At 43.4% G+C, this 133066-nt stretch overlaps 7 protein-coding genes and 1 long non-coding RNA gene across 12 annotated transcripts; 5 read left to right on the top strand and 3 right to left on the bottom strand.

Annotated features, from left to right (window-relative positions):
* Positions 1 to 13892: 13892 nt before the first annotated feature.
* On the top strand, positions 13893 to 15134 carry LOC147857586 (uncharacterized). Its single transcript, XR_015530500.1, has 3 exons — positions 13893 to 14416; positions 14934 to 15004; positions 15080 to 15134. It is a non-coding gene; the product is annotated as an uncharacterized LOC147857586 (long non-coding RNA).
* Positions 15135 to 15961: 827 nt separating this feature from the next.
* Positions 15962 to 17093, top strand: LOC147857585 (uncharacterized). The gene is made up of 3 exons (XM_087327514.1): positions 15962 to 16094; positions 16186 to 16750; positions 16822 to 17093. Exon 2 carries the CDS (start codon positions 16214 to 16216, stop codon positions 16658 to 16660), a length of 447 nt encoding a protein of 148 aa, XP_087183640.1. The 5' UTR covers positions 15962 to 16094; positions 16186 to 16213; the 3' UTR covers positions 16661 to 16750; positions 16822 to 17093.
* Positions 17094 to 18072: 979 nt separating this feature from the next.
* LOC147857584 (uncharacterized) lies at positions 18073 to 25708 on the top strand. The gene is made up of 3 exons (XM_087328017.1): positions 18073 to 19758; positions 24686 to 24717; positions 25492 to 25708. Exons 1-3 carry the CDS (start codon positions 18073 to 18075, stop codon positions 25706 to 25708), a joined length of 1935 nt encoding a protein of 644 aa, XP_087184143.1.
* Positions 25709 to 30349: 4641 nt separating this feature from the next.
* Positions 30350 to 32410, top strand: LOC147857583 (protein ELF4-LIKE 3-like). 2 transcript variants are annotated; one of them, XM_087327953.1, is made up of 2 exons: positions 30350 to 30493; positions 31611 to 32410. In XM_087327953.1, exon 2 carries the CDS (start codon positions 31614 to 31616, stop codon positions 31998 to 32000), a length of 387 nt encoding a protein of 128 aa, XP_087184079.1. In that variant the 5' UTR covers positions 30350 to 30493; positions 31611 to 31613; the 3' UTR covers positions 32001 to 32410. The 2 variants fall into 2 exon arrangements, with proteins under 2 accessions (XP_087184079.1, XP_087184078.1); XM_087327952.1 differs by having other exon boundaries at positions 31587 to 32410.
* A 1503-nt stretch (positions 32411 to 33913) lies between these two features.
* On the bottom strand, positions 33914 to 43907 carry LOC147857582 (uncharacterized). Of its 2 annotated transcripts, XM_087327438.1 has the most exons (7): positions 43811 to 43907; positions 43583 to 43728; positions 43395 to 43462; positions 42828 to 43023; positions 34929 to 35030; positions 34523 to 34700; positions 33914 to 34255 (listed from the first exon to the last, which is right to left on the bottom strand). In XM_087327438.1, the coding sequence occupies exons 4-7, from the start codon at positions 43008 to 43010 to the stop codon at positions 34080 to 34082; spliced, it is 639 nt and encodes a 212-aa protein (XP_087183564.1). In that variant the 5' UTR covers positions 43011 to 43023; positions 43395 to 43462; positions 43583 to 43728; positions 43811 to 43907; the 3' UTR covers positions 33914 to 34079. The 2 variants fall into 2 exon arrangements, with proteins under 2 accessions (XP_087183564.1, XP_087183565.1); XM_087327439.1 differs by lacking the exon at positions 34929 to 35030.
* A 6109-nt stretch (positions 43908 to 50016) lies between these two features.
* Positions 50017 to 60383, top strand: LOC147857581 (uncharacterized). 2 transcript variants are annotated; one of them, XM_087326620.1, is made up of 7 exons: positions 50017 to 50333; positions 51252 to 51886; positions 52162 to 54254; positions 54354 to 55334; positions 55416 to 55497; positions 59045 to 59095; positions 60015 to 60383. In XM_087326620.1, exons 1-7 carry the CDS (start codon positions 50057 to 50059, stop codon positions 60210 to 60212), a joined length of 4317 nt encoding a protein of 1438 aa, XP_087182746.1. In that variant the 5' UTR covers positions 50017 to 50056; the 3' UTR covers positions 60213 to 60383. The 2 variants fall into 2 exon arrangements, with proteins under 2 accessions (XP_087182746.1, XP_087182747.1); XM_087326621.1 differs by lacking the exon at positions 50017 to 50333 and having other exon boundaries at positions 51258 to 51337; positions 51420 to 51886.
* A 1494-nt stretch (positions 60384 to 61877) lies between these two features.
* On the bottom strand, positions 61878 to 66211 carry LOC147857580 (enolase). The gene is made up of 16 exons (XM_087327086.1): positions 66067 to 66211; positions 65590 to 65653; positions 64868 to 64932; positions 64653 to 64700; positions 64385 to 64471; positions 64206 to 64286; positions 63968 to 64069; positions 63769 to 63849; positions 63615 to 63689; positions 63469 to 63531; positions 63306 to 63386; positions 62969 to 63163; positions 62830 to 62880; positions 62626 to 62766; positions 62484 to 62540; positions 61878 to 62261 (listed from the first exon to the last, which is right to left on the bottom strand). Exons 1-16 carry the CDS (start codon positions 66130 to 66132, stop codon positions 62181 to 62183), a joined length of 1338 nt encoding a protein of 445 aa, XP_087183212.1. The 5' UTR covers positions 66133 to 66211; the 3' UTR covers positions 61878 to 62180.
* A 10596-nt stretch (positions 66212 to 76807) lies between these two features.
* On the bottom strand, positions 76808 to 82942 carry LOC147857579 (uncharacterized). Of its 2 annotated transcripts, none has more exons than XM_087327992.1 (2): positions 79412 to 82942; positions 76808 to 79357 (listed from the first exon to the last, which is right to left on the bottom strand). In XM_087327992.1, the coding sequence occupies exons 1-2, from the start codon at positions 82278 to 82280 to the stop codon at positions 77301 to 77303; spliced, it is 4926 nt and encodes a 1641-aa protein (XP_087184118.1). In that variant the 5' UTR covers positions 82281 to 82942; the 3' UTR covers positions 76808 to 77300. The 2 variants fall into 2 exon arrangements, with proteins under 2 accessions (XP_087184118.1, XP_087184117.1); XM_087327991.1 differs by having other exon boundaries at positions 76808 to 82321; positions 82408 to 82942.
* Positions 82943 to 133066: the final 50124 nt, after the last annotated feature.

Here is a 133066-nt window from a genome sequence, read left to right as displayed (position 1 = left end):
ACTAAGAGGAAGGGGCGCGACGGCGTGCCATCACAGCGGGAAGAGGCCGAACGACAAAGAGAGTCGGCAAGGGTCAGCGTTGGGGCCAGGATTGCAGAGGCGTACACAGCTCTCAAGGCGATGCTCGAGGAAGAGGAAAGATCGAGGCCGCAAGCCAAGACTGAGGAGACGGACTTGCCCCACGCGATGGCGGAAGATCGGTACCACGGTACCACGGGAGAGGGTGCGGAACAAAACGCCCTCTCGACTTGCGGAGAATTGCCGACTGAGGACAGGGTCGAGAGCGGAGAAGAGCCCTCCATGCGGATTCCGGAGACTCCGGCGGTCATGCCCGTGTGCCGACATGAGACCGGAGAGAAGGATGGCACCGACGATGAGTCTTGGCACGATGCCAGCGAAGAGGGATGGGAAACGGCCTACGAGGAGGCCGAGGACGGAAGCGGCACGAGAAGATCGGCATTCCGATTCGGATGGAGCAGAATCCGGTCGTGGATCGTTCGATCGGGGCCGGATTTGGCATGAAAGTGCCGATACGGAAGAGGGTGTGGGACGAGCCACCCTCTTTTACATGGGGAGAAAGACCGACCGGGCGAAGGTCGGGAATTGGAAGGGAAGTGGTCAAGGGTTCGGAACGAGTCCGGAGAGGTCGGCATCAGAACCGAAACTACGGATATTGGAGAACCAAGCCCAGGCGGGGCTTGGTTGATCACAGACCAGATGCTTCTCACCGAACGTACTTGGGAGCAGTACCACCGAACGAGCGTCCGCAAATCGTTACGGGACGGAAGCACCACGTCTTATCCGGAGACTCAAGTAGCCGGTAACGAGCGCCGACGTGAGACCTAGAGAGATGGGAGATGGAGGCGGGTACGCGAGAAGGAGAGCAACGACGAGTTCAGGAGAAGTACAAGGGATGAAGAGGATAATGAAGGTTGGTCCTACGGAGATCCTTACACCGATCCGGCTATCGGCCCGAGTGCTAGCGTGAGTCCTATAGGAGAGATCGGTGGCGACAGGAGAACGAGACCCGGCAATCCAGAGAATGACGGACAGACTCGAACGAGAACCGGGCGGAGCGGACTTTCGGAAACCCATTCCGGGAGGGAGGAAGAGAGCAGGCCTACGAAGAGGCCGGGAACACGGTACGTCGGTACCACAGGAGAGGGTGTGGAGTGAGCCACCCTCTCGACTTGCGAAAGAAGGAAGACCCAGGATAAGGGTCAAGGATATGAGGAGCCCAAGGAGGATCCTTCACACCGGATCTAGAGACTTCGGCAGTCTTCAACGCGGTCGGCGTAACACCAAGATACTGACAGTGGCAGCGGGGGGACAAGGGCGGGCAAACCGAGGTCCCACGAAGATCCTCACACCGATGCGGCGGTTGGCCCGAGTGCCGACGTGAGTCCTATAGGAGAGATCGGTGGCGGCGGTGAACGTGAACGGACAACGGAAGGAGAGAAAGAAGGTATCAGGCCGGCAAGGTGGCTACAGACCATCTCAAGCCTTCCGACAAGGTCAGTGCACGTAAGGAAGTCCGGTCCTACGGGATCCCCACACCGAACCAGAGACTCTGACAGTTCGACCAACGTGGCAACATGAGACCGAGAGAGAAGGCTGGTGGCGGCGGGAAACGGGACCCGGCTACGCGGAAGACATGAGGAGAGTCGTGAATGACTCCGACAAAAGACACCCAAATTTCAGCAAGCAGAGAAACGGAGTCCGGTCCTATGGGACCCTCACACCGGTCTGGAGACTCCAGCAGCCGGCTAATAGGATTCGGCGTGAGACCTAGGGAGAAGGATGGTGGCGGCAGGGAACGGAACCCGGCGACACGAGATAGCGGATCGGGAGTCGGTAAGATGGGGGCGGACGGAGTGCGAAACCCTTATAGGCCGGTTACGGAAGGAGCCGGTAGGGGCAAAAACGGGAAGGTTTGTCGGGCCAGAAAGGCACACCTGGGACGGAACAAGAGTCTCGCAAGTGGCCATCGTGGGCCAGATCGAGGCGTGACTACGGGACGGTGTTCGACACGGGCGGTGCCGAACAAAGGAAGCGGAAGATGGCACAAGGGAGGTGCCGAGAACGAGGTGACGAGTACATAGTGGATTGCACAGGGTCGGAATCAGGGGACGACAATAGAGGCCGGAGGAGGATCCTCCACACTCGCTTCGTAAATCTCAGTAGCTCTATCGAAGTAGCGAAGACTGACACGGCAAGCCCGGGTGACAAGCTGGTGGGGGCGAGGGTACGACGGCAAGCGGAAGACTCAGGACCTGTTGCAACAGCGCAAAAACAGGAAGGGCCAAGCGGGCTACTACGGGGTGTTCCTCGGATGCGGAGGACACTAGTATGCGGATGAGCGGCGATGCACGATCTAGCCGGGAAAGGGGCCGACAAGGCGTGCAATGAACCGGAGTACGGCACAGGCAGTGCCAAACAACGGACGAGGGTATGCAGCACACGGAGGTGCGGAGCAGAAAGGCGAGCGCGAAGATGGGTTCCGCGGTTCAGAGGTAGCGCGTAGAAGGCCAAAGAAGGATCCTCCACACCGTTCCGGAGACCATGGCGGTTCGAGCCGACGCGGCGACGTAAGACCATGGAGAAGGAAGGTGACGACAAGAAGACGAAGGCAATGCGAAGCAACATGGGACGGCAATCAGGACAACACGAATGGTCGATGGAGGCCAAGCAGGCCAGTACGAGCGTCCCTCAAGCGGAGGACATCGGGCATACGGTGGACAACGGAGCTTGCATACGGCCGTACAAGGGCCAACGGAAGTACACGTACTATGGAGATCGCGGCGAAGGACCCATCGATGGGTCGAACGAGCCTACGGGGAGGTAAGCGCGAAGGGAGAACCGAAGCCGACAGTTCAAACCGGGAGCGAGCCAGGATGCGGATTACGGAAGACCGGTTTCTCACCGGCCGAAATCTCACACCCTTCACCGGATTTGGCACGTACCGGTGGACGTGTGGATAGGTGGGGGCGGATGTCGTGAAGATTTTTGTCCATAGGCGGAAACCGGGGTGGAAAGGGCAAGTAAGTGGTGTGCAACATGTGCACACGTGTACTAGGAAAGGGTGTATAGAAATAAGAGGGGAAATTTTGTCCCACATTGTAAGGTCCCTCCCTCCTTGGGCTATAAAAGGAAGGGAGGGGTCACTTATGAACGGTTGCCCATTTTGTGTTAGAGGGTATACTGTTAGATTTAGGGTTAGTTCTTCTACTTCTTCTTCCTCTTCTTCGCGGTGTGGGTGGACTGTTGAGGGTTGTTGCTGCTCGGTCTCCTGTGCAAGACCCCGCTCCGCGTGACGAGCCCGAGAGCTCCTCGAACGACGGCTTGGCTGCAGACTACTGTTGTAACGTACCCTAGCTTGGTTCGGCTCGAAGCCGGGGTTGTATTCTTTCCCTTGTAATACTTACATTTGCGTCTGTCTGTGTATATTCGTGTCTCTGTTGGTGTCGGGTGCTCCCCCCTTCCTGCGTTTCTTGTACATAAGGGCGTGAGTCGGGTCGGCCCGTGTGTGCGTGAGTCGGTGTCAAGCGCGCGCTCCCTCTCTTTCTCTCTCTCCCTTCGGTTGCTTCCGGTGTGCTTCTGGGATGCCCTGGAAATGGTGAAGTACGACTTCCTACGCTCCGTCACTCCCTAGTCCAAGACCCCCGTGGTCCCGCCTTTCTCCACGCACGCGTGTAACAACGCGACAGCGTGTGCATGCGAAACAAAGGCGGGACCATAGAGGCCTCGGACCAAGGAGCACAAGAAGGGAAAGAAGAGAAAACGACACTCGATTATCAACGAGACAGGTACCAACGATTAGTTAGGGAAATAGAGCAAATACAATCGGCTTAGCGAACAACGCACGCACTCACACACCAAGATACAACAAGGAGCCTCTGACGGGAGCACACGACTTCCTATGCGGTAGAGGCGTCTATGCTAACAAAACGAAGTAGAAGGCAGAGAGCGGGTGTTCAGTTCCCAGTCCGACAACACTTCATTCTCCCTAAACGTGCGATCCCTTTCTTAGTCCTCTCTTCATCCTTTTTATAGACCCAAAAGAGAGAGGGTTGTTACATCAAGTAGCTAATCTTTGTCGTTTCGGATAGAGATTCGCCTAGATTTATCCATGTATTTAATTCGTCCTATCAAACTTTCCTACATCACGCCGACCTAGCCTAGTCCTAGGTTATTTACAAGCATAGTTTATAATTTGCGTGCATCCGTGCACGTTGCAGTTCACATGCTTTAGGTCTTCATTTCTTCTTGTAGCCGTTTTTCCCCACGATATCCACCCCCACCAAACCGCATGTCCATCGGTATGTGCCGATAGGAGAGAGATAGGGAGGAACCAGCCATTTGTCACTCATCGTCCTCCGATCCGTTGTCGTGAAGATTTTTGGCAATGGTGTGAAAATCAGATAAAACTAGAAAAGGATGGAGGTCTTGAAGAGCTTTCGGATGCACTTTACTACATAAGAAACGGACATCTAAGTGTCAATTTATGTGGGTATGAAGTTTTGCAAAAGAAAAAATAAAACTGTGAAATATCCCACATAGATATGAAAAGTTAAGGCCCTAGCTATATAAGCACATTGAGATTCCTTATTTTTCATTTGTGCTAAGAGCACTTTGGCCACTTTGTCTAGATAGATGAATGTGGCCAAATTCCCCAAAACTGACTAGCAATAAAATGGAACCGGAATCGGCCGATAAACAAACCGGAACTGGTCAGTAGGAAATTTGGAACCGATCGGAAAGCAAACTGGTATCGAGCGGAAAACAAACAGGAACCGGCCGGTCAACAGCGGATCCGAGGATAGAGGCGTCAATTGGTGACGGAGCCGACGAACCGACGATTGACGGTAATCGATGGCATCCGGTATATACACAAGGAGTGCAAGTGTGGATTTGAACCTTGCACCTCCAAGTTGAGAGTCTTTAGCCTTACCACTAAGCCAAGACATTTTCATAAAATAATATTTTTGTCATTATAGTTTTACATGTAAATTCTCATACATGAGACCTTAAATGAGTGACGTGGTGATAAGTGCCAACGATAATGCCACATACCACCTTGCGGAGTTAGATGGATCAAGGTTGGCCATACCCTTTGCAGGAAAAAGAGTAAAGGTTTTCAAGAAAAGACAAGACAAGGATCCTGACCTCGATCACCTCGACGATGAAGATAGTACGACGGATGTGAATGAAGATGTGGAGGAATCTGATTGATCACCATAGCCGAAATCTCACACTCTCTCTTCTTGGCACGTACTAGAGGACGTGTAGTTTGGTGGGGGTAGATGTCGTGAAGATTTTCGGTAATGGTGTGAAAATCACATAAAACTATAAAAGGATGGAGGTCTTGAAGAGCTTTCGGATGCACTTTTACTACATAAGAAACAGACATCTAAGTGTCAACTTATGTGGGTATGAAGTTTTGCAAAAGAAAAATAAAACTGTGAAATATCCCACATAGATATGAAAAGTTAAGGCCCTGGCTATATAAGCACATTGAGATCCCTTATATTTCATTTGTGCTAAGAGCACTTTGGCCACTTTGTCTAGATGGATGAACGTGGCCAAATTCCCAAAAACCGACTAACAATAAAATGGAATCGGAATCGGCCGGAAATCAATTCGGAATCGGCCGATAAACTAGAAACTAAACCGGAACCGAACGGAAAGCAAACCGGGACTGGTCGGTAAGCAATCTAGAACCAACCGGTAAGCAAACCGAAACTGGCTGGTCGGCGGTGGATCCGACGATGGAGGCATCAATTGGTGGCGGAGCCAGTAAACTGGGGACCGATGGTAACCGGCGGCATCCGGTGACCAGAATATACATACGAGGAGTGCAAGTGTGGATTTGAACCTTGCACCTCTAAGTTGAGAGTCTTTAGGCTTACCACTAAGCTAAGACATTTTCATGAAATAATATTTTTGTCATTATATATAAATTCTAATACATGAGACCTTAAATGAGTGACGTGGTTATCATGCACCACATGTAATACATGAGCGCCAAATGGCAAACATGCATTTTATGCATGTCTTGTACCCTCAAATGCATGAGGGCATCTATAAAAGAGGGGAGGAAAAAGATGAAAGGACTAATATAAAAATTTTGGATGATCAAATAAGAAACTTGTAATCCAATTGATGATATATCTTATTCTTCAAATTTAAAGTGAAGAGTTTAATCTCAATCTCTCTCTCTTTCAATCTATCTTAAATACTTTCTCGTTAAAGCTTGTGCAACTTCGAATCCTTTCGGTCCAGAACCCCGGCGGTTCCGCCTCACGATCCGCTCGTAGTGACGGATCTTCACAACACCGTCAACCTTCCCGCCTTCATCTACTCTTTCCGGGTCGTCATTCCCATATTCGCAACACGGGTCTGGCTCGCCCTCGTACCATTCCTTGAATGTCTTGATCCGTTTTCCCGCAACCTGTACCACCATCCGTGTTCGGTTGAGCTCCGTGAGATGGTACGTGGCGCTATCATTCGCTCTTGTCACCAGGTAGGGCCCGAACCATCTCCTTGCAAATTTTTGCGTTGCCTTATGCTGGTTGTCGAGGCTACTGTCATAAACCAACACCTAGTAGCTTTCCTCGATCTTCTTCGGTCTCAACCGGTGTGTCCGGTTGAACCGGTCCTTGTTCTTTTTCCATGCCGTGTACAATTTCGCTTTTGCCCGTTCCACGTCCTCCGATTGTTGGGGACAAGGCCATCAATGCGGAAGTGCAAGCAACATTCGTGATGAAGAAGAATTTGTGTATGCACATGAGCAAGATAGACACAGAGGGAGAGTGAGAGAGATAAGCACAAAGAAGCGTTATATCCAATAGCAATAGTTACAAAATGACAACAACACACCCAACTAAAGGTTACAAAGTCACTTTATATAGTGACTGTCCTAGGGCAACTGCCCTTTATGCTATTTACAGAAATAACTCAAACTTGGGTTGTCCAAAGGCACAGTGTGAATACAGCCATTATACACTTGTATTCGACACTCCCCCCTAATGGGCGTATACATGGGTTATCTAAAAAATTGCATGTATATACAAGGTTTATCGGACAAATCAGTTTTGTTAGAGTTAGCAAGATCCGAAGACAGAAGACCGAACCAGTTGGGTCGTAAGAGCTGAAGCCGATCCTAGAAGAACCAATGTCGGTGGTCCGAAACCATCCTGTGCTGTGTGTCCGACTTTAACCGGACTGATTTTTTGTTACGCCCATCTACTGCCAAATGGACCGGAAACGATCCGCCGAAAGACACTAGGTCATTCCATCTGCGACATTATCGGTTGTGGATATTTTCTCGAGGCCGATTTTCCTTGAAATGACGCAGTCCCGAACGAAGTGATACTGAACGTCGATATGCTTGGAGGCGTTGTGGTGAACCGGATTCTTTGACAAAGCAACAACACCCTAATTGTCCCTGTAGACAACTAGAGTCGAGTCGAGGTCGACCTGTCGAAACATGTGTGCCAGCCGACCGAGCCATAAGGCTTCTTTTGCCGCGTCGGACGCAATTACATATTCCGCTTCCGTCGTTGAGGTGGATGTGCACTCCTGAAGTTTCGACTTCCACAAGATTGCTCCATTGCCAAATTTGAAACAATATCCGGTTGTTGATTTCTGACTGTCCACACAGCCGACGAAGTCCGAGTTGGTGTAACCGACTATGCCTGAGGTTCAGTTCGAGCCGAAAAGAATGGCGTGGTTTTTTGTGCCAGCTAGATATCTGAACACATGCTTGACTGCGTTCCAGTGCGATCGGCCTGGGTTGTGCATGAATCTGCTGATGACTCCTACCGCGTGAGAAATATCAAGTTGTGTGACGACCATCGCGTACATAAGGGAGCCGACTGCTGGTGCATACGGTACCGACTTCATATCTTCCCCCTCTGGACCGGATGTCGGGCACTCTCGCTGAGACAACCGAAGGTTAATGGGGAGCGGGGTCGAAGCAGATTTGGCCGAGTGAATGTTGAAGCATTCCAAGACATGTCCGATGTAGTCGGTTTGAGACAAAAAAAGTTGTCTGTTACCGTGATGTCGACTAATCTTCATACCAAGTATGTGTCTTGCTGGACCGAGGTCCTTCATCGCAAACTTCAACCGCAGTTTCCGAACGAGTTCGGTGAGATCGTCGGCATGTCAGTCGGAGAGTAGCATGTCGTCCACGTAAATGATGAGGAAGACGGGAGACCCGACTTGAGCAATTTTGGTGAAGAGACAATGGTTCTCATCGCTCTTGGAGAAGCCGACCGACTTGATGAAGTCGTCGAACTTCTTGTACCACTGTCGAGGTGTCTGTTTCAGGCTGTATAAACTCTTCCTGAGTCGGCAGACTAGATGTTCCTAGCTAGATGCCACAAAGCCTTTCGGCTGCTCCATATAGATTTCCTCCTGTAGGTCACCGTGGAGGAATGTCGTTTTTACATGTAGCTAAATCAGCTCCAAGTTGTCGGTGGCCACGACGCCGAGCATGAAACGAAGGGTTGTCATTTTCACCATTGGTGAAAAGATTTCGTCGAAGTCGATGCCATATTCTTGTCTAAATCCCTTCACAACTAATCTGGCCTTGTACTTTGGGTTGGTCAAGTCAGATGTCTCTTTTAGTCGATAGACCCACTTACATGGAAGAGCACGTCGATTCTTTGGTAATTCGTCCAAGTCCCAAGTCTTGTTTGCCTGAATGGAGTGCATTTCCGACTCCATCGCCAGATGCCATGTGGCTGAATCGGCAGATGCCGATGCTTCTTCGAAAGACGTCGGTTCGCCGGCGTCAATAAAGAAAATTTCGGGAGAGTACCTCTCCGGAGTTTGCGATAGTATCTCAGATCTGCGGGGTATGACTGGACTAGTCGCACCGGGTGTCGATGTTGGATGGTCGGGAGCCGAGCCATTCGGTTGTGCCGAATCAGTGGATTCGGTGCGAGAGTTGTCGGTTACCCGTGAAACTGATCTTGTGTTGTGGGCTGGGCTTTCATGAAGGGTTGGCGCTTTGGAGAATATTACCCTTCGGACTTCAATAGGCCTATCGTCCATTTTATGCATAGCTGACTCATTGAACACGACGTCCAAACTTCAAATGATGTATCTGTGCTCGGAGTCCCAAAGTCGGTATCTGATCTCGCCGTCGGGTCCATATCCAAGGAAAATGCATTTCCTTGATCTTGGTTCGAGTTTCCGGCGATCGTCTTTCGGTATGAGGGCATATGCCTCGCAACCGAAGATCCTCAGCTTGTCATAATTCGGCTTACTGCCGGTTCATATTTCCTGAGGTATTTGAAGTCCTAGAGGTCTACTTGACGACATATTTATTATGTGTACTGCCGTAAGTAGAGCCTCCGCCCTGAAGCCATCCGACAGTCCGAAGTGTTGGAGCATGGATACTATGTGTTCTTGAATCATCTGATTCATGCGTTCTGCAATTCCGTTCTGCTCCGGACTATAGGGTGTCGTATATTCACGTCGAGTACCGCATTCCCGACAAAATTTGACGAATTCTTCAGACTTGAATTCTCCTCCATTGTCAGTTCGGAGACATTTCAGTTTCCAACCGGTCTGATTTTCAACCATTGCAAGCCATTTGGAGAAGATCGAGAACACCCGATCTTTGGTTCTAATGGGGTAAGCCCACACCTTCCAAGTCAAGTTGTCAATAAAACTGACGAAGTACGAAGCACCACCGAGAGACTGATGTGGCATCGGGCCACAGATATCCGAGTGGACCAAATCGAGGGGACTCGATTCTCTTGGTGCTGATGTCGGGTGTGATGCGGCTACCCGTTTGCCGTACTAGCAATGCTCGCAGAATTGGTGATCCAAGAAGGAGAGTTTGGGGATGTAACCGACTCTGGATATGTGCGTTATGTCGGCCTTGTTGAGGTGTCCAAGTCGTATGTGTCATAACGATGACACGGGGATATCAACCAAAAATAAGTCACCCTCTTTGAGTGTGACATATAAAGGGTACAAGGAATGTACCTTTGGTCCTCGAGCAAGCAGGAGGTTCCCTTTGTGCAGTGTCCACCCTCCTGATGAGAATCCGGCACAAATGCCAGCTTCGTCAAGTTGTCTGATTGAGATCAAGGGCCTTGAGAGCTTAGGAACGTGTCGGACGTTGTGTAGTACGAGTGTAGAGCCACCCGGAAGGTTGAGCTCTACGGTGCCGATTCCGATTATAGCACAGTGATGCGAGTTTCCGACTCGAACTAAGTCAGAATGTCGGTCCGAGTATTGCCGAAACTGAGATCGGTGAGGTGTCACATGATACGATGCGCCCGAGTCCAGGAGCCATGTGCTAGATTCCTAAGTCATAAGCAGAACTTCTGATTCGACTGGGTTCTCTATGGACAAGATGTTCGGGTCAATCGTCAAAATTTCGGCTAAAGAGTCGACGTAGTTAACCTCCTCATGCCGACTACTCTTTTGATCTGCTCTCTGAGCTTTGTCGGTTTTTGCTTTGAGTGCCCGACAGTCGACTTTGATGTGTCCCGGTTTCTTGCAATAGTTGCAGATTCGGTTGTCCCGAGACTTGCTCTGGCTTCGCTGATTGTTTGGTGGTTGGGAAGAACTTCTTCCTCAGTTGTTCGATTGGTCGATCGAACCTTGTACTATGTAAGCTTCATCTGCCGAGTCTTTGGCGAAAGATTTTCTTCGAGCTACTTTAGTCAGGATTGCGTTCGTGACTTCGGAGTACTTAACGGCAGCTGTTGAAACATTGCACACAGTTGTAACGAAAGTTTCCCATGAAGGGGGGAGACTACTCATGCGTATCATTGCTCTGAGTTCATCCTCGATTGTCGTCCCCTCATACGAGATTTGGGAGCTTATGCTTTTGTACTCGTTGAGGTGTGCTTGAACCGAATCAGATTCTTTCATCCGCAAGTTGTAGAGGCGCCAGATCATATACATCTTCGTTGTAGCGACCTTCTTTTCATAAGTTTCCGACAGTGTTTTCCATAGTTCAAAAGTTGTCGTGCATGATTGCACTGTGAAGTACATTGACTCCAACAAGTGCATCTGAATCGTGGCGCGGACAATTATGTCCAGCTTTAGCCACTCGTTTGCCTTGTATGCTTCTGGAGGATTTTCATTCTCAATCGGGTCTATCTGACCCTTGACTAGGAGATAGTCCTACATTTTTTCCTTCCAGAAGTTGAAGTTCGAGCCGTCGAACCTCCTTAGACTCATCTCCGATGAGCCGGATGTTGATGCCATCTGCTTCAGTTTTAGTTGGTAAGACTCGGTTCGGAGTTGACTACGAACCTTAGTGGGGTGCAGCCGGTCGGCTCACCCAATATCGTTCTAGTCGGTTTTGAACCTGAGTCGGTTTGGTTTCGGATACTTGTTGTTGAACTTGCTCAGAGTGACTCTGGTAACTTGAGGGACAGAACCGGCTGGTCCTCCCGAATGTTACCGAGTCGGAGTGAGCCCGGTTAGCTTCTGATTGTATGCTAAATATTGATTACAAGAAACTAATTGTTTGGGTCAATTCGGCTTCGGGCGACTGCAGCGATGAGAGGGACGGATCCAACTGATCCTCCCGAATGTCGATAAGCCGAATGAAACACGATTTTGGTTGTTGCCAGGAGACCAATTTGCAGTGGGTGGTTACAACAAGCAAGTGAATAGCGTCTGGTGACCTATTCGGATGTCGTTTAATCGAATGAAGCACGATTGGGTCGGGTGTTGCACAGGGAGCTCCCCTCAAGCGGTTACAATCACAGGAACAGAGTACAGACGGTTGGCTTACTCCAATTTGTGATTTAACATAGTGAGATGCGAGCTTTTTGTTTTTCTTCTCCCTTCTCTGTTCTTCAAAGAAAACGAAAGCAGAATGTTGTGTGGTGTACTATGATGGTCGACAACGGGTTGAAGAACCTCCAACGCTCTGATACCAAATGTTGGGGACAAGGCCGTCAATGCGGAAGTTCAAGCAACATTCGTGATGAAGAAGAATCTGTGTATGCACATGAGCAAGATAGACACAGAGGGAGAGCAAGAGAGATAGGCACAAAGAAGCGTTATATTCCAATAGCAACAATTACAAAATGACAACAACACACACAACTAAAGGCTACAAAGTCACTTTATATAGTGACTGTCCTAGGGCAACTGCCCTTTATGCTATTTACAGAAATAGCCCAAACTTGGGTTGTCCAAAGGCACAGTGTGAATACAGCCATTATAGACTCGTATTCGACAAGAATTAATGGCAGATGGCCACATCGAGGATTCCTTCACACAAGTTCCAAAGACTTGGGAAGTTGCGTCCAAGAACCAACATGAGACCCAAGAGATGGAAGGTGGTAGTAAGGAGAAGGACCAAGATGGTGTGCACAACATCGAGACGAAGATAGATTTGAACGAGTCGATGACAGATGGTCATGTGGAGACTTTCCTAACACTTCATCTAGAGACTTGGGCGGTTGCGTCTGGGAACCAACGTGAGACCCAAGAGACGGATGGTGGTGAAAAGGAAGAGAAGGACCAAGAGACGGAGGTGATGGCGAAGAATTGAAGATCGAAACTAATACATGCGGTGAAGAGAGAAGCATAATAAAGGATTGCAATAAAAAGGATCGATGGGTACGAGGCCCATGAGTTTGAAGGAATATCTATGGAAAATGACGTCAACGCGAAGATGGTGAATGTCCATGAAGAGTTTTTCCCCGCACTAGTTCTAGAGACTTGGGCATTAACCGATGTAAGACCCAAGAGACGGAAGCTGGCGGCGAGGAAGCAAAGGTCAATGCTGATTCGAGCAACTTTAAGATGGAAATGGCTAAGTGCAACACGAAAAAGGCGAACGATGGAAATGTATGGGTCCCTCCACACTCGTTCTAGAGACTTGGGCATTAACCGGTGTAAGACCCAAGAGAAGGATAGTGATGGGGAAGAAGCAAGGGTTAAAGCTGATATGTGCAACAAAGAGTTTGAGCAAAATATGACAAGGGATGGCGATGGCCAAGCAAGCCATGAGGATCCGAAAGATGTGATCAAAACATTTATCAAAGAAACTATTGTGAACGAGTCGAAGTGCCTTGAGCAAGGAGACGATCGAGAGAAAGGTGGAACATTCATGAGACTTAAACGATTATCCTCAAGAAGAGAGCAAGGGGCCATGACAACAAGTCATGCTAAAGCAAAGAAAAAACGAATGATATGGTGGATTGGGTGGCAACAATGATTCGAGTACAAAGAAACAGACATGTTTGACGTTGAGGAGTCATGCTGATCACCATTGCCGAAATGTCACATTCTCTCTTCTTGGCACGTTGTCGTGATGTGGCATGTCTAGTGCGAGAAAAAGTCAAAAATTGAGGATCCACACACATTTCACGAATACTTGTAAAAATGAAAATAAATAAACCTAGGTCCCAATGACATTGAGTGCATGTAGAGGGTTGCAAGTAGGATTTGAACCTTGCACCTCTAAGATAAGAGGCAATTTCCTTACCACTAAAGCTACTACTAAGTGCTTTAGATGTTCTATATTTCTTTCTCATATTCAGTATTCCGTAGGAAACAAACGAACAAAACCGTGTACACAAAACCACAGTTTTAAGCCCATGGTTTCTTGCATGTCATAAAGCAAAACTGTGTGCATAGAAACCATGGCTCCAAGCCCATGGTTTTGTGCATGGACAAACCTATAAAACCCCTAGTACGGCTTGTGTAAAGGGGGGGGCTCGACGTGTCTATTATGACACAAATCATAAAGAGGCCTGGTGAGGGAATCGCGGCCACAGACGGTGCAGGTCGCTCAGGGAAGGCGCGTGTGATTTGCACCGTCCGATTTGGATGAGGAAGAAGGCGCAAAAAAAAAGCTGCGCAGGCGGTCGCCCAACCCTGTCAGAGGTCTCCCAACCGTTTTTTTTTTAAATTTTTGGTTGATTTGGTCACCCAACCAACTCAAAAAAAAAAGCAGGTCACCCAACTGTTTATTTTTAAATAGGTTGGGTGACCTGTTTAACCAGGTTGGGAGACTCCTTTAGAGTTTATATTGAGTTGGTCACCCAACCAACTCAATAAAAGAAGCAGGTCACCCAACTGTTGATTTTTAAAACAGTTGGGCGACCTGTTTATCCAGGTTGGGAGACTCCTTTAGAGTTTATATTGAGTTGGTCACCCAACCAACTCAATAAAAGAAGCAGGTCACCCAACTGTTGATTTTTAAAACAGTTGGGAGACCTGTTTATCCAGGTTGGGAGACTCCTTTAGGGATGTCTATAAAAGCCCTAAACCTGTCATAATCTGTCATTTTTTCAAACGAGATTGACAGGTTGGGTTTGCCGGGAAAGAGGTGGGAGCTCCTCCATCACAAATCGTCTGTGGCTGCACAAATCGATCTCCTCCATCACAAATCGATCTCCTCCATCACTATTCCCAGGTATGCTCCTTGTTATTATATCTTCCACAATGTTATATTCATCGCTTCTTAATAATAATGAAAACAAGCAAGATTGTATGGACCATATTGATGCATAGACATGTTTAAGCTTTAGGGTTTAGAGTCACTATAGACAAGAAGATTGTATGGACCATATTGATGCATAGACATGTTTAAGCTTTAGGGTTTAGAGTCACTATAGACAAGAAGATAAGCGAACCATAAGTGAAGTATAATAGGATCTAATAGGCAAGGCTTTGTTGATTTCCAGCCACTCTAATCCCAGCCAGTATCTTGAAGGCATAATCTAGGAGAGGATGTAACCACTCTTATCCACACTATAGGTGAGGCCTATCAAACTTATTATGATCTTGCGTTCACTAGATTTGCTTGCTTAAACTTGATTTAATCATCTATATTTTGATTGTTGGTTTTAATGATTTGCTTGCTTAAACTTGATATTTTGTGTGTTTGAGTACTAAAATCAAAAAATGTTTGATTACTTGAATGGTGGTAGATGACTTCCAACTCCAAGTACAAAGATTGGTGGGATTTCGATAACAGTGATATATATCCAACTCAAGAGAGGTATGTCACGAACCAATCTCCCCCAAGAATGGTTTAGGGTTTGATGCATGTATGTTGACTCGTGATTTGTTAAAGGGTCTTCGTTAGAAGACATTGGCGAAGTCGAGGAGCCGACATGTGTACGAGTGAGGACAAAATGGACCAAGATGCTCCTCCAAATGGTATGTGGATTTGGTGTCGTTGCAATATCTCAATCTTTATGCCAATCTTTATGTCAATCTTAAATATGTAACATAGGTGCAGAAGGAACAGTTGCTCCTCGTCCCGACTTGTTGTATAAGGTTGGAAGAGATGCAAATGGGAACAAGGCTCGTGCATGTATCTACACTGAGTTTTGCCGCCTCTCGCCAAGGTGGTATCGGAAAAAAAGTGACATGGAGTCACATTTACGCAGAGAACATGCAATAGACGTAGTCCTACCACGAGGGATGCATATAGAGGAGGAGGAGGGTATTCCGGGGGCATGCTTTAACAGTTATGAGCGTCAAAGATCACTCAAAAGATTCATGGACCCGGAAATCAAGTACTACAGAAATCGACAAAAATATATCCGAAAGTTGAAGGTTAGGGCTGTTTCGAAATACAACTCTATTCCTGCTGAACTCCGTCTTGCCACACAGGCAGAGTTCGTGGCACGATTTATGGACAAAGAGATGACTATATACGACTCCAATAAGGATGAGCGTTTGGAGATGTTGACGAAGAAGATAGCAGCTGGTTTGGATTCTTATGTAAGTATGAGTGAGGATTTCATTTCAGATTGTTGGAGGGTTTATTGGCAAAATTCAGATAATAAGATGTGTCTTATTGTGGTGAAACAGTGTAAAAAGGCGGGGATATCCACCCAACCGCAGGGTGTGTCCACGGATGTGGATGAGAGTCAAAACCCATCTGAGGGTGGTGTGTCCACTCCACCGAGACAGAGACGACCAAAAATGCCAATCTGACGGAAGGAGGTCGAGTCAAACACTGATGTTGTTTCCCTAACATCAGATTCAGATGACGCTGCATCGGATGTGGCCATAGTTCAAATTCAACATGGCAAGGGCATAAGGTTATGGATTCAAACCCCAAATAAACACTTTTCCAGGTAGGGTTTAAGTGAAATATAAACTAGTATCTTACTAATTGACATGGAGTGTGATTTACCTACTCAAAATTACATATTTCCATGCATTCAGGTACCAGCTAACTTGCCCACGTCTCGATATGGCCCTTGATGTTACCGAGTCAGATCTTGAGACCATATGCAAGAGTCGTGAAATGGCATCGACATGGACTATGACCTTATTCACGTTGTGGATGGAATACTCATTGCCACTCGAGGTGACAGAACGCTTCACCATCGTCGACCCACTATGGGTGCAGCTACACCAGCAGGCAATGAAGGAGCAAGACATCCTTAAGAAAGTTGCGCAATGTGAGATTACGTTCATTCCGAGCGTGCTTGATGGGCATTGGAACTTGTGGTTCACCATGCGACAACAAGCTTCTAAGCTAACTAGCAAAGTAGTCTTCTGCGATCCATTGAACAGACCAGCAACAGACAACATGCGGAGAATGGCAGAGTTGGCGATTCGGACAATTTCATCTGAACCGTCAGACCACACCATTGTGCCCAATGGTCGACATCAGGTACTGCACATCCCAACATAGCCAAATTGTTGGGATTGTGGCTTTTATGTGATGAAGACTATCCAAATGTTGGTGAGGGAGTTCTTACAAGGATGGATATCTTCGACTTTTGTAAGTGTAATTGCAATTCCTTGTTCATGTGGATTGTGTATAGATGTGTTCTTATACATATTTGGTTATAGGGCACAGAGATGTGGTTCACCAAACGCGAAGTGGATTCACTTCGGATTCATGTGGACGAGTGGGCACGATCGGTATTAGGATTTGCACCTGCGACCGGTGGCTCCATATTGTAAATTTTGTGAATGTTGTTTTCAGCACAGATTTGGCTATAGAGCTGATGTTGTAACTATATTTTGGAATCCCCAAAAATTTTGTATAGTGAGAATCGACTCATTGTATATCGCGATTACTTATTAATGGAAATGTTGTTTACAACAATTATTTATCTCAATCTGAATGTATTTATCTCAATCTGAATATTGTGGATGATCTGAATGTATGGTTTTAAACCAATCGCAAGTTGTGGTATTGTTATGGTCACCCAACCAGGTTAAAATTAATTATCTTTTGTTATGGTCACCCAACCAGGTTGCCCAAACCTTTTAAAATTAATTATCTTTTGTTATGGTCACCCAACTAGGTTGCCCAAACCTTTTAAAATTAATTATCTTTTGTTTTGGTCACCCAACCAGGTTGCCCAAACCTTTTAAAATTAATTATCTTTTGTTTTGGTCACCCAACCAGGTCGCCCAAACCTTTTAAAATTAATTATCTTTTGTTTTGGTCACCCAACCAGGTCGCCCAACCTGTTATGTAAACGGCCAGAAAAACGGTCATCTTAACATGTAAATTAATCACATTCTCTGTCATTTTAATCATAGCTCATTGCATCTCCAATATCTGTCTTATAATCACATTCTGCGTCTTAATCACATTCTTATTTTGCACAATCTCTAAAAGCTAATCAGGATTAGTTATATTCTTAATCAGTTATAATCAGATTAGTTAGATTCTTAATAAGATTAGTTAGATTCTTAATCAGATTAGGGGGATTCTTAATCAGATTAGTTAGATTCTTAATCATCTTAGTTAGATTCTTAATCAGTTATAATCAGATTTTGTAGATTCTTAATAAGATTAGTTAGATTCTTAATCAGATTAGGGGGATTCTTAATCAGATTAGTTAGATTCTTAATCATCTTAGTTAGATTCTTAATCAGTTATAATCAGATTTTGTAGATTCTTAATAAGATTAGTTAGATTCTTAATCAGATTAGGGTTATTCTTAATCACATTAGTTAGATTCTTAATAAGATTAGTTAGAGTCTTAATCATATTAGGGGGATTCTTAATAAGTTATAATCAGATTAGTTAGATTCTTATAACCAGATTAGTTAGATTCTTAATCAGATTAGTTAGATTCATTCGAGATGAATCCCAACGAAATAGATTTAATCACGTCCTTGTATGATTCTGAGGATGGTTATGCATCACCATACTCCACAACCATCGACGATGACTTGGATTCGTCTACATCCGAAGACTATGAGTCGGCTTCATCCGAAGAAGAGGCGGAGGAGGTTGATCCCTTCATGTATTGTTCGGCGAGGTATATTGCGTTCACTAGAGGTATGTACGATTTAATGCTTAAAGATTTATTAGGTCAAGTTAAGGTAACATTTGAAATATTAAGCACACTCGCAAGGGGGGCACCTCTTAATTTACATGCATGGAGGCGCATGAAGAGTCGTCTCACGCTTATGAATGAGAATGCAATACACCTTAAGGCATCGCCTCATCTTCAGATTACGCACGTAGAGAAATGGAGGGAGATAGTATTGGCGTCACATTGTGGCGCATCGCACCGTTCTTTGACAGGTACTCTGACAGAATTAAAGAGAAATTGGTCCAATGACCTTCGTGACTATGGGATCCCTAGTGCGTATGTGAAAGCAGTGATTGACCAATGCGGTTGTCAAGTTGTGTCGAGGTTAACTCCATCTGACATGGAGGGGACAAGTGTCGTGAAATATAAAAAGTCTAGACCCATAGAAGTGATCAAGATAGAGGCACATAGGGTTGATGATACGTTGATAGATGTTCAATTGAGGTATCACACACGCTTTCGTACAGGGGTCACAAGGGGTGCACATGTGACTAGGTATAATTGTCACCGATCCGGTGTGGCCAACAAGCAATATCCATGCACTCGACGTAGAAAGCATTCATCTCGATGTGGGTGTACTTTTCATGTGAACGCTCGAATGAATGGCGGGGTTGACCATGGGACAGTGACCCTTTCAATATATGGACCTCATACGGGTCATGTACCGGGAAGTAGACCAGATGCATACTATTTGCCAGTGGCCCCAAATGTTATAAGTTGTTGTAGAGATGACCTTTTTGATGTTGGTTGCGCACGACACGTGGCACGGATGAGCATGCGTAAGGAAGCATATCATAAGTCCAAGGCTAGTCCATTAGACCTTGTGAGTTATAGGTTCTTTATGATACCAAAGGAGGTCAATAACATGGCCAACAAGTTAAAAATCGGGAGTGCCATGTCAGGGGTTGATTGGTCTTTGATGATGCAAGATGCCTATGCCCTCCGAGATCTTGGGAAGGTGGCTCATGTCCAACCCTACTTGCCTGGTGAATATGGATCTCCCGCAAGGCAACCGTTCATCTTGGTGCTCCAAGATGAATGGATGTTAGAGATGTGTGAGCGACTGTCGATAAACAACTCTTGGGCAATCGACTCCACGTTTAAAACAAACCAATTTGGCTTGCCATTATATGCAGCTGTGGCTCCAAATGCCATGGGAGTTGGTATCCCATTATGGTACATGATATGTAGTTCTGATAAGGGGTCTAACCATGAGCAAGTAGCTTTAGAAACTTGCTTGAGAGTCATATTTGCACGGATGCCCAATGTGAGGCCAAATGCCATAGTCATCGATAAAAGTTGGACATCGTATAATGCCATAAGTAATGTGGTTGCAACAGACCGATTATCTTGGATAGTTACAAATGGGCAAAGGTCGCAAACACATTGTCGACTTTTGTTGTGTCACTTCCATGCAAAAAAAGCATGGTTGGACAACTTGTTGCCAAAGGTAAGTGCAAGTGAGAGAAACCACCTTTATAATCGGATGTGCCAACTCATGCAATGCATTACGGAATCCACATTCAATGCCCAATGTGAGGACTTAAAGGTAGAATATGCAAACAAGCCAGGTGTTTGGCAATATATAGAAGGAGGATGGTGTGGCTTGACATGTGTGTGGAGGAAACTGTGGCCCAAATTTGGTAGAATGTTCAACTACGGACATGTTGACACTACCAATCTTGTGGAGAGACATTGGCAGTTTATCAAATATACTGCCTTAAGAGGGAGGATAAACCGATCAATTACCGATCTTGTGCATGTTTTAATCGGGGACAGTCAAACTGGCACTTGCATCGGGGGTACTGTTATTGAATGGTACAAGCAACGACAAGAAATATGTGAGAGTGGTAGATTTGCACCACGTGCAAATTGTAGGGATCAAACAACTAGACTTAAAGAGGCCGAAAGGCTACTAGAGAGGTATGAAACTAATAATGCGACAATGCATATTGTGGAAGAGCCTCGATATTGGTTTAAAATATTGAGCTTGACAAAACCGGATGTATGGTATAATGTATCGCTCCAATGTTCATATTGTGATTGCCACGACCCTGCGAGTAAATGTAAGCATATACTTGGCATCAGGATGATTATTGAGAGGCACATGCCACATCTATGTGGGTCATTGCCTTTTATAGATCATGCAACCTATATGCGCAATGACCATTTCACAGAGACGGAAATGGAGACAGAGGTAGAACCAGTCGAGGAGACAAACCCTATAACATCACGAGTGGAGGAATGTTTGTCGAAATTACAAACGCTTGAGGGGGCTATTCAATGTTTTAAGCAAGGGTTACAATCCCTCGACTGTGCAGCAATTTTGGCATGTATGGAGTCCATTCAAGAAACAAGTGAGACATTGGTGTATCACACAGGTGCACCGAAACCAACTAACGAAGAAGACCGTGGATCCATAGGGCGTAAGCAAGCAATTGGTGCAAAAAGGGGAGCATCAATCAACATTTCACAAGATCTTATTGGCAGCTCCCCAAACACTTCCAAGGCACACACAGGAAAAATGCAAAGAGGCGCAAGTCGAGCTAGGAGGCGGTTGCCAATATGTGCGACAGATAAAATGCGATGCTTGCATTGCGATGCCTTGACCTTTAGATCAAGGGACTCAAATGTTGATTGTTGCAAGAATTGTGGTCGCATCTTGCCATCATCTCCGGATGAGCCATAAATGTTTGGTAACTTTCAACTTTTATGTTTTGCCAGGATTATTTGTTTTAACAGAAGTATGGTAAAGATCGTCGGTTTTAAGTAATTTAAGGTTGAATTTTGTGACTATTTGATATGTTATTGTAAGTTTACATTCTTCGTTTTATGTTTTAAATGTTTTTTAACTTTCAACATTTATGTTTTAATATGATTATTTGTTTTAACATAAGTATGGTAAAGATCGTCGGTTTTAAGTATTTTAAGGTTGAATTTTGTGACTATTTGATATGTTATTGTAAGTTTTAAGGGTAATTAACAAGCTTATTTGAAGATTTTGGTTGGAATGATACATTTGGTTGGGCGACCTGCAACGGTTGGGAGACCAATCGGTTGGGCAACCTGTAACTGTCAGGGTTGGGTGACCTAAAACGGTTGGGCAACTTGCAACAGTCATAGTTGGGTGACCAATTTCGGTTGGGCGACCAACGACTCAGAGTTGGGTGACCTCTGACAGGGTTGGGTGACCATCGACTCAGAGTTGGGTGACCTCTGACAAGGTTGGGTGACCATCGACTCAGAGTTGGGCGACCTCTGACAACTTTTTTTTTCGCGCGCTCTTCCTTATCGAAATCTGACGGTGCAGATCGCACGCACCTTCCTCTAGGCGACCTGCACCGTCTGTGGCCGCGATTCCCTCACCAGCCCTCTTTATGATTTGGTGCAGGATAGCAACGAGCGGGGGGGCTCAATATGATATGACCATCATCATCACCATCAATAATATAAGCTTCTATTTCTTCTTCTTCGCATCTATCTTGTAATTATTTATCTACTTCTCAAAGTGTACAATCTTCAATCTTCTCAAGTGTAATAGGTCTTCCTCCAATCGTACATTCACATCGTCCTCTTCTCAATACCTTGACGGACATCCTCCTTGGTCCAAGACCCCGGTGGTCCCGCTCAAGCGAAGCACGCTTGCACGCGCATCTTCGCGACAACGTACTAGAGGACGTGCGGTTTGGTGGGGGTGGGTGGACCGGCGACGGAGCCGGTAAACCCAACCTTGCACCTCCAAGTTGAAAAGCCAAGACATTTTCTTAAAATTATATTTGTATCATTGTAGCTTTACATGTAAATTCTCATACATGAAACCTTGAATGAGTGACATGATTATCATGCATGAGCGCCAAATGGCAAACATGCATCACATGTATCATATGCATGAGGGCATCTATAAAAGAGGAGATAAAAGAAGAGAAAAGGGGGAGAAAATATAATGTATTATTGAAGAATTTAATAAGAAGAAAATTCGTCATCCAATTGATGATATATCTTGTTTCTTAAATCTAAAAGTTAAAAGTTCAATCTTAATCTCTCTCAATCTAAAGTCAAGCGTTTAATCTCAATTTCTCTCTCTCTCAATCTATCTTAAATACTTTCTCGCTAAAGCTTGTGCCAACTTCGAATCCTTCCGGTCCAGGACCCCGGTGGTTCCACCTCACGATCCGCGCTTAGTGACGGATCTTCACGACACCGGTTTGTGAAACGGTTCAGTTCAGGTTTGAGATCCCTTAAATGGTTTAGGCTTAGCCGGTTTGGCTTGGATCAGGCCAAACCGGCTAAGCCTAAACCGAACCATTACCGATCCCTAATCAAGAGAATTGTATATTACAAATGAGATTAACCGACACATTACAAAGTAGGAGGAGGGTACTTTATATAGTCATCCTCTCTCTTCATTAACTACCGAAGCTCATTGGTCATGGGGAATGTGGAAACTCATTAGTTATGTGTCATAGAATATGATTCTATGACACAGTTAATGTGTAGAGAGTAGTGGTGATGTTTGACCTTTGAGCATTCATACACTCTCAAGGTGTGTTCACACACTAGACTAGGTTGAACTTGATTCTCATGGACCTACTTTCGACTCTTACTTACTTTCAACTCTACAAAGCCTTTGACTCTTAGGACCTTTCAACTCAGACGATCATTCGACTCTAACGAGCCTTCGAGTCATCAATCCTCTCTCATTCAAGTTCCCGGTGGTCCCGCTGAAGTAGCACACATACGTGTACTTCATGACAACACCATTAGAAGGGAGTCTAAGATTTATTTTTGGAGCCATTGGTGAGCTTTTTGTAAGACCCAGAGACAAACCTTGCTCATTGAAGGAAGGAAAAAATGATATAATAATGAGTGAAGGAAGCAAAGAGGTAACAAGGAGAACGTAAACACCAGGATAAAAACAGAACTGTGTGAAGTATTTAACTCCATTCAAGTACTCAAAACAACGTTGGGCTTACAAGCAATGCATGCTTGGTTTTCAGACCGTAACTCTATTTAAGACTCGATAATCTTCGGCCAAGCAAAAGGAACCCATCTTTCTTCTCTTACAAAGGTAGATCGGGTGCGGCAATGGGAGATTTGGAAATGGCAAGAAGATCAGCTTGCCAAGTTCTCACTGATATACATATATTCGAGCTCATATTGATTCTAGAACAAGGGTTCAAAAAGTGGTGTGTTTTAAGTACAGATGAGCCCATTATATGAATATACGTTGAGCGAGACACGACACGAGAGGTTTGGAAGGGGTGGACACAAAACAAGGGTAACTTTTGTCCGCCCTAGTGTGAAATGAAACCCGCAGAAGATTAGATTGATTCTAGGGTTTGGTCCGGTCTGGTATGAAAGTAACAGAGCATTTGTTTCTAGGGTTTGGTCTTTCAATAAGTATGTAAACAGAACTAATAGAGAAATTTGATTCTAGGGTTTGTTTGGTCCGGCCTACCATGAAACTAACAGAGCCTTGAATCTAGGGTTTCGTCTTTCTATAACTAAATAAAACGCAGACCATGGCGATGGTGATTTCGTTGTCTCTCTTGCAGTCTCTGTTGACTTCTCTTTCTACCTCGGGTTTAATATCTGCTCCAATCCCTGATTTAATCTCTGGTTCAATCTCTGTTGATTATGTGTTTTGAAGATTCTTGGTGTGCGCAATTAAGCCGGTTTGTTAGACGCCCGGAATTGATCTTGAATCATTTCTTCCCCATGTCTTGCAGACGACTATGTGCACATAGATCGACGCGTTTAAAGGATGGCGATTGTCTGCTCATTGTGAACCTTTGGGTCTTGAACAGAAGGGCCTGGATATGCCATACACTCCTTCGATTATTATTTTCTGGTGTGATTTAAGTGCTATTATTTGAGAAGTTTTAATTACACTAGCGTCAATGCATGTGCGTAGAGATCTCTTTATCTTCTATTTCGAATCGTTTGATAGAATTTGACTGTTAGTAGAATTCTCTTCCACGCCATGTTCTTTTATCTCCCAGATTTCTCAGAGCGTGGAAATGGCCTGAATAGGTATATGTTTTGTATTGGATTGTTGTTCTTCGGAGGCCATTTATGTAGACCTCCTTGGGAAGATCTTCAGCAGAAATCTGTCGTTTTGTTACGGTGTCTTTGTGTAAAGCTGTCTGATCGATTTCAACTCTCTTCGATAGGTGGTACAGGTTTAGTTGGTTTGGATTTGCTTGTTGAGTCGATGGGTTAGTTGTGATAATTGCCGGCCTAGATCTAGCCAATTTAATATGGTAGCAGCAAAATATAAGTTCGCAGATGTTGGATCTAGGATTGAGGGTAGTACATATCTGAGCAATTATCGAGTAGTCTTGTTAAATTTCTGGTTTCTCTGCATGTGATTTCAGGATGCCCAATCATTTAAGCTTGCGATGTTTAGGTAGGATGTGCTGTGATTAGTTTCATTGTTCGTCCCGTTGCCTATTTTAAGGCGTGGTACTTTGAAAAACCCCAAGCCCGAAACCCTAAATAGGTTCAAGAATTGAGAAAGTAATGCAAGTCTTCAATCCATGCATGTCAGTCTAAACTATACATATAATACAATAAAAGAATTGAACAATTTAGCCTTACCATCCATGGTAATTGGTCAAAGTAATACGCTTACTTATTCAAGACATCCATTACTAGCACAAGCTACATATATATGATATGATCCGAGAACAGAACGGTTAAGACTTACGCACATTCAATTGCGTTTGCAAAAAAGCAATTCGTTCACATCTATGATCTGATAGCTCAATCTAAATTTATAATACAAGTTGAGAACTGAATGATTTAGTCTGATAATCTATGGTAACTACTTGAAAGTAATACATTAACACTATTAGCTCAAGCTATTTACATATATAGATTTAATACACTCAGCATTCAGGTAAAACTAGAATTTAGCATGTAAGAAAAACATACATGCACTGCTAATGAATCAATGAAGAGTCTTTCTCGATGGAACATAAACATCCACTTATAGTTGTGCATATAGGTAAGATAAGATCCACATACACTCAAATACATTATCCAATGAAGATATATTAATGTGTTTTGATAGACTCTTCTAACAAGAATATGAAAAACTATAGACTCTTCTTCAAGACAAGTATGTGCTGCCAATTTGTGAAGGTATTTATGTTACATGGATGATTTCATATGCCTGCAGGAGTTCACAGACAGACATTTCATCACCTGACTACTCCTTGCCTCATGAAGAGGTTAAAGATACAACTATGATAAGAACTCCAACAGCTTCATCAAACGATGTAGCTATAATGAAGCAAATTTCATGCAATGATGAGACATTATTGAGGCATGTTCCATCAACAGGAAGAGTTTCATGTAGTGATGATGCAGTATTGAAGCATCCTGAAACAATTTAATACAACAATTCATTAGTAAAGGATGCTTCATCAAAAAAGGCAGTTTCATACAATGATGCAATAGTAAAGGATGCTCCTCGGGGAGAAACTAATGACATTATCATATGAACTCAGTGCACCACTTCTTGAGACATCAAAAACATTATTGGAGTCTGGGTTAGGGAGCGCAACTAGAAGTGAATTGTCCACTTCCATCAATAGCTCAACAATCAATGATAAGGAAAATAGATCATCGAGGCATTCTAACATGATGAACTTAGCAAAGAAAGTTATTGGGATGAGAAGAGAAGAATGGTTGCTGAAAAAGATGCCCAATGTAACAACATTTACCCTAAAGCCTAAAAAGTTTCATTGGGACTATTTTTGTAGCCCAAAAAAAGATTAAAACATCAAAATATATACCTCTTGTGACAAGTTTTGCAAATCTAGTGCGGATGTAGGTGGTTGGCAGGTGCTCCCCGGCAACATGTGGTGCTCCTCGCTAATTCTTCCCTCCAAAAACCATAGCGTCCTGTTTGAAAAATAGGTTTAAACAATAGGGGTCATAGTTTTTATAGTCTCCAAAAAATAATGAGTAGGGGTCCTACATTCGGTGGGTCGGGCTCCTAGGACTCCTGCTTCAGTGAGTAGGGCTCCTACCTCGGATCAGACGAGCTACTAGGGCTCCTACTTTAGGGAATCAGGCTCCTACCTCGGATTAGTGGGGGCTCCTGCTTCATCTATGGTCGGGCTCCCTAAAAAGTGAACTTTTAAGCGCGCGCTTTTTTTATTTATCCACATCGGACGGTGCAGATTGCACGCACCCTAATTTGGGCGACCTATAACCGTCCTTGTCCGCGATTCCCTCACTTGCTCTCTTTAATATTTGGTAGTAGTTAGACACGCGTCGCATACATACATACATACATACATACATTATGCATACATATCGTGGTGTCTAAATACCACCAAAAATTGAAGAGGGCAAGTGAGGGAATCACAGAGAGGGACGATGCAGGTCGCTCAGCCGAGGGCACATGCGATTTGCACTGTCCGATGTGGGGAAAAAAAACACGCGGAGAAATCGTCACTTATTGGGGAGCCCGACTAGGAGCCCCACTGTCTGACAACCTTTGTAACTAGGAGCCCGACTCTATCAAAGGGAGCCCTGTTGCCTGACAACCTCTGTCACCAGGAGCCCGACTCTGTCAAAAGGAGCCCCGCTCATTATTAATGAGCACTTATTATAAAAACCTTGAATCACTCATTTTGAACCTATTTTGAAAAGAGAGTTTTAGGGTATTTGGAGGGAAGAATCAGAGAGGAGCACCACTTTCCACCAAAATCGGAGAGGCACAACACTTTCCGCCAGAATTTGAGAGGAGCACCACTTTCTGCCAGCAAGCACTTCCCAACCACCTACATTCGATCTGCAAAATGAAGGCAATAATAGGTATGTATTTTCATGGCTACTTTTATGTTTTACATCGTTTAGGGTTTCTTTTCATTTACATTTGATCACATGGTTCCATATTCTAACATGGTGAGAGACTTAGTTGTTTCCATTTTTCAAATGTATCATATAAATGCATTGTTATAATTTCAGCATCAATATGAAGAAATGTTGAGGAGGAGCCCAATAGTCTACTGTGACCCATTGAATAATTCACCGACGGTCAGCTGGAAGACATTGGGTGATTTGGATCCGATTCAACAGATTTTGTAAGTATGGCCCAAGTATTGAATAATGGCATTTGCTATATGTAAGAGCTGCAACAAATGTGTGCATTGGTGTAGGGTAAGGAGCAATGGTTCAGATTCGAAGATGTGGAGCTCCTTCGAAAACGTTGGCAAAATGGGCATGCCGGATTTTGGGCTTTCCCATATATTAACCGGAGGAAATGTTATACTTCGTAACATAAAATATATGATATCAGTGTATTATCAAGCTTTTTTGTATCAATTTTTTGTAACAATGTTGTAAATATTTTTAGTACGTTGGAACCAAGGCTACCAACCTTTTTTGCATATTGTAACCAAGGCAACTTGAATGATCGTGGCCTGTTGTAAATGGTTGATTTTGTAATATGGCATCTATACGTCTTGTGTATCTTCTTCTTGCCTCTTATTTGTAACATGGATGTAAAGCTTGTTTATATGAAATTGTTTATATACATGATGATGAGTTTTGATTCTGTTCAGAGGATGAAGTTTTGATTTTTCGGTTTTTGTATGCAATGGATTTTGTTTAGAGGATATGATTAATTGACAACATGAGTAATGCAATGGATTTACTTATGATACACTCTTATGCCAATGGATTTACTTATGATCTACTCTGAGGGTGATGATCTACTTTTGTATAACTAAAACTGATGATGATGTATATGGATTTTGTAATATCAAAATCAATATTTGAATCTCATTTTGGTTGTATCTGACTCAATGTGGAGTTAGATCTGTTTTATAGTTCTATTTGGTGTTCTTTGATAGGAAAGTCCAATAACTTGTGCCTTCATATATTTGTCTTTATTAAACATTAAATTGAGTAAGATCTTGAGTTTGAGATATCGGATTAAGCCTTCTATTTGATTATCACTTTATTATACTTAGTCCATGATACATACTGTTAATATAGTCTCACATGTTATCAATCTCTATGCATAAAAAATGTCACTAGATCTCCAATGACATTACGTTTCAAGTTTCAAATAAGGGTTAATGTTGAAAATTCTGTTTGAAATCCTCAAAAATCATTCTGTTCTGTGTATATTTTTTTTACACAAGTTTGTATCTATGAACTAAAACTACATATTGGGGCATCTTTATATGACACCTTTTTGCTCATTTTTTCTCACATTGTTATATTTCTTTGTGAAGCGAACATAAATCACAACTTTGTTACATTATACATGTAGCTGCACTGAAAAGGCCATCATGGTAATATCTCAATGTTCTTATATGAATAACCATTAATTTACTGTATGGATCTTGGGTGTGTTAAACCAAGGATTTTCTATTCAATGCTAAAAAAGGGTCACAATTCAATCTTATAGACAATCCTACAAGAATACTAACATATGAGTTCAATACATGCTAAACGTGTCCTATTATCATGAGATATTGTAGTTGAGTAATGTTAAGAGAGAATGGAGTATAATAGAATCTATTCTTGTGTTGATTGATGATCCATAGGTAGTAGTATTCCATGGTAGAAAGTCAAAGAACCAAGAAAATGCCCAAATTATGATAGCTAACTTTACATGGAACATGAGTGAGTTGCATACTATTGTGAATAGAGTGAACGAATGAGTTTGAAAATGTGAATGTGTCATTGTGTCATTTCTTCTTGTTTTGGCTCATGATCCATAGGTAGAGTATTCCATGGTATAAAGTCAAAGAATCAAGAAAAAGCCCAAATTACGAGAGTTAACTTAACTTGGAACATGAGTGAGTTGCATATTAAAGTGACAATCAACATAGCCCAAATGGTAAGAGCTAATTTTACTTAAACAAAAGTGTTAAGGGCAGGATGCGGATTAGAAGGATCATATGGTAAAAGATCTACAATTGCAAAAGACAAGAATTCATCACGTTGTAACTTGTAAAGACGACAATTCAATACCACTATTACGACCCTTAAATGTAAATGAAGTGTAAAATGACTAACCAAATGTTGAAACCCTAATAAAGAAAGTAATCGAAGAAGAAAAAAAACCAAAGAGAAAGAATTAAAAAGAAGAAGGATTTGAACCATAAACCTAGCAAAACTTAAGGATAACTCTAACCAACACCCTATTCATTTTTATTTTATTATATTAATATATTATTCTTTATTATTTTTACTTTTTTGAGAGTCAGGCTCCTAGTGACAGAGGCTGTCAGACAGCGGGGCTCCTTTTGACAGAGTCGAGCTCCTGGTGACAGAGGCTGTCAGACAACGGGGCTCCTTTTGACAGAGTCGGGCTCCTGGTGACCGAGGCTGTCAGACAACGGGGCTCCTTTTGACAGAGTCGGGCTCCTGGTGACCGAGGCTGTCAGACAACGGGGCTCCTTTTGACAGAGTCGGGCTCCTAGTGAAAGAGGCTGTCAGATAGCGGGGCTCCTTATGACAGAGTTGGGCTCCTGGTGGCAGAGGTTGTCAAAGAGTCGGGCTCCTAATGACAGATGTTGTCAGCTTTTTATCCAGATTGGACGGTGGAGATCGCACGCGCCATCAGCTGAGCGACTTGCACCGTCCGCGCCCGCGATTCCCTCACTTGCTCTCTTTAATATTTGGTAGTAGTTAGACACGAGCCATACATACATACATATATACATACATATATATATACATACATACATACATACATACATATGGAAATTCAAAGGAGATTCGTGGGCACAAGAAAGTGTGCGCCTTAATTGATCCGGCCCCGAACAACCCCAGCGCCGTCTGATTTAACGGCTCCGTTAGACTTGACGGACAAAGAGAAAAGAAAGTTAAAAAAAAGAAGAACAGAGTCACACACGGCCTTCTCCTGCTCTGCTCTGTCTTTGTTCATCCCTGCCTCTGCAAATCCCACCTGTAAGCTTCCTTCCTTCCTTCTTCTCTGTCTCTGCACGTTTTCAAAGGTATAATCTCCCTTCTTCCTTCTTCTTTCTTCTTCTAAGCTCACCTCTTTCTCAGATGCGTTTGCATTAGGCCTTTGGAAAAGCAAGCAACAGCCTTGCTCTCCATCTCCTGCTCCTCTTTCATATGTTCCCACCCTTCTGATGAGTAGCGTTTTGGATGCCAAAGTTTGATTCATCCTACTTCACTCTAAGGTGAGGATATGTTTATGTATCTTGTGTTGTGTGTGTAGCGATTTGGATTGTTTTAGGCTCCCCCTTCCCCATTGGCATTTCGATGATTTTGTTATGATATTTTAGCAGGTAATTCGTCATCTCAATTGCTGTGTTTCCAATAAGAGTATCATCAGGAGAAATTAAGGAATTAATGTAGCCATAAAGTCAATGGAATTTTGTTTTTTATAAGTACTTCGATTTCATACTACTTTGGCAAACATACTGATGCACTTTATGGCATTCCATACAATTTTCTCTCGGTTTGCTCACTTTATTAGCACCACTTTTGGTAGACTATAGATGTCATCTCCTGACAGCGAAATTCACATTCTCTTATCTGTAAAAAGGTTAGTTCAGAAAAAACGGTGGTGGGGATGTTATTGATAGATTAGTCTCTTTTTTGCTCAATTGAATCACAAAAAGGAGGTTATTCAGTATAACTTTGAGTTTCAGCAAGAATCAGTTGCTCATATCAGAAGCTCTTGTGCCAGTGTAATTGCATTAAAATCTAGATACTGTTTCTCTCCGGACTACAGATAGTTCTGTTAAGCAACCTTATATATGCAATACCCGTGCATGATGATGCCATGGAGTTATCGATTTTTTGATTGATAGATTTCTCTTCTATGTAAAGAGAGGATATTTCCTGACCATTTACACTCAACTATAAAGAGTTTTGCCTTAAATTTTGTGCAAAACAATATATTTTTAAGTAAGAAGACAACCATATGCATGAACTCTATTGGAAGTTGTGATTGCTAGAAATTTAGAAAAGAGCGTTTCTTAACATCTAGGTTAGTAGAGTTCTACTTAAACTTCTGTCCAAAGCTATGGATCTTTGAAATGGTTAATGGATAGAGAAGGAAGATTTATGCATGAAGCATTGTCATTTATATTTTTGTGTATCGTCATATTGTGATTGATAGAGAACCTGCGTGACTTGTTCCTCAAAGTTTATCTAAAGCAATAGATTTACACAGGAGAGGATGTATGGAATAAGCAATTCCATGGTTTGAATGAATTTTGTTTCGAATGAAATCATGAGATTTTATGATTGTGTGTGTGTGGAGAGAGAAACTGTGGATTGTCTCAGTAGGGAATGGAAGCAGAAAGAAACTCTATGCTTACAAATCAAGAACAAAACCGAGGAGAACAAGTTCAGGATATTTCCACACATTCTTGGGAGGCAATAAACAATAGCTTCTTTGAAGTGCAGAAGATATTGCAAGAGAATAAACTTCTGATAGGAGAAATCAACCATAACCAAGAATCGAAGATGCCGAATAACATTGCAAGAAATGTTGCACTTATTAAAGAACTCAATAGCAATATGACCCAAGTGGTAGGTCTCTATTCAAACCTTTCTTCATCATTTGTGAGCTATATGGAGGAAGAAGCAGCGCAGAAGCGTAAGGCAGACAATCAAGAGAAGAAACACTCTGATGAAATAGCTACGACTTCAGGAACAAAAACAGAACATGCATAATGATTGAACTCCCTGAAGAAGAGTGTCTTTTGCAACAGGAATGGAGAAAAGCCCTAAGGAAACTCTTTGTTCCAAAGCAAAATGAGGAAAATCGCCAAAAACCCGCTTTCAATTGCATGTGCTGCTTGATAAAAGCAAAATGAAAATGATATCCAAAAGACCTCTCTGACAATATGGGAACAGTCTCTCAAAACACGGTCTTTAGTAGGAGATGACTAAGAGCAGAAATGAGAGAATTCTTTAAAAAAGCACTTCTTTGAAAGCATGTATGTTTAGTGCTAATTTAATTCTGGATTAATGGCAACTAAGATTTACCATCTGAACAAGATAATCTTTCCTCCAGTGCTGTGTAAATTGAACACGATAAGCTTTTCTGTAACTTTTGGGTTGTCATGGATACCTTTTATGTGTCTCTGACTACAATGTTTCAATTGGTTTTAGGTGATAGTAGTCAATATGAATGTTATTGCTTTTGCTTTGTGTACAGGATAAACTTTGCCCTGATTTTGGCTTATGATGCCACATAACTGTATGGAGGTAGTTCTTAACATAAAATTCAAATCTTAGTAATGACGAAGCAAAAAACGTTTTTACTTATATTAACACAGTTCTATATAATAATTCTTAACTATTTTGCTTACTCTGATACATATAGTTTTATGATTCTTTTTTTTTTTCCATTCCTAAAAAACGCCTTCCATTAGGTATAGAATTTTACATATGAGATTAATATATACAAATCCCTAGATGCCCATCGACTCAATAAAGGGGGTGGTCGACCATTGTTGGATGAAGGGTAGTCGTTGGCTTTCAACTCCATCGACACAAAGCTATGGATGATCACTCTAATGATCAAGAATGAAGATCTATGTCGGCTCATTTTACCTACTTTCACATGTCTATGCTTAATTTTCATTCGCGTGTTTGAACAGATAATTTGCTACTTGCAAATAGAGTTACGTCAAAGGATTAAAGAGTAATCATATGTTGTTTGAGATATTTGTATTTGTAATGACTTCCTCTAGGAACCTTAAGATCAAGTATGGTCATAAATACTTCAAATATGTAGTCATAAATGCTTCAAAATAATTTAAGTGGAAAATCTACATATTATTTGTCTATGGTTCAATGATTACATAGAATCTTATGTGTCATCAATGGAATTTGGTGTGGGTGATGAAAATGGAAAGGTAAAAACCTTTTTTAAATAACTATGCGGATTCAATGTTATTTAAGGCAAAAAATGCACAATCAAAGACCGAAGATGTAGGCTTTCCACTTCTCGTGTTGCATAGTTATTCTTGTTACTTGCAAATTTCAGTCCCTTTGTATCTCTTTGGGCAATGATAGAATGGGGAGATATCTCACAACCCAAAAAAATAATCCTAATCATTGCCCACAAAAAACAATACCAATATGTACATAATCTTCAAATATTTTATTATCTCTACACGATTTTTCTAAAAGGGTTAACACAATATCAAAGCCCATAGCCACATGTTTGTGAGACATAAAAAATTGATTAAGAATTCACTTTCTTTGTGAGTTATATTACATATATTAGTCTTGAACAAGCACTTTCTTTGCGATAACCCAAGCACTAGACTAGTTCCTTCCCAATAACCACAATAATCATTTCTACTTAGTCAACGCTTGTGATGTGTAAGTGCATGTGTAAAGATTCATGTACTAAGATATGCATCAATCATATGCATGGAAATTAGATGGTTCACAAATAGTAATGAGTACAATCTATGATGACAAGTACTAATGAGACTTTTCAACACCTCCATATTTATAAATTGGTTTTTGATCATTACGCTATACATTATTAACAGCAAAACTCTATCGAAAGACAAACTTAACATTAGTCAATGTTCATAAATTAGTGTGAGTACAAAGAGAAAGATAAGTTGCCATCTAAATTTTGGTTTTGATTAACAATAAGATAAACTCCCCATTTATATGTTTGTTTGATGAATCTTTGAAAACGGTTTAAATGCAAGCTAGCTATATTGTGTTAGTCTTCTACCTATTTTAGTTGTTAATTATGTCATATTTATAAGATATTGGCGTATGTTAGCTTTCTATGATTTCTGGATTATTTACCGACAGATGTTTACTTCCATAATTCGTATAAAAGTTATACTGATAAACAAGATTCGGAATGGATGGTTTAAATGCTTGAGGTTGAACCTTCAAAAGGCGTTTTAGAAACTCTGCATTTTCTTGCACTGTACTGAGTATGATTTTCCCTGCGGACACCAACAAACTGACATTCAACATATCACACTAAATAGAGCCTAAAAAAACATGCCTTAAGTTCACCAAAATACCCCAAAGTTTCCAAACATCACTAGAATACCATTTTTGAATAACTGCATCAAAGGGGTTTTCTACTGATGTATGAAACTTTGGGGTTATTCTGGTGTTCTACTCCAGAAAAAGAGCAAATAAGATTGCTTCTGAAGGAATTAGGCACAGTGCAATTCTGTTTTGAGAAAAGAGCCAGTGAAACTCACCTCCAGGAACTAGAAGGAAAGCAGTGGCTTCAGCATATTTGTCCCACACCACTGATGTGATAAAAGGTGGATCAATTACAACAAGGTCAAATGTATGGTACAAGTGATCCGGTATACTATTTGATTGGTTGAAATCCCATCTTACAAAATTAGGATGTTTATGCCACTGCGTGTCAATCTGTTGACATCAAGGTCTGGAAGATCAGGAATAAGCATTACCTTTTTTAAGCAATTTCCCCATCTAAGAGACCATCTAACACTTGGAAAATATAAGCTCCACATTTTAATAAATAATTGTTAATACTTTTCTCTTTCTACCTTTGATATGTTAGTAAATACGAGGCAATGCATCATTTGTTACTTAGATGTTTGAGAAGTATTTGAATCAGAGAGTAACATAGCTTACATCAAATACAAAGCTTTGTTCTTTCAGATGTGCATTGTAGAGAGAGAAGTATAAGCTTGGTGTTGAGAGGAAGGCAACTTTGCTTGCAACCTCTTCTATTTCCTTAGGTTACAACATGGCATAAAACATTTTGTCAAAGATTTAAAAATAAGTTTCAATTTCTATCAATGAGAAATCAGAAAGATTTTAGTTCTCATAGGAATGATCATCGAAACTAGTACACAAGGGATATGCCAACAAATATTTTCCACAAAGTCAGGTAGAAACTGAAATTATGAAACTCGTCAAGCCATTCTGCAAAAATCTACCATTTTTGCATCTCTGATCCACATTCTTGGAGGCCATTGTCCATGAATTGCATGGATTATAGAATTGCTGTATGGATAACTATTTCTCCAAGTTGAAGGGCTAGAGAGGAAGGTGTGCATTATGCGTGCTTGTTTGTCCACACCGTTCCTCGTCTTATCAAAATCTTAATCCGTCTGCTTCTAGATATTTCAATAAATATGTTGGGATCACACTTAGTACTAGTAATCACAATATAGGTATCATATATATAGTTTTCCTAAATACTTACAGTTCATCCGAAGATGCTTCCCGATCGTAGAGTACTCAACATTGCATAACACCATCAAAGTTGGCAACACCTAACCCTGGCTCTTAGCCATAAGCATTGTTCTTATTAGACACCATGCATATGAATCCTATAGGGCCAACTTGTAATTATACTATTGTCAGCATATGAATCCTAACGGAAAGCAGCTAAAATTGAAGCAGACTACTGCTATGGCAGCGGCCCAAATCTGAGGCAATTCTGCCATAAAGGGAGCTTGGCCGCACACACAATGGCATGAAAGGGTGTGTAAAGCATTCTGCCATAGTAGCAGTGGACGATGAAGCAATATCTACTAGAGTGGCAAATAAGGTGCATCGAGCAGCATAGGAAACTTATTTATAGACTCAATATCTATACTTTTTTGGACTAAGAGAATCCCTTAAATGTACTTCTGTTATGGAATCATTGGTTGATTGATTGCTTCTGTGATATTCCATCGGATTACTTAAAAAGTTACAATTAGACATTGTTACATTTACTCAATACCACCCATTTACACAGATATAACGAATTCTTACAACTTATAAGACGATCAAATTTGGATTAAAAACAGCATCTCCAACCATGCTTTGATAACATTGAGATGTCACAAGACACACAGGATACATACGCATGCATAGCATATCATTGAACAACAGGTGTTGTTTCAAAGTCTCCTTCTCCATAATATACTTTATTATCAGAAAATTGATATGCTAAACTATATGTTGATGATATATTCAGCTTCAGCTTGTGCGGGGCCCAATATTGTAGCTAATTTTCCATTATTATGGTCACTTTTTCCTTGGAGGTTGCCTTCTCCTGCTTCATCAAAGATGGTCGGTTCATCTATGGATGACAGAGCATCATCTGGGGATGATTGGGTTCCATTCCCATGAGGATTGACTTTCTTCAATTTGTAAGGGGAAGAGCAATAATAGTAAAATGATAAATGATAAATAGAGAAAATAGAAAGAGATACGGAGAGACAGAGAGAGAAAGAAAGAAGGATATAGTAACATCTTTTAAGAGGCCAGAATGGCCTATGAGACCAAATAAGATATAACATCTTAAAATGTTGTCTACACTTTGAGAACAACAAACCTAAATAAATATGACTACGGAAAATAATTAATAGAAATAGAATAAGACATGACTAAAGAATCTTGTTGTCTATACATGTAAGATTCTCGAGTCAGATATATTGTAATTTTTGTCTTTGAAAGATCTCTAGCATTGGTCGATCAAGAATGTAGAGATCTCTGAAGCAAGGGAAGCACCTATGACGGCAGGAGATAATGGCCTTTATCTATCAATGACAAGGGTAGTGAGATTGTGGTTCACAAGTTCAGGGCCTACATTCATGACAACTTGCTACTGCCCAAATGTGTCTCTTAAGTTCTAGCAAGAAAAGCCCTAGGCACTGTTGGTCTTCATATTCCATTACCTTGTGTGGTGGGTCCAAGCTTTGCTTAAAGGGCGATGGAATCTCACACTTATTTCATAAAAAATAGTACAATGACAACCATTGTGTTATTTAGATTCCACTCCTTGATGACACAATCATCAAATTCTTTCCTCTATAGGTATTATGCATGCATATTTGCCTATGTCAAACTCTAACTGATGTGAAGAAGTTGGCAGCTGGCTTATCGCACTACAGAATGCATGTCCATATAAGAGGGCTGGAGAAAAATTGTCTTATAGTGGGCCATCTTCCAACCAAGAGATGTTTTAGGGCTGATCCATGCTATTTTGTTTTCCAAGTTGAAAAGAATATCAATTCAAATCACTCTACTTCTTCCACTTTGGTCATGTTTAGATAGGGACAATCCAAGCTATATTAGAATGGGGTAGTGCATGTATGCTTTTGCCATGTGATTTGTACCATTGTTGCATTTCAACAAAACAATCTCAATGTTCAACAAGTTGTTTCGATGACATGCATGCCAACCTTGAGTACCTTCTATTTAGGGAACCCGTAAAGTCATCGGATGTTGGTCACTAATCAAAATAATGCCTCGATGATTATTGGAGCTGCTCCCATCTCTACTCAGATTATATCCAAAGCACCGATGCCTGCTCCTTATCATGAGAGCAATCATTAAGACTCTTTGCAGTTTTTTGCCTTGTCAAGACTTAGCTCTAGTCCCCAAATTTCTACTCCATAGAGAAGAGTTGATGTGACACGTGTACCAAATAACCACAATATAGTTTCTCTTGGAACTACATATGTGAACAAAGTCGAGCACAAGCAGCCTCCCATTAGGAGAACCAAGGCCTTGTGAATGTCACTCCTAGGCACGTGTAGGATCGTGTAAATAGTGTGTTGTATAGATGATGTTATTCAATGGTTACAATGTTGACTTGTAACGATGACTAAAAATGTGCACAAAAAAAGTGAAAACAAAATGTCTTTACTAATAACAACACATATTTCCTTTCTTTACTAATATAGATGTTAATATTTATATTATATCTTAACACCTTCCCAATTATATTGATATTCTGGGTTTTCTCTTCGTTGTAGATATAAATCTGAGCTACTAACATTTTTTGTGTGTAAGAAAGCCAGCCCACATTGTAGTTGTTGAAGTAAAGTGAAGCTTGAGCTCTTTCATTTCAAGAAATCTCGTATAAAGTGGTGCTTGGCCTAATGTGTTTATTTTGATTGGTGAGCTTAGGATTTATGGCCATTTGAATACAAGATTGATTATCACAATACATTTTTATATGCAGCAAATTTTATTACATTAAGTTCCTTAGAAAACATTTAAGCAATAATATTCTTTCAATACTAGTGCCACAGGAACATGCTCCACTTCAATGGATGTTAATGTCATTATAGTTTGCTTCTTCAGTCTCCATGATATGGCACCATCCGCGAACCTGGAAACCATACTAGAAGTAGAACAACACAAACCCACATCTACCCTCCAAATCAGAACTCATCCATCCTTGATGAGGTGAGTCATCCTTCACATGGGGACAACTTCCAAGATTGGAGAGGTGATTACCATTACTTTTGTGTACTTAATGTACCTCATCACTCTCTTGAGAGTTACCCAATGTGTTGAGGTTTTGCCTAAACCTAGAGAGGGTAGCCAAACACTAAATGATGCATTGGGACCTTGTGCAACTTATAGCAAAAACTTTGTATTTTTTAGAAGGGATGGTCTTCATGAATTTGACTTCTTCTTGTGACATAGGACTACCATTAATTGATAACTTAAACATGGAACCATGAATATTGGTGTCAAAATCACGTTGCGCTCCTGCATTTCATATTTTTGAAATATTTCTCAATTAGCTTCTTTTGAGAAATTCTAAAATTTTCCTTGAATAGTTGTGAGCTACTTTCATGCCAAGGCAATACTCCATCAGGCCTAATCTTTCACCTGAAATGCTTGTTATAGTTGTCGAGTAGAGTGCTTCAATGCTATTTGAGGCTACTGGAAGATCCTCCACATACACACCAAGAATGATGAAATAGACGTCAAAGAGAGAGAGAAATTGAGAGATGGTTTCTTCATATTCATTTCATGCCCCATAAGGGGGTTAAATAGTACAATGAGGGTTAGATACATAGGGGTGCATGCCCCCTCAAGCCATCCACACATATCATTCACTCACACCCTTTCCTATCTGTCCACATGCACACACATGTGCATGTGTTTACATACGCATATACTCGCACTTACACTCATACTCGTTCTCGTGCACATAACACATTCACACAACACTATAGTCTTTCACCCTCATAATACTTATAATCTCCGTACATCTCGTACGGTAACAACTTGACGGGATGTCTCACCTCACCTCTTCATGGAGGGATGCATTCCGATTTGGGGGGGAGACATCGACTCGACCCATTCTACTTTTGAAATGGTTAGCATGATCACCTATGGCACCGTATCATGGAGAACAAAGAACCAAACTACATGGGTGGTATCATCCACCAATACAGTGTATGTAACCATGCACTAGCGGCAAAAGAAAGTTTATGGCTTAATTATAGTATTCCATAAGAACTTTATGTAATAAAGTTGTTGCATATAAAAATATGTTGTGACAATCAATCTTGTATTAATTTTATCGTAAATCTCAAGCTAACTATCAAAATAAACATCTAAAGCCTAAGAACCACTTCAAAGAGATCTTATCGAAATGAAAGAACTCGACCTACACTATATTTGAACAACTATAACATGGGCGGACTTTCTTAAACAACTAGAGTGATAATAAAAATATTAGCAACACTACACAAAGCTCAAATTGTATTGATGAAAAGAAGATCCAGAAAATTTATATTACGGGGGTGTTAAGATATAATATAAATATTATGGATTATCACAAGTTTCTCTTGACTGGACGCCGTGGATGAGTCTAAAGGGTCTCATGAAAGGATGCCAGCAGTTTCACATGTTTTTTTGAAGTTAACTAGTAATTTCCTTTATGACTGCTTCTACCAATTTGTGGAGTACATCGTGGCCAAGTCTTGTCCTACCTGACCTCTTGACTTCATTTGTCGGAAGTTTTATAATTGCCTCTATTTGAGGTACAGCGTTATCCTTGGATATATATGTATCCCTGAATACTATCAGCTTTGGTTCATTGTCTTCTCGGTGAGCCCTTTACTCTAACTGATTGTTCCTTTCTTGAGGATGATCTTATTGCCTTTATCTCCACTAATTATGGTATTATGGTGGTCTCCAGTCCTTCCGCACATCTTAATGGTAAAGAGGGATGTTTGAGGGAGCAGTTATTGAGGGATGATGTTCAGCAAACAGAGAGTAGAGACACAAATTTTTGGGTGTACCCAACCGCCTTGATTGGTACACAAGAAAAAAGGCTATTATATTAGTTAACCCTACAAAGAAAGAGGTGTGTTCACATTACAAAAGGAGGTGTCCTGTCCAGGTGAACAATGTGTTCACATATACGAATAATTACCTAATTTGTGAACTACGGGCCTTTACACCTCACACATCTTCTCATTCCATTGTCATTCCAGATCTTTCCATTTTGTCTTTGCAGGGCAGGCCCAATCTACTTCACTTAGAACACACCTTCTGCATGAACCACAGTCTTCTCCACATTTGTTAGTCGCTTCTCAGGATGCTTCATTGAATTTTCTTTATGTTCCCTGATCACGGGAATCTGAGCTGCATTGGAATTCGCTTTCATAATTGGTTCCAGAGATTGGGAACTTCTTTCTGGACTGGCCTCACCTATTGGCTTGTGGAAACATAACCTGCAGCCACTTTAGCGGCATTCAGGAATATTTCCTCCCATCCCAGACAAGATTTGCAGGAACTGGTCAGGCACAAGAGAGTGGTATGAGAAGGGGTGACAATGGAGAACAAGAAAAGGGAGCACGAATGTGGGAGTAAAGGAATTTAAGAAGAGTCAGCTTAAAGAAGCATAGAATTGAAAGACCTTGCCAACAATTACACTGGTAAAGCTGGACTTAAAGTGAATGTATGAAGGACTACATTCAATATTATCCACCAAATTGATGGCCAGGCGCTCTCTGTGGTGGAAAAGACCCAAACAAATTTGGTAGAGTGAGGGGGAACAACATCCTCAGCGCAAGCAGGAACGGCAATAAAAGAACTAGAAGACTGGAGAAAGGTGTGTGTAAAAGAATCACAAAAGAGTCACCTTAAAGAAGCATCGTATCAACTGAGACCACATCAACACTCAATTTGGCAATGGAGTTTAATAAAAATGTAAGGAGACATTCTATATGATCCGCTGGATCAGTAATCAGGTTCTGGCTGTGGTGGAAACAACCCAAATGGAAAGGGTAGTGAGGGGAAACAAAAACCTCATTAGCTCAGGAGCAAGACGACGATATAGGACCACTCAAAGGAGTGCTCAGAAGGAGGAAGATCTAAGTTGAAAAGCTCAACGCAATCACAACCAAAAAGTCAGATCAGGAAAAACATTTCTTAACCTTGGAGAAATGTCTCAAAAGGGAAAAAGTAGTGACACCATGAGTCTGCTTTACATTTATGATGACTGGAAGTTCGTGATGGAACATCAAATGGAGGATCCAATGTAATACGAACAATGGTGTACAACCAAAATCAGGCACATATAGAGGGAAATGTTTGATACTATAGCTCAGGAGCAAGAGGACGATATAGGACCACTCAAAGGAGTGCTCAGAAGGAGGAAGATCTAAGTTGAAAAGCTCAACGCAATCACAACCAAAAAGTCGGATCAGGAAAAACATTTCTTAACCTTGGAGAAATGTCACAAAAGGGAAAAAGTAGCGACACCATGAGTCTGCTTTACATTTATGATGATTGGAAGTTCGTGAAGGAACATCAAATGGAGGATCCAACATAATACGAACACAACCAAAATCAGGCACATATAGAGGGAAATGTTTGATACTATAGCAAAAAAATCAAGAGGGGTCAAAAAGTGCACGAGGGATTTGATGCAAGTTGCACAAACAATGCGGCTTGTGGTCAATTGGCTAGAGATCGCAATCTACTTCGATGATCATTGCAAGAATCTACCTAGTTGGACATTCAGCTAACTGTTCTCAATTATTATGATGTTGTTAGCATTTAGACTGGAGGACTATGAGGCTGTGAATTATCACAGAGGCATGCAAATGTATTATTAGTTAGAGAATTAGTATTATTCACTAATAGTGTTGATATACTAGGAGTAGCATGAATCCGATTACAGAGGCGTGTCTGCTCATCAAGGGTCATTAAATTTATAAGAAAGTAGGATCTGGAAAAGTAGAAACTACAATAATAATTGAATGGGCATTCTGTAAGTGACTTTGTCATGAACTACGGAGCAACTTTGTGGTAATGTGACATCTCAACTTTGTTATGCCAGCATGATTGGACATGTTTGCTATCTGAAATTGATCATAATATAAGTTCTGGAAATTCATTATGTATAAGTGTGTATTAAGTACATATAATTAAAGTTGTAATCTAGTTCTAAGCTGTTATTGAATAATTCAACAACGTAGCACTTTTCACAATAATAAGAATCCTATATATAGATAGACATGCATAAGTTTTCTCTTATTTACTATATAGATAGACATGCACAAGTCCTCTCTTATTTACACTGAAACTAACACTTGACACTGACATACACACACACACACATGCATACATACATGTGTGTATCATTACCATAAATATGCCAATATACATTTTTGGAAACGATCAATCCTGAGAGACCAAGCATGAAACGTCTAAAACAGAATATTAACACAAACGAACGTTGTTTGTTTTGCTTGTTAAGAGGAGAAAACGTACCTTAACAAGGACAGAGATAGTATGAGCAGAATACCAATACTGATTGAGCTGTGGATTTTCAATAGTATGCTTGAGAAACCTATTTTTCATCACCATTGCCTCTTGTTTCTCTTCAACTACTTGCTCACATGATAATGATCTCTCTTTCTCTTCCTGTTGAAACATCTTCTCCATTTCATGCATCCCTTTGTGGTTTCTGCAAAAAATCAGGAGACAATAAGCATTCTACAACACACTCTAATACTCGTGGATGGTAAAGCATGCAGATATTGGATGTAGTATAAGTTAAAACAGCATGATCAAAATGTAATTACTCTCTCCTTCTCTTTAAGCAAAATCTACAATCTATCTAGTTACATTCTTTCAAATTTTGTATCAAATGCCTAATCTGGGATTCCAATTTATGCACATGGTAAAAGAATTGTTGATGAAAATCAAACAAATGTCTATTGACCAAACAGTATTTCTTTGCACGGATGATCTTTGAACCAATTCTTTTCTGAAGTACTTTAAAGATGAAAGATTCCAATTTTAATGTCTATCGCTCAACATCCTTGATGTGCTTACAAAATAGATTTCCTCTCGTTTCCCCTTGAGGCAGAATCTCTTCTATTTACATTCTTTTAGTACAATCCCTGCACAGAATCACGCATGAACTTTCTACATCAAACTTTTGACCTGGGATGCCAAGGTGTGCAAAAAACGTGAAAGAATTATCAAGTAAATGAGGAAACACGCTGCATCCACTTTGATACCGTTTCTCTTTACGTTTCCGAAACAGGCTCTAGAAAACATTTGGTATGAAATCGCTCCACCAGCAAATGTATTTGGAAACTTTAAGAAAATGAATGGGAAAACATACGGCTGCGTCCATTTACAGTATATTGTTATTTTACGTTTCCTGCGCATAAATGATCAGATAAAAGCTCGCACCAAATATCTCATTTTAGATGCAAAAAATACAGGAAAAAAGAGAAACATACCATGTCTCTTGTAGAATTGACAGAGAAGAGGTGGCATAGTAGCGGAAGTTATTAAGACAACATAAGGAATATTATGCGTTCTTTAATTACAGATTCTGCACAAAATCCTATGTCAGCGTCAATTTGAACCAAATCGCTGAGACTTGAAGGACAAAGTATGCAATGAAACGGGAAGGAGAAACGGAAACGTACATGAAACGGGAGGTTAGAGCTTTACCTTACAGCGTGCTGCTCACTGGTACACGCAGACGGTGCATCGTGGCAGAGAATGATAGGACGTGGTATAATGATGTAGCGGCGGAGAATCAGAAGGATGAGGACGATGCTGAAGACGAAGGTGAAGATGAAGGTGATGGCGATGGCGATGGCGATTCTGGCGATGAAGGGAGGGGGTAAGAGAGATGGAGACTGGAGAGCATGGATGGAGCAAGTCCGAAATTCGCGACGGCAGGAGGATCCGTGGCGAGGAGCATACGTCTGTGTGCAGGAGAGACAGAGAGACAGAGAAAAAGCAGCGATGGCGAAGAAGCAAGAAGAGTTGGTTAACGGTTTCTTTGTGCTCGCAGAGAGAGAGAGAGAGAGAGAGAGAGAGAGATGTGTGAAGTAATAGAGGTGAGAAATTTCGGTTTCGAACCCAAGACGTACTGTTAGTAGTATAATAATTTACCTTTAGGGTAAAGCTAATTACAAACATAGAAAAGAAACAGAAGAAAGAAAGATATATTAATGTCTTCTATAGGATTCGTCGGCTAGTTGCTGAATATACATGCATGGGTCGGAGTCAGACCGGTGGTAGCCAAGCTGCCGGATGTAGGAGTTGAACTTTTGGTACCACATCCTTGGCGCTTGTTTTAAGCCATAAAGGCTTTTCTTTAGTCAACATACGAGGTGACCTTCCTCCCCTATCGCCGTCAAGCCTTCTAGTTGAGACATGTAGATGTCTTCTTCCAGATCTCCATGTAGGATTGTCGTCTTGACGTCCAACTACTCGAGTTCTAGGTCTTCAGTCGCCATGGCTCCAAGTAGGAGCTGAAGGGTGGTCATCTTGATTACTGGTGAGAATATCTTGTTGTAGTCAACCCCATGTTCTTGTTTGGAATCCTTTGCGACGAGCCGAGCTTTGTATTTGGGTTTCTCTGAGTAAGATACATATTTGTATTTGAAGACCCATTTGCAGGGCAACAACTTCCGTCCAATTGGTAGTTTAACCACCTCCCATGTTTGATTCTGATGAATAGAGTCCACCTCGGATTTCATGGCTTGTCAACGTCTGGCGCGACTATAGCTTGGTTCGCCTACACCTGTGTAGTTGCAAAGTCGAGGCCCAGTTGATAGAACTTTGTCGGCCTTCAAACTCGTCCAGATCTCCTGGGTGCCGATTTTGTTGATTCAATTTCTTCAATCGGCTCACTTGGCCAATCGGTATTACTTGAACCATCTTCAGGAGTCCTATTGGATGACTCGCCCCTACAATAGGATTTCGGCGATGTCGAGTCATCCTCCCCTTCTTCGGGATTGATTGACGAATTGGTTGGTGCCTTGGTTGGTTCTATGTGACCTTTTGGTGCCTTGGCCTATTTGGGTGATTTGGTCGTTTCGACTCTGTCTCTTTCACCTCTTGTCAATCTCTTAGTCAAATCTATTTCGACTAGTGGACCTTTTGCCGATTCGGATTTAGCAAAGTAGTTGCTAGCTTGGCTTTCTTCGAATATTTGTCGAATCGCCTGTTCGGCTCAGTGGGTTGGTCCTTCTACGACATCTCTGTCGATTTTGAAGGAAACCTTTTTGTTGACTATTTTCTGCTAGTTCTGCACAGAGAGAATCGAGTCTTCATTGAAGGCGACGTCAATACTCCTTATCAATTTCCTGTTCTCTAGGTCCCACAACCTATAGTTGAACTCCCCATTGGTTCCGTAACCGAGAAATATGCATTTTGTTGCATGGGTCGCCAACTTGGTCCTCTTCTCCTTGGGGATGAATGCATATGCTTCACATCCGAATGTTTGAAGCCTGTTAAGTCGGTGTTTTGGCTGACCATAGCGCTTGTGGCACTTCGAGCCGCACTGCTTTCAACGGTAATAAATTTATCAAGTAGACGGTCGTCTGCAGTGCCTCGGCCTAGAATTCCAACGTTAGTCTAGAGTGTTAGAGCATTGTCGTCACCCTCTCCTAGATCGTCTGGTTGATCCGTTCTACCACTCCATTTCACATGGGGGTATAAGGAACAGTCTTTTGATGTCGAATCCCTTTGTCACGAAGGCATTTTTTGAAGGCTCGGGAGGTATATTTATCTCCGTTGTCGGACTAGAGTGTTTTCACTCAGTGTCCTGATTGGTTCTCCACTTCGGCTAACCACCAAGAGAAGACCTCGAGCGCTTCATCTTTCGACCTAATCGAGTAGGCCTAGACCTTCCGTGTACAGTCATCTACGAATGTGATGAAGTACTAAGAGCCTCTAGTGACCTTTCGACCATCGGTCCACATATATATGTGTGGACCAGTTATAGGGGTTGCCATATTGTCTCATAGTGGAGAGAGTGCGGACTTCGGGTCTGTTTCCCTTAACGACAATGCTCACAAAAGGAGCTTTGGGATGTAGCTGATCACCATCAACCGGTCTAGTTCGGCTTGAGACATATGGTCGAGTTGGCCATGCCATAATTTCGAGTCTCGTAAGTCGGTTATGTTCAATGCCCCTTCTGAACTGATCGCCATCAATGGGTATAAGTTATTGTACTTGTATCCATTCCTGATTTTTAGATTTCCTCAGGTGATCATCCATGTCGACTCATTGAGAGTCGTTCTGTACTGGCTTTGACCAACATGCTGATGGAGACCATACTCCTTTTCAGCATGGGTACGTGCGAACTTGGTGTAGGGTGATAGTATTGCCATTTGGCGCATCTCCGCTCCCAACGATTGCGCACTCCTGCTCGTTGCCTAGTCTAACAGTGTCGTTGGAGTCGGCCGAATAGTTCGAAAATTATTCGATATTCAGGGTCACGTGAAATGTGGCACCTGAGTCCAGTACCCACATTTGTGCGTCTTGCGCATTGTATAAGACTTCTCCGATCATCGAGTCCTCTAGAAAGAGAATGTCTCCTAGTCGTGATTCGACAACGTTGATTTGGTTGTCTTCTAGAGAACGGTTCGAGTCAGATCGTCATGAGTTCTGCTCAAATCGCGAACCGCTCTCCTTCCTCTTGATCAACCAGCAATCAGGAATATTGTGACCAAATTTTCTGCAATGACTGTAGAAGTCACTTGATCGACTATTCCTCGACTTCGACCGATGTCGGTCTCCCCTCTTCCTCTGTTGACTAGTGCTCCAACCAGTTCTTTCGACTTGTTCTATCGATCGGCTGGATCGCTCTACTTGGTTGAGTGGTGGGCTTCTGCTGACTCGTCGATGGTGAGTCCCATCGATTTTCGCCTAATGTCCTCAGTGAGGACTTGTCCGATCGTTTCATCTATATTTAGATTCAGACAACTATTGACAAAGGTTGTGCAGAATACCTCCCAACTCGCCGGCAAGCTCGAAATGAGGGGAAGGGCTTTGACTTCTTATTTGAAGTTAATCCCTTGGGAGGAGAGTTCAGATAACATCCGGTTGAAGGTGTTGATGTGGGAGGTTGTTGGATCTATCTCTCTCATCTTCATGTTGAATAACTGTCAAATCAGTATCAACTTTGATGAGGAGGATTTCTTCTCGTACACAACCTATAACTTCTCCCACAAAGAGAATGTTGTTGTCTCCTTGGTCATGCTGAAATAGACATTTTCGGCCATATGCATTCAAATGGTAGATCTGGATATTTCGTCCATAGACCACCATTCTTTTGCTGCCATTGAAGTTGGCTTTGTAGTGTGCCCAATAGCTTCAACCTGTCGTCGGATGATGAGTACATCCTGCATCATTTCCTTCTGGAGGGTGAAGTTCTTACCATCAAACTTGCAGATTTCCACACTTGTGCCGGATTGTGTCACTATTCTTTTACTAGAAGTAGATGTTGCTGACTTGGTCTTTTCTTTCAGCTGGATAGCTTCCCTTCTCAGTCTTTTATGCTTATTATTGCCGCTGAACAATGAGGTCGTTTTGATACCACTTGATGTGAGTATATGAACAAATATGTGGAAGAATGTGTATGAGGACCTTCAAGATATGTACAACAAACAACACATATATGAAGCGAGAAGAGAGAGACAGGAGGTGGACACCGTTCTAAGCTTCAATGGAAGTTCTTATTCTCTTACTTTGAAGCTCTTACGCTCTGAGTATTTCTTTACAATGTTAGGGTTGGGCTTATATACTCAAGCCCTGACTGAAAGACGTGTTCACACTTAATATACAAAGTGGAAGGAGTCGACCTTTTATGCCAACAATTTCCTCTCTACAGACTTCATTAACACTATCATTCTCGACCTCAAGTTGGTGAGATGATACTCTAAGTTATCTAATGATAACCCTTAGTGCATTTGGTAAGAACATATCTAGATATTTTGGTTGTATAATAAAACCTAACTTAGAGAAGTGCATGATGTGTTCCTTATAGTACAACGTTTTAGGTGGTAGTGCCCTAATGGGTTGTTCCATGCTAGTCTAATGTTGTACTTTTGCGTTTAGGTACAAACAAAGGGTCACTCCCCATTTAAATGAGACGTGTAAACGATCGCCCATCCATGGGCTCGGACGACCACATACGCATTGAATCTGTAGGCTTGGTTGTCACAAAAAACATACCAAATTCGGGAATTCAATCGCATCATCCTTGAATCACCATTTGTGAACCATCACCACTTTGTTGAAACAATATGTGTCCCTCGATTATCTTTTATTGGTTGATTCTATGAACAATATCCTGGACATTAGTATCTGTCCAATGAAGACTAGCTTTGTCGTTGGTTGCAAATTTCATGCAATAATACCTAGTCCTTGATCCTTGAAAGAATGGAATTTGGTTTGCTGAAAAATAAAATACTAAGGGCAAAACAGGGTACATTCAAACTTGGGCATCAAGGAATAAGATTGACAGTACATTGCCCTTAGATGAAGCCCATGTACTTCTTATTGTTGACGATGAAGGGCCTCTTCAATGCCAATTTTTTGTGGTTTACAAAAGAGGTGTCATTAAGGAGGGGGATTTAACAAGTTTCCATCATTTTTCCCATGATGAAAGTATGCTTTTTAGTCATTTGAAAATTGACGGGTTAACAAAGGTATTGCTGCAAAGAATTTGACTTTAGTTGAGGATATCATCACTTCCAAACATTGTGAGCAAAAGGAGAACAACATGCCATTGATAATGTTGATAGGCATGTAGTTGGTGTGACACATTTTAACAATATACATGTCATGTCACTTCCATTGAATACATGCATACATGCAATACAATAATGAGAGAAAAAAATACTGGAGGCCAAAGGGAAGTCACAAAAAAAAGGAGAGAGACATAAAAGACGTACAAAAGGTTAACACATGAAATGAAAGAGTGTACACCATTTCCTTGCAATTAAAGAGTGAAAACAAATTGGTGCATGGGAACGGATAGGGTTTACGTAAAAAGGTAAAAAACGTGATCATGTAATCGTAATTTGCGTCAATTTAACATGGAACTAGCAAGAACTCAAAGTAGTACCCATTGGCCCCAATCGGCTGACAAAGCACAATGAGAGAATCGAAGGCGTGAGTAAAGCACAAGGAAAGATCGAAGTAAAACGAGAAGCAGCAAGAATGGAGGGCAGATGGGAGGACAAAGCGAGGTTGTACCCCCATTGATTCGGGGGCTGTCTATTCCGCGACAGGCAGGCAAGTGGGGTGGACAAAGCCGTGGTGCTAATCCACGAGATGTCGATCAAAGGCAGGCAGGAGGACGAAGTGAGGGCATCTATCGGAGGCAGGCATGTGAGCAAAACACGGGATAGGGTCAATCGCGGCCAGACGACTAACTGGGCAATGTTCTGCAATGGACATATAACACACACACAGGCACGTGCAGAGAGACACACATGGGAGGGTGGACAAGTTTTCGAGGCCTGTGTGTCAAGTATTTCCATATGTGTATGGACCATGTGATGATGATGTCATGCCCACAAGGAGGAATTAATGATCCCCCAAAGAGATTTTTGTTTGATTTGTCCATCTCTTCCTTCCATTACTTCATGAGAAGCAGAAGCAGAAGCAGAAGCAGAAGCAGAGGCTTAGGAAACAGAAGCAGAGAGGAAGCAGAGGCTTAGGAAGCAGAAGCCATGGCCATCGAGCCTCCCTTGAAGAAGCGGAAGCATTACGATGACGCCGCAAGCACCGCTGCACACCCCTCTTCTCAACGCACGGAGGAGCTCTCCCCGTCCGCCTCCTTGTCGGAAGAGCAGAAGCTGCGGAAGAAGATGAACAGGGACGAGATTGGAGCTTTCTACAAGACGTATCGCAGGCTCAAGTTTTGCTCGGGACGGAATCGAAATCCTGGTCCGGTATCCGATCCGGAACTCGAAGAAGCCTACTGCTCCATCCTCAACCTTTCTACAGGTACTCAAGTAACCTTTTTTCTTTACTGAATGTATTTCTCGACGTACATTAGAATTAGATCTTACGGTTATGTTTGTATATTAGATAAGTTCGATGATGAAGCTGCCAATATGTTTGTATAGGATTAATCATAAATTTAACTTTTGAAGTACATAAAAAAGGAATAAAGTTGACAATTGATATGTTTAGAATTAGGTCTTAATTTTGTATCCTAGATAAAACAAGGAGGAATTTGGTCTTAGGTCTTACGTGTATACTAGACAGAAGCTTGAACAACGAATGTAAGAGCTTTCCACACGTGCACACTTTCTCAAATATGTATTGTTCGATATGGTGTAGAAGTTATAGTTTTCTGAAAATCTACCCGAGGGTGAAAGAAAAGGCCTTTAATTTGCTCTAGCACTAGTTTGGATTCTGGAAAACTTATTTGCTATTAAAGCAAGTGTCTAGATTGCTTTCTTATAATCTATGCATGATGCGTTGGAAACTACCCTTAAATTTTCTATGAAGGTGTATTCGTTTTTACTCTGTATTTGAAATAGATCTTTGCTATTGATCTAGATTTCTACCATTGATGATTTCATTGCATGTTGCAAATCACACTAGTCATTCCCCTTGAGTTTGAAATTGTTTTATTTACTGCACTTGAATTTATATGCAAAGATGTTTATACATTCAAGATGTGTTAAGTAGATGCTCAATGATGCCCACAACAAATGGTATATGTAAAAATTAAGCTGGGAAGCATAAAGTAGTAACAACTTTAATCATAGTCATGTAGCATGCTGAATGATTGCGGAAATCCATGAAGGATTGTTCATAAGGATTCCTTAGCCAAGATAGAGGGAGGGAACTAATAATATGAGAGAGAGATAGAGAGAGTGAGAGTGAGAGAGAGAGAGTTCATGTATTTTATAGGTTGTCCTAGTGTTCAAAGAATTGCTGCTGGTATTATCCCACGTTATGCAGTATTTTGTCCTGGCTCAATTGACATGGCATCCAATGTAATGATACAAATATTGGAATGGAGCGAGGATGTTGTTTTGCAAGGTGAAGATTTTGATGGCGTTTCTTTCAAAACTGCAGAGGCATGTTTATCAGGGATAGTGGAATTGTCCTCTGCAGCAATTACTGCTGCTTCTGAAGTCCCAGAAATTTCAGACATGTCTATTGCAGTGTGTCAGAATCTAGCTTTCTACATGCTTTGCCGGTTGGAGGGACGGGATCTTCAAAAGTTTGCTTTATCTGAATATAAGAGACAAGTGTCTATTTGTTTAGAGTCATCAGTATCTGCACAGGAGAAAATAATAACATTAATTTCCATCAATATTGTGAGACTGTTTCACATAAATCCTCAAAGTGTATTTTCTGCTTGTTTTGAGCTTTTGGGTGCCCGAAATGAGAATCAACGGAAGGAAGGGCAGAATTTTTTGCAGCAGCTCATGGATGGTGTCACGAAGATTTATGACAAGGAGCAATGTTGCGATAAACAAGATAAAGACGGAAATTGTGATGAGGAGCAAAAAAACAATATGGACAGTTTGCTGTCACAGGTATACTATCATTGTGGCTATATGCTTTATCTTTCTTTTTGCAACTCATTGACATCTGTGGATGTTATGCTCATATATATATATATAGATATGATAGCTGTAAGCCATATATCCCATTGATGCAAAAGGGTTATTGAGCATGAGTAAGAACTCAACTCAAATGTGTTTGGCAAAGGTTTTGAATCTGTTCATCATCTATAGCTTGATTGCTGTAGTAGAGTTAGGAGTCTGTGTCATAGATATTAAAGATCTAATGCATTTTTGTGAATCTGCAGGTGGTTTATTCAAAGGTAGACTTGGAGAGATGGCTTGTCTCAACTTTTCGAAAATTCTGTAATTCAGTAAGCCCTGAGGTCTTGGCAGAATCTATGCCATTGCTCACCCAACTTATTAAGTCATCAAGTACTTTCAAAGATTCTGATTTAGATCCTTTGTATGTTGAAGAACCTGAAGCACCAGAAATTATTCCAGCTGCTGAAGAGCCAGTAGTGAAGGAAGAGATTCACTCTACACAGGAGCAAGAAGATTCACCTTTGGCTGTGAAAAGTACATCACATTCGGGAGCAGTCTCAGGTCCTGGTACTGAATCTATATCTTCTCCTTTATGTCACAATGACACTTGGGCTCCAGTAGGTGATTCTCATAAGTTAGATCCTCCGGGAGATGAGTCTTTACGCATTGAGTGTAATCATTTAAAAGACTTGATGGATTCTCATATTGGCACGAACTCTATCAATGATTCGGGGACCCACAATGTTTATCAGACTGATTCAAAGCTGCCCAAGCACTCTTCTGGCTCAGATGTTTGTAGTCACGATGCAGAACATGGATCATTGAGATCCTTAAACCAGTCATTGGTGTACTCAAAACCGAGGGATTCACCCACATCATTTACTGTGTCAAAGGGAGCCATTGGGAGCATGGACAGTCAGGATTATGGACAAAGTTCACCCCATGATAATGATCGGAAGGCCAGTTCATTTCCTTTAGCTGAACATGGTAATGACTTAAGTGGCTCATTGGTGGGATATCTCCCATCACCAAGAGGTTTTTCTACAGGCAGAACACAGGATGGTTCCCTGAGCCAACGGCAGGTGCAATGGTATTCAGATGGTGATCCTGCAGCTTTGGATGTTTTTGCTGCATCGAAACAACTGTGGGTTGGTTGCTTGGGGCATGGTGTCACTGAGAGCCTTCTGAAATATGAGTTTGAGAAATTTGGACCACTCGAGTCATTGTCACTTTTTCCTGGGCAAGATTTTGGACTGGTGGAGTATAAGAGTGTGAATGATGCCGTGAAAGCTCGTGAAGTTTTGCAGGGTGCTATGCCATGGTTAACACCATTGAAGATAAAGTTTCTGGATGTAGGGCTGGGTAGCAGAGGCGCTATTGGTGGAGTGGCTGTTGGTGGTAGCTGCCATGTATACATTGGGGGCGTGTATAGTTTGAGTGCTAAAGATGATATTTTGAAAGATATTGTGTTAGCATCCTTGAAGAGTCCACATTCGGTTTGTGTTCTAATGAGTGCTCGGGCTTTGCTTTTGGAGTTTGATGCTCCTGAGGAAGCTGCAGCTGCAATGCTGCATATCAGACAGAGGCGTAGAGAGAATAGCTCTCTACCTGCACCAATAAAACACAATGAGAAAAGCTCGTTTCCGGGAAATTCTCATAATGAGTCGGCAAGTAGTAGCAGTCGACAACTCTGGGTAGGTCATATTGATCCAGTTGTATCAGAACAAGATTTAATCTCTGCATTTCAAGAGTTTGGTGAGTTGACTGGATGGAAATCTTTTCGTCAGAATGGATGTTGTATCATCGATTACAGATCTCCAGAATCAGCTGCGTTTGCCAAGGCTAAACTAAATGGTGCGCGGTTTGGGGCACAACATATCCAAGTAGAATATAGGAATACACACAGAAGTGCTGCAGTAGCCAATCCTTCTGGGTCTGCAGGGTTTAGTTCCCCTGCAAATAATTCCAATTACTGGCATAATCTGCGCTCACAGCAACCTACAACAATAAGCAGCAGTTTGGGAAGAGGCGCTCACAACAGTCCTCATACAAGCACTCCATTAGGTTTCCGCACAAGGGGTCCACCATTGAGAAGTGGAAGGGATTCTGAAAGATTGCCTACTAACACTCTTTTGGTGGGATTTCCTGACTATATATTGCAGAAGCTTCCTACTGATGCGGAATTGAGGACTATTTTCAATCTGTCTTGTAAAGGTGTCGGAGTTGTGACCAAAGTAGGTAGTATGGGTAGTCGAGGTTTGAGTAGATTTGTAGAGTTTGATTCTGTAGAAGCGGCTGCCAATGCCCTTCAGAACTGTTTCGGCTACCTGGATCCTGGAACTCGAATTGAGTATAGGTATTCTTTCTGCTGAAAGATTACTGTTTATGATTGTTTGCTTTTAACAATATTGTTTACTGCTCAATATACTAATGTAAGGTGGTATTTTTCTCACAGCAGCTCGCCCTATTCAGGGCAGCACAATGATTATGCCCATACTGTTGTAACACCGCACGAGGATTTCAGATCCGTTTGGGAGAAAGATCAAGATTGGGAAAGAGGTCTACGTTCTTCAGGTTCAATTGAACAAGATGATCCAAAGCTTAACTTCATGCATGGGAAGAGTTCTCTTCAGCCTGGATGGGGACCATCTCGCTTTGGAGGACTAAGAGATGATAGTAGATATAGATTTGGCAGATCAGCTGCAAGTCATTATGACAGCTCCATGGAAATGAATGATGGAATACCAAAACCAGAATCAATGATGGGGAAATATAACTCACCAAGTGGCTTTAGAGCTAGTCCAGGCTTTACACCTTCTGGAATGGACAGCCCAGGCACTCCTCAGGGTAATGCTCATACGTGGCATGGTGGTTCAAGAGCAGTTGATCATCATTCTTTAGAGTCAACTGCCCCACAGGTACCATTGTCGATGCACATGAATCATCCACAAATGAATTTAGATAGGCATCCATCATCTGGTGCATGGACTACACAAGGCTTGATGTCTTCTTTGACTGATCCAACATTGAACAGTTCTTTACCAATGGCATGCAATTCAGGCCCAAATTTACAGTCACCGGTTACACCCATACTCCAACGATTTTCAAATGGTGTGGTGTCTCACTCATTTGATAAGATTCACCCACCATATCCTCCATTGCCACCTGTCTCGCCACCACCACCACCTCCTTTAGAGGCCCCACCTCCACCACCACCACCACTATCGCCCCCTCCCCCTCCCCCTCCTCCATATAATTTGCCACCACTCCCATCTTCGCCACCTCCAGAATCATTGAAAATTGATGGACAAGGCATTGTTAAGCAACATTTTTGGAGAGGACCTTTGTGTAAAAGTGGTTACCAATATTGTGAAGTGCTAGCTCATTTGCAAGATTCAGGTGTTTGTCTGTATGAAGGTTTTCATGAACTTGGCGGGTGAGTAGATTGTATTGTTATGAATGCTACCTCTATTTATTGCCAGACATTGACACTATATTTTTGTTAATTTTGTTTCAGATGGCCTAACAAGCTGGATGTAACGAAAAGGGCAGACTTTCGATCTGTGAAATATTCATTTCAGAACACTTCAAGGAACCAGGTATTTCTTGCTTTCTTACACACAATTTGGAAATGTGGAAGGTCACGAAGGGTTGGTTGGTGAGCATTTGATCTATGCCTGTGATACATAGGTCCTGCTTCTTAGATACATCTTTAATAGAGCTATGTGTGAAGGCTTCTCTACTAGATGGGCAGAACCATAGATTGAAAAATTTGCATTCATGAGGCATTTTTCACGATTGCCTCACGAATACATACAAGTGTGAATATTTATAGAAATATTAGCTCTACTTTTTGACATTGCTTTGAGCATTGGTCTTATAAGTCAAAGGTTGGTTAGAGCTCGGTTGGTTTGAGCATTGGGTCTTATAAGTTGAAATTCATGAGTTCAGGCCCCATCTTGAACTTACTTCTAACATTAATTTATTGCACTTCTACTGGACTCAACTTATTTTACTATTTATCTTTATTTTTTATTAAAACATATTTCACAAAACAGATGTTTTTTTTCCCATTCTTCATGCCTTTATTTTTTGCGAATATTATGAATATTCTCGAAGGCGAATATGTTGATGAATACAAATATTTGAATCTATGGTCAGGACATATCAATGTACTGATCTTTAAGGGCAGAGATCTCATGATACTTAACAATCATAGGACTTCAATTATTAGCTATTACTTGGCTAAACTATATGGTTTGATCCTAGAGTCAGGATTGATACTAAGGGTAGAGAGAAATGGCTGCTGTTCAGCGAGACAGGTTGGGTTTCAAAAGGAGTTCACAACTTTTGATCACACATTGAACCTCTGAACCCTTGTTCAGGATGAAGAGTCCATAAAGCAAGAATCTACATTGTATCACGTCCTCAGCTAATGTAGCAATTAGAAGCCCTTGGAGTCCTAATTGTTACGCAATGGGGAATTGTGTGAATCAGTCTCAGGAAAAGTGCACTCTTTTTAGCCTGTTGGAGGCTGTGGCTTGTATGGTTGGAGTAAAACAAGGATGCCCACTATCAGGTTTTTATATAGATGAAATATGTAATGTTACAGAGAGATTGGCTAGTTCAGGAGCATGGTTAGTAGTGGTGGCCATACTGATATTGCTATATGCTGATGATATGTTGATCTCTGAGATACTCAAGAGAGACTACAAAGACATCAAAATGCGTTGAAGTTATTTTGTATAGGCAAAGATTTATCGGTCAACCTTGATCAAACTAAATTGTTGATGTTTAACACTGATAACAAGATGAGAACCGGAATTCTTCTTGGTAGAGGAAACATATCTAGGAGTAACATTCACAGGGCTAGGTTCTCCCTGCAAGATGCTTCTTGTGCTCAACTGTCTTGTGCATATGCAGCCCTTGGTGCCATTAAAAGACAGTGCGCATATTTACAATTTGAAGAGCCACAAACTAAATTGTGGTTGCTCGATATGCTTTTATCACCGACTCTTCTTTGTGGAGTAGAAATTTCGGGACTGAGCCTTCATAAGGTGAAAAGTTGGACAGATTTGGATACCTTTTGTCTAGACGATTGACCGCACAACAAGGAACAAAGGATTGATGCTCATGATATAATACAAGCAGTGATTGGAGTAGATCCAATAGAGACTAAGCCATTATGCCAATGAACGATTGGCGTTCAACAAATTTAGGAGCTCTCTAAGCAAAGGAACTCAAGATTGGCGCCTATGTCACAAAACTCGTGGAACATGGAGATATTCGATGTTGATATGCTACAATGCAAGAATGATGCCAATTGCATGGCAGAAGTGTATTTGCACTACCCTATTGCAATATAGTTTTAATTGTGCACATCAAAAGATGACACAAAGTGGAAAAGAATACAGTGATCCAAACATCTCTTGGTAGGATGATGGTTCACTATAAGGAATTGTTTTTGCACACACTGCAGGATGGGTTTATCATCAAACCTTCTTATATAGATGCACATATCTCGAGCGCTTTGCAATGTGATAGGGGAGCTCAAGTTCTCTTAATATTAGTTAGAAACTGAGATAGACAGATATACATGCAAATCTATGGAAGAATGGATCTGCCAATTGTGTTATTTTTTGTGAAATATTTTAAGGCTTTAGGAAGGCCCACTATGCACTAGAACTTGAGAGTCAGACAGAAGTTACTGAAGACTACAAAACAACCACAACGTCTCATCAACAAAGAATCATCATGAATTATTGCAGCTTCATCACTCCTGGTCATGGTATGGAACTGTTTTTGTTAGAACTCAGGAGTTAGACAGAAATTACTGAAAAGGACAACAATACAACCACAACATCTCATCAACAAAGAATCTTCATGACTTTTTGCAGCTCCCGCACTCCTGGTCATGGTATGGAACTGTTTTTGCTAGAACTCAGGATTCGGACAGAAGTTACTGAAGGACAAGAATACAACCACAACATCTCATCAACAAAGAATCATCATAACTTTTTGCAGCTCCAGCACTCCTGGTCATGATATAGGTTAATCAAAGGCTAAACAACGGACCATGATTTTGTTGTCCTTGTTTGACAAATAAAGGTTATTATTATGCAACACCAAAGGGGCTTCTCCCACTTCAGAGATTTCGTCATATTGGATAGTTATTGAAGGACAGCAAGACAACAAGACAACCATAACAAATCATTGACAAAGAACCATTATGAATTTCTTTAGCTCTATCACTCCTCATCATGGTATAGGTCCATCAAGGGCTAAACAAGGGGCCTCGACTATGAAACTCGGAAGGTGGTGTTGTGTATGTGGCCATGGCAATCTGGACTAAGGACATGGCATCTTTTTATTGACAAATAAAGGCCATTATCACCCAACACAAAAGTGGCTTCTCCCACTTCGGAGATCTCATCATATTGGAGTGGCCTGTGTTTGAGATTCAGATCAGGCAGTAACAATATGTTGTGCATGTATGGATAGGAGGGTTGAATTACATAAACTCATTTTTTCACAGGACCAATATTCTGCATGGAAGTAGCTCCACAGCCATGGCTTACTAAGGGTGTTTGCATCACTAGGTCTATGTGCTCATGGCCATCTTGAGGCATCTCCAATGGTTGAAGATCAATGGAGAGTCCTCTTGTAATGATGAGGTCTAGAATGATTGCCTCTTTAGGGAATGATTTGGATCCTTCTCCTTCGTGATGAACTTCTATGAGCAGATATGTTTGGGCTTTTATACTAGAGATGTGCATATATAGAGTGTCTCCGGTTTAGGTACAACTTATAGAGAGTTTAGGTACAATTTGATTTTGCTTTATTTTACAAGATTTTTGGTCTCATCGGTAACTGTCATTTCATTTCCTTTTCTCATGTCATTCATCTACACTGAATTTGTTAGCCCGGAATAGGCTGACATGTTTTAGACCACATATGCTACTTGAGTATTTGGTCAGTGTGAATTTTGTTATATGGAATTTTTCATTGGTTTTTTAGCATTGCCTGGGTGCCTGATGGTGGTAGACTATCCTCGTTTTTATTGGAAAGCTTACATTAATAACGCGTGATCTTCTAAATGACGTTCACTTAATGTACTAATAAAAGTTTCCTTTTTCTAATGAGCAGAGGCAGGTGTTCCGGTTGTCTGTATGCCCAGGAAGCAATAATCATCAAGGGGTGAGTCCATAATCTGGCATCTGTGTAGAGTTGTTTAAGACTGATTGAGCAATTCTGGGAAATACTGTATACTACTATGGAAAAGTTTGATTACCTGCGAAACACAAAAACTTAAATCAAAGTCCTCATCCTTGTTTAATTACTCAACAATCTCCTGGTCCTTAGCTATAATGCCCGCCTCTGTCAATCTATTGAAACAACTGTCAACATGCCACATCTTGGCTAAAGAGTCTAGGGTTTAGGCTGGGAGGGAAGTAGAATATAACAATATAGAGTGGCTGCTCGCGTCTTTCTTGCTATCTACACGTAATGGTTAACCTAAATAAGTTAATATGTATTTCAGGGTCAGTTTTAGGTTCATTTAGGCATGTGCTCTAAACGTAATATGTCTGCTCACGTCTTTCTTGCCATCTACACGTAATGGTCAACCTAAATAAGTTAATATGTATTTCAGGGTCAGTTTGAGGTTCATTTTATTTTATTTTTACTTTCAATGAATGGGTAAATACCCCATTTTTGTTGTAAACGAATTGTCTCATGGGCCAATTCTGGTCTTATAAGACGTTGATATTGATATATCTTTTTTTCTTTCTTTCTTTCTTTCTTTCTACCATATGTAGTCTGAATCCTGACACATGGGAAATATACCCTTTGAGGTTTTAACTAAAGATAAGATTGGGATTATTGAAAGATGGAAAGAAAGAATGTATAACATTTACTAAGAAGCTGAAATTGACCTTTGCGATAATCTGTGATTATAAATATGAGTAGCTTCAGGTTATCCATACTCGTTTAAGATGCAGTTTCAAGAGCAGAGGGCAGTTTTTGGCTGAGTCCAGTTAGCCCCCCCTTAGAGTGAGGACTTGAATCCATGAGCAAGAGAAGGGGGCTCTTAACACATTTTATGGTTTAATTGCAGTTTCAACAATTTGAATCTTACCTACGGCAAAGAGATCGTGCAGGTGTGGTGATGATTCCTGAGACTGGAAAAATTTCTGCTCGTATCCTGTTCATTCTTCCCTGGTCTCGTGAAATATGTGATATGCTAGCTCTACCACACCAGCCAAATAATGGCTTGATTGGCCTTTTGCTACCAATGGATACATCTTTCAGCTGATTCAATTTAGTCAAGGTTTTAGTACCTATTCTGTAATATATGGAAGTTGAAATGGCTTCATTGTGTGAGTGCAAAGTTATCTTGTATGAATGCGTGTTCTTTTACAAGCCATTCAATGAAACAATTTTGTTGTTTTTCAGCAAATGATTTGTCACAGGCTTTGAATATTAATAGCCTGTCTCTAAAATTTATTTCTGGATGTGAATCACTCTTGACCCATCAAAGATGAGAAGGTTAACTACTCGTTGCCTACATTTGAAATCTAATATGTTTGAATCCAGTTAAGACGAATCCTTTCTTCCATTTCTTTCTCCGCTTTCCAGATATTTCCATTGACCATTTCCCCTGCTATAGTTACTGCATTGAGTGGTATTTTCATTATTTTGCACAAACCAAATTTCCTTTTTTGCATCACATTAACATAGTCTTGTGAGGTCAGATTAAAATAAAAAAGTTTAAAAATCCAAAGATTTGCCAAAATCTTGATCTAGTTCTTGTGAGAGGTGATTGAAATCAGGAAGTTAAAAATCTGAATCATAATGTAGTCTAAAAGAGCTTTGATAAGAATCATGACGTTAAAAGTGTCCAAAGATCTGTGATCAGCCTGCTTATGACAAAGAGAGATGGAATGTGTCCAGGCCTCTTGCTAGACGGAAGAGCAATGTTCTAAGAAATGGAATGTCGTTTTAGGTTTTGGTTGAAAGAGATGATAGTTGAGCAGCCGTGAGGGCCACAATATAGGCTACAGAGGAATTAGAAACACAGAATTTATTATTGAGACAAACTGTTTGTTTTTGTTTTCTTTGATACAGCCAAATCTTGGTTCACAGTGCTTTCCTGTTTATATTTGCAAAAGTCTCCGCATTCTATAGCTCAATAGCTCTAAAATTTAGGTGGCAAAAATCTCTTGACGTAGTATTAACCATGCATGCTTTGAAGCAAAGTGTTTATAATTGACTTACATGTTCTGATACTGTTATTTTAACATGATCCAGTTTGGAAGGCTCAAATATACATCCGATGCTCATGCATTTGTTCAGTACCATGTGTTGCAACACATGTGTCAACTAGTGCCGAGTAATGTCCCACAGAATTGTTTATCGATGAACTATAACAAAATGCCACCCACTTGATCCACCCAAATATAGATCTCACACTCATACACTTGGTTGGGCACAATGTGATGTGACAAGTCTATGCATGTCAAGTGCATGTTCATATTTACTGTCTTTTTCTTATGAGCAATATCCCAGATGATTGTTTATTGATGATGAACAAAATGCCACCTGGTTAGCCCACCAAAATATAGATCTCTCATGCTCATGCACTTTGCTGGGTAGGTACCATGTGATACAAGGACATGACACGTCCATGTCTATGTTCATATTTACAGTAAACTTTTCATCTTGCATAATGTCCTACATTATTGTTTATTGATGAATGATAACAAAAACATCAGATCCTGATAATGAATATGTTACCTTTCAAATTTGTTAAGTGGTGCATGAAGGTTTACTGATGAATGGTAACAAAAATATCTCATTCAGAAATATTATATTGGTAAGAAAAGGTAAGTTTCAAACAGTATCATTTTCTTGATGAGAATGTCAATTAGGGTACGAGGAGTGTGTAATATACATCTGGTCATATAAGCAAAGACATACAAATAGATCTTTCAAAGAAGGAATTTATTGCATTCTTAAATGTATTCCAATAGCGGAGGGCCTCCAAGAGGTGCAAAGCTGGCTACAATATCTTACATTGGGGGCATTTCCATAATGGATGAATACTAAGATCTTTATTAATACCATAATAATGGGCTCATTATGATTATTAACAATCATGCAGCTATATTAATACTAACTGGCCCATGAATTATTAGAGACTTGCAAATTTGTAGTTCTCATCAGATGAGTTCGTCCTTTCTTTAATGAGCAAATTTGCTACTTGTGTCAGTAATATTCCTTTTCAATAAGGTTCCACTGGCTGCCTGAAACTCCTCCCAGCATAAACAGCTTCTGACCCCAACTCCTCTTCAATCCTAAGAAGCTATATAATCCATAAATTATGGAATAAGTTTAATGCTAGCTAAAACTCAAAATTGCATTCTGACATCTTACAGACAATAGAGTTCAAAGGAGTTCAGAGGATGTAAGTTCAATCTAAATGCATTCTCAAAATCGTCTTGAAGACATTCACAAATCAATTTAAAATTAACAATCTCATAAATTCTACAGCATCATGGAACAAACATAAGCCTAGATTGGAAACCTGATTATATTTTGCAAGCCTCTCTGATCTACAAGGCGCGCCTGTCTTAATTTGACCCTGGATATCACAAATGTTGTTGGTTAAAAAGAGATATGCACAAACTCAATAATATCAAACATATAAATGAATGCTAAAATCTTACGGTTGAAAGGCCCACTGCTAAATCAGCAATGAAAGTGTCTTCAGTCTCTCCACTTCTATGACTGGTCATAACTCCCCACCCTGCCTTCTTGGCCATCTTCACAGCTTCTATACTCTCAGTGACTGAACCAATTTGATTCACCTATATAGAGATTGAGATCATTACACTAATCTTGTTGAAGAGATGAAAAAACTCAAGGCTCACCTTCAAAAGCAATGCATTACATGACAAATCTTTGATCGCCTTCCCTACTCTCTGTGGCAAAAGAAACAGGAAGTTTACATATAGAATCAGAGAAAAACATACTACAAATGCAAAGAAATAATGAAGTAGGAGGGCGTACAGTTGGGTTAGTGACCAGTAGGTCATCTCCAACAATCTGGACTTTTTCACCTATCTGCTCTGTGAACTTGGAATAGTGTTCCCAATCATCTTGATCAAATGGGTCTTCTATTGACACAATCGGATACTCCTCTATGAAGGATTTGTAAAGCTCAATCAATTCATCTCCGGTGATCCTTTGTGTCCCATCATTATTCTGTTTTAGCCAACAACTTCTTTATGAATCTCCATTAAAACTTGGAAAAATGTTGAGCATTCAAGAAAGAATCTATGTCAGCTATGGAAAATATAAATGTAAGCATACTTTCAACATGTGCTATGGCAATAGTGCAGTGTACCTCCTCTTTGAAGTTCAAGTCATATTTCTTTTCCTTCTCATTGTAAAACTCAGATGCAGCAACATCCATTCCTATCACCACCTGTGGAATATAAAAATCATCTGGAATATCTTGAGCTACTCATTTATGGTACTAACTTCTAAGAACTCCTATCAATACAAACCTTGTCAGTGTATCCTGCCTTCTCAATAGCTATTTTCAAGAGCTCAAGTCCTTCCTTATTTTCCTGCATGAAAAATAATGCATCAATTTTTCTTTATGCTGCATTGATCAAGGGATGTAATGATCAATTTTGGGAAGATAATATACCTGAATATTAGGTGCAAAACCACCCTCGTCACCAACATTTGTGGCGTCCTGCCCATATTTCTTCTTTATGACAGCCTAAAAGCCATGATTTTCAATAACATAAACACCTTGTACTCTTATAAAGGGATACATGTAATATTCTTAAATTTATCACCTTAAGGTTGTGATATACTTCCGAGCCCATTTTCATGGCTTCCTGAAATGACGAAGCTCCTACAGGGAGAATCATAAACTCCTGCAGTAACAGAAAAACCCTCAACAAATTTCAAGTCCTATTATCACATTGCAACGGAAAAAAGGAACTCATTAGGTGGAAGGCTGAATATATTTTATTACACACAATTCATAAGTACCTGCATTGCTAACTTATTTCCAGCATGTGATCCTCCGTTTATAACATTAAATGCAGGGACAGGAAGGACAAGAGTTTTATTCCCAGCCAAATTTGCAATATGCTGCAGTTAGATGAAGATGGGTTAGTTATTTTGGTTCCCATTCTGATTGATAATTATACATAAAGAATAGATATGCCTGTCTATATACAATCAGAATAGAAATATGTATATTTATACATGAAAAATACATGCTTACCTTGTATAAAGGGATTTTATTGACTGCAGCTCCTGCTTTGCAAACTGCCAATGAAACTGCAAGGATTGCATTTGCTCCAAGCTGAGCATAGACCAAAATAACTATTAAAGTTCTCTTCTATTGCAAAAAATATTTGCAATACAGATTATGTATTAAACATTTATTTGTGTTCGTGGCACCTTTTGCTTGCACCAGCCCCATTCATTTTGCGTTCCATCAAGCTCTTGAACCATATAGTTGTCAATTCCAGTTTGATCAGTGGGATTCTGCTCATTTTAACCAAGTCAATGTGTACAGATGCTAAGTAATAACCATCAATGTTATCTGTCACTCTCTACCTCTCTCTAAGTGATACTAATCTTAATAACCATGTCAATGTGCAGGATGATGATTAATAGCCATGAATGTTACGCTGATAAAAACACCTCTTAGCAGGGAACATCCTACCTTTCCCACCAGGGCAGGTCCGATTATTTTCTCAACATTGCTCACAGCCTATACATGAAAAAACCATAAGTATGCAACCAAAACCAGTTAGTACACTCAATCATTAAAAAATTGTTAATATTTCACAGGAATTTAACCATTCACAATATTGCATCTCAGTGATTAGCAATACAGTCTGATGATTAATTAGAAAGATGGATCTAAAGTTAATAGACCTTTGATACTCCCTTTCCAAGGTAATCTTTTCCACCATCCCTCAGCTCTAGGGCTTCATACACACCTGCATAATGATCGATCAATCATTTCTCAGCAAATCCAAATCAAGAGCATGGAAGCAGAAGTACAACATATTTACATGAAAATATCAAGAAAGTGACATACAACATATTGGAGGATGAACATTTCATGGAAGATTTCAACATGGTAGAGGATGAAAATTTCGGGAAACACATTGAAACATGAAACATTGTAAGAAAAGAAAAACTTAACGTATTATGTAGGATGGAATCTAGAAAAAGCATAAAAAAACAAGATTTGCAGTATGGAGCTTTTTAAGAAATGAGAAGCAGAAAATGAGATAGCCTATTACAGGATAAAAATCCCCAAGAAAGCAGAAAACAACATTTGTAGGATTAAAATATTCAAAAGTATAATAACAATCCCTTTGCATGATCAAAACCTCTAAGAAATCAGAAAACCATAACATAGGATGAAATTCCCAAGAGGAAGTACAACATATTGCATGGTGAAAATTTTGAAGAAAACACATTAATGAGGAACCTGTTCAAGAGACAAGAAGACAAACACGAGATTGTAGGATGAAAATTTTCAAGACAACATAATGTTGTAGGATGATAAATTCTCAGAAGAACGAAAAACTTATGGCATATTGCAAGATAGAAAAGCTTGATTTACCGAGAAACTAACGTTTTCTTACCAGTAGAGGCACCACTGGGAACGGCGGCTCTGTGAAGTGATCCATCAGAGAGGATGATATCCACCTTTAAAAATAATGCAGTTGTCAGAAACAGAAAAAGAAGGCTTGGTTCTGAAAGCAGTAAGCATTATGTACAAAAAAGAAAACGAAATTCTTCTGGAAGCACTAAGCATCATGTACTGTACGGTGGCAAACAAAAGAAGATGGAGAATGAAATGAGGAATATGGAAGGGGAAAATTCTCTCTTTGTTACTTCTTCTTCATCTACTACCAATACTTCTTTTTTCTTTCATCTTTCTTCCTCAGAACAAAATGCTAAAACGATCAACTATGTTCATTCATCTTTCTTCCTCAGAGCAAAAAGCAGAAAATTGCTAAACACGATCAACCGTGCGAATGGCAAGCAACGGAAGAAGAGTGAGCGATTTGGGCCAGTGGAAGAACAGTTAAATGTAGCATCTACCACCACGTTCTTACCTCGACAGTAGGATTCCCACGGCTGTCGAAGATCTGGCGAGCTTTCACGGAGCAGATGGTGGCCATGGAAGCACAGAAGATGGAGATGATGAGGAAGACGAGGGCAGAGAAACAGAGAGAGAATCGCCCACAGAGACAGAGACAGAGAAACAGAGAGAAAATCGCCCACTAAAGAAAACCTTTGGAAATGTATTAAAAATGAAGAAAGAAAGAGGGTCCTTGGGGTCCCTCTCTCTCCCAAAGGTCATATGCCACTTCGGAGAGTCACAATCAAAGGTCAAGGGTCAAAGGTCAAGAGTCAAGGGTCAAGAGTCATAGTCAAGGGTCGTGGTCAAGGGTTCGTGTATAGGCGGGTTTGTGTGTGTGTGTGTGTTATGTGTATTGGCATCTTGAGTTTGTATGTTATGTATGAATGTATGTATGTATGAATGAATGTATGCATAAGTGTATGTATCATGTCTCAAACATGTTTATGTTATGGTAGCAATCTCTCTAGATTCTCGACTCTCTGATGTGGCGATCGCTACGTTGCCTTGAGCACATCACAACCTAATCTGCTCCGTTGAACTATACGGCGGCCTGATATCATCGCCTCCTGAAGAACTCAATATCTAATGTAATGTCGAGAATCGGGATGCGCATCAGATTCACATCTCGACCATGGCTCTGATATGAGCTCACCCGTAAGCAGCAAAACCTGTTAGTGTCAAGGTTCATTGTTGCCCCCCGCACAGCCAACCCAAGTAGGTCTATTTTATAGAACTCCTTAAAAAATGTCCCTCGGTTAATTAAGGTTGAAATTAGCTCAAATGGTGTCGATTGCAAACATAATGCAGTTTCTTGTTGTTCTAGAACATCATTGTGGAAGTTCATAAGAGTGATGGATATGTTTTGTGTTTCTTGATGGACTATCGTTAGACCTTAGGACATCAAACCCATTTATTGCTTTTGTTGGATATTAATTCAATGGTGGCGAGACGGCCCAGATTGGATTGGAGTTGGAACAACAATGTTGTGGAGCATGATTATTTGTGATTGCCATACAATTATATCTAAACTGCAACTTTATGTAAGATGTTTTGCCCATAAGAGCATGATAAAAGAAATGGAATTTACCAACACGACCCTAATTTTTCAAACAACTCCCAACTTACCCTTTATATCTTCAAAATTATGAAAATCCACCTACCCTTGCACTAGATCATTATTGTTAGATTCCCAATTTACAGATTGAGACAAGATTGGTTACTTGATTGAGTTAACCACAAGGCCCTATAATTCCACCAATTACCAATATTAGATTAACCATTGGGTTACAACATGCTTCCCCATTCTTATCTAAATACCCACATAAACGTTAATGTAAAAAACTTGGATAATTATATCCTTCATATTTTTCTTAATTTACTAGGTGCTATTGTGTATTGTGTCGAATATAGTCATATAATGGACGTATTCAACATTACCCCATTGGACAAACTAGGTTAGGCTATTCTTGTAAATAGCATAAAGGGCATTTGCCCTAACTTGGTTAGTATATAACCAACTCTGTAACTATTGCCATTATTGGTTCTTGTTGATAATACAAAGTTTGTATTTGTTCCTCCATGTCTCTCTCCTTTCTTTGCGGTTGTCTAAGACAATTTTATTCTCTTGCTTTGACCAATACATTTGTTGTCAATTAGTACACATCATAGTGCACACACATTATTGTAGACATTAACACATTGTATGCAACGCGTCGGCTACAATTGTGAAGTTCTCTGAGATTACGAGCTCTATTTAGTCCGAAGATGCTTGGAGAAAAACCTTCATACATGATTTGACAATTGATGCTTTCGTGGTACAGAGTTCAGCTGATCGACTGAACAATCGAGGAAGATGTTCTTCCTGAGTATTGATGAACAGACATAGTCAACACAAGTCCAGAGATACACAAACATGTAATTATTGTAAGAAGCAAGGACATATTAAGGTTGAATGTCGTGCTCTCAAGGATACAAATGAAAAGGTTCAGAAATGTGCGCTAAAAGGTAGTTGAACGGAGGAAGTAAAATTCTGCAATGCAACTTTAATCCTCTCGAAGTCCAGAAAGTTGACGATCGAAATCACTTCGGAGGACCTGAACAATGTTGATGGGTGGGGGCTAGAGCCAAGAACGTGCGGGGAGAGAGACATAGAGAATGAGAGGGAAAATCGAGACAGACACAAGTTGAGGGCTAACTTTACTTAGATATTTCTCTCCTCTTTTCATGCCCCACGGGTGGGGTTATATAGTACAAAATCAAGACAGTACAAAAAGCCAAATGGCCACTCTTTTACACATACACACAACACACACACACACACATCCTCACACATTACATATTTCATGTTTACACATTACACATTAACCATCCCGTACACCTATATGGGTAACACCTGTCACGCCTGTGGGACAGTGCATTGCATGTCGAAACCACATGCTCATGCCAAAAACTTGTCGACCAGAACTCCATCGGTCTTCTCTTCTCTCGTTGGTCGGAAATCCCTCAACTAGATCACTGCTCTACAATCGATAACTTCGATCGGAGTGTGCTTGACACGAACCTTCTCGTCCGATCAACACATCTCACGATTGGATCACACACCAATCGACTCGTCCATTTTGGTAAAGTCTTTTAAGTTTAAAAATGATTTTGGATGTATGGGTATTTCCTTCTTCTTCTTTGGTGTGAGTGGTGATGAGTTTTTGTACCCTTTGCATTTCCAAAATTCTATTTCGTACCCCTCAATTTTTGAAATTTTATTGACTACCCTTATGAAATTTAAGCACATACCCCTCTTTCTCTTTCTTTACCCCTCTTTCTCTTTCTTTACCCCTCTCTCTCTTTCTTTCTTTCCTTCTTCGGTTTCTTGTTCTTTTTCTTCTTCTCGCTTTCTTTTTCTATCGTTCCTTGTTTTTGTTTTCCTGTTCTGTCGTGTCTGGCTGTCCATCGCTTTGGCTCTCTCGGCCTTCTCACCATCGCCACAGGCTATTCTCTGAGTTTAAACTGTCCATAACCATCGTTGCTCTAAGAATCCGTCATTTTCCACCTTCTAAAATCTAATCTGTGCAGAGAGATCAGAAGCATCGCAAGGAGCTAATTCGTGGCAGTCTCTTCTATTGATTCTACTGATTTTCGTCTTCCATGAATCGCCATAATCTCTTCTAGTGAGTCTTCTCCATCTCATGAATCTCTCTCAGAAAACCATGGGAGTCATCATCATCGCCATCAGAGCCTCGGCTCCTTCTCACAGGATGGAAGCTTGGAGCACCAAAAGGCTCCTCCTTATCATCAAGAGAAGCCTATGCAGCTCCATCATCATAGCCAAACCATGATCTTTACGCACAGATACTGATGAATTTAATACCGTTTCTATCAGTTTTCCTCCTCCTCCACCACTCTTTTTTACACATGCACACAAAAAGCCTCTCTCTCTCTCTCTCTCTCTCTTCCTCACACATATTTTTTGTGTGTGTAAACATGCACACAAAAAGCCAAATGTGCATGTTTACACAAACAGACACACACACACTTTCTCTCTCTCTCTCTTCCTCACACATTACATATTTCATGTTTACACATTACACCTTAACCCTCCCGTACACACACACCTTACACATTACACCCTCCCGTACACACAAACCTATACCGGTCACAAACATCCTTGTTGTTGAAAACATGGCTGAATCAGAAGTTCTGTAACGATCGAAGGAGCTACGAGTTCGGTTTCTTGATTCGGGTGCTTCCTACCTACCACGTGACCCCACTTCGGTCACACTTTCGGTAGTATACGTCTTGGAACTTTGACTAGGTTTGTGTCGGCAACTCCTAGCATTGTGCAATTGTCGGCATTAACTTGGTAGAACTCAACCTTTGTGCACGACCAGATGCTAGCTACATTCGAAATGCAAAGACGTCGAATGAGGCCTGGGAAAATCTTAAGATGAGTACTAGGGCCCACAACCCACAACCCTATTTTCTCCGCGAGTACTAGGGCCCACAAGTTGTAGCTTCATGAGGAGCTCAACAATATCTGAGAAAGGGATATGACGGTGTTTGACTACACCACGAAGATCAAGGAGATCTGTGATAGTGGAAGAGCATGAGATGGTGGTCTAGCGTAAAGGTATAGGCCGATTAGAACAACAATCTACACAAGGGAGAAGCCGTCGGCCTCCTTCGACTTGCAATCGATGCTTCTGGTTGAAGAAAACCATGCAGGTGTGTCAAATAGCACGCACTCTAACGGCCAGATGTTGTACACGGAGGCGGATCAACCTCGTGGGCGTGGGTGGAGAGGTGGCTCGACACTCGTGAATGGTGGCTGAAACGAGAAGAGGCAAAATAGAAGAGAAGAAAGCAGTCAGGGACCCTCCACAGGTAGAGGGAGTCAAGGTGGTGCCGGAAGCCGACAAACCAAGTCGACGGACTGTTCATATTGTGGTAAAAAGGGCCACAAGGAAAGCGAGTGCTGGAAGAAGAATGTTTATTCGGACAAAGCCGAATCAGGTAGAGATGAAAAGGGAAATCAACAGAGATTGCAATACATGTCGAAAAGGACCCTGCGTTCGTGATGAAGCACAAAGCCAACTCGATGGAGGCGAGTATTTCGAAACCCAAGGAGGCGTGGTATGTCGACTCCGGAGCTTCCAACCATATGATGAACCACGAGGAATGGTTCTCAAGTCTAGAGAACCTGGAGTAGTTGGGATATGTCGAGACCGGCAACAACACAACTCAATACTTTGTGACATTTATTGACAACTAAAGAAGAAAGTTGTGGGATTTCGTGCTAAAGTCTAAAGACCAAGTGTTGTCGGTCTTTACGGAGTTTCAGGCTAGAGCAAAAAGAGAGTCTGGAAAGAAGTTGAAGGTTGTCCGAACAGACAATGGTGGAGAGCATGTTGTCACATGCAAAGCTTCCAAGGTCGTATTGGGCTGGAGCTATGTTGGCAGCAATCTATCTTATAAAAAGGTCTCCCTCGGTGCCCCTGAAAGGTGATGTCCCACAACGTGTGTGGATAAGTAAAAGTGTGTCCTATCAACACTTGAAGGTGTTTAGATGCTTGGGATATATGCATGTTGCAAAGGACTAGAGGTCGACGTTGGATAGCAAGTCGAAGACATGCATATTTTTGGGGTACTCTGAATATGAGTTCGGCTATAGAATGTGGGATTTACTTGACAAGACGATTGAAGTGTAGAAACAACAGAAGTCAAGGTTGTCTTCCTAGTCGACTCCCACCACTCTAGATTGACAATCGGCTGATAGGAGAAAACCAATTGATACAACACAATCCGAATTCATCGTCTCGGAGCAACCGACTGATATATATGAGTAAGAGTTGACTGACCCATACAAATCGAATAAAGTTTATGAGTCAACATCAGTCAACCTTTAGCAACCGATCGACATGTGTGAACCCGAGCCGAATGAAATGTCGACAAACACATCTAAACCTGAGCCGACCATGGGAGGTAGGAGATATTTTTCAAGATTCAGACCGTAAATCTATGAAAATAGTAGCCTAATATCTTGCACAAATGCGGAAAACAAGAAATGTGTAGAGAACAACAGAGACAAAAAAAAACGCAACATACATAGTACACAATGTTTAATGTGGAAACCCTAAACTGGGGAAAACCACGGGGCAATTGATCTTCACTATAGAGTGGATATACAAGAAGAAAAAGATTACAAGACTCTACACAACAGAGTATTCCCTCTTCGGGTTCTGGCGGCAAGTTCCTTTGCCTATGTCTATGCCTGCGTGCGAGCTCTCTCTCTCTCTCTCTTCTTCTCTCTTCACTATTACCCTCTGTTATGAAGCTCTTCGTTATGTTCTGCACTACTAAACACTATGTTTGTCTTAGGTGTATTTATACTCATACACAATATGGGCTATTTACAAACATAGCTTTCATTATTTTTATTCTTCTTCTTCTTCTTATTAATCTCAATTGGTCAATTATTATTATTTTTGTTGTTGTTCTTCTTCTTATTAATCTCAATTGGTAAACCCTAAACCCTAAACCCTAAACCCATGTCGGCTTTCTAGTTGGCCCGACTAACTGATTCCCATGTCGGCTATCCAGTCAATTCGACTAGTCGGCCTTCTCCTTGACCTGGAGCATCCATGATGTAGTCGACTATTATAGTCGACTCTCTCTATCTCCTTCAGAGCATTCGACAACATTGTCGACTCATTGGTCGACCCGACCGACCATCTAGTGTTCAACTTGTCTCTGTTCGACTGCCGACTTCTCTCATAAACACCGACTATCGACTTCTCCCATAGGAGGGACATATTCCTAACAATATCCACTCAGGCAAAGGAAAGCATCATCTCGCTACTCTAGCCAATATGCTTTAAGTGACTGATGAGGATGAACCGGAATGTTGTGAAGAAGCCATGGCAGATGAGGACAAGGAGAAGTGGTAGAGTGAAATGCATGATGAAATGGACTCCTTGCATAAAAATAATACTTACGACCTGGTAGAACTACTGAAAGGTAAGAGAGCCCTAAGAAACAAGTGGGTCTTCAAATTGAAGACTGGGAAGATGACAACTCACCAAGATATAAGGCTTGAATTGTAGTAAAGGGATTTCAATAGAAGAAGGGGGTCGACTTTGATGAGATATTCTATTCGAACTGTACTGAGTATAGCAACCAGTATAAATATGGAAATAAAGCAATTGGATGTAAAAATAACATTCTTGCATGCGGAGCTAGATGAAGAAATCTATATGGAGCAGCTTGGAGGTTTTGTGGAGAAAGGAAAAGAGAATCTAATATGTTGACTAAGGAAGACCTTGTATGGTCTAAAGCAAGCTCCACATCAATGGTATAAGAAGTTTGAGGCCTTCATGTTGGAACATGGATTTCATAAAACACAAGTTGATCACTGTGTTTTTGTCAAAAGGTGTTGTGAAGGTGACTTCTTGATTCTTTTACTCTATGTGGATGACATATTAGTAGTCGGACAAGATATCAAAAGGATTGCGAGCTTAAAGAAAGCTCCAAGTAAATCGTTTGCCATGAAGGATCTTGGTCCGGCTAAGCAAATCTTGGGAATGCATATAGTCCAGGATAGGACTAAGAATATGCTATGGCTGTCACAAGAAAAATATGTGACCAAAGTTTTGGAAAGATTTAACATGTTTGAGGCAAAACCAATTGGGTTTGCTAGACAATGTTTGAGAAGTGAGAAGGATAAGGCTGAGATGAGGACAGTGCCATATGCCTCGGCCGTTGGTAGTCTAATGTATGCTATGGTTTGTACGAGGCTGGACATTGCATTTGCGGTCAGAACGGTAAGTCGATACATGAGTATCCAGGGAAAGGACATTGGACACCTGTAAAATGGAACTCATGTATTTGAAAGGCACCTCAAGGGTATGCCTTAGGTATGGCTCCGGAAAACCTGTGCTCGAAGGTTTTATAGATTCCGACATGCCAGGGGATGTAGATTCCAGTTGATCCACATTAGGGTATGTGATGTCTTATGCAGGGGGAGCAGTGTCGTGGCAATCCAAATTGCAAAAGGTTGTGGCCCTATTGACCAATGCCTAAGTTTTATTGGGCTAAAGCCTATAGAATGATTGTCTATCTTCAAAATCGAACATCGATGAGTGGATCACAAGTGTCGCCGCATGAGCTTTACTTTGGGCATAAGCCGAATTTGGCGCATTTACAAGTGTTCAGTAGCATCGCATATGTGCATGTGCCGAAAGAGAAGTGGAGGAAGTTGGACCCAAAAGCTAAGAAGTGCATACTCATTGGATGCTCGGATGAACAGAAGGGTTATAGATGCTATAACCCCCAAACCGAAGAGGTGCAAGTAAGCTGAGATGTAGTTTTCAACGAATCGGCTTTGTAGTATCTACCTCTAGATAGTCTGACCCCCGTGCACTTTGAGCAAGAGTCAGAAGAGAAGCAGAGGAAATTGGACCCAAAAGCCAAAAAGTGCACACTCGTTGGATGCTTGGATGAACAGAAGGGTTATAAATGATATAACCCCCGAACCAAAGAGGTGCCAATAAGTCGAGATGTTGTTTTCGACGAATCGGCTTCGTGATATCTACCTCCAGATAGTCTGAACCCCATGCACTCCGAGCCGAAGTCAGAAGATGAGGCAACTTTAGCTGGCTCATTTGAGGAGGAAATCAACACACAAGAAGAGTGTTTGATTTCGTTTCAACTAAGCAGGCCGACTGAAGAGTTGAGCCAAGATGGGCAGTTTCCAAGCGAAGATGAATCAACCGTGATGTCACCGGGGAACAAGCCTAAGAAGAGGCTCACTCCGCGAGGAAGGGAAGAAGACGTAGGTGCCAGAGCACTGCAATGATGAGGACATGTCAAATCAGAGTGAATACAACGGAGCCATGACCAGTGATGGAGGTCCACATTGGAACACATGCGGCTAGAGTTGTAAGCAAATTTATGCATAATCCCGGCCGACCACATTGGAACACATGAAGCATATCTTTAGATACATTGTTGGCACAAAAGACTTCGGCATCCACTTCGAACCGAACGAACCCTCTGGCCTATCTATACTGACTTTGACTTTGCCGACTGTCTAGACAGTCGAAAGTCGACATCTAGATATTTATTCCATTTCGAACACGGAGCCATCTCGTGGAGGTGGAAACTCCATGAGTGTACGACTATGTCTATGACCAAAGATGAATATGTAGCTCAAGTCGTACTCAATGACAGTCAGGGAGTTGTTGCTTTGGCAAAGAATCTGGTGCGCCATAATGCTTCAAAGCATATTGAAGTTCGGTACCACTTCATTCGGGATTGTGTGATCAACCGAAAGCTTGGCCTGGATAAAGTCTCCACGACAAAAAAATTTGTGAACGAGATGATGAAGAGTCTTTCAATCGATTTGGCAACAGATGGGCGTGGAGATGATTTTGTCTCAACTACGACAAAAGTTGTACTATATCATCACCTTTGTTGTATTTGTATTTTCTTGTTTCTTTTATAGATTCTTTGCAATACAACCATTACGGGGGAGTGTCAACTATAGTCCTATAATGAACGTATTTAACATTACCCCATTGGACAAACTAGGTTAGGCTAATATTGTAAATAGCATGAAGGGCATTTGCCCTAACTTGGTTAGTACATATATAACCAGCTCTGTAACTAGTTTGTAACTGTTGCCATTATTGGTTCTTGTTAATAATACAAAGTTTGCATTTGTGCCTCTTTGTCTCTCTCCTTTCTTGGCAGTTGTCTAAGACTATTCTGTTCTCTTGTTTTGATCAATACATTTGTTGTCTACTAGGACACATCATAGTGCACACACATTGTTGTAGACATTAAAACATTGACGACCATCTCCAACATAATGTACATGTTGAATGCATGACCTTCTAATCATCGTTGGATAGCCTTACCAATTGAGTTGCATCCATTTGGGTTCTCTCTCTCTCTCTCTCTCTCTCTCTCTCTCTCTCTCTCTCTCTACAATTAAATTAATTGGTTGTAAAAACTATACAATATTGTTGCCCCTCTTCCCTACATAGAGAGAGGGACATTCCCTAATGCCATAAAAAACATTGAATACTCACATGAAGAAATAATCCTCACATCAACTATAACATCCACATTTGCCACATAAATGTGCCTTCCCATCTTTCTAATGTATGCATTTACTCCATGTCTATCATGAAGCATGAAAGCAATTATGTTGCAACATCTAATGTCTTTAAATAACAAGAAGACAACTTGCCATATTTTGAAAAAATATTTTCAATTTTATTGTAATTAGCTTAGCTTTGATACATTTATCAACGAATTCCAAAACAGTTTTAGTGATACAGGTGTAAGAACCGAAATAAACAAGATCCGAAGTTTGTGTCAAGGAGATCAGTCTGCCTCAGCTTTTGTAGTAGATTTTTGTCTTCTTGCTTTTGTTATCCCTTGGGATGAAGCGGTATTAATGAGAACTAGTTTTGATAACACATGTCAAAAATAAACATTTTGTAGGAACAACCCTACTACTGAATTGACACTAGTATCCATCCACAAACTCAATATCAAAGTCAATGCTTAATTATGACTAGATTACTTAACTAAATTATGCTCATTTATGGTTCACACTCCATGCATGAGTTGAAAGCACTCCATGTACATATTGTGATGACATCACACCCAACAATCATTTGAAAAACACTCATGCAACAATCACTACTTCTAAAAAGATTGTGGCAACCAAGACTAGAGAAAATATTCAATAACTCAAGCTATGATGTGAAGAATCAAGAATCAAATGGTACACGGATAAGGAATAAATGCTATGATCAAAAGCAAACTAAGAGTAGAGAAAAACTATAGAAACAAGCAACAAAATACTTCATTTTGGCCCCACAAAATGATGTCCCAAAGTTCTTTTAGTTAATAACCTCCTTGTTCAATGGCATTGTTGTCCTTCCAAAGGTTCAAATGAAGGTACAAAACAACCGTTCTCAAATTTCCACAACCTTGTAATGAGCTTCCATGATCTAATTAAGCTCTCATAATTGAAACAGATCTCAACGATGAGCCTCATTTGAATAAAGACAAGGCAAACAAATATTGGTACATACACACATGCACTTACCATTTTGTGAAACAAAGGATTCAGCAATTTACTCAACATAGTACAATGTTGTTTACTCAAGAATCTTTACATTTGGCATACATATACAACAGTGGAATCAGAGTGCAAAACATCTTCTCATAGAGATAGTGAATAAGCCAAATTCAAGATCTCAATACTCTCCCAATACACATCATATCGTTGAAAAGTTTCTGTTATTGTATCTCCTTGTCATTAATCACATAAGTTGAGACACAAAACCTCAGTAAACAAACCCTGATTACATAAACTCATAATTTTATGCAAATAAATTTCTCCCGATGGTGTTTGCACAGAGCTGGTTCTGGAAACACAACTGTCTGATAGCAGCACCCCAATCTTGAAAGTATTAGAGATTGATACATACATAGACACTTGCAAGCATGAAGCATTCAAGTGAAGAACCCCTTAGGAGATACTTGAAGCATTGGACTCAAACTCATACACAAGAATGTATAGGACATGGCTCTATCCTTCTTAAATGTAAAACCTTTAGGCACAAAAATGAACACAAGAATATAGAAGGTGCCTCTTTCTTTGTGCAAAAATACCAGAATTATTTCGAGAAATGGCTATAAAACAAAGCCTGAAGTTCTGACAAGGTCATGAACTTGGTGAAGCAATGTCATAAAGCGATCACTTATATCATTAGAATCAGAAGATTTATTATCTTTCATATTGCATCCAGAATTCTCAACTCCTGATTTTAGCACTGATTCTGAAATTGCAAAATTTCCTCTAGGCTCTCCAATCATCTTAACCCCTTTCAATTGAAATGTCACACGTGCACTGCTTTTTCCAGACAGAAGGGGATCATTTGCTTTCCTTAAGCATGATTTCTGGGGTTTTTTCACTATATATTTATCAAAGGTTTCATAATTATTATCCAAAGAAACTCCGGCATTTGATATGTTAGTATTTTGTTTATTCAATGGTAACATCTCAGGGATTTGTACACTGACCAAGGATTTGCTCTCTTTCTTATCCAGTTGGAGATCTCCTACAGCAATATCCTTAGTCTTGAGTGAAAAATGTGCGCCTTTATAAATAGAAGAACTCTTTAGTATTTTCATAGCTTCATCAGCACTCTCAGCATTGCCATATACAACTTGAGCAGAGCTATTGGTGATATCCATTCTGATTGTCTTAGGTTTTAGACCTCCAAAAGCAAGCAGTGTTTCCTTGAGTTTCTGTTCTGAGGGCAATGGGGATTCATTTGGAAACTTAATCATAATAACTCTTTCTTGAAGCATGTTCTTTACTCTAGCCACATTCTTTGCCTTATGGAAAGAATGGTTTAAGGTCCTACCTTGTTCGGATGCTTGCTTAGGAGTATGAATACGTTGACCAAATCGATTCAGAATACCTTTTGACCCATGGAGAGGAGCTTCTGCATCAATGGCAGGTCTGAGAGAAACAACACTAGGTGAGGCTTTCTTAGAAGAAATTGGTTTATTGCTATGTTTCTGGGAATCAGCTGGGCTGTATTCCATAGACTCTCTTTGTTGTATAGCAATCTTCTCAGTCCTTCCTTCTGAAGGTTCAGTATATTTGTCATTTTCTTCATTTATCAGACTTGTAGACAATAGTGGGCTTTTTTCTTCAAGGCTTTTTACACAATTTTTTTGAGATACTGCAGGATCTGCACAGTATTCTGAGGTATCACCTTCCAAAATGTCATCTAAAGGCTTGGGAGTAATAAGGATTTCCTCACTTCTCTGAGCAAAATCTTGATAAGACTGTGACTTTGTGTTATCAATATCAACGTGATTTTCAAATCTTCTAGTTTTTACTACTTTGATAGTTTCCCCATTCTTCTGGACAAAACCTTGAGATTTTGGCTTTGAATTGCCAATATTCTGATGGCCTCCAGTTTCAAGTTTTCTATTTTTAACGAGTTTTCTAGGTTTTTCACTCTTCTGAAACAAATTCCGCATTTGTAATTTGTCATCAATCCCATCCGGAATTCCAATAAGTCTAATTTTTACATTTGGATCCTTCAAAACATCTTCATTGACTTCTCTATTCTTTGAAGTGATCACTTTGTCAGATGAAGCCAAATCTCTCTCAAACTTGGCCTTTTTATTTCCTTCTTGGGTTTTCTTGGCATGTTGCAAAACATGATTCTTTAAATTGCAAAATTTTTGGTTTATTATATTGTATTGAGGAGTAATCGATATTGATTCAACCATATTAATGGAGCTCTGAGAGCATATGCCCACATTTCCTTCATATGCTTTGTCATCTTCTGGTGCTGAGTTATGATCTATGACAGGCTCACTGTGTGCTCCACTCAATGTTGCCACAGCTAAATTCCCCGCTTCACAAGGTTCATCAGTAGAGATATACATAACATCTTTTTCTTTAATGGTCTCTTTTGCCTTTCCATCATGCAAGCGAGCTCCAGTACTATCTTCTATTGATACTAATTCATTTTCATCAATCATAGGTATTACACCATTATCCTCTGGGTCAATTTGCTTAGCCTCAGCTTGTGTCAATGTTTGAAAATCTGGATCAACTGCAAGAGATGCATCTCCATTTTGTTTTCTGCTTGGATTTGAGCATTTTTCTTTGTAACTGGTTATGTAGCTAGTCAGAGATCTAACTTTCTCAATCTTCTCTTGACCTCCAGTTGAAGTTTTCCCCTTTTCATGTTTTCCATTCTCCTTCTTTAAAGAACCACCAAGATTTTCCCCTTGTAACATCCCCATAAAAGATTTTGGGTTTAAACTTTGTTGTTTGTAGCTAGACTTCAGTTTCTCATCCTTTTCAAGAGTTCCTGTTGAAGATTTCCTCTTGCTAAGCTTTCCATCCGTCTCCTTCAAAAATCCAGTGAGATATTCTCCTTGTAATGCTCCCATCAAGGATTTTGTCTTCCTTCTCTTTTCAGGTGGATGAATAGTAGAAATTTCTGCAACTTCATCATTGACATTCTTTCGTGCATTCAAACATTCATCTGAATCATCCTCAATACCCATTCTTCTTCTTTTCAAAGAAGCGAGTTTCCTAGCAACTTCCTGATATTCTTCTGTTGTTTCAATGGTTTCTACAGTATTTACTTCAGATGAAACATCATGAATTTTGTTCTCCGTTATTGTGTTACATTCAATAGTTGATACAAGAGGATGTTGAGAATCTTTGTTCTCCAAATCCCCTCGGAAATCAACTGAAATGACATCATGAGATACTCGTGAAGGCTTTGGCTTGGGATGCGGCGTGGAGTATCCAAGCTTAGTGTTGCTTTTCTTAGCAATTATGGCATCTTCATGACGAGTTTTCTTCTTTTCTGCGTTGCGTTTCTTAATCTTCCCTGTTCCATAAACGATGGAGCTTGTATCCTGTTGTTTGATTTTTAGATGTTTACCAGGCCCTTTCTTTCCCTTCATAAAGGCAATAGTATGCATACCTTTCTTTGACTCAGATTTATTCATACCGTAGCCAATTCTCATGGAGACTTTTCCTTGAGTATTATCATCCATCTTAAAATTATCAAGACCTTCATCACTGAAATCTCTAAATGCATCCTTATATTCAGGTGTTTGATCCGAGAAGCCAAAAATACGAAATGCGTGCGCTTGTGCTCCTCCAATGGTTGTTAACAGCATCTTTTGGGAAGAAGAAAAAGGTGAACGAGAAATTTGCTTTATAAAAGCCATCAGTTTAGGAGGTTCAAATGCATTTCTCGCCTCTCGTAGTTGCCTATCATATAGCAATCGTGGCTTTCCATGCTGACTCTTTGCATGAATATTGGCTTTCTTTTTGCAGCTACAAGTTAACCCAGATTTTACCCTTCTATAGAGTTCATCTAATGCATCTTCAACTGCATCGACAAAAGTTTCATCAGATGTTTGCTTAGATTTTTGAGGGAAATTAGGTTCGAAAGGGATAAGCTCCGACTCTGAAAACCACCCAAACGTGCTATCACCAAAGAATGCAACAAGAAAACAAGAATCTCTCTTGAAATCTATGACACTAGCTGAAGCAAGGTCTGGATCATATAACTGTCCAGGCCACCAAGGGTGAGACTTGACTTTTGCCCATACCATATCTCCCAATCTATAGCGAATACCATCAAGTTTTCTTTCAGAGTCACTTGTGAAGTTCGATGACATCTTTTCCTTAACTGATAATGATATAGAATGTTCTACAAAAGACATTCCCAGTTTTTTCCCTTTGCTTGCTCCTGACAGCTTTTGTTTCCCTTTTTCTTGCCCAACAGCTAGTCCAAGAGGATTATCCTTTCCATGATCTTGTATCTCAATGGTGTCTGCAGTTTTTTGCTTCTTGTTTCCAATCACTAAACTTTCTTCTGCGACTCTTTTCCTTTTGGATTCCTGTGATAGGCTTAAGGATTCATTTTCAGAGTTCTTTGCCTTCTTCGTTTCTAGAACATCTTGTTTGGATGCAGATATTATCCCACCACTCTTATTTTCCCCTTGGTTCAGCAAAAGAAGCTTCTTTTCTCCCTCAATCCCCGCATATTTTTCCTTCCCTGAGGATTCTTCATATTTCTGTACATATGCAGAGCCAGTAGTTTGTTTTTCTGCAAGTTCAGATTCATCTTTCCTTTGTTCATTCTGAGAGACACTATGTTCTCTATCCTCTATACCGAGAGATTCTTCCTTCTTTTCTCTAATATCACAGCCAGATCGTAGTTTTGGCTGCTCTAAAAGCAGATCTGTTTCCTTCATTTGTTCATGTCTATAGCCATTTTGATCGCCATGCTGAGATTCTTCATTCCTTTGTCCATTTCCAGTGCCAATTTGTCCATGCTGAGATTCTTCCTTGTTTTGTTCACTTTCATAGTCAGTTTGTTCCCCATGTTGGGATTCTTCACTCCTTTGTTCATGTTCAGAACGAGTCATTTGATCCCCATGCTGTATGAGAGAAGATGGTCTCTTGCTTTCTTCATCTTCAGAGCCAGTTTGTTCTCCACGTAGAGAATTTTCCTTACTTTCTTCATTTTTAGTGCCAGTTTGATCTCCGACCAGAGCTTTCTCCTCCCTTTCTTCATCTTCACCAGATGGTCCCTGGCTTTCTTTAACTTTATAGACAGTTGGATCTCCAAATAGAGGTTTTTCCTTACTTTCTTCATCTTTTGAGCCAGTTTGACCTTCGAGCAGCCTTATTTCCTCCCATTCAAAAATTTCTGACCCAATTGGATCTCTGAGCACTGGTTTTTCCTTCGTTTCATCTTCAGGACTGGTATGAACTTCAAATAGAGATTTTTCGTTCCCATTTCCACCTTCAGAACCAGTTAGATCTCTCAGGAGAGGGTTTTCCTTTATTTCTTCATCTTCAGAGCGAGTTTGGTCTCCATGCAATGATCTTTCCTCAACTTCAGCTTGAATTTGTTCTTGTCGGGGGGATTTTTCACCCCTTTCTTCAGTTTCATGCTCTGCACATGGGGCCATATCCACATCTAGCATATTCGTCCCTCTTAAAATCTTTCCTTCTCCATCTTCTTCTCTAATACGAACAGAACCTTCTATATTCATTACTTCCTCTGACACTCCTACGTTTTCTTCTTGTTCCTGCAAAGGATCCATCGGCAGGATATCCTTTCCTCTCCGTTTTCTTCCTTTCCTTTCTTTACTCACAGATAGAGCAATGGTCGTAGCTCGACAGAGATTTCAAGAGTAAAATATGCGCGCAGATTAATATGAAGGAACTTACTTGATGAGAAACAGTGGTGATTGATGGTGGTGGTGAGCCTGATGAAACTTCCGATGTCGTTACAGGATCAAACACAACCTCCATGGATCAGTGCTGACGGATATCGAGAGAGAGAGAGAGAGAGAGAGAGAGAGAGAAACAAGAAACTAAGGCGGCCAAAGGAAGGGAAGTGAACAGGCTACTATTTAAAGAACGATTAAAAAGAAACGAAGGGGCGGCTAGTGAGGGGAATCGGAAATCCATGGAAAGACCTGAACGACATAGATCCATCACCATCATCCCAAACTTCAGAGAAAGGGATTCTGCTTCTTTTACGGATCAATGCATTCAGTGGAAGGGAGAAGGTCAAAGACGAGAATCGAAGGCGGCGAAAGCAGGTTAATGTCAGAAAACTGATAAGGAAGAAAGGAAGTGGAGTTTAGGGAAGAAAAGGCATGGAGAAAACCTGGGAAGCGTGGATTCATCATCACCATCATCGTCGTCGTCTTCGTCGTGGTCATCATCATCATCATCATCATCATCATCCAAAACTTCACGATATTTCGTCTTCTCCTCCTCTTCCTGCTGCTGTTTCGAAGATTCTGCTGCTTCCTTGCTTCCTGCTTCTGCTGCAGCGTCGATCGAAGAGAGAATTAAAGAGAGAGGGAGGAGAGAGAGACAGAGAGAGAGAGAGAGAGAGAGGGAGTGAAAAAGATCAGAAGAAACCTATTACTACCTTCTATACTATATCTTTCTGCTTCTGTTTCTGCAGAAAAGAGAGAATGATAAAAAGATCAGAAGAAGAGCTCCTCCTACACACTATTACTATAACCTTACTACCATATCTTCTGCTTCTCATTCTAATTTTCTGTTTCTGATTGATTCTTCCTGGTGATGGTGATGATGGCCATCCACTGAGATGGGCGGGCGGGTGGCCAATCCACCAAGACTAGTGACCGGGTGGCCGGGCGGCCATCCACCGAGACCAATGGACGAGCAGACTGGTGGCCATCCACCGAGACCAGTGGGCAAGCAGACTAGTGGGCGAGCAGACTGGCGGCCATCTACCGGTCGGCCATCTACTGGGCAACCATCCACCAAGACCATGGGCTAGTGTTTGTGTTTGCCCCTGCCTACCGCCTGGCCCACCTTCCAGGACGCGCTCCCCTTCTCCCTCTTTTCGTTTGGCCTTACCTAACACCTTCCTTGGAACATGTGAGAATTGTCAATCTACTCGAATTAAGCGCCCTTTACAGAACGAACTGCATGCACCCCTCCCCCCCCGGCTGCTTACACTTTGGCTGTGCATTTTTTAGATGGATGGTGGATTTGGTAGTTATGCCAATGGCTGTGGGCCAGATGAAGTTCCTTGGTGCTTTTCTAGGGAAGATCTCATAAACCCAGGTGGAAAGAAGAGCTCAAAGAAATAAGACCACACAACGGTGTGCAAGTTCCTCTTTGAAGACATTATATGTAGATATGGGCGTGTAGGGAAGATAGTGGCGGACAGAAGGGAATTGAATGCCAATGAATCTAGAGAAATGTTTGAGCACCTAAGAATTAAACTTTTTCTTACAACTAGATACAACCCAAAGGCGAATGAGAAGATTGAACGAAGATAAAGCTCCCCCCCCTTGAAGTCTTTACCCACAACCCATTTTCTTCTCTATCATCTCCATCAACCAACCTATCTTGTTTTTTCTTTATCATTCCATGTAATGGAGCCGAGTCTTTACTCGTTGTATTTATCCATTTTCATGAATTTAGTGCTACTTACAAGTTTAATTTATATATTCAAATATCTTTTACAAATCTTCATCTAATTTTCCATGCTTAAACAATTTTCAAGTTGAAATCCCGAGTTCAAGAAATTAAGTTACTCAAGATTTGACACAATCAGCGAATAGTGAAATTTCCAAGTGTTTCACCCAAAACCCGTCACACCAACACGAAGATCTCACCTCAAGGGTTGTGGTAGATTTTGAAGATCTTGATTTCGACCTCCAAATGAGAAGTTGTGGCTGCTCATAATTTTTAGGACAAGGGGAGTTGCACCCGCTACATCAACTGAAGTTGATGCCCCGCCTGACACATGAAGAGAAGGGTTGAAACATAATTGTTAAAAACCATTTATACCCCACCCCCCATGAGGGCTATAATTTCAATTTTGGGGAAGAGGGGGAACCTTTGCCTCTAGTCAAAGGCCCTCCCCTTTTGACTGAATTGTTCGCCACCTCTAGGTGAATATAGAATGTTTCCCATATACAATCAGTAGTCTATTGCCTCATCACTATCGTTGCCGTCACCTCCACTTAGGTTACTTTTTCCGCCACGTCCGTCTCAACAAGCAGCTACCATCCATCTCGTGGACAACCACGAGTCTCTACCACGTTGATTGGCCTTTGTTGTGGAGAGTGTCATGCACTCTTGGATTTTCGACCTCCAAGATATCGCTATGCTTGCATAGGTGAACATGTAACCCGATGTCGACTTCCGATTGTCGGGATTTTCGGCATAGTCAAAGTTGATATAGCCTTCGACATTGGTCGGTTGTCTCGAACCGAATGTCACTTGCATATTCTGTGTTCCCCAAAGGTGTTGGAATATGTGCTTGACGACTTTCCAATGCTTCTTTCCGGAATTCGACATGTACTGACTGGTAGTGCCTATGACATAAGCAAGGTTGGGTCAGGTGGTTACCATCACGTACATTAAACTTCCTACTGAAATGTGTAGGGGATGATCTTTCTCATTTACCTTCTCGACCTCCCTGGAGGGAGATTCTCTAATCGTTAGTCAGATCAACGTCAGGAACGGAGTCGGTGCGAGTTTCGATGTGTCCATGATGAACCGCTTCAACACCTTTAAGATGTACTCAGTTTGGGAGAGTCGTAAGCACACAAGATAAAGCAACAAGACTTATATTACTCGCGCTCTAATACATGCAATTCAGATCCTTTATATAGGTATCCGTTCTAGGTACAAAATAGTGCCATCACTGGCTCTCCGAATACAAAATGGCGCGGATCTGGATTGGTACATCCTTCCGGATCCGTCACTACTTAATATAATATTCTATTTATCTAATATCCGGCTTCTACCTTGCACGTCAAACCCATGGGTCAACTCCTATATTCCTCCTCGAGTATGTCCAGGATGTCCTGGTCAATCAGTTTCGATCGCTCTTCTTCCTCTGCCATCTGTTGTTGCCCCTCTTCACCTGTGATTTCTTGGGTGCCTGCTCCACTCGCTGCTCCGATTGTATCTCCGACTATTCCATTTGTGGCTCCGAATCTTCTGTCTATGACTTCGGCTCTGTTTTTCGCGCCTCCGGCTGGTGCTGTGTTGAGAATCCCGACTCTGGTTGTTGGTATTCATCGCTGATATTCATCTGTTCTGCCCTTACCTCGTAATTCATAAGTTGGTTTTGGTAGGTCATCTACACCTTATCCAATACCACCTTCGATCGTTCGATTATCCGGGTTTGTTCGGTCAACAACTCACACCCATCCTTTGCCTCGTCCGCGATCAACTTTGTCGTCGTCTCTTCTAGGAAATTTTCCTTCTTTGTCAAGGCCTCCGTTTTCTCCTTGACTTCTGTGTGGGCTTCCTTGAGCTTCTCGCGCTGCCGGTCATACTACTTTTCGTTTCCTTTCCGGTGGTGATCTACGAACGCCTTCCTCCATCGCTACTCCAATTCCCACTGTACTAAACTTAATATACGATGCTCTTCGAGTTCACACAACTTCTCCAACAAAATCCATTCTGACTCTTGCTCGCTCAACCGCTCTCGTACTTGTACCCGCAAACTCGGAATCTGAAATTCCATCGACATCAGTGCCTTTAATCCGAACGCCAGCCGGAATGGTGTCGACTGGTTGCTTGTCTCCTGTACGCCCATAGTGCACTGTAAAGTTTCGTATCCCAATTTGTCCGGTTTTCGTTGATGATCTTTTTTAGGATTGTCTGCAACGTCTTATTTGTTGATTCCGCCAATCCATTGGCTTGTGGGTAGTACGACGTGCTTTCCTTATGTACTACGACATAAAACAATGTCAAGATCTCTACTACTTGACCGATGGATTGGCCACCTTGATTGTTGATTAGTTCAATGTTGGCCGGTTAGGCTAGAGTATGAAAGGGGAGTCGGTTTTGGGAGTTGTATTTAGTTCAATTATGATAATTATAAGAGCGGACGGACGGATCCGGAATTGTTATGCCGATCCGGACCTGAACCGGTTCGTAGCCGGTTGGCACCGGTTTGTAACCCAGCCGGATACCTATAAAAGGATCCGGAGACGATGTAAGGAACAACGGATAATTAATAGAGAGGTGTTGTGTCTTTACATATTGTGTATCTTGTTAATACCGTTCTGTGCTTAATGTGATTATCATATGCGTGTATCAAGTTAATCATTCTGGATAGTAACCGGGAAGGATCGGTCCTGTATCATGGTCTGCACATTCCTTTCCATACCACCCCTTTGGTGAAGTGTTCCAAAGGGACATCCTGTGTTAGCAGCTTGTCCAGCCCGGTGACAACACAGTTTTGGCGACCACGATTCCTGCAAAAAGTGCAGTGAACAACAGGGGAATGGATGCATAGACCAACGAACGACCTAGTGGTCAAGCGAGCGCGAAGACTCGCCGAGAGACTGCGGAAGCGGGAGGCTTACCAGCAGGCGCCGGAGGAGATCCGGTTGGATCAGTCTTTTTCTAGAGTCGCGGAGGAGTCACTCTGATTACAACAGAACCACCACTAGGACGAAGGAAGTAGTCTGAGCAGTCTGCAAGAAGCGGAGTCCATTTTGTAGACACTTGTTGCAAGAGACGATGTCGTGAAGATTTTCGTCCATAGGCGGAAACCGGGGTGGAAGGGGCAAGTCGGTGGTGTGCAACATGTGCACATGTATACTAGGATACGGTGTATAGAAAGAGGGGAAATTTTTGTCCCACATTGTAAGGTCCCTCCCTCCTTGGGCTATAAAAGGAAGGGAGGGGTCACTTATGAAGGGGTTGCCTATTTTGTGCGAGTAAGGTATACCACTTAGTCTAGGGTTCTCCCTCTTCCCATTTCGTTTTAGGGTTAGGGTTTCGGTTAGGGTTTTCTTCTTGGGTTTCCCTTTAGGGTTTTCGGATAGTCATTTTTGGTGCGGCCACGGCGGCCACCATTGTTGTAACCATTCGTTGTTTTAATATAACTTGTTGAGCATCTTGCCTCCGCCGATCCCTCCTTCGATGTTGTGGTCTTATTCTTTCCTCTTCTCCTCTTGAGCTAAGCCTCCATATCATGTCCTATTCTTTCTCCTCCACTCCCTAGTCCAAGACCCCCGTGGTCCCGCCCCTTCTACACGCACGCGCGTAACAACGCGACAACGACGGTTCGGAAGCATTCTCCGCCATCAAATCAGATTCGGATGGTGAACACAACGTCCAATTGAATTATCGTACTAGCTACAATACCCCAGATGACCTGGAAGACGATGAGTCGGACCACATACCGACACTGGAGCCGGAAACAACAAAACCGGAAGCTCTAGATAAAACGATCAGCATGGAACACCAAGAGGAGGAACGAGTTCCGACACCACAACCCGAGTCATCGATGGAACAGGAGGAGCGGTTTCGACATCGGCCCCGACAACACAAGAAGACGACGACACAATGCCGTACCAATATCCGAAGTATCAGGATGATCCGGATGCGGAAGCCCATCTATCCACGTTTCTCCAAACTTGGGAGGCGAATCATGTCTCCCAACAACTGAACGAAGCCGAGGTAGAACAATAAAAAATTGCGGAATTCGGCAAGACTTTAGAGGGACCCACGACACGTTGGCACTCCAAGCACCGCCTGGGCAGTATTGCTACATTTGAGGATTTAAAGACTAGATTTCTACACTTCTTCCACAGATAGGTGGATCAAAGAGAGATTGTTGGCCAATTTTATACAACACGGCAGGACCCATCCGAAACTATTCAGTAGTTCATTATCCGGTTCCAGACAATGCATAGTTAACTCACTAGAGCACTGCCAAAAGCAAAAGCGAAAGCGGTATTTTTGGCAGCGCTCTAGGAACCTCTCCGAACCGTGTGTGCTATCATAGATTTTCGGACCAACACAATAGACCAGATCATTGATCGGGTCATGGAAATGGACAAAATGAGTTTGTGGTTGACGATGGGAGCACTCCAAAGAACACTCCCTACCGAAGAGGACCTACGCTTTCGCCAGGCGGTCCACATGCACGACGTGCCTTAATCCTGGGCACTTAACAATAGAGTGCACGATGAGATCGCAGTGCATGTTATGCCATTCCTGATCACACACAATGGACCGCTGTGAGTACAACCTGCCGAATTGGCAAGTTGCACTAGTCTGGCACATCGAGACCTGGAACGACTGGGAGGACAAAGAAGAATGATTTCGGCAAAACGATCGCTGCCGACCGATACAAGACATCCAATACAGTGACCAACGAGAGGATTATGACCAGGACTGGAGCGAGAGAAGCCGTGACTATAACGACGATCGTTATAATCAAGATTACTCCCCTGGCTATGATCGGAGAAGAGAGGATCAACGGGAAGACTATGAAGATCGGCGTCGGCAAGGATACCGGAACAACCGACGTTATAATAAAAAATGGAACGCTCGGAAAGAGGATTGTCGGGAAGTGGCAAAGGATTACCAACGAGGGCCGGACAAAAGCATAACTAGCGTTGTCGCGAAAATACGACGAGGATACGTGAACTTGAGGCAGGACCCCGGGGCCTCCGACTAGAAGATATCAGATTCGTATGATTATATTAAACAATTAATACAAAATGAGAAAGATTCACAAATTTCATTAATAAAGGGAAAGAAATATTACAATCAATCTCAAGATTGAGATTACAAAAAGTTTAGTTAATGGAGATTACTAGAGTAATAGATAAGAGGAAATTAAGATATGAATTCTATAGAAAATTAGGGTTTTTGGCTTTGATAAGAGATTATGGCTTTATGAGTTGAATAGCTTCCGTATGGAAATTTAGAGCTTTTGATTTCTGTAGGGAAAATTAGGGTTTATGAGAGATATAGCTTCCGTAGGGAAAATTAGGGTTTATGAGAGTTATGGCTTCTATAAGATAAGATAAGATAAGAGAGCTAAGAAGGAAAAGAAAATTAATATGGAGAGCGGAGAAGGAAAAAATATAATATGGAGGGAGAATGAGTGTAAAAAAAAGATGGAATTTTATATGGAGTTCCTAGTTGATCATATGCATGTCAACTTTTTGTTGCATGGCCTCTACTTTTAGTTGCTTAGCTTTTTCTTTTAGTTGCATCTATTTTTAGTTGCATGGCTTTTTCTTTTAGTTGCATGCGACCGTCCACATGACCTTTACTTTAGTTTTCTTCACTTCACTTTAATTAGCCACATGATCCTTTTATTCGTTCGGTTTGCGTCCAGCCTCGTCCGGTCGCCGGTTCTGTTCGGTCGTTGGTTGTCGCCGCCTCGTCGGCTCCGCCACCGGTTCCAGTTTGCTTACCGACCAGTTTCCAATTTTGCTTACTAGCCCGATTCCGGTTTGCTTACCGACTCGGTTCCGGATTGCTTCCCGGCCAGTTTCGGTTTGCTTACCGGCCGATTTCGGTTTTGCTTACCAATCGGTTTCCAGTTTTGCTTACCGGCTAGTTTCTAGTTTTTGGGAACTTAACCACCATCATCCATTAAGACAAAGTGGCCAAAGTGTTCTTAGCACAAATGAAAAAATGAGGGATCTCAATGTGCTTATATAGCCAGGGCCTTAAGTTTTCTATCTATGTGGGATACTTCAAAATTCTATTTTCCCTATCTTCTCAAACATCCATCTTCTATAACATGCCATTAAGCTAATATAAAGTACTTATTTTATTTTATTATTATTATTATTATTTACATAGTGTGAGAAGATTCACATGACATTCACCCCCACCAAACCTGCACATCCACTGATATGTGCCAATTTTGGTGAGGCTCCACTTTTGATTACTTTACTTTTTTATTAATGTACCCGAACTGCCATTGCCATCCGATCCACCATATTCTTCGTTCAGTCTTTGCATTTCCATAACCGATTGTCATGGATCTCTTTGCTCCTCTAGAGCATAATGCTTCACTCCTTATGCATGTGCCACCTTCATCTCGGTCATCTCCTTGGTCATCTAATTTTCTTTTATCATTCTTTCTTGTTCCAAGCATGCCTTTCGAAGGCCTTATCGAAGTACTATTGTTGAGTACTTTTAGTGGTCCATTCTTTAACGACATGCTCTCTTGTAGGTCCTTAAGTGACCACATTGTATGCTTCCCATTTTGTCCACTTTCGTGGTATACTCTTGTGTTGGAGTGGACCATGACTTCTTCACTAGTATTATCCTTGTTAGATTTTGTGATCACATCTTTCGGATCCGCTTGGCCCACTTGGCCCACGTCCTTGCTTTTTGAGGTTTGTTCGGTCTCGTTGTCGCACACATTAGCTTTTGTCCTTGCTTCCTCGTTGCCATCGTCCTTCTCTTGGGTCTTACATTGGTTAATGCCCAAGTCTCTCAAACGAGTGTGGAGGAATTTTGTAGTTTGGCATTGCCTTTGTCGTGCTACCCTCAACCACTTCCACCTTATGGTTGTTCGCATTGGCTTTGACCTTTGTTTCTTTGCCGCCACCTTCTGTCTCTTGGGTCTTACATCGGTTAATGCCCAAGTCTCAAGAACTTTTGTGGGGAAAGTCTCTTCATGATCATCGTCTACCGTCTTCATCTTGACGTCTCCTTCTGCCTCGGCCTTCACTTCCTTGCCGCCACCTTCCGTCTCTTGGGTCTTACATCGGTTAATGCCCAAGTCTCAAGAACTTTTGTGGGGAAAGTCTCTTCATGATCATCGTCTACCCTCTTCATCTTGACGTCTCCTTCTGCCTCGGCCTTCACTTCCTCGCCGCCACCTTCCGTCTCTGGCCTAGACCAGGCACTGACTGCTACAATGCCCTTCCTACTGACAAAAGTAACAGTACAATTTCCTGGATCCACTTGATTTGCCTTTTTCTCTTCTTGCTGATTGCGTATCGGAAATTGTCTATGTGATTTCTTTTGTCCTCCTTTGTTCCTGTTGCGCTATACCACCCTCCGACAATGCCTTGCTGGTGTCTAGGCCGTGTCGATAATCTTGTTCAAAATCAGGGTGCTCGTTCCTCCGATTGTGGGTTCCACGTCGGTGTTTATGATTTCGGTGCTGATTGTGGTACCCCTGTCGGTTCGGGTACCTCTGTTTCGCTCCTCTCCTCCGATCGTATTCGGGAGAATAGTCTCGATCATATTGGTCTTTTGGATACTTGTCCCTCCTTCGGACGTCATCGTACTGGAATCTTCCCTCCTGTCCATATTGGTCTTCTCATCGGAATTGTTCTTCTTCTATTTGTCGATCCTCAGGAGGCTCTATTTGTTGTACTGGTGCCGCTTGGCAATTGAGGAGATTGTATTCGCACCTATCTATGGTATGTGCCCTTGAGTGGCACAATGCATAATGGGTTCCAATAGTGCATTCTAGGCTCGAATGGCCCAAGCTCAAGTAGGTTGTGCATTGTATTGCCTCTTGGAACTTCAAGTCTTCCTCCTTGGGTAAAGCTCTTTGTAGTGCTCCCATCAACATGCTATTACCGTTCTGGGCCCAATCCATGTCGAGGACTATCTATCACTTGGTCGATGGTGCTCATTTTGAAGTCCAAAACCATCAATGTAATCCGGAGCGCCTCCCGTAGAGCTGTCAGAAATATTTCCTTTACTTCATCTTCCGGGGTGCTCCGTCAACATTCTGTGAAGATTTTGAAATCTTATGATAAACTACGACATAGTTTCATTCGCATCCTGATAAGTGGCATAAAATCATTTGATTAATTCTCTTTGAACGACTTGTCGGTACAACAATGCTCGATCTTTTTTGCCACTCACGTATCTCAATATTCGATTCACGCACTGAAGATGCTCGATAGTCGGTATCTACATGGATTGACTTATCACACCGATCGAATAGCTAAGGTTGGGATGGGTGATGGTTATATATATGAGGCTTCCAACAATTTTTTGGAATCGTTGTTGTGAAAAATCCGTCACTACGTGCAGATCGTGAGGCGGAACCACCGGGGTCCTGGACCGCAAGGATTCAAAGTTTGGACTAGCTTTAGCAAGAAAGAATTTATGATAGATTGAGAGAGATTGATATGGAGAGAGAGAGATTGAGATTAAACCATTGATTTTAGATTTGAGAGATAAGATACATCACCATTAGGACAACTTGTTTATTATAATTATTAATTTCTTCCCCAATTTCTTCATTAGTCCCATCTTGCTTGACCTGCATTCTTTTATAGATCCCCCCATGCATATGATTCATGGGAGGGTGCAAGACATGCACGTAATGCATGAAATGCATGCGATGCATGTTTGCCATGTCACTCATCCAAGCTCTCATGTATGAGATTTTACATATGAAAACTATAATGATAAAAATATAACTCTAAAGTCATGACTTAGCTTAGTGGTAAGTCATGTGGCTTTTATGTAAGAGGTGCAAGGTTCAAATTCTTACTTACACCCTCATAAAGACAAAATTTTACAAGGCTTTAGTCTTGTATTTACAAATGTTTAACTGCATATTACATCTTTAGTTGACCTCCAATGAACCGATGGAACCGTTAGACAATTTTGTTTGTTCCACACCGAAAAATCTTCAAGACACCGCGCGTCGCGATCAACCTATTAAACCGACCTGACTAATCCATTTATCCGATCTCGACCGGTTCAATCCGCATCCGATCCACATTCCGTCTGGTTCCGTCGCCGTCCGGATGCATTTAGCCGGTTCCGGTTCCGGTTATCCAAAACCATTTTGAACAACTTGCCGGTTCCGGTTCCGGTTATCCAAAACCATTTTGAACAACTTGGCCGCATCCATTCGTCCAAGTTATACAACCTAACGTTTTTGTGCGCCTAACACATAAATGAAATATAAAAAGATATGGCTCTACTTATATACTCTTGATTCTTGCTGGTGTCCTATCTATGTGGGATATCTCACAGTTTTGTTTTCCTCTTCTTCTTCTCAAACTTCACACTCACATAACTTGACACTAAGTTGTCTGTTTCACATGTAGTAAATACATTCGGAACTCTTGAAGACATCCATCTTTTCGTACCAAGATATTAACCTAATATAAAATAATATCTTCACTATTATTGTTTCATATTGTGTGTGAAGAACCACACTCGATTTTGTACATTCCATACAATTTTCACACCGTTGCCGAAAATCTTCACGACACCGTTTTGTTAGGAAACAAGTCCCTCTGGATTGGAAGTGAGAAGAGTCGTGTTGATGAGCAACTTAGCCGAGGCCGAAACTGGAAATCATGGAGATAGCCAACACGGAAGGCTATGTTTGTAAATAGTCTGAATATGGCCCCGTGGGCTAAACTTGTAAATAGCCGAAAGGTTACTTAGGGCAATCATGTTAGATAAGTGCGTTATTGTAAAGTTACAGTTGACGTTGTTGTTGCCTCTGTAACAGTTGACGCATTGAATGTCTTGGAAATCGAAGAGTATCTTTGCCCGAAAGGACAGAGAATAACTTGATGAAAATGAGGGTGCAATGGCTTGCCTCGAGGGCCTACAAAAGGGAAGGAAGAAGGCGGATGAGGTATCGCGTTTTGGAGAGCGAGGATGAAGTGCTGCCGAACTGGGACTGAGGTATCGTCATTCTCTACAGGATTCTAGACTGAGTTGCCTCTGCTTCATGGACAACCCGTGTGTTTCCGGTAGAGGCTCAACAGTGCAGTCGGGGTCGTGTGCATGTGTGTTCGCCTGAGTTGGGTCCGTTGCCGGCTTGCCGGTTGTATTCGTTATTGATTTATAATTAAGACTTTGTTCTCTTTCTCCCTCTGTGTTTCTGCAAGTTGGGTTTTTTTTTTTCTCTCTCTCTCTCTCTCTCCTTTCTCACGCTCCTTGGTTCAAGGCCCCCACGGTCTCGCCTCTTTCCACATGCGAAGAGCGTAACAACTCGACATATTTGGTGAACCCGACGTGAAATAGGTGGTAAAGGAGCGAAGGATGAGGGGATTCGAGCTTGCTGAAGCTATGGCCGTAGTCGTCGACCGGCTAGTGAGCGCTCGCGAGGGAACGGGTGCCCTTGACAGGGCCATTGAGTCGATCGTCGGCACCATAGGTCGATTCGGTGGGAAAAATGCCACGAGCTACTTGGAGGCCTACCGGGCCGAAATGATCATGAGGGGTATCTCAGTGGACAGGCGGCTGTCCGGATTCCCTCGGGTGGTGACGCCGAGCATCCACACAGAGGTGCTCCAGGTGTTGGCCGGATGCTAGACTTGGGAGGAGTTCGAGCTGGGGCTCCTCGAGATGTATGGGTTTGATGACTCGCTTCGTTTGTCGAAGCGAGACTTCATGGCGTGGGTTGAGAGCCATGGGAAGGGGAGGAACGTGTCAACGCTCCTCCAAGAGTTCGAGAAACGGTTCGCACGGCTGTCAACGCTAGACCGGACCGTGCTCGACACAAGCCGGGTACTACTATTCGTCAAGTCGGTGGACGCCATGGACCGGGAGAAGGTGGGTCTCCTGTTGGAAACGGATGAAGGGCTCACGACAGACTGGGCCATGGTAAGGAGGTTTTGCGGTCGTATCGACAAGTGACGCGAGTGGAGCGACGAGGGTGAGAGGAGCTACACGCTCTCGATGAACAACGCTCGGCCACAACCGAGCTTAGAATCAAAACGCAGAAAAACGGGGAATGAATGCACGACACAATGGAGAGAAGAGTACACATGATGTTTACGTGGAAAACCCAAACACGGGAAAAACCACGACAGTCCACTGACTGCTAACTATCACTATGTAACAATGTACAATAGATGAACACAGAGGCAACAACCTCTTGTTCACTGTCTTCGCCACAGGCGGCATTTACAATAGAGATACGAATTCTTCGTCTCTCTCTCTCTCTCTCTCTCTCTTTGTACACTGTTGCACTCTAATCTTGCGCCAACAAGAATGACAACAACAATACTAAGTTTGCCCTAAGTCATATTTATACTAATATGACTTTTTGACTATTTACAAATATAGCCCTGATGGACTCTCAGAAAACATATTTACGAATATGTCCCTTCATCCGGTGAGCACTTCTCACCGGGCCTTCACCATCCGGCTCTTGCCGGGTACTCGTCATCCGGTTCTCACCGGGTCTTCCGTTGTTGGGTACTCGTCATCCGGTTCTCACCGGTTCTTCCGTTGTCGGGTACTCCACATCCGGTTCTCACCGGGTCTTCCGTAGCCGGGTACTCCACATCCGGTTCTCACCGGGTCTTCCGTAGCCGGGTCCTCCACATCTAGTTTCGGCCTCGGCCGAGTTTGCTCATCAGTATTGTTCTTCTCACTTCCCATCCGGAGGGACCTGTTTCCTAACAAACTCCCCCTTCACTCCGGCATGGGATGTCTTACTAGTCCGATTCGCTTCCGGCATGCATCCAACTTGTCGGGTATTAGTACTTTGGTCAACATATCTGACCCGTTCTCGGCCATGTGGATCTTCGTCAGCGCGAACTCCTGGTCATCTACTCTTTCTTGGATCTAGTGATACTTTCGCTAGGTATGCTTCGTCCGGGAATGGTAGGTCGCATTCTTAGCAAGGTGGATGGCACGTTGACTGTCACAATAGAGCCGGTATTCATCTTGCCGGATACCGAGCTCTCCGATGAAGTCCTTCATCCATAATATTTCCTTGCCGGCTTCCACAACCGCCATGTAGTCCGCCTCCGTGGTTGACAACGCAACCGTCTTCTGCAGCCTCGATTGCCACGAAAGAGCTCCCCCTGCATATGTCATTACATACCTGGATGTAGACCGGTTGGTATCCACATCAGCCGACATGTCCGAATTGGTTAAACCGTCAAGTTGAGGTTTTCTGGAGCCGAATCGGAGACACATATTTGAAGTGCCCTTCAAGTACCAGAGTATCCATTTGACCGCGTTCCAGTGCTCCTTGTCGGGATTGCTCATAAACCGGCTCACCACTCCGACTGTGTATCCTATATCCGGTCGGGTACACACCATTGCGTACATTAAGCTCCCGACGGCAGAGGCATATGGAACCTTCATCATATTAGCCTTCTCTGCTTTCGTCTTCGGGCTTTGCTTACCGGATAATCTGCAGTTTCTCGGGAGTGTCGATCCGACCGGTTTCGCTTCTAACATGTTGAACCGTTGAAGCACCTTTGTCACGTATTTCTCCTGTGACAACCACAATTGCTTTGTTGGCCAGTTCTGGATGATATGCATCCCCAACATCTGTCTTGCCGGACCCAAGTCTTTCATCGCGAAAGTTTGGTTGAGAGCCTTCTTCAGCATCCGTATTCTGACTTGGTTCCGTTCGACGATCAACATGTCGTCCACGTACAGAAGGAGTATCAGGAAGTCGCCTCCTTCGAACTTCTTCACAAACACGCAGTGATTGGCCTACGTCTTGTGGTACCCTTGATCGGTCATGAAGGAGTCGAACTTCCGGTACCATTGTCGGGGAGCCTGCTTCAGTCCGTAAAGGATCTTCTTCAACCGGCAAACCAGGCGCTCCTTCCCTTTCTCCACGAATCCTTCCGGTTGCTGCATGTAGATCTCCTCTTCGAGGTCACCGTGAAGGAATGCCGTCTTCACGTCCAACTGCTCTACCTCGAGATCCAGGCTCGCCGCTATATTCAGCACCGTCTGGATGGAGGTCATCTTTACTACCGGGGCAAATATCTTGTCGAAGTCCACGCCCTTCTTCTGCTGGAACCCCTTCACCACGATCCTGGCTTTGTATCTCGGGGGGTTGCCGGCATCTCCCTTTTTCAACTTGTACACCCACTTGTTTCGGAGTGCCCGCTTTCCTTTCGGCAACTCCACCAATTCGTACGTATGGTTCTCATGCAGGGAATCCATCTCATCCTGCATGACACTTAACCATTTGCGGTTGTGGGTATCATCCTTCGCTTCTTCGAAGCTTTCTAGCTCCCCCTCATCGGTTAGCAGCACATGCTCTGCATCCAGAAATCTCTGGGGGGCCCTTCTCTCTCTGAGAGGATATCTCCGTCTTTGGGCTTCGGTAACCGGCCCCTCCATTTGATCTTCATCCGAATCCGATTCGGGGTCTTGGCTGGTTCTGGTTTCAGCTTCCTCTACTTCTTCTTCTGCCGGTTCGGTATCCTCACCGTAACCGGCTGGTTCCTCGAGTGCTAACCGGTCTCTTGCCGGTTGGGTCTGCTCATCGTAGAATCGATCCTTACCGGTCGACTCAGAGTTCATTATCTTCTTCTCCGACTCCCAGTCGGCGAGCGTCTTGTCCTCCATGAACATAATATCTCGACTCCGGAATATCCTCTTGTCGACCAGGTCCCACACTCGGTAGCCGAACTCATCATCGCCGTAACCGAGGAATATGCATGGCCGGGTCTTCGGATCTAGTTTTCCTCTCCGGTCCTTAGCTATATGCACATACGCAAGACACCCGAATACCTTCAGATGCCGGTAGGACACTTCCTTACCGGTTCAGACTCTCTGTGGCGTGTCTCCGTCCAAGGGTACTGAGGGTGATTTGTTTATCACATATGTCGTCGTCGACAATGCCTCAACCCAAAACTTCTTGGGTAGTTTTGCATGCGCCAACATACTCTGGACCCTCTCCATTATGGTCCGGTTCATCCTCTTGGCCAGCTCGTTTAGTTCCGGCGTCTTCGGCACGGTAAATTCGAGTCGGATTCCCTTCGAGCGAGAATACTCCTCGAACTGCCCCCGATATTCACCTCCGTTATCTGCTCGAACCGCCTTCAGCTTCCGGCCGGTTTCTCTTTCCACTCTCGCGTGGAGCTCTTTGTAGACGGACAACACCTGATCCTTCGTCTTCAACAGTGTGGCCCACAGCTTCCGGTTGTGGTCATCTATGAACGTCACGAAGTACTGCGATCCGGCATGTGACTTTGTGTCCACTTGACATACATCAGTATGCACCAACTCCAGTGGTGCATTACGTCTCATCGGTGGCCTCGATCGGAAGGAGGTCCCGTTTTGTTTACCGGCCAGACAATTAGTGCACTTCTCCAAGTGCACGTTCTTCACTGGAATGAGGTTGTCGTCTACAAGCCTCTTCATCCCCTTCTCGCTCATGTGACACAGCCTCTTGTGCCACAGCTCACCGGCAGTGTCGGATGCCATGTTCACTTCTTCCGGGCATAACCGGGCATTCATCAAGTACAACGTGTTTACCTTCCGGGCCCGAGCCACAATCAGGCTCCTTTTGCTGAACTTCATAACACCGTTCCGGATGCTACCCGTGTAGCCTTCATCATCTAGCCGACCGGCTGATATCAGGTTCAGACGAACCTCCGGAACGTGTCAGACATCCTTCAGCAACAACTTGCATCTGGTTGGTGTTGTCAACCACACGTCTCCTATGCCGACAATTCGGCATGTACCTTCATTCCCCATCCGGACACAGCCGTGATCACCGGCTGAATAGGATGAGAAGTATTTCTGGTCCGGGGTAAGGTGGAACGACGCTCCGGAGTTGACCACCCAGATCATGTCGTCGCCGGCAAGGTTTAGCTCACTCTCTTCGGTGATGAGCATCAACTCTTCTTCACTTGACGTGAATGCCGTCGCTCCCTTCCGGTCCGGCCCCCTCCGGTCTTTACTGTTTCGGTCCGGTGTCTGCTTCGAATCGGTGCTGTCGGTTTCCTTGTCCTTTCGGAAGTGCCGATGGTTTTTCTAGAAGTGTCCCGGCTTGCCGCAATAGAAGCAAGTAGGCCTCCCCCTTGACTTTGACCGTGTCCCCGACTTCTCCCGGTTCTGGGGACTACGGTTCCTTTGTCTTCCGCGTTCCGATTCGGTAAGAAGCGCTTTGGAGTCGGATCTCGTATCCTTATCTTTTCGACGCGCCTCCTCATCTAGCAAGCTCGACTTCACTCTTGCTAGGGATAACCGCTTCCCTTCCGGCCCGGCGTTGCCCAAAGTGACAACCAACGTCTCCTAGCTATTTGGGAGGGAACCGAGCAGGAGTAGTGCTAGTACCTCATCAGCGAGAGGCACTTCCAATGATGTTGCCTGGTGGATCAGCCCCTGGAAGGCATTCATGTGCTGCGCCATGCTAGAGCCATCTTGGTACCGGAGTCTTACTAGCTTCCGAAATACCGAAACCTGATTAACAACATTTTTGTTTTGAAACATAATGCCGATCTTCTCCCAGAGCTCATGAGCCTTGCTCTCTTCATTGAAGTTGTTGTATAGACTCATGTTGATGAAGCACCGTATGTACGCCGTTGTCTTCATGTGCATCACCTCCCATATCGTGGCGTCGATTTTATCCGGTCTCTTGTCCCCGAATTGAACCGGCAACCAAAGATCTTTAACCACGAGCATGTCCCTCATCTTCGACTTCCACACTGAATAGTTGGAGCCGGTGAGCTTGAACATGCCACCCAACGATTCGTCCATTTTTTGTGTCGTTTCGCTTTGATACCACTTTGACAGGAACTACACTCTCTCGATGAGCAACGCTCGGCCACAACCGAGCTTAGAATCAAAACGCAGAAAACGAGGAATGAATGCACGACACAATGGAGAGAAGAGTACACATGATGTTTATGTGGAAAACCCAAACACGGGAAAAACCACGGCAGTCCACTGACTGCTAGCTATCACTATATAACAATGTACAATAGATGAACACAGAGGCAACGACCTCTTGTTCACTGTCTTCGCCACAAGCGGCGGTTACAACAGAGATACGAACTCTTCGTCTCTTTCTCTCTCTCTCTCTCTCTCTCTCTATACACTGTTGCGCTCTAATCTTGCGCCAACAAGAATGACAACAACAATACTAAGTTTTCCCTAAGTCATATTTATAATAATATGACTTTTCGGCTATTTACAAATATAGCCCCGATGGACTCTCAGAAAACATATTTACGAATATGTCCCTTCATCCGGTGAGCACTTCTCACCGGGCCTTCACCATCCGGCTGTTGCCGGGTACTTGTCATCTGGTTCTCACCGGGTCTTCCATTGTCGGGTACTCGTCATCCGGTTCTCACCGGGTCTTTCGTTGCCGGGTACTCCACATCCGGTTCTCACCGGGTCTTTCGTAGCCGGGTACTCCACATCCGGTTCTCACCGGGTCTTCCGTAACCGGGTCCTCCACATCCGCTTTCGGCCTCGGCCTATCGGCCTTGGCCGAGTTTGCTCATCAGTACTGTTCTTCTCACTTCCCATTCGGAGGGACCGGTTTCCTAACAGAGGGCTCGTCGGCGGCAAGGCCGGTACCGGCGAGGGAGCTCGAGGAGCCGGTATCGGTACTGGCTAGGAAGGAAGAAACTCGGAGTTGGCTTGAGACTGGCTCAGCCCCGAGCGGAGTGGTCAAAGGTCCCTCCGGAGGTGCGGCTCTAGAAGAGTTGTCGCAGATGGTGCGAGATCTCCAAATCGCACAGGCCCGGAGGGACATCGACGAACAGTCTCGTGACCAAAGGTCGCAGGCGGGGCAGCGGTGCATGTGGTGCGACGTGGTCGGCCACATCCAGAAAGAATGCACGGATTTCGCCGAGGCACTCGGGACCAACGTGGTGTACCTCTAGAACGGGCGGGTGCACGCGAGCGAGACCCGGAAAGCCCTAGAATTGAATACGGGGCGCGACGGAATGAAGCGGTTGATGGAAGAGGCCGCGACACGACATGTAGAGGCCGTTAACTACTCGGCGTCGGCGGGAATCCGGGTCGGGGGTGATGAGGCCCGGAAAGCGAAGGACTCTGGATTCTGGTCGTTGGTGCTAGGTCTCTCCGGAGTACGACTGAAGAAGGAAGAGGCAGACCGCGCGGAATAACGGATCCGGGAGGTCACCGGATGGGACGACCCGGTGGAAGAAAAAACTGGCTTCATGGCAGCCGCATGCTAGAACTACGAGGTTCTGGTAGAAGACAAGCGTGCGGGAAAGGCCGGAGGGGGTGGCCCCTCGTAGCGGTACGAGACCCGGTTCGGACCGAAGCCGAATGAGGCCGCCAACACCGGCGCACCGGAGAAGAAGAAGTAGGCCGGTTTCCGGCTGAGCTCCGAAATCAAACGAACAACGGACCTGCGGAAGGTCCTGGAAGAGAGAATTCTCGACAGCAAGGTCGAGGTGTCGTTACGGGAGGTGTTGGGAATCGCCAAGAAGGAGTTCCATGACTCCATCGTGGACTTGGTGAAGCGGAAGAGGCTCTCGACTGAGTCGGAACCGGAGAGGCCGATGGAAGTGTGGACGACGCACTTAGAAGACATGGCCCTAGAGGATGAGTTGGAGGTAAGCCACTACGTGAAGCCGCATTGGGCTAGGGCCACTATGGAAACCCCCGTTCGGATCGGCGACGTCTAGGAGCCGGTGGTGGCATTAGTAGACCACGGTTCGGAGATCAACATGATGTCCATGGACTTCTATAAAAAGGGGAAATGGGCGATCAACACCAAGTACGGGTGGAAGATACGCGCGGCGCCGCGCGCTACAGAGGAGCTGCATGGTGCGTGCCCAAATGTACGCATGAAGATCGGCGACGTCGAGATAGATCAACATTTCTTCGTGCAGGAGACTTCCTCGCACCCGGTAATTCTCGGCGAACCGTACATTATGGCAGCACGCATGGAGACGAAACGGTTCGGCGTATGTGCGTGTCAAGAGCCAAGACGGTCGGCATTCCGTCCAATTCATGACAGTGCGACCCAACCACAAACGGAACCACGAGACCCTCGGCGGCGACAACCGAGGGGATTTTTAGAGAGGGCTATCAAGGCGTGGGGCCGCGATAGTCTAGACACCCCGGAAGAACCCCACACATGTATTATAGGTAGGAAATTTTGGCTCTCCGAAAACGGAGGTTGGACACTAACCAACGTCAGTAGCTAGGAGAGGAAGCGGGCGGAGAGACGACTAAGGGAGTGTGAGGTCCTCTCCCACGATGAAGAAATTAGCAGCGCCGTGGAGGCGGTCTCTTTTGACGACACCTTGGGCGAATTGCAAGAGGTGGTCGGTAAAGGCCTTAGCAAAGACCGAACCATTCCGGTTAGCTCGATGGGAATGTACGAAGTCATTGCGGACTTTGGGGAGAAGATCGGGTCGGATCGAACGGCCCACGTGGACACGAAGTATAAGATTGTGGACCGGAAGGTGAGGCCAGTTGTGGTGCCCTTGCCGGAGGGCAGCGAGTCACGGATAAAGGGGGTCGCGTCGGACCCCAGTTTACGAGATCCAGCCAGCATAGGACACACGTTCACCGACATAATGCTACGGGAGGTCAAGGTTGGTGGGGGTGGCTTTCTATTGCCGGAGAAGGAGGACCGGTTTCGGAGGATGCTCGGAAGGCACGGGAAGGCCTTCGCATTCTCACCGGAGGAGATCGGGTGCGTAGACCCGACAATCGTCGAGTCAATGGCAATCTTCATGGTACCGCATGTGCCGTGGAACCTCAAACCAATTCCAGTGCCCAGAGCTCACATCCCGATGTTGATGGAGCTATTGAAGCAGAAGTTCAATATGGGCATCCTCGAACCATCGAGTGCCCCATACTCGAATCGGTGGTTCACGGTGCCAAAGAAGAATGACACGTTGCGTTTCATACAGGACCTGCAACCAGTCACAAGGTGACCATCCGTAACGTAGGAATCGGGCCGACCATAGATGAGTTCGTGGAGGCCTTCACTGGAAGGTCGATCTATTCGGTCGGTGACTTATACTCAGGGTACGACTAGTTCCAACTGGTTGTAGAGAGCAGGGACATCACGACAATGCGGACTCCTCTCGGCTTGGTGCGGATGTGTACCCTACCGCAAGGAGGAATGAATTCGGTGGCGCACATGGTGAACGCAATGAACAAAGTGCTGAGGGACTGCATCCCAGACATCACTATGTCATTCCTAGACAACGTACCGATAAAGGGGTGTCTGGTGGAGGACGTGGACGAAACGGTTGGGCCGGATGGATGCCGGAGGTTCGTCGTGAACCACATCAACGACTGCGAGAAGGTGCTGCAGAGGCTCGAGAGCGCGCGGCTCACCTTCTCCGGAGAGAAATCAACGTTCGGGCAGATGGAGATCCTGGTAGTTGGACACCTGTGCAGGCCCTATGGCTGGAAACCGTCCCCGGCCAAGGTAGAAGCCATCTTCGTGATGAAAGACGATTGCGGGTCGGTTATGAAGGTTCGCCGATTCTTGGGTGCATGCGCGTTCTACCACATCTGGATTCCGCACTATGCACATGTTGCGGAACCGCTCTATGGGCTATTGAAGAATGGGCGTAGGTTCTAGTGGAGGACGGAGCACGCGGAGTCGGTCCGGAGATTGAAGGAGGCGCTTGCTGCGGTACCGGCTCTCCGGGAAGCAGTTTACGGCCAGGAAGTCCCCATCTACGTGATGGTGGACACGAGCCGGACTAGGATCAGGTGGGTGATCAGTCAAGAGGGCAAGGACGGCGTACGGTTCCCGATCCGGTTCGGGGTGAAGGTATTGAGCGAGCGGCAGCGAGGATACGCCCAAGTTAAGCGCGAGCTATGGGGTATCGTTTCGGTCGTCAAGGCCGACAAGGACTATCTGATCGGGACGAAAGTGATAATCGAGACGGACTGCCTACCGATTCTGGGTATGGTCTCCGGATGCGCGACTCCTGACCTGGCGATGCTCAGGTGGATCACGTACATCAAGTCCCTGAACTCGGAGATACGACACATCTCCGGGAAGGATAATGCCATGGCCGATATGCTTTCAAGGGCGCGGTTCAGTGACGAGGATGGCATGGTTTCGGATAACGAGGAAGTCGGAGAGGACTTCTTCGGGTCAGCCAACGTAACAACAAGAAAGGGGAGCACTCCGACGCTAAATGAGTTTGACGAGAGCGAGTACGACGGAGAGTGGCTCCGAATTGGGAGGTTCCTGTGGACGATGACACTGGACGCGGCGTGGACGAGAGAAGAGGCCTGCCAGGTGTGGAAGAGGGCGTACCGGTTCTTCCTACGGTAAGGGCGCATATGGAAGCACCCGAAGAAGCGAAGCGGCACCCCAGTCCGCGTAATGGTGAGGGAGGACGAGCAGAAAGCGCTGCTGATGGCATACCACGAGAGTCCTTGGGCCGGACACCGCGGGACGTGGGCCACATTCGAGAAGCTGAAGGGGAAGTACTGGTGGCCAGGACTATATCGGGATGTGCATCGGTTCGTAACGACTTGTGAAAGCTGTAAGATGCACTCCATAGTCCGACATCGAGACGAGCTTCACCCAACCTACCCTCTAACCGTCCACTTCAAGTGGATGGTGGATCTGGTGACGATGCCGATGGGGGAAGGGCAGACGCGATATCTGGTGCTGGCTCGGGAGGACCTGACGAACCAAGTGGCAGGCCGAGCATTGCAGAACAAAACAACTGCGGTCGTGTGCCGGTTTCTAATCGAAGATGTGGTATGCCGGTATGGGTGCGTCGGCAAGATCGTGGCCGACCGAGGAGAACTAGACGCGCAAGAGGCTGAGGAGTTGTTTGACCGGCTAGGGGTTAAACTCTCGCTCACCACGGCGTACAATCCGGAGGCTAACGGGAAGGTGGAACGAGGGCATGGGCCGATCGTCAAAGCGTTAGTACGGGCGTGTGGAGGCCAAGTCGGGAACTGGCCGCGGCTTTTACCCTATGGGCTGTGGGTAGACCGGACTATGCACAGTTCGGTAACAGGGTTCATGCCGGCAGAACTAATGTACGGGCAGAAGCCAATCATGCCGGCGGAACGGACGATTTCTTCATGGGCTGCGGTGGGCTGGAAGGACAATATGAGCCGGGAAGAGTTGTTGACGGCGCGGATCCGGCAACTTGAGCGGAGGCCGGAGGACGTGAAACAGGCGAAGGAGAAGCTGCACGCGGCAAGGGAACAAAACAAAACCCAGTTCGACAGGACGCACTGACTACGACCGAAGAAGATCGAGGAAGGCGACTGGGTGTTGGTTTACGATAGCAGCCTCGACAACCAGCACAAGGCGACTCGCAAATTTGCGAGGAGATGGTTCGGGCCCTACACGGTGACGAGCACGAATGACAACGACACGTACCATCTTGCGGAGCTTGACGGGACACGATTGGCGGTGCCGGTAGCCGGGAAGCGGATTAAAGCGTTCAAGAAGCGGTACGAAGACGAGCCGGAGCGGGCGAGCGATAACGATGACGATCGGTTCGGGGACGCCGATAGTCCGGAGGGCGACGAGTGAACGCGAGCCAGTTTTCTCCGGTATCTAACCCTCTCCGGCGCATACTGGTGGATGCACGGTTTGGTGGGGGTGGATGTCGTGAAGAAAACTAGCCAGAAGCGGAATCAGCGAAGCAAGGCGCATGAACCAGGCCTACACTTTTCCACACCAATTGATACCTTGTAAATAACTAGGAGTAGGACAGTGGGAGCAAAGAGACTAGATGTGACGCATTGAATGTCTTGGAAATCAAAGAGTATCTCTGCTCGAAAGGACAGAGAATAACTTGATGAAAATGAGGGTGCAACGGCCTGCCTCGAGGGCCTACAAAAGGGAAGGAAGAAGGCGGATGAGGTATCACGTTTTGGAGAGCGAGGACGAAGTGCTGCCGGACTGGGACCGAGCTCTCTCCTCCATCGTTCGTCATTCTCTGCAGGATTCCGGACTGAGTTGCCTATGCTTTGTGGACAGCCCGTGTGCTTCCGGTAGAAGCTCCACAGTGCAGTCGGGGTCGTGTGCGTGTGCGTTCGCCTGAGTTGGGTTCGTTGCCGGCTTGCTGGTTGTATTCGTTATTGATTTGTAATTAAGAATTTGTTCTCTTTCTCCCTTTGTGTTTCTGCAAGCTGGGTTTTTTCTCTCTCTCTCTCTCTCTCCTTTCTCATGCTCCTTGGTTCAAGGCCCCCGTGGTCCCGCCTCTTTCCACACGCGAAGAGCGTAACAACTCAACAACGTAAAACTGGTCGTGGCCGGCAATGAGTTTAACTTCACGTTTCTCATCGCAAGCCACTTCCGAGTCAGGACGTAGCTTTAGGTTTTTGTTGAGAGGAGTGGAGGCAGATGGAAAATCCATGTTGAGAATAGCGCGGAAGATTGCTCGGCCACAACCAAGACTTGAATCCCTTCTATGAGAATCAAAACACAGAAATGGGAAGTAGGGAGTTAACGCACGTACACACACAAACAATGATAGAGGATACACAAGATGTTTATGTGGAAAACGCTAATAGGGAAAAACCACAGGAGCCCACAGACTCCGAACTGTCTCTATATATAAGAAATGTACAAATAGAGACTCGGAGTCAACGACCTCGAGCTCTATTTCTTCGCCAGCCGACGGTTACAACAGAGTATGCCTTTGTATCTCTCTCTCTCTATATATATAGTAGTTGTGCACATACAACAATATGACAACAACACCTTCAAAGTGGTTGCCCTAAGTCATATTTATACTTATATGAAGTTAGGGCTATTTACAAATATAGCCTCAATAGGCTTACTCAAAACATATTTACAAATATGTCCTCTGTTCCGGTTCTCATCGGGTCCATCCGATCCGGTTTCCGGATCTCTTCCGGTTCTCATCGAGTGCATCCGATCCGGTTTTCGGGTCTCTTTCGGTTCTCACCGGGTCCTCTTCATTCATCACCGGATCCCATCTAGAGGGACCGATTTCCCAACAATCTCCCCCTTCACTTTGGCATGGGATGTCTCGCCAGCCCGATCCGCTTTCGGCACGCGTCCAACTTGTCGGTTGTCAACACCTTTGATAGCATATCCGACCCGTTCTCCTCCGTGTGGATCTTCGTCAACATGAACTCTTGATGTTCTACTCTCTCCCGGATCCAGTGGTACCTACGCTAGATATGTTTCGTCCGGGAATGGTAGGCCGCGTTCTTTGCAAGGTGGATGACACTTTGACTGTCGCAGTAGAGCCGGTATTATTGTTGTTGGATCCCTAGCTCTCCGATGAAGTCCTTCATCCAGATTATCTCCTTGCTGACTTCTACATCTGCTATGTACTCCGCCTTTGTGGTTGACAACGCAATCGTCTTCTGCAACCTTGATTGCCATGATACAGCTCCCCCTACATAAGTCATGACATATCAGGATGTAGACCGACTGGTATCCGCATCAACCGACATATCCGAATCCGTGAATCCGTCAAGTTGGGGTTTATCAGAGCTGAACCGGAGGCACATACTCGAGCTGCCTTTCAAGTACCGGAGCATCCACTTGACCGCGTTCCAATGCTCTTTTCCATGATTGCTCATGAACTGGCTCACCACTCTGACTACATATCTGATATCCGGCCAGGTACATACAATCGCGTTGTCGTGTGGTTTTTCACACACGATATGAAAACTAGTAAAATAATTATTTACAATTAGCTTAATATATTGATATGGAAATATAGATGTGTTTAAGAGCTTCATAGCATATTTTAGTACGCATAAAACGGATAAACAAGTATCAAGTTATGTGAGTGTGAAGTTTGAAGAAAAGAAAAGAAAAGACAAAATTGTGAGATATCCCACATAGATAGGACAACATTGGAACCCAGAATATATAAGGGAAACCAAAACATATTCATTCTATCAATGTGTGGAGCATAGAATGTTTAAGGTGACTTGGGCTACACTGTGTGGTGTGCATGATTCAGGCATACGTGTGTATGCACGATTGTGTTAACGCTTCGGGCGTACGCGCGTGTGCATGTTTCGGACGAACGCGTGTGTGCGCACACGCGCATGCGTGGATGTGTACACTACGGTGCGGTCAAGACTTTTGCGCGCGGATGCGTACATGGTGCGGGTTGGACGCGCGCGCGTGTGGATGTGTACACTATGCGGTCGGGACTTTTGCGCGCGGATGCGTACACGGTGCGGGTTGGACGCACGCACGTGTGGATGTGTACACTATGCGGTCGGGACTTTTGCACGCGGTCAAGACTTTTGTGCGCAGATGCGTACACGGTGCAGGTTGGACGCGCACGCGCGTGGATGCGTACACTACGCGGCCAAGACTTTTGCGCGCGGACGCGTCTACGGTTTGGTTGCGACGCACGTACGGATTGCGCACGGGTTAAAATTTATGGATGATTGTGTCATTTGGCTGAATTATACGGACATTCTCATGCAACCAAAAGCCAAGGCCATGCAACTAAAAGTAAAAGGCATGCATCTAAAAATGGAAGCATGCAACTAAAAGGAGAGGCCATGCAACTAAAAATAGAGGCCATCCAACTAAAAGTGGGCATGCAAAGTAACATTGGGGAGGAGGATCAATAAGGAGCTCGATATATGTCCCATTTTTTCCCTCCTAATTTTTTTTCCTTCCTTTTTCTTCCCTCTCGGTTTCGAGAAACAAATTATCTCACATATTGATATCAAACTCCTAGCTTTGTTGACTCGATCTTTCTTGTCAAAAAAGTATCTCTTGTATTCATATAAGACCACTCCTTGCATGGTTGTTGGCTCCTTTCTTTGAAAAATTAATCTCTCATTTCCATACCCAACCCATTGTAACACGATTCTGAAATTATAAAGAATCGATTTTCTTTTGTAATAAACTAATGATTTGTCTCTCCCACTTGTCTTATGCTTAAAACTTGCTTGTGTTGTACGTGTTGCACTAAATCCTTCTAGTCCAGAACCCCGGCGGTTCCGTTTCACGATCCGCACATAGTGACGGATTTTCACGACAACGTACGTGAAGCTCCGGACGGTAGAAGCACATGGTATCTTCATCATATCCGCCTTCTCCATCTTTGTCCTCGGGCTTTGTTTTCCGGATAGCTTGCAGTTTGCCGAAAGTGTCGATCCGACCAATTTTGCCTCCGACATGTTGAATTGTTGAAGCACCTTTGTCACGTACTTCTAATGTGACAACCACAACAGCTTCTTCGATCGGTCCCGGATGATGTGTATTCCCAATATCTGTGTTGCCGGACCCAAGTCTTTCATTGAGAAGGTCCGGTTCAGAGCCTGCTTCAGCACCTGAATCTTGCCTTGGTCTCGTCCAACGATCAACATATCATCCACATATAGGAGGAGTATGAGGAAATCTCCTCCGTCAAATTTTTTCACAAACATGCAGTGATCAGCTTGCGTCTTGTGGTACCCTTGGTCGGTCATGAAGGAGTTGACCTTCCAGTACCATTGCCGGGGAGCTTGCTTCAATCCGTATAAGCTCTTCTTCAGCCGGCACACCAGGTGCTCCTTCCTTTCTTCTCAAATCCTTCCGGTTGATGCATCTATATCTCTTCTTCGAGGTCGCCATGTAGGAATGTCGTCTTGACGTCTAGTTGCTCTACCTCGAGGTTCATGGTTGCCGCTATGCTCAATACCATCCAGATGGATGTCATCTTTACTACCGGGGCAAATATCTGATTGAAGTCCACTCCTTTCTTCTACTGGAAGCTCTTCACCACGATCCAAGCTTTGTACCTTGGTCGATTTCCGGTGTCTCCCGGTTTTAGCTTGTACACCCACTGGTTACAGAGTGCTCTCTTCCCTTTCGGCAACTCCGTCAGTTCATACGTGCGTTTCTCATGTAGGGAATCCATCTTGTCCTACATGACACTCAACCACTTGCGGTTGTGGGTGTCTGTCTTTGCTTCTTCGAAGCTTTCCAGCTCCCCCTCATCGGTTAGCAACACATGCTTTGCATCGGGGGGCTCTTCTTTCTCGGAGAGGGTATCTCTTTCTTTGGTGTTCGGCAACCGGTTCCTCCGTTTGTTCCTCATCCAAGTTCGATTTGGGATCTTGTTCGGTTCCACTGTCTTCGTCTTCTTCTTCTTCGGTCGGTTCCGTTTCTTGTCCGTATCCGGCCGGTTCGTCGAGTGTCATCTGGTTGCCGTCCAACATCCGGTTTTCAACCAGATAGGTCCTTGTGTCCTCAAACTGGTTTTCATTGGATGATCCGGTGTTCATCATCTTCTTCTCCGACTCCTAAACACCTTCTTGTCGACCAGATCCCACACCCGGTAACCGAACTCATCATCGCCGTATCCAAGGAATATGCATGGCCGAGACTTCGGATCCAGCTTTGCTCTCTTGTCCTTCGCCACATGCATGTAAGTGAGACACCCGAACACCTTCAGATGCCGGTAAGATACATCTTTACCGGTCCATACTTTCTATGGTGAGTCTCCTTCCAAGGGTGCTGAGGGTGATCTGTTTATCACATAGGTCGCCGTCATCAGCGCCTTAGCCCCAAACATCTTGGGTAATTTTGCATGTGCCAACATGCTCCGGACTCTCTCCATCACAGTTTGATTCATCCGTTCGGCTAACCAGTTTAGTTCCGGCGTCTTCGGAACGGTAAATTCGAGCCGGATTCCCTTCGACCGGCAATACTCCTTGAACTGCCCCTAGTATTCTCCTCTGTTGTCCGCTCGAACCGCCTTTAGCTTCCGACTGGTTTCTCTTTCCACTCTCGTGTGGAGTTCCTTGAAGACGGATAGCACCTGATCCTTCATCTTCAACTGTGAGACCCATAGCTTCCAGTTGTGGTCGTCTATGAACATCACGAAGTACTGCGATCCGGCATGTGACTTCATGTTCACTTGACACACATCGTTATGCACCAGCTCCAGTGGTGCATTCCGTCTTATCGGCGGTCTTGACCGGAAGGAGGTTCGGTTCTGCTTGCCGGCCAAGCAATCGGTGCACTTCTCAAGATGCATGTCTTTCACCTCTGGAATGAGGATGCTGTCATGGACACACCAAGCGTGGACTAAGACAGAGCACGGATGGTGAGGCTATGACGGAGCGATGACGCGAGGAACAAGAGCATAAAGATAGAGATGAAGATCAAGGAGAGAGGATGGGCGAAATGGGAATACTAGATTGATATGTCCATGACTGGCGTTGTTCACCTTCAGAATTCCTTCAAGGTGAACTCAACTATTTATACTAAGTGGCATGCATACCTGTTGCATGCATGTGATACAATAGAGCATGTAGGTAGTAGGTACGCATGCATGTGCCAAGTGTTAATAATACAAGGGAGAAATTATGCACATGATTCTAGCTAAAACCTACAATGAGGAAGTATATACATGATTATATACTAGATGTGCGGTTAACACATAACACTCGATTATAACATGGTTATGTCAAGAGTTCGAATCTTGACAGATGCCTTCGGCAAGTCTTCTCATCCCCTTCTGGCTCATATGACACAGTCTCTTGTGCCACAACTCACCGATAGTGTCGTATGCAACATTCACCTCTTCCCGGCGTATTTGAGCATTCATCAAGTACAATGTGTTGACCTTCTGGGATCGAGCCACTATTAGGATCCCTTTCGTGAACTTCATGACTCCGTTCCAGATGGTACCCGTGTAGCCTTCATCATCTAGCCGACCGACTGATATTAGGTTCAACCGAACCTCCGGAACGTGTCAGACATCCTTCAACAACAATTTGCATCTGGTTGATGTCGTCAACAACACATCTCCTATGCCAACAATTCGACAGGTCCCTTCATACCCCATCCAGAAACAACTGTGATCTTCTGTTGTGTAGGATGAGAAGCACCTCCAGTCCGGTGTTAGGTGGAACGACGCTCCGGAATGGACAACCCACGTTTTTCTCGCCGCCGACAAGGTTTAGCTCATTCTCCTCAGTAATGATCATCAGTTCTTCTTCACTTGTCGTGATCGCCGACGTTCCTTTCCGATCTGGGCCTCTTCGGTCCAAACCATTTTGGTCGGATCCTTTCTCTTTCCGGAAATGCCGACAATTCTTTTGGAAGTGCCCTGGCTTCCGACAATAGAAGCAAGTAGGCCTCCCCCTTGACTTTGTCCTCGTCCTCGATTTGTCCCAGTTTTGGGGACTCCGATACTGGCGTCTTCCTTGGTTGTGGTCATCTTCTATAACCAAGTCCCTCGGATCGGTTCCGGACTCCCGGTCCTTTCGGCGAGCTTCTTCATCTAGCAAGCTTGATTTTACCCTTGCTAGGGACAACTGCTTTCCTTCCAGTCCGGCGTTGCCCAACATGACAACTAACGTGTCCCAACTATTCGGGAAGGAACCAAGCAGGAGCAATGTGAGTACCTCATCTGCGAGAGGTACTTCCAACGAGGTGGCTTGGTGTATCAGTCCCTAGAAGGCATTCATGTGCTCCGCCATACTGGAGGCGTCTTGGTACCAGAGCCTCACTAGCTTCTAGAATACCGAAACCCGATTAATGACATTCTTGTTCTGGAACATGATGCCGATCTTCTCCCAGAGTTCATGAGCCTTACTTTCTTCATTGAAGTTGTTATACAGAGTCATGTCGATGAAGCACCGGATGTATGCCGTCGTCTTCATGTGCATCACCTCCCACACTATGGCGTCGATCTTATCTGGTCTCTTGTCCCCGAACTGAACCAGCAACCAAAGATCTTTAACCACCAGCATATCCCTCATCTTCGACTTCCACACTGAGTAGTTGGAGCCGGTGAGCTTGAACATGTCGTTGAACGATTCTTCCATTTCCTGTATTGTTCACTCTAATACCAGATTGTTGAGAATAGTGTGGAAGATTGCTCGGCCGCAACCAAGTCTTGAATTACTTCTATGAGAATCAAAACACAGAAATGGGAAGTAGGGAGTGAACGCACGTACACACACAAACACCGATAGAGGATACACAGGATGCTTACGTGGAAAACCCTAATAGGGAAAAACCATGGGAGTCCACAAACTCCAAACTGTCTCTATATATAAGAAAGGTACAAACAGAGACTCGGAGGCAACGACCTCGAGCTCTATATCTTCGCTAGCCGGTGGTTACAACAGGGTATCGCTCGATATCTCTCTCTCTCTCTCTCTCTCTATATATATATATATATAACAGTTGTGCACATACAACAATATGACAACAACAACACCCTCAAAGTGATCGCCCTAAATCATATTTATACTTATATGAAGTTAGGGCTATTTACAAATATAGCCTCAATAGGCTTACTCAAAACATATTTACAAATATGCCTTCACTTCCGGTTCTCACCGGGTCCATCCAATCTTGTTTCCGGGTCTCTTCTAGTCCTCACTAGGTCCTCTTCATTCATCATCGGATCCCATCCGGAAGGACCGATTTCCCAACAATCCGTCATGCCGAATTTGTATAGCATATTCAACACATAATGTTGTTGAGATAATTGTTTATCCTGGGCGGGACTAGCCACAAACACAGGGTGTCTTTCCGGATCACTTCACCAAAGGGGGGTTATGGGAATGATGCTCTCTGACACAGATTTATATGATTTTGTTGAGCGAGCAAGCTCAACCGGATCCAGATCGGCTGAATAGGCCAGAGCCGGATCAACATTCGGGAGGATGAGCCGGATCGGTATCCGGAAAGAATCGGCCGGATCGGGGAGACATATCGGAGAACCAGATTCGAGTGCGAACTGGAAGCCTAGTAGTAGCCTAGACTACTAGGTAGTCATTGTCTCGTATTTAGTGTTAGTCGCCCGTATGAGCATTGATATACATAGTACTTCTGTCAGTCCTTTTGAGGACTTGTATAAATAGTGTTGTTTAGCACGTTATATGTACAGAGTGTTTTTATTATATTTTGAATCTACATTTATGCTTTGCTCTCTCTGTCTCTCCAGCGTATACTCTCTGTGTATTAAGCTTCTCCATTAAACCTTCATCTTATTCTCTGTTGCTATTCGACTGAGCCGGTTCTGTCTAACGCTTCCGCACGTTAACATTCATATGGTATCAAAGCGCGAGGGTTGAGAACCTCTGCAACCGACACTTGCTTTCGTAAATGAACCCTAGGACCCGATAACAATAGACAGAGAGAAGATATAGATAGAGGAATGGCGAGTTCACTTCCAACAGAGAAGCTCGACCGGAGCAACTACGCGTCCTGGTCATACAAGATGCACCAGTACCTACTGGGGCATGGATATTGGAGCTTCGTGGAAGGAACGAATGAGTTAGTGCCGGAGCCGGCACACCAGGACTTCCTAGTATGGGAGCAAGGAGCAAGCCGAGTATTGTAATGCCTCATGTCCTGATTGCATGAGCAGATGCTCGACTACATAAAGGATACAAAAACGCCGAAGGAGGCCTGGGGAAATCCAAGGAAGATTTTCACCGCGAGTACCACAACCCGTAAGTTGCAGCTTCGACAAGAGCTGAACAACATACAAGATGCACAAGTACCAACTTTAGACACTATCTGTTGGGAAGGAAATTTTCCATTCACGTAGATCATTCGACGCTCCTCTATTTGGTGTCCAAAGCATCACTCACCGGTAAGCTGGCCTAGTGGATGTTACTATTACAAGAATTTGAGTTTGAGATATTCCACTGACCCGGCATACAACATGCAGTAGCAGACTATTTGAGCCGGTTAGATTCCGGCGAAACCGGTGACGGCGTCGCAGACAAGTTCCCGGATGCCAAGTTGTTTAGAGTCACAACAGAAACGACAACAGATGGTACGGTCGTAGAGGAAGACAAGTGGCTCACCAACATGCACCAATTTGTGAGCACCAGCTTACCTCCGGAGGAGATGAACAGAGACGAGAGGAAACGCTTAGTGGTTAAAAGCCGACACTTCTGTCTATTATAGGACACATTGTACCACAAAGGTGCAGATGGCATATGGCGGTGTGTAGTGCGCAACGACGAAAAGGACATAATATTGTGCGAAGAACACTGCGGAGTGGCCGGAGGACATTATGCCGGAGACGCTACGACAAGGAAAATATGGCAAAGTGGACTATGGTGGCCAACAACATTGAAGGATGCAGTCCGGTACACTAAAGAATGTGACCTATGTCAGCGAATGGGCCAACCAACCGAACAAGCCAGGATGCCGCTACGACAAGGAAAATATGGCAGAGTGGACTATGGTGGCCAACAACATTGAAGGATGCAGTCCGGTACACTAAAGAATGTGACCTATGTCAGCGAATGGGCCAACCAACCGAACAAGCCAGGATGCCGCTACGACAAGGAAAATATGGCAGAGTGGACTATGGTGGCCAACAACATTGAAGGATGCAGTCCGGTACGCTAAAGAATGCGGCCTATGTCAACGAATGGGCCAACCAACCGAACAAGCCAGGATGCCTCACCAGCCTGTGCTACCGTTAGAACCATTTCAGAAATGGGGGCTGGATTTTGTTGGTCCATTCAAACCACCAGCAATGAGAACCGGCAACCGGTACGTGATTATCGCTACAGATTATTGCACCAAATGGGTGGAAGCCAAAGCACTACGCGACAACACCGCGGCAAAATTTTTATATGAATACATCTGGTGCCGGTATGGATGTCCGATAGAGCTAATAAGTGACCAAGGTGGCCACTTCTTAGGGCAAGTGGTGGAAAGTTTGACGACATTCTATGCGGTGGTGCATAAACGGAGCACTCCCTATTATCCGCAAGCCAACGGATTAGCCGAGTAAACAAATAAAACACTACAGAACATCCTTCGAAAAATCGTCAATGAGAACCGGACGGATTGGGATACAAAGCTACATAGTGCACTCTGGGCCTATCGAACGGCATATAAGACAAGTATCCGCACAACACCATTTCGCCTAGCATTCGGATTAGAAGCAGTGATGCCGGTTGAGTTCCAGGTACCGAGTTTACAAATACAGATTCAGGAACACCTAAATGAGAAGGAATCAGAAGCAATCCGGTTAGCCGCGCTATGTGAATTGGAAGAACACCAGCTAGCCAACATCATGCACCTAGAACTAGAGCAACGGCGAAAGAAAACGTTCGTGGATCGTCACCGAAAAGGGAACGAAAAGATGTTCGAAATCGGTAAGCCGGTACTAGTATTCTAGACCCGAATGGGTAAGATGCCGGGGAAGCTACGGTTTCGATGGACCGGTTCATACTGGATCACGCGTGAGTTCAATAGTTCTTACCAGTTAGGGACACTCGCCGGCGAGGTTCTGGGTAAATGGGTCAATGGGTTCCGCCTCAAACCATACAATGGACCCATGCCAAGAAACCCATTTGAACAACTAAAGGCCGACATAGAACCGGATACCGGTAGGTCGAAAGAGACGGCAACACATTTAGCAATCGGCAAGCGCGAAGTCGGTAAGAGGGAGCACGAGCCGGCAAACGGCAAGAACGGCGCGACGGCAAGCAGTCCAGCGGCCGACAAGTCCCACAATTCGGATAGGGGTCCAGTGGGACCGGATGCGAAATAAAAATAAAAATAAAAATAATAAAAAATCAAATCAAATCAAATCAAAGTAAATCATGCAAGGGCGAGGTGTGAACGGACACATGCAAGAACGCGGAGTGAACAGGCACTTTGAAAAGGGACGTAGTGGGCTATTAATAGGGTATTAAACCGCCGCCACATGGCACGACATTCTATTCTAGCACACGACGTAAAGGAAATCGACACATAACTGATCACGGAGGAGGCCATCCATGCTTTGATTGGCCTTCCGGAGGGGGGCATCTTCACTATCGACAACCCTACCCCGGAGCAGCTCCAAAAATATTTTGGCGAATACTCTTTGGTCAGCAAGGCCTACAGGACACAAGACGACGAAGATACATTATTTCGAGAGATTCCCCGTGTGCTGCATGAATTTGGACATGTATACCCTCAACCCCCGTGCATGCCTCAGAACTGAGCCGGCTTAGTCATAACAAAGTATGAAGGTGTGAAGGTGGACTGGCCGGTACTGATTGCGGACGGCCTCTGTGCGGCCATCGACTCTGTAAGAGGCAAGGAGGGTCGGAAAATATGGACTGCAGTGGCGCAATGGCTCACCCTATTGGCGCCACCTATCGAGCCCGCCAAGACCACGAAGCGGGGGAGAACGACCGAAGGCACCCCGAAAATGGCTTCGAAACGGCAGCATCTGTTGGTCTCTAAGGCACCCAAAGGGAAGGCGGCTGACACGGACAAGGCGGCAAAAGAGTGCGCCCATAGGAAGCGGCAGGCGGAAATGCAAGAGGAGACACCGGCACGGCCAATCAAGATCATATTTCATCGACCGGTTCAACAAGAGTCGGACCCCTTGGCAACAAAAGTCAACATCGGGACTCAGGAGGAGGAAGCGGAGGAGGAACCGTTAGAGCACTTCCAGCGGCGCCAGAAGGCAAGCACCGCAGAACAGGCTGGGGAGCGTTCGGACCCAAAGAAGGATGGAACGCCTCTATCCCGCACTAAGCATCCCGCACCAAGGGTGGAACCGGAATTGGTTCGGACCGAACCGGTCACAGAGCTCCATGCACAACAAGCTATACCGGCAGGTCAGGATATGGCAAGACCCGAAATTCAAGCGCCGGTAGTACAATTGCCACCCTCACCAGCAGGTCAAGAGCAATCAGAGGCAGAGCGGCCAACGGAGGTGCAACCGGAACCATAACGGCAAAGTGGTCACCAACCAGAGACAGAGTTGCAGCTCGACACAACCGGACAAGACTGATCACTGGCTAACGGAACCAACAGCCAACCCTCCGTGCAGACGCAACAACAGGGCACCGACAACCAATGGCTCCGGTGGATTGGAGAGTAGATTGCCGGAGTGGTGCACTACATAGAGGCGGAAGAGAAAGCGTAGATGGACTAGTTGCTAGTCACTGACTCCAGTAGATGTACAGAATAAAGACACACCAGCACCTGTACATAGTAATAAGACCCTGAAAACGGAACCAGTCCCGGAGACAGTGGCGGCACAAGTGAAAGAGCTTGCCAAATTGAAAGATGAACTGGCCGCACAAGAAGCATTACGCACCCGAGAAAGGGACTTGAAGAAAGTGGCAGAAGAAGAACAAAGAAAGACTTTTGAGAACCTCCGCCGGGCAGAAGAGAATCTATGGAAAGGACATCAGGCATATGACCGGCTTAAGGAGGAGAAAGAGAAAGTGTTGCAAGAAAAGGATAAGCTGTGACAGATGCCGGAAACGGAGATTGAAAGACTTAAAGAAGAACTCCGTCAACAGAAAGATCGGGGAGACCGCGCTCTTCGACAACTCAACCAGAAGCTGAAGCTGAAGACCGATGTTTTTGAGCACCTACACCGGGACTATAAGCACCTGGATACGGAGCATAAGAAGCAGCAGGAGAAGATGGCAGAGCTCCGGCAAGAAGTTCATCGAGCCGAGACAGCGCTAGCTGAAGAACGAGCTGAAAGAAAAACGCTACTGGAGGAAGCCGCACAGGAATGTATGGAGCTCCAGAAGCAGCATTATGAAGAAAAGGAAAGAGCGACAATGGTATTGCAGAGGTTGCAGAACACCTACCAAAACCAATTGTCACATTACCGGGAGCAAGAGGCGGACACGGTGAAGCTGATCAAGCAATTGAAGGAAGAACGACACGCCGTGGAGGACAAATCGAAGATGGGACTTGAGCGGATCTAGTTCATTGTCCAGGCATGGAGGAACAAGACAAAATTCTTGATTGACAAAAGCTCCGTGCAATGGTGGGACAAATGGGCAAAGCACACAACCGAGGTCCAGTTGCTAAGGGCGAACGCAGAAAACCAGCAGAAGGATGGCAACAACTGCTACATGCTAACAAAGGAGGACTTCACTGCCGTAAGAGATGAGTGAGCAGAAGACTTTGTAACTCTGGTGGAGGAACAGTCAGTAGTGGTCCGGCAACTGGTAGCACAACTGGACGATGATTGACTGGATGCTCAAATCCAGTTTGAAAGCTATGAGCAGACTAGGCTACGACAATGCTCAAATCCAGTTTGAAAGCTATGAGCGGACTAGGCTACGGCAAGAAGAAGCAAGGCAGGCGACGACCTTCAACCTCAGCGATGAGGAGTCATCGCCGGGGCAAGGACCCGACGGGGACAAGGCTGGGGCGAGTCAACCGGAGTCAAATCCAGCAAAACAGCTGACGGAGGAATCATCGCCACTACCGCCGGTACCGGGAGCCAAACAGACGCCATCCAAGGAGCAACAGTCGGAGGAGCCGGAGCCGGAGCAACAACAGCCACAATAGCAGCAACAACAGATTCCTGAAGAACCATTGGATACCCTGGAGTAGAGTATTCTGGATATCTTGGACGAAGGCTAAGGGGCTGGATAGTGGGATTCGACGTACAAGGTATTGTCCCACGGGCGTGCCATGTGTTACCTAGACCAGAATGTGAAAAGGATTGTATATTCGGAATCTATTATAATTAAGTAGTTTATGAGACGTAAACGGACGGACCGGAATTGGTATGCCGATCCGGATCCGGACCGGTTCTGAACAGGTGCCGGTTGACACCGTTTTGTACTCAGCACCGGTGACCTATATAAAGGCCCGGTTACAATGTAAAACTTTGACGGATAATTAATAGAGCTTCTTGTTTTATCTTTAAGTGTTGATTATCGTTCTGTGCTAATTGTTTTATCATATGCGTGTATCAAGTTTAATGCCATATTGCTAAGTAACCAATTAAAGTCTGATTAATCGTTGAGTCTTAAGTTATCTCGCCGTAGCACCCCTTTGGTGAAGTGTCTTCCATAGACACCTTGTGTTAGGCCATTGTCCGGCCCTAAGGAATAACAATAAACAAATCAAAATATTGCACAACCCACTCAAGAAATTGATTTGCGTCCCTCCTTGGTGTCATATATCGCACACTCATCAGGACTTTATCAAGCTCCAAGATCAAGGCTCTTCTTTCTACTTCTAATGGTTTAGGTTTCCATTCCTGTAGTTACACCAATTACTGGTAGCACATGATCAATTTCAACCAACTCAGGTTCTGTCGGCACAATTGGTGTCCTTTTCCTCTTCAAACCCCTAGTCGACTGTGTTGGGCCTGGCTTCACATTCTGGTGCTCTTGTGTTGTCGACTTAGTCATTGGCTCAGTGCATGTAGATACTGATCTGGTCGATATCAGCCCACTGGTATCACATGCTGCATCTACCTACAAAATCAGATCATCTATGCAACATGCTTGATCAACTTGCGTGACCAGATCATTTGTGTTAGTTGCTACATCTACTTTCAAGATGTGGCCTTCTAAACACGTAGCAACATCAATAGTTTCCTCACTGCCATCAGCCTTAGGAGCAATATATTCAAACCCTTTAGACTTTGAAACATCAGAAAACACCAACATATTCACACTCACAAAGTAACTAACAGTCTCACAAAACAACATAATGAACATGAAATATTTTCCATCATAGAAACATGAACATAATTATCTTGGAGAAACATCATAGAGTTCCATTACATAATGTGGATCAAGCAATAACCAATCTGAGGTTTTACTTGTCCAAATAGATCATAGTAAAACTTCATAAAACCCTAGGAAAATCCCTAACAATCATATCCCACTAATAAGTATTTCGCTCCAATTCAAGAGCCCCTTGACCGAGTAACTGGTCTTGTCCCCGATCATTGTCCCTTCTTCAGCCATTTTTTAGCTGGTAACCCATTTAGCCTTGCTTCTTTGACCCATTGTGCAAGTGTGTCCTCCTCCGACAACCTTTCCATCACCTCACCAGCGGCTTGCAGGTCAGCCACGTCTTGCACTAGCTTTTCCAGTACAGTGGGATCTGTTTGGACATTATAAGTAGTTGGGCTCAGTGGGGTGGAATCAAGGTTTTGGGATTCGAAGAAATATTGCATCAAGTGTTCAAAAACACTATTGTTGTGAATCTCAGATTTACATGTTGTTTCCAATATTTCATGGCTTTTCACATCGTTGCCTAATTCATTACCATCTTCCAAAAGAATAGGGTGGAGCTGATCTGAAGGAGATGTGATAGCAAGACTCTTACTTTCAGCCACGTTGGCAACTATCTCCTCATCAGTTGCAGCATCATAAGCACCAGACAGCTCATGCGCCCTCCTTAATCCACAAGATTCTACAACAACATGGTCGCTAATTAGCTACATCTTAGCTAACTAGCTATTCTTCTAGACTATGACAGTAGCTAATTAGCTACCACTGAGCTAATTAGCTACTTCGCTTAGGTATGGTACTAGCTAATTAGCTACTCAACTAAAGTATGGTACTAGCTAGTTAGCCACTATAACTAAAGTATGGTAGTAGCTAATTAGCTCCCACTTAGCTAATTAGCCAATGTACTAAACTATGGTAGTACCTAATTAGCTAAGTGGTAGCTAATTAGGTACTGTCATAACTAGACTCGAACCCATAACCTTTTGTTACACGGGTCGAGACTTTACCATTAGGTTATGAATTGTAATTTGAAAGATATTATTTTCATTTAGGTTTTATTGGGAAATTGATGTATATTCCAGATTTCTCTGGAACATTCTAGAAACTTCAGGAGTATTCCTGAAGATACTATAAAAGGAGGCGCAAGGCATTAGTTCGAACCAAATCGGTTCAACGCCAGTCTTAAGCCTTCTAACTACTGTTGTATATCTTCCTTCATATAATACATATATCTTTCGCATCATCATTCTCTCTCTCTCTCTCTCTCTCTCTCTCTCTCACTCACTCATTCCTTCTCTCAAAGTTCGACACCTCTCATAGTACTAATCCTTCTCTGTCTTAGTACTATTCCCCAACAATAGTACTAATCCTTCTTTTAGTACTAATTCCTTCTCTGCCTTAATAGAGTTCCTGACAGTTTGAACCGATTTTCGGGTGCCTGTCTGGTCTTTTCTCTCCCTCTTCCTTCTGTCTCCCTCCTTTCCTACTAGTCTCTTATTTCCCTTTTCCTTCATCCCATGGCCACCGTTAGCGCTGAAGAGTATCAATCCGTTTTCTCGGAATTTCAATGCTTGAAAGAGAAGTTCCATGCTTTGGAACAAGAAAATCAACGCTTGTTGGGGGATCTTCAGCAAATTTCCTTAGAAAAGCAGCAAACGCAACAACAACATGGGGAACTTGCGTTACGCGTGCAACAACTCGAAGCAACCATCGTAGCAATGCAACAACAAGGGCACGGAGCACAAGGGATTCATAAAGAACCCAAGATTGGCCTTCCCACGAAGTTCGATGGAACGCGATCGCAGTTTAGAGGGTTTCTTAACCAGGTACGGTTAGTTATTCAAATGCATCCGTCCCGATATCCCACCGATGCATCACGAGTGGGTTTAGTAGGCACGTTGTTAAATGGCTCAGCATTAGCATGGTTCGCTCCGCTACTAGAAAAGGAATCTCCAGTACTAAATAATTTTGAAGAATTCATAAGTGAGTTTAAAGCATGTTTTGGAGATACTGACAGCATAAGGACTGCAATCAACAAAATCCGGCGATTACGCCAAGGTGACCGTCCAGCCTCCGCATATGCTGCAGATTTCCGCCTACTCGCCGCCGATATCCCCTGGGATGATCAAGCATTGATGGAGCAGTTCCGCTATGGTCTACGCAACGATGTCAAGGATTTACTCTTGACTTTCCCTGAAGAGCCAAAATCATTAACAGAAGCAATCAGTCGAGCGGTCAGATGTGACAACCGCCTCTTCGAGCGACGTTCGGAACGACAATTTCAGATGCCGAGGGCAAGATCCGAGCCGACCTATGCCTCAGTGGTAGCGAAACCTTTTCAAAGGGAGTCACATAATGCGCCTCCAGTAAGTACTCCAACTCCAATGGAAATTGACACTACACGTCGTCGTGGGCCGCTATCGGAGGAGGAAAAGCAACGACGCCGAACAAACCGATTATGCCTTTATTGCGGTGGACCAGGGCATATCGCGATAAACTGTCCCCATAGACCAAGAAGGCAGGTAAACCAAGTCGTTGTTAGTTCTGACTATACTAAACCCGAGTCTATTTCAGTAGGAATCTCTGATAGTCCTCATAGTCACAATAGTCCTAATAGTACTAATAGTCTGAATCTCGCAAACAAATTTGATGTCCTTAGCCAATTAGAAGAAGAGTTAAACGACTAAGTCCAACCAAAATAGGAGCCGTTTGGTTGGACAGCCCTAGATCTGTGCAGCCCATTAGTGGTTCCATTCCCTCTAAGCAAGTTAGTGATGTGTTCGTAGCCCAAGTAGCAGTTAGTACTAAAAGTACCCCTCCAGTACATACCTTAGCCCTTCTAGATTCCGGAGCTAATTCTTGCTTCATGGATAGGAATTTTGCCCGAGCTCATCAGATATCTCTCAGAAAACTCCCATGTCCAGCCTCAGTAGTAGTCATTGATGGTCGTCCCATTGCTTCTGGCAATATCATAGAAGAGTCGGAACCCGTTAATATTGTCCTAGATAACTTAACATGTGTAGTATCATTTAATATTATTAGTATTCCAGAACATCCCATAGTTTTAGGATTACCATGGTTCGAGTTACATAACCCAGACATAGATTGGAGGACAAGGGAAATCCGGTTGCGACAAACCCAAGGATCTACCCAGAAGGTTGCAACCATTTCGCTACGTCAGTTGCGTGAGGAAGGGCGCAAGGAGGAAATGTTTCTCTTCGCAATATCAGTACAACCCTCCAGCACCACCAAAGAGGAGTCCACCGTTCAACTTCCCGAGAAGTATCGTCAGTATGCTGATGTGTTCGATAAAGTACAAGCCAACACACTTCCTCATCATCGGCCGTACGATTGCGCCATCGACTTACAACCGGGAAAAGAGCCGCCATGGGGGCCGATCTACAATTTGTCACCAACCGAGCTAGAAGTCCTTCGAGCCTATATAGAGGAGAATTTGGAGAACGGTTTCATTCGGCATTCGAAATCTCCAGCCGGCGCACCCATTTTCTTCGTCAAGAAAAAAGATGGCTCGCTTCGACTCGTTGTAGATTACCGTGGCTTGAATAAGGTCACAGTAAGAAATAGGTATGCTCTTCCCCTTATCTCAAGTCTTTTAGAACGGATCAACGGTGCCAGGTTCTTCACGAAGATCGACTTACGAGGAGCCTATAACCTCGTACGGATCCGACCAGGAGATGAATGGAAGACCGCGTTTCGCACCAGATATGGGCACTTCGAGTATACGGTCATGCCGTTCGGACTCACTAATGCGCCGGCAGTCTTCCAGCACATGGCGAATGATATATTTCGAGATCTCTTGGATGATTTTTTGATCATCTATTTGGATGATCTACTGGTTTATTCAAAGACCCAAGAAGAACATGATTCTCATGTACTATTAGTACTAAAACGACTTCGAGAACATGGTCTGTATGCAAAGTTAGAGAAATGTAGTTTCGGGTGCAACCAAGTGGAATTTCTCGGCTATGTCATCTCCTCAGAAGGCATATCTATGGACCCAGCCAAGGTCAAAACGGTGATAGAATGGCACACTCTGCGTTCGGTGCGGGATGTGCAATGCTTCCTAGGCTTTGCAAATTTTTACCGGAAGTTCATACAAAATTACTCAAAAATTGTGCTGCCTCTCACACAGCTCACCAGGAAGGGACAATCATTCATTTGGTCTAGAGAGACGGACATGGCTTTCGAGAGTCTTAAGAAGGCGTTTACATCAGCTCCAATTTTAGGTCATGTGGATCCGGAAAAACCATTCATTATCGAAGCTGACGCATCGGATTTCGCATTGGGGAGCATTCTGTCACAACAGGGTAACGACGAGAAGCTACATCCTGTGGCTTTCCACTCCCGTAAGTTTGACGCCGCCGAAATCAACTACGAAATTCATGATAAAGAGCTATTAGCAATAGTTGATTCTTTTATGCAATGGAGGCATTTCCTGGAGGGATCTCCTCATCAGGTCACTGTATTCAGTGACCACAAGAACCTTGCCTACTTTCAAGATGCTCGTGTACTGAATCGACGTCAAGCTCGGTGGGCCCACTTCCTCACACGCTTCGACTTCAAAATTACATATCGTCCGGGGAAGCACCAAGGGAAGGCAGATGCATTATCACGGCGTTCGTATCTAACACCACGTCCCCGTGAGCCAGCTTTCGATAACCAGAAACAAGTAATCTTGGGTCCAGCACGACTGCAAGCAGCACAGGTCTTTGACATGCCCGTGGATTCCGACATTACCAATACTATACGTGAGGACTTGAAGACTGACGCTTTCGCCCAAGCTATACTAGCACAAATTGACCCCTCTCGAGCGTCATGTTCACAATCACAATCACCAGGTACGGATTATCGGCAATTCAAATACTGTGATGGATTACTCTTCTTTAAAGAACTTTTGTATGTTCCTAATGGTTCTTGCCGCCTTCGAGTAGTACAAAACTGCCATGACACATATACAGCAGGACATTTTGGTAGTACTAAAACATTAGATTTAGTACAACGATCATTCTGGTGGCCCCGTATGCGACAATTTGTCGAAGATTTTGTTCGGACTTGCGATACATGCTGCAGAGCGAAAATGCCAAGACATCATCCATATGGTTTATTAGAACCATTACCAATTCCAAGCAAGCCATGGCAATCCATTGCTCTTGACTTCATTACAGATCTTCCAGTCTCTAAGGGATTCAGTGCGATTCTCACAGTGGTGGATCGATATACGAAGATGGCTCATTTCTTACCATGTACTAAAGAAATATCTAGTGAAGACACCGCCGAAATTGTCATGCGGGAAGTATGTCGGCATCATGGACTCCCTGATAATATCATCAGCGATCGTGGACCCCAGTTTGTGTCAAAATTCTGGAAGCACCTTTTTAAAATGCTGAAGGTCACTTGTAACCTCTCCTCCGGCTACCACCCACAAACCGACGGTCAAGCCGAACGAACAAATCAAACACTGGAGCAGTATCTGCGGTGCTTTCTCAACTATCATCAGAATGACTGGGCAGATATTCTTCAGTTCGCCGAATTTGCCTATAATAACGCTATCCACGCATCGACTAAAGTCACGCCATTCTACGCTTATACGGGATATCATCCCCGGTGGTGTGTCCTTGAAACCCCAGAAGTGTCCACAAATCCTTGCGCGGAGGATCGTTTGGAGCGGTTACGCAAGATACAAGCGGATTTATCTACTCAACTCCAGCAAGCTCAACAATCACACAAGGACTACGCAGATCGTCATCGACTTCCATCCAGTTTTAACATTGGAGATCGGGTGTGGCTGCTACGACGACACATCAAGACTACTCGCCCATGTGAGAAGTTGGATTATCGGCGATTAGGTCCTTTCCGTATTATCGGGAAGATTAATGATGTCGCTTTTCGTCTCGAGCTACCTCCGCAACTTCGGATACATCCGGTGTTTCATAGTTCTCTCCTCGAACCCTATCACGAGAGCACTATCCCAGGACGTACTATACAACCACCACCTCCTATCGAGCTCGAAGATGGACCTGAGTATGAGGTCGCTGCCATCCTCGATTCCAAGATTGTTCGCAACAAGCTCTACTATCTAGTCGATTGGCTAGGATATAGTCCCAGCGAGCGTACTTGGGAACCGATCGAGAATGTGACCAATGCTCGTGCTCTTCTAGAAGACTTCCATCGACGATCTCCCGAGAAACCGGGTCCTCAATCCAAAACGACTCGTGGAACTCGTCGTTTTAAAGGGGGGATAGTGTCATAACTAGACTCGAACCCATAACCTTTTGTTACACGGGTCGAGACTTTACCATTAGGTTATGAATTGTAATTTGAAAGATATTATTTTCATTTAGGTTTTATTGGGAAATTGATGTATATTCCAGATTTCTCTGGAACATTCTAGAAACTTCAGGAGTATTCCTGAAGATACTATAAAAGGAGGCGCAAGGCATTAGTTCGAACCAAATCGGTTCAACGCCAGTCTTAAGCCTTCTAACTACTGTTGTATATCTTCCTTCATATAATACATATATCTTTCGCATCATCATTCTCTCTCTCTCTCTCTCTCTCTCTCTCTCACTCACTCATTCCTTCTCTCAAAGTTCGACACCTCTCATAGTACTAATCCTTCTCTGTCTTAGTACTATTCCCCAACAATAGTACTAATCCTTCTTTTAGTACTAATTCCTTCTCTGCCTTAATAGAGTTCCTGACAGGTACTACCATAGTTTAGTACAGTGGCTAATTAGCTACCACTTAGCTAATTAACTGTTGTACTAAACTATGGTAGTAGCTAATTGGCTAACTGGTAGCTAATTAGCTACTGTACTAAACTATGGTAGTAACTAATTATCTACCACTTAGCTAATTAGCTACTGTACTAAACTATGGTAGTAGCTAATTAGCTATCATATTAAACTATGGTAGTAGCTAATTAGGTAAGTGGTAGCTAATTAGCTACTCAGCTAACGTATGCTAGTAGCTAATTAGTTAAGAATTAGCTACTGTACTAAACAACTAATAAGCTACCACTTACCTAATTAGCTACTGTACTAAACTATGGTAGTAGCTAATTAGCTACCACTTAGCTAATTAGATATTGTACTAAACTATAGTAGTAGCTAATTAGCTATCATTTAGCTAATTAGCTAATGTATTAAACTATGGTAGTAGCTTATTAGCTAAGTGGTAGCTAATTAGCTACTTAGCTAGCGTATGGTAGTAGCTTATTAGCTATCACTTAGGTAATTAGCTACTACACTAAACTATAGTAGTAGCTAATTAGCTACCACTTAGCTAATTAGCTACTGTACTAAACTATGGTAGTAGCTAATTAGCTACTTAGCTGAAGTATGGCAGTAGCTAATTAGCTACTGTAGTAAACTATGATAGTAGCTAATTAGCTACTCAGCTAAAGTATGGTAGTAGCTAATTAGTTACCACTTAGCTAATTAACTACATGTTAAGTAATTAGCTACTACACTACAACCATAATGGCTAAATAGTTTCCACACTTTATACAACTTACCTAATTATCAAAGATGGAACTAATCAGCTACAATATGGTCACAAGCAACAATTTTATCTGTGTGTTTTCTCCACTCATCTGGGAGAGCTGTACCACAATCCCCCAAACAGAATGCATCAATGCGACATGCATATTGAAAACAAACGATATGGTATGTGTGTTGGCATGGTTGTAGGTGAACCATCAGAGTAGCAGATTTGTCCTCTACACGTAATCCACAAGCGATGCAACGTGCTTGAACAGTCAATATATCGTTTCCTGGTTCTCCTTCATTTGGCAAGGGAGCAAGAATGTTCAGGTCCAATTCTTGTATGCTCTTTACCATCCCCTCCGCAAAATGTAGCTGCTTCTTAAGGCAGCTAACTACCTGTTCTTGACGGGAGTATTGTTCCTTCAACGCAACCGAGAAATTTACCGATTAATTATTCCTTAATGAGGAAGATACAACAACAAGAAACAAGAATCATTAACTTACTTGTAGCTTTTCCCAATTGTAATCAGCGACAGTATTTACACCTAGAAGGTCCTCGTTCATTGAAAGAACTTGGATCTCTGTCTGCAGTTGAATTTTCCGCTGGGGATCCAACGACCCCTCAATTTCAAGTTCATGTTGAGCAACCTATTCCAGATAATGCCTCACTAGCACATTTTCATGTACAAGTTATTTATAACATATTACATACTAGCAAAACAATAGGTACTTGAATCTTATTTCCGATTGTTGTAACTGCCAAAGTGACTTTGCTCTTCATCGCAGTAGCCAATGTTGCTTTCTCTAAATCAGTCTTAAAAAACTCCAATGTCTCACAGGCTTCATGGACATTTTTTAGCATATAGCTAATCAATGTCTCACCTGTATCATCGACATTGACTTTCATTGTGTGTTAGTGTGGCGTATACTTGCGGGTTTGTTGGGAGTCGGCAGTTGCATCATCAACTGCCATGCTCCAAAATCTTGCCATTAGCTACTACAAGTTCCCCATCTTCCGACATCTTTCTACCGATGCCTCACCATAAATTGCCCAAGCTACCTTGTACATTTCAGGGTCAAGAGATTCCTTCGCTATTTTGCAATCCTCGTATGCAAAAGCTCTGGCAAATGAAACAGACAACTCGTTGTTGACCGGGATCTCTTGATGTACTTTCTGGTGCAGTCTCATGTAGTCATCGTACAGGTCCAGTTGTACATGCTTGAGCTTGACCTTGCCTTTCACTCTAGGCACTTTATATACTGATATCCAGTCTACATCACTAATCAATCTATCTGTTAGAATAGCAGGGTGAATACCCTTGAGCGACAGACCATATATGTTGTGAAAGTCCTCCTTTGTCTCACAAAATTTTGCGAAGTTCAATACTCTAGGATAGGGAGGAACGAGTCACCTGAAATAGAAAATCAGTAATAAGAATTGGTGCAAAAACAGAATTTTTAATGTGAATTTGGTGCAAAATTACAACACTTTGAGACAGTAATCTGAAATTTGTAATCTATCCTTTTCAACATGTATCAAAAATCAACCACTTAAAAAATCAAAAACCCTAATCAGAATTTGTCATGAGAATTGGTGCAAAATTACAACAGATTGCAATAGTAATCAGAAATTTGTAATAGAAATTTGCAACCAAAAACTTGTAATCTAAAATTTGTAATTAGAAACCCTAAACCACTGAAGGGAAACACAAACCCTAATCATCACTAAAGGCAGAAATCAACCGTACTACGAAATTCTGTCAATCAAAAACACACCTGCTGCTACACCCCGATCTTCGAGACATCCTTGTTTGGGACTCCAACGACTTCGCCCTATTTGATTTTTGGGAAAGATGAATAGGCACCAAAGTTACAAACAGTTATCAGAAAGGAAAAAAAAAGTTTTTTTAATATATACCTGAACGAGGATCAACTAGCTCGTGTGTTGTAGCTCTTAAGGTGCAATGTCGATCTCAAAGTTTTTGTGCTGCTGCGGGGGCTTCGTTTGGAGTTTGAACTCGAACTCAGGATTACCAAGAATTTAATGACATTCAAGTTGACCTTAGATGATGGCATTATTCCCCATGTTCCACTACGTCAGAAACCAAAGTTCAAATATTTGAGTATTCTAATCAATTAAATGACATGTATTTAACTAATAAAACATAAAATTTCTTAAACCATCCTTATGATTTTCCCACAAAACACTAGCTAAACAAATAGCTAATTAGTTAAATACATGTCATTTTAACGGCGATGCATCAGTGCCCCAGTTACATGTTTTCTCTGGGTAGCGCGGCTGTTACGTGGAGCAGCCAAAAGCAGCCAACAGTGGCTCTGTCGAGCATTGAGGCTGAATACCGGGGCACTACCAATACCACCTGTGAAGCCATCTAGCTTCGGCGACTGCTGCAAGACCTGCAGTTTGAGGTACAGACCCCGATCCTGCTCTATTGTGACAACATGAGCATCATTCAACTCACCAAGTACCCCCTGTTCCGTGCTCGGACGAAGCACATAGAAGTCCATTATCACTTTATGCATGAGCGGGTTTTGAGCGGTGAAGTAGACCTTCAGTATGTTCAGATGGATCGGCAAGTTGCCGATATCTTCACCAAACCACTCGGATCGGACAAATTGCAGCACTTCACCAAAATGCTTGGTGTTCAACATCTCAATGTGCCGCACTTGAGGGGGAGAAAAGAAAAGGGAACGGATGGCACCGGACAAGGAGTCGGAGAGGAAGAAAGAACCAACAAAGGGGGAGACAAGAGGAAAAAGGAAGCTAGGCCGACCGAAGGAGTCGCCACATCCGAAAAGTTCGGAACAAACGGCAGCGGCAGTAGAGTCAAGAAGGACAGAGCCGACCGAAAGAAAACGGCCAAGACCCGGATGTGGTCCGGTATGGTGAAGGGCCTGAAACCAGAAGACGAGTTGGAGAACACCGACTTGGACAAGAGCTTGAACGAATCGAAGGAAACCAATTCGGTTCAAGATTTGGAGAAGTTGGATCAACTAAAGGCTAAGTGGACACGAACGCAACGGAAGTCGACGCCAACACGAAGGAATTAACGGGTCGACAAGCACCGGAGTCACAACAGCGAGGGAGCTGAAATGGGCTTGTTGAGCAGACAAGCCGATCGAGGAGGTCGAGGTGCGTAGAACTAGAAGGTTCACGACAAACAAGACCGGACCGGACGAGGAACGCAAGCAAGGCGGAGCAACGCCAGAAGGAGCCGGGTAGAAAAACTGGTTGCCGCAGACACTAATACCACGATCCGACCTCAAGTTGAGCTTGAGGGGGAGTGTTGAGCGAGCAAGCTCAACCGGATCCGGATCAGCTGAATAAGCCTGAGCCGGATCGGCATCCGGAAGGATGAGTCGAATCGGTATCCGGAGGGTATCCGGAAACAACCGTCCGGATCGGGGAGCCGGATTCGAGTGGGAACCGGAAGCCTAATAGTAGCCTAGACTACTAGGTAATCATTGTCTCATAGTTAGTGTCAATCACAGAAGTGAGCATTGAAGTACTTGTCAGTACTTCTATTAGTCCTTTATGGACTTGTATAAATAGTGTTGTTTAGCACGTTGTATGTACAGAGTTTTAGAGTTAATTTTTGAATATAGTTTCATGTTTTGCTCTCTCTGTCTCCTCTGTGCTTGAAGCTTTTCCATTAAATCTTCTACTCATTTTCTGTTGCTATCCGGTTGAGCCGGTTCTATCTGATGCTTCCACACATTAACATTCACAATGGCCCGTGCTACTTCAAGGATGTGCCGATTCTTTCGTTCGGCCACTCCCTTTTGTTGCGGTGTGTGTTGACAAGTGAATTCTCGTCGAATTCCTTCTTTTCGAAGATATGTTGTGAACGCATCGGAGAAGTATTCCTTTCCTCCATCTAACCGAAGACATCGTACATGACGCCTAGTTGTCTTTCAACTTCACTTTCGAATTTTTGGAAGTGCGTAAACACTTCGCTCTTCATCCTCATGGGAAAGATCCATGTGTATCTAGAGAAGTCGTCGATGAAGGTAACATAGTACCGACATCCTCCAAACATAGCCGTCTGTGCCAGTCCCCACACATCCGAGTGGACTATATCCATTTTACCTCGTTTGACTCGAGGATAAACATTCTACCTTCCCTTCCACCCCGAGCGATGAGTCGGCCTTCCTTCTCAATGAAGCAACCACCTTGGTTGAATCGAACTTGCATCCCTTGCTCCACTATTTGGCCGACCGAGACCAAATTCTTCATTATGGTGGGTACATGTAATACATTTTTGATGCAAGTTTGTTCGCCGTTTCCCCCGAATGGGACATTGCCAATATGTCAAATAGGATGAGTGGTGTCATCTCCGGTCTTGACATAACCAGGTCGATCCGGCTCTTGTAAGTCTCAGAACCATTCTTGACGGGACATCATATGGTTTGAAGCACCGGAGTCGACGAACCATACATCTTCCGGATTGGAGGCATTAGTCGAAGTAGAGGCCGACATAGAATTTGCTCAATGTCTCATCATGAAAATTCCGCCAAGGTCTTCACAATCGGAGTTAGTGGCATAATTTGTGAGTTGTCGGCTTGTGGAAGCCGACTCACGCTTCTTCTTTCGGCACTCTTCTTCATGATGGCCGATTTTTCTACAATATCTGCATTTGATCGAGTTTTGTTGACTCAAACCGGAATGGAAGCTCCCCCTTCTTCCGAAGGTTACTTGATGGCTTCCGTCTTGTTGCCGAAATTGGGAGTTGTCGTCGTAAGTCGAACCTCGTCCGCCGCCTCATCCTTGGCCGAATCGGCCTCTTGCTCGGTTGCGTCCTCTTCCTCCATTCGAATGCGTGTACAGCATGTGGCCTTCCAAGGCATTGCTCCTTTTTTGAACATGATTCTCTTCGACCATTAACATAGTGTAAAAGTAACGTGCGGAAGCAAGTATAAAGACCGAACAGAAG

Source organism: Azolla caroliniana, unplaced genomic scaffold (assembly GCF_043228905.1).
Source record: "Azolla caroliniana isolate FFs.n. ecotype wild unplaced genomic scaffold, voAzoCaro1.0.p SCAF_11, whole genome shotgun sequence".
In the NCBI taxonomy this organism is placed as follows: Eukaryota; Viridiplantae; Streptophyta; class Polypodiopsida; order Salviniales; family Salviniaceae; genus Azolla; species Azolla caroliniana.
Note: the sequence above shows the minus strand (reverse complement) of the source record. Positions and strands in the feature narration are given on the sequence as shown.

Bases quoted from the DNA above. Each gene is read 5' to 3' on its own strand.
- LOC147857585 (XM_087327514.1), top strand. From the start codon at position 16,214: ATGGCCCTTGATGTTACCGAGTCAGATCTTGAGACCATATGCAAGAGT.
- LOC147857584 (XM_087328017.1), top strand. From the start codon at position 18,073: ATGAATCCCAACGAAATAGATTTAATCACGTCCTTGTATGATTCTGAG. The intron at 19,759-24,685 runs GTAAGTGCAAGT...ATGTGATTTCAG, and splicing joins TGGACAACTTGTTGCCAAAG to GATGCCCAATCATTTAAGCT. The intron at 24,718-25,491 runs GTAGGATGTGCT...ATATGCCTGCAG, and splicing joins TTTAAGCTTGCGATGTTTAG to GAGTTCACAGACAGACATTT.
- LOC147857583 (XM_087327953.1), top strand. From the start codon at position 31,614: ATGGAAGCAGAAAGAAACTCTATGCTTACAAATCAAGAACAAAACCGA.
- LOC147857582 (XM_087327438.1), bottom strand. From the start codon at position 43,010: ATGCATGAAATGGAGAAGATGTTTCAACAGGAAGAGAAAGAGAGATCA. The intron at 35,031-42,827 runs GTACGTTTTCTC...TTGTAACCTAAG, and splicing joins CTATCTCTGTCCTTGTTAAG to GAAATAGAAGAGGTTGCAAG. The intron at 34,701-34,928 runs GTAAGCTATGTT...TGATGTCAACAG, and splicing joins AACAAAGCTTTGTATTTGAT to ATTGACACGCAGTGGCATAA.
- LOC147857581 (XM_087326620.1), top strand. From the start codon at position 50,057: ATGGCCATCGAGCCTCCCTTGAAGAAGCGGAAGCATTACGATGACGCC. The intron at 54,255-54,353 runs GTATTCTTTCTG...TTTTTCTCACAG, and splicing joins GGAACTCGAATTGAGTATAG to CAGCTCGCCCTATTCAGGGC. The intron at 55,498-59,044 runs GTATTTCTTGCT...TCTAATGAGCAG, and splicing joins AGAACACTTCAAGGAACCAG to AGGCAGGTGTTCCGGTTGTC.
- LOC147857580 (XM_087327086.1), bottom strand. From the start codon at position 66,132: ATGGCCACCATCTGCTCCGTGAAAGCTCGCCAGATCTTCGACAGCCGT. The intron at 64,701-64,867 runs GTCTATTAACTT...TTTCATGTATAG, and splicing joins TTGGAAAGGGAGTATCAAAG to GCTGTGAGCAATGTTGAGAA. The intron at 64,472-64,652 runs GTAGGATGTTCC...TAAAATGAGCAG, and splicing joins GACCTGCCCTGGTGGGAAAG to AATCCCACTGATCAAACTGG.
- LOC147857579 (XM_087327991.1), bottom strand. From the start codon at position 82,280: ATGGATCCTTTGCAGGAACAAGAAGAAAACGTAGGAGTGTCAGAGGAA.